Below are 112,542 nucleotides of genomic sequence, written 5' to 3'. Positions count from 1 at the left end.
TAAATCTGTGCAGAATGCACTAAGTTTCACTACAGAGATGGGCTATATTGCTGCGAAATTATGTTTTTAGCTTATCCTGGGGGCATTTATATGGCTGTTGTGCATACATTACTGTTGGATACATCAATATCAGAGAACATTTTTTTAGTGCATGCGTGGGTTGAAGTTCGATGGCAGAATGAATTTAGCAATGCCTATGTCCAAATAGAGGAGTACCTTTGGAGGACTTCCAAGGAATCTCTTGTCTATCTAGCCTCTCGAGTATTCTCGAATGAATAATTCTGAAGAAGACAGTGAAAATACCTTTGGCTCCACATTTTCTTTGACGTGACGCCATTTTATGTCAGTAAAGATTTATATATTCTCAACATATGTTATTATTATTCTTCAGTATGCTTACAAATATGCTTTTGAATAATAAATAGCATGTAAAATTGTCTTATTGACCTGTTGCTGGCAGGTCAATAAGGCAGGGGGAAGTTGCTTGAGGAGGAGTTGCAAAGTACTAACTGACAGGGTTCCAAAACTTGAGCACACAACCCAAATTGAATGTCAGCGTCACAATGACCTCACATATCATCCACACACCTGCCCTATAGCAAACTCAAGCCTGCTTCACTTCTTGTCAATGATTGAACATGACTTCAGATGCACTCTGGGATTTTCAGTGGCAGCTGGTGTTCACGCCCTTGTGTTCCAGCCCTATGTCATTAACACCATGTTGACAAAGCTTCAGGGCTGTACCTGAGGATTAAGCTGCAATGGAAAATTTGTCTTTCCCCACACAATGCAAACACTCATGGCTTATCTAGTTACCCGGCCCTCTGAAACGTGGCAAAGCTCACAACATTTTCAGTCTTGAGTGAGAAGAGACATGTTGCCTTCAAGATAATGTTCTTAGAAACCACGACCTAACATATTGTGTTTGCATTTTATTCTGATCAGGTTACAGTAACATTTCCAAAAGGGAAAATTTGGAAATATTTGCAGTAACAAGAGAAACCTGTAAGTCTTCATTATGAAGATGACTGATATATTATAACTGTGCAACTAAACCTTTAAAATCTGTTTAATGGCTGATTCTTGCTCTCGTCCTCCAATCATTGCAATACCGCAAACAAGAGAAAGTAGTATGCATCCACAAGCAGACTCATATAAAACGAAGTGACATATGTAACATATATAATGATAAAAAGATGCTTGTTGTATTAGGCTATACAACTGAACAAGAGATAAGGGATAATTATTCACAGTATATACTGTATAAAACAGTGATTATGTGGGACAACACTCTTTAATGGAACCATTAAATATGAATTACTGCATATGCTTCCACAAGGACTGTTCTCGCTTCTGATCTCAGACAGCCTTGATCAAGTTTTTATGTACAAAGTAGTAAATTGCTCACAGTAATATGTTACTTTTTTATATTAAATGTAAAAATGTCTCTGCAAAATTACATCTTTTTTGAAATGCATATTTGGAAATCTCAAATGTGCTCTTTTATACTAACACACACACCAAAAAAACATATATATCATAAAGTGTAGGGTGCCTAAGACTTCTCCACAGTACTGTACATTAGGGCTGCCCAAGTATATTCTTGGAGATCTACCATCCTGTTTACCTGATTCTCCCTAGCAACCTCTCTATCTGTTGAATGTGCTGTGCTTTGTTAGGGTTGGAGTGGACACCTACACGATAGTAGGGGAGACCGGAGATCACACTTTTGTCACACTTTTTATTCACTTGTGACTTGTTCAATTACAGCACGTTATATACAAGTCATTTCAACACTAATGCAATCCTTTAAGTCTTAGGTAATAGTATGTATACCTTGTATCCTTTTGCATTAATCAAAGAAAAATGTGTAAACTCACAAAGACAACCTGTCACTTTGTGACAACCAACCTCAAAACTCTAGATTTTGACACCAAAATCTTTGTACAGTACCTTCAGGGGAGTGGGATATAAGCAGTGTGACAACTAACCCGTGTGACAATCAAACTCCCCTAGATCTCTATGAACAGGTCTGGGAAGCCCTGGCCTAAATGTCATCCGTACTGTATCTGGCAAATAGTGCCTTTTTTGAAAAACATTATTGTATATTTTCAGGAAAATAAATGCAGATTTAGTGAGTACACAGTAGTGTCATTTCAAAATTCAAAATACATAATCTGTTAACATAATTTGCACAGTTTTATGGAAATTATTTCAAAATAGTACATTTAGTATGTGACATTTGTGTGCTGTGAGTTAATTAATTTAGAGATAAACAATTGCATCAATATGATTATTTCATATTTTCATATATTATGGAAATCTGCATTATGTATTGCAGTAATCTGTTTTTGTTGAGGAAATTAAAGCAATAACATCAACAACAATAATCACATCCAGAAAACATTCTGGTATCCTTTAAATATTTGTAGGCTACAACCTTTATGTCAGTCAAAGGGGGTGTTACTGCAACAAATTCTGAGTCAGAGACGATTTAACAAATGCTGTTTACACAATCCTGGTGATTATTTCGAGATGGCTATCAGCGCCGGTCAGCCCGAAACAGCACTGTTATATTGGAGAAGGAAGCAGGCGAAAACCCAGCACCGCTTAACTGACATTCACGTAGTAGAACTAAAATCGAAAGAAACTTGGTAAGATAGAAAAAAGGAAAGCGTAAAACGCGGAAGATACCTCGTGCGCAGTAAAACCGCCACTATGCAGCAGTCATTTGAATCTACTAAGGGAGTTCCCAGGGCGCAGCTAGAAGGCAAGTCTGTCCTAGGGGCTACCGCAGGCGCTTTCCACGGCAGCAAGGAGCATGAACGTAGAGGGAGGATTCCCAGGGATACGGCAATTCAAATTGGATCGGAAACTGGAAGGGAAGCAGAATTTGATGGCTATAAAGTTCGCGGAGTAAGTGTAGTAGAGCTCAAGTCGTTTTTTGAACCCAACAAAAGTGAGAGCTGCAATAGACGTTCCCATCAAATCTCACACTGTAAGCAGATGCCTAAAGAAAGACGCAGGTCAAAGGAGGTCGGGCAGTTAGGTCCTGCAAAAGACAGGAGAGCGAACCGAAAACCAACCGAAGTTTTAAATGGGATCGCACTGATGACAGATCAAGTAATCTCCGCTGGGTCTGAATCTAAACCGAAGGAGGAACTGGGTGACACGAGATTGCGCTGTGTCCCGCAGGTAACAATAACCCCCGAAGTAGGTGGGTGTCCCAGGGAGATGCAAGAGGAGGACTGGAACGACGTGACTGGTCGTCGTCGCCGAAAGTTGTCAAACTCTTCGCTTTCTTCAACAGGTTCCTCCACAGTGTTGGAGGAATCCGAAGATGACATTCTTAGTGACAACGAGAACAAGAGTAAAGGGATCATTACTTTAGAACACGCGGAGGACACAAACACAGTAAGTTCTGTATGTTACAACTGTCAGAACTGTCATTATTCTGTAAGCCACCTGATGTGTTACTAGAATATGTGACGTCTCCCAGAGTTTATTGAATGGGTGGTCGGAATTTAGGGTTTCATGCTATATCCAGTTCAAATAGAGCGGTCGCTAAATAAAAATAAGGCCACGTTGACATGCTTAAATAATTAAACAGCAGGCTGCATATTCCCCGCAAGAAGAACCACTATCTAGGCGCTATTGTCTTCCACTTTTATTGGTTTTATTTGAAAGTCTGATGGTTTAATAACAAGTCAAGTGGAATTGCTCTTATTTCTTTTTTCTTTTTTTGTCTTTTTGAATTAGCCTATGTATACAGTACAGAAGCTTATATTAAAGATTAACATTAATAGATACAATATTTGATTAACTTAACTCAAACACATACACACAAGCAAAAATGGGATTCCTAAACTATTTACTGTACACACATGGTTGAACACTTAAAGGCACACTAGGTAAGATTTTTGTGTTAAAACATTGTTACAGGACCATTGAAAATCCCTTCCTATCGTTGAAAAAGGCTCACTGACATGTTGACTCACCCTCTGCCTGTGTTTATAGTCCTTAAATTCAGGTTTCAAAATATACAGTTGACAGGCTGTCACTCTGTATGAACACATTGTACAGCTGTAAATAATTAAAGCTCATTGGTTGAAAATTGGTTCTAATTGCCACAGCCAATGGCGTGGGGGCTTATTGTCATTGTTTACTTGTAGCTGCCCAAATTGCACTCCAGACAAGCAATCACTGAAACTCTGTATGCTATTACTTATTATCCAAGTGAAGACTACATATGTAGTTATAAAACAATACCAGTTTGCTATCAGTAGCCGAATTGCTATTGTAAATTCAGTAAGCTAACTAATAGCTAATTTGCTTGTTGCTACTGATAACGAACTGGTATCGTTTTATAACTAGATATGTATTTTTTACTTGGATAATAAGCACCAGTGTACAGTTTCAGTGATTGCTTTCGTAAACTGTTCATCAGCTGAATATGACACATTATAACTTGTTGGGAATGGTAGGAAACCTCGTACAAGAAGCTTACCATGTTTTACATTAGTTTGGTTCTGAAATTACCTAGCAATGCATTTACACATTATAAGAAGTAGTTCAAGACGCGTAGGTATTGTCCCGGCAAATATAGTTCTCTCAAAAATGGCTGAATGGATTACAAATCAAACTTCAAAGTTAGTCAGAAAACAGTCGTAGCTTCATAACCAGGTGGGATATTTGGTTCCATAAATATGAGGTAGTGTAGAGACATAGATGGAGCTCGGAGGAGGAGAAGGGCGAAACAGGATCAGGGCGAAGGACCGTGGAGTGGGCAGGGAAACAGGCAGGTAACAGGAACAGGAGCGGGCAGGTAACAGGAACGGGAACTGGGGAACAGACGCGAGAAAGCTGGACATGAGCAGGAGGGCAAGGCACAAGATAATCTGGCCAAGACCAAAGAAAACAGACAGGCTTAAATACAAGACTAACGAGGAAAGGTGGGTGCAATGAAACATGAGGAAACACATATCAGATGTGTTGGGCGTGGTAAGGAATAGGGTAAACTCAAACATGGAACAGAACTCTGAAAACACATAGAAACAAACAACAAGACATGGGACACGGGACGTGACGGGAAAATATGAAACAAAACGTGGAATATTACATAAAACCTGGAATACCTGTAAATCAGTTCTGTGACTTAGCGTAGGCATAAATTTGACTTACTTACTCAGTGATGTGTCACTTTAGATCTTGCGCAGCCAAAGAATGTTGGGTCATTTAAGGAGATTGGACAGTCTGCAGTATCGAAGATGCAATGGTGGGGAAATCGAATCCCCAGCTGCACAGGGGAATTCATATATGGGCTGAGAGTTTGGCTCCCCCACGAACTGCTCTACACTGTCATGATCAGCTTGATTATCAGGCTCCAGACTGTTTTTGAAAGATTCAATGACCCTTAATGTTTTTCTGGCAGATTCTGAAGTGCCTGTGGTTTCATAGAAGAAAAGACAACAGGCACAGGCTTACTAAACAGTAACCTTCTGGTGTTTTGTATATGTTTTGGGATGCTTTCAATTAGCATTAAAGGCCTATGGCTGGAATAATGGTTATGAATAATATGACAGAGCTGCCACTCATCTGTCCTCTTCAGCAAAAGCACCCACTGTACTGATTTAATGCATCAGGCTGATCATGCTGCGATAGGAGTTGTCACATGCAGATGTTATCTGCTACTGAGAGCTGTCAACAAATCAATGTGCGCTATACTGTAAGTCACACACCCCTCCTTTCTAACCATGTATTTTATTTTACCAATGTTTACCCTGCAATGGACTGGCGACCTGTCCAGGGTGTATTATATAACTATTTTACGACTCTATGTCCCATTTTGCTGGTTCCAGTATTTCCAAAATACAAAGATTCTGTCTTTTTCTGTCCATCAGACTAGTGAGTTCGCCTCATATCCTTTGACATTAGTCACATGTGGCTTCCAGATCCCTGATACCTCCATGGTGAATGTAGGGGTCAAGGAGTCAGCAGCAGCATATGTCCAAAATTTCACCAACATAACATCAACAATGTTGAATGGCTTTGGCTCTTCTTTGTGGCTGATGGACCCTTGTGATTGTGAAAAGAAAAATATGTCTGTAACACTGTTTTGTAGTAACAGATTATGTGTAATCTGGATTACAAAAACAATTTTAAAAAATGAAGTAATAATCCCCGGATACTACATAAAATATGCACACACACATACTTACACACACCACATGAACACAGACACACAAGCAAACCAAATGTACACACACTAAGACCAAACGTGCCATCACGCAGATAGGCGCACGCACATTGTGCATGCACACACACACACGCAGACACATGCACACACACACACACACACATACACACACACACACAAACACATCAGGAAGTGAGTGTATGTATTGTTGCTACACAAGAAAAAAGAAACCACAGACTTGTTAGAAACATAACATAATATCACGAGAAACCAACACATTTATTTTAGAACAGTGTTTCTCAACTCCAGTCCTTTTTGTTGTAACTAGGACCTCACACCTGATTTAACTAATCAAGGGCATTTTTGGTGGTATGAATGGTTCAGTCATTAAATCACGTGTGTGAGTACCTGGTTACAACAAAAACCTTCTGGCAAGTGGGTCCTGAGGACTGGAGTTGAGAAACACTGTTTTAGAATATACTTAGCCATCAAAATATCAAAAAAGAATCTGATTTTATTACAATTTTGAGTAATCCAACAGATTATGTTACTAATCACATTTTAGTCAGTAAATTATAATTCCTAGTAATCCACCCAATGCTGGTCTGGAATATGGCATGAAAATGATGCAGGGCTTACAGATATCATACTATCATAGTATAATACAAAGCTTTTGAGAAGAGTGAATGCAGTTTACACTGTGATTAATGAAAAGCCTGATTTGCATGGGCTTTATCTGTGATGGTGCGCTGTTCAGTGGCCACAGTGTTTTCATTATGCCTGGAAGGATTGGCATAAAAGTCTTTCTGACCTTGTTTTGTGATGTTGGCTGGTAGTATCTCAAGAGAGATAGAGAGGGAATGGTAAAAATGTGAGTGGATATAACAAACCAAGGCTTGGTAACTTGTGCTATCATAGAGAAGAAGGAAATTTATATCATGTACATTGGCCTGGATTTTCAATAAATTAGCAATGAAGCATAACCTGTCATGCTAGACACCATAAAATATACAGGCTAGAAGGTTACTCAGGAATTTAAGGACAAACGACTTTGTGTTACGATTCCCTGCTGGAAAAATACAGCTTTTGAAACAGCTGTTAGCTGGATGACCAGTTCAGACCAGCTGTGCAAAAATGTGGGCACTCCTGGTCAAAAAGCCTTATACAATTAAAATCTAAGTGAGCAGTAGCGAACCTGACGTCTAAATGGTATAATGTTAAACATGATACATTTCTTCAAAGGCCTTGTGCAAAAGTTTGAGAACCCTGTTAGCTAGTGCTTTGGAACTCCTCCTCAGGCAATTATAACAGCTTGTAAACACTTTTCAATAATATTCAAGTCTGGGGACTGTGGTGGGCATTCCAAAACCTTCATCCATCTTTCCTGGAGGTACGTCATGGTTGATTTTGAGGTATGCATTGGATCATTGTCTTGCTGCAATACCCAACCTCTCTTCAACTTCAATATCTGGACTGACCTTTGAGCATTAGCCTCTAGAATTTCTTGATATTTGATGGAATCCATTTTTCCTTCTACTTGCACAATATTTCCTGTGCCCCCAGCTGCCACACAACCCCAAAGCATAATGGATCCACCTCCATACTTCACAGTTGGCAAAGTGTTCAAAAGGCTTCAGGCTTCTCAATGTTTTCTTTTGCATACTTCAGGCTTAATTTTGTGTTAAGATCGTTCTTTTTGGCAACACCGCCATGTAGGTCTTTGTTGTGCTGTTGTCCTGTGAACAGCTAGACCTGCGTTTGCTACTCTTTTTTGCTGCTCTTCTGCAGTGATATGTTGGTTCTTCTGGGAATTTCTCACCAGGTCTCGGGCCATTCTATCTGAAATCTTTCTTGGTCTTCCAGACATTGACTTCAACCATTTATGTTCCATTTATGTTCCATTTTCTAATAATGTTTCTGACAGTGGAAATGGGTAGTTTGAAATACTGAGAGATTTTTTGTAGCGTTCTCCTTCTTGGTGGAAATGAACCATCTTCATTCTGAAATCCTTGGTCAACTGTTTAAAGGAAACCATGGTTGTTAACACCAGACAGAACAGCCACTATAGTTGGATAGAAGGCATGGAGTTACTTCAGTTACTTCAGAAGGGTTCCCAAACTTTTCCGCAGGGCCCTTTTCCTTTTTTACAATTTATAAACAGTAAACAATGAAAATAAAAAGTAATCTTGCTTTAAAATTTGCAGAAATTTTACTTTTAACTGAGGCAGGCTTGCTTTTGATCACATACAGATTCATTGTAACACATTTGCACCCCACTGTACGCATGTAACATGGTTTGACCCGCTCAAGCTATGTTATGAAACAATTGGTCATTTCCATATGGTTATAGCTGGATTTTGTTAGAAAGTGTGAGATTTTTTTTTTAACCTTGATGTAGTTTTTATCTTCTTTATTTAGAGTATGTGTTATGCAATGAGACATTTTAAACCACTGTTCGTGGCAATACGTATTTGCCTTGATATGCAAAGACAACTGTTCTCAATTTGAATTTGTGAACACCAGAGGCAGAGGGTGTGCATGCATAATGAAAGAGAAGGAGAGAAAGAGGAAAGGGAAGTGAAACCATGTCCACACTTGCAGCATGACAGTGCTGTGTTAAATCAGCATAGCTGGAGAGGAGAAGTGGAACATCAGAGGATTTCCATGATGGTACTGCTGACATTCTGGCCTTATTTAAACAACTTCCTCTTTGTCAGCTGAGATGGAATCCCTGCTCTGATTATGAGTTTTTTAGTTCTTTACATACTCAACAAGCAAAACACCTCTGATGTAGATACTGTCATCACTGGCACATGGGCTCCCAGAGACTAAAGATTGAATAGGGTAGTTCACTTCCTGTTTTTTATATACTGTATACAGTATATAAATAAATACATTTTACAGCAGTTACATATGACTGTTTCTTTGTCAGAGCTGTATGTGCTATAAGTTAGAGGTGGGAAAATATTGGAGGTTATGAGTATGTGTCTGATTGATGTACTGTAATGCTTCATTGCTCTCAGAATTATGAATGAGGCTTTACTGATGGCAATATACGTACTGTAGTGTACCACTGTAACCAGGATTAAGAACTAACTTGACTGATGCATTACATTATAATACATTACATTACAATCACTTAGCATGTGTTCTTTTTGCATCAATCTGTATACTTATACATCAATCTGGAAATTAAGAGTCTAAATTTGTGAAAAATGTTGCACTTTTCTAAACAATCCAATGCAGGCTTGTATCAGCTTTTAAGATCAGCCATCAAAGCAATTAAATAAAAGTTGTGACATGTCCTGGTTTCTTTAACCCCTTTGCGCAAGCCCACTATTGGCCATGGTTTCAGCATCCTTTTGACTGCTCAACTCAGACATCTGCAACCAAACTCTGAGAGGAAGCAACAAGCTGTGTATTCTGTCGTAATTAGTACACGATACAAGTAAATTCAATAAAGAGTTTCTAATTGGCACCATTGTTGTGTAGTTCACCCAGTTAACAAGCATCCTCTGCCCAGTCCAACTTTAGCTAATTCTGCCAACTCAATTGCATGACTAAAGCAAATTTTAGCCATGCTGACGTCGATTTGGCGAGTGAGCATTAACTCTAGGATACATACAAACATGGCAAATGACTGCTTGTAACATTTGAATTATTTACATATTTTTTATATTTGCATTGGCTGTAATGCACAACTGTTAGCCTTTGCTAATAATGCTAAGCATGTTTGTAGCATACCCTGACAGTAATAGTGAGAATACTTGCTCATACTGGCATGCTTTGTTAGAATTTATACCACTCACGATGAAATTGAGTGTTGAAATGCCCTTGCAACAAAAGATTACATATTTCTGAGTACAGAAATCCTACCCATGTGAATGACAAGATGTATTTAGGTATGTGTACCATGGTTTGACATATTCATTTAAGTGCTTTTTTAAAATGTGTTATCAATGTTTCAACATAGGGGGCACATTTAGGTGTTTTATTAAAAGGCATTTTGTTCATGCCACAAATATTAAATCTAAGGTCTGTATTATAATTTTCCACCACTTATGCAAACACAATCTCACAAACGCAAAACTCCTCTCTATTCGGGTGCCTGTTTCCTAAGTTTTCCATGAATGCCAATTTATGTGCTAATATTGAGACGGGTGCGTGGGGGTTGGACCCAAAATGCACGACTCAGAAACAATGGGTAGATAAAGTCCCGTCAGGGCTTTATTCGGGCCGAATCCCAGGAGAGTGGTCAAAACAAGCAAAGTCCATACACGTATATCCAGCCAAACAAACAGTAAACAAACAAAAAGCACGGTGCCGAGGGAAGAGACAAACTCATAGTCGGTAGACGTGCAGGGAGGTCCGGTAGCAGGAGAGCTATCAGCGGGGCAGAAGTACAGGCGGACGGCAGGCAGGGTCGTAGTCGAAGGCGAAGCAGAAGTCGAAACCATAAAACAAACAGCGAGGCAAAGGTACAAAATCGGTAGGCGAGGACGTGGTCAAAAACAAACGATGGTCTACAAAACAGAAATCAATAATCGGTGGTCGGTAAACAGGCTTGGATCGTAACGTGTAATCAATGACAGTAAATGCTCAAGAGTTGCTTTGACGTACAAGAGGCAGACAATTTCGCGAAGAACAGTAGTGCGACTAGGCTATAAATGCAGGTGTAGACAGGTGTAGACAATTAGTTAGAGAGCAGCAAGGAAATGAAAAACAGGTGCGATGGATGACAAGTTTAACAAGGTAATTAGTAATCGTTAGTAATAAACCTATCCTGCCCTAGCATTAGTAAATGAGTAAATGACATGCACGAGAAACGTAAGGTAACATGAACACATGATTAGTTTGTTAGTTCTACCCAATCCTGATCTAGCGTTAGTAATTTTAGTAAATAGACAAATAGAAACAATTAGGGTGTGAATGACAGAAAGAGAGAGAGAGAAAGGCGGAACGCAAGGTTTGCGGAAAGACATGTAAAAGTGTATGTTTAAACAACGACCAGTCAGCGTAACAATAAACATAAATCAAAACATCACACTAAACGAACTAAGACAATAACCACTCAACATAACAAGGTAAAATAACCGTAACGAAACATAACTAGACATGACGAAAAAATAAATCGTAACGAGAAACAAACTAAACAACATGACGAACATAATACATGATAAGACAATACGTGACTAAGACAAAATGAATAAACATAAAACATGGCAAGACAGACCTGAAACGTGACAAATATAGGATACGGCTCATTAGATAATTAGCTCTTCTTCAAAGGCCCGGCTACAAGCTGCTTTTCTTTCCACTCCACAATCCATCAGTGCAGTTGGCGCAGGCAGAGAAGTGCTGCTTATAGTCAACCTGGAAGATCCTTTCCCATTGGCCTGGTAGTACCATGAATCATGTACACATGTGGCTATCCAGTGTCTGAGCTGGATTAGCCACTTTGCAGGCACTGTGAACAGACTCTGCTATATCAGAACACTGTCCATTAGCTAAATTTGTCTGTTCTGCACTGTGAATGAATTCGTAGGAGGAGGCATAGGAGGAGGAGGGGGTTGCACTGATAACTACACTTGTTTGAATGCAGAACACCTGCTGCTGACATGGCTTGTGTTTTCTGTGCCCCGCTGACCCCTCCCCCCACTTCCTTACACCCACAGACTCCCACTCACCTAGTTCTCTTTCATGGGTCTCTGTGGAAAACCTCAGGCCTGAAAAGCAAAAACAACTTCCAAACAGTGAGACAAAAATCTCTAAAATGATAAAGTGATGTAAAAATGATGTAGATAAAGGAAACTGCAGTGCTTCACTTCTTTTTCAGATCTCCTTTAACTCCCTCTGACATTGTTGACATAATTAGGGATGTGAATTGTGAAATGCATCCGCAGTGTTTGTTTGCCGTATTGGGTTGTGTATTTACTGTTAAAGAAATATCTCTTACTGCGATGGACTGGCGACCTGTCCAGGGTGTATTCCTGCCTTTCACCCAATGTATGCTGGAATAGGCTCCAGCCCCCCAACCCTGTTCAGGATAAACAGGTTAGGATAATGAATGAATTAAATATCTCTTAGTTGTATATTAAAGTGTAGCTAAGAGTGTGAGAATTACTTCTGCTATTGCACATGAGCATTTCCTTGTGAAAAATATATTCAAAATTAAATAAAAATTAAATCAGTAGTATTAATTCAGGTAACAAGCTTACAATCTCATTAGTTTTATGTTTTATTTGCAGGCCATCATCGGCTACATCAAAGGTGTCGAAGAGTACTTTACATATAGGGCAAGACATTCACTTCATCATTCATTAATGCTCCATTGAATTACACATCTGTATCCAAATGGACCAATGGCGTTATTCATCAGCATATGAAACAAATCAAAATTTTGTTGAAGCATTATTTTAAAAAGTTTTTATGTGGCTACAAAAAATATCTTAACATATTAAATACAAATCCATTAGATTATATTATGATTTGCACTTTATTGTACATTGCTCTGGATGAGAGTGTCTACTTAATGACTATCATTTAAAGTATTAAATGTATTAAAATATTAAGGTGACACTTTTATCCAGAAGCGGAAAACGGTGTACAATATCACCAAGAATGCACAGAAGGCCCATTTATAAATAAGAGTAATGCTAAACTAACAAACAGCAATTTGTATTTTAACAAAAGAAGGTACTCCTAGATGCATAATCCCAAAAGGAAATCAAAGGAAATAAAGAAACCAGATCTATAAGAGGTCAAGGGAGCTGTGGTACAATCTCAGGAGGTATTTTCAGTCTGCATTGAAAGATGGGCAGGGTTTCTTCTGTCCAGACTGTAGTGGGAAACTCGTTCCAACACTGGGGGTCCAGAACAGAAAAGATGTGATTTGGAAATGCTGGGTGAGGGGGTGTGGTTGATGTGTAGGATCTCATGATGTTTTGAAGATATATCGGAATTGAATTTGATGCAAACTGATATAGCCAGGTGCGGGAGATGAGAAGAGGGTAACATGGCTCAACCCGGGGAGGTTGGAGATCAGATGAACAGAAGAATTGTCATAAATGCTACTGCTGGTAAACTGCAGAGGTCTGCACTATCTGGTTTGATAAAGTGTATTTTTTAACAGAAATACAAAAGCAATTTTGTGACAAAACACAGGCAAACACCTTCAGTGCCATTTCTACTGGTGCAAAAACTCTTAAGAAATGTTAGTGTAGTTCACATTTAATGCGTAGAGCGGCCCCATCAAGTTCACAAAGGATTTGTTAATCCCCAATTATTAGGAAGGAGAACTTGTATGTTGGTCACCAGAGCCACATCATTGTATGTCCTCCATGACTGCAAGGATCCCAGTCTTCATTCCCTTGATGACATCGTCATCAGGATCAATGGGCTTTGTGCTTTAGAAAGTGCTTGAAGCTACATATACTCTCCCCAAGATCACACATGCAGAAATGAATTGCATTTGGATTGTCTTGCAGATTATTGTTCAGTATACCTTGCATACCTTAATACATTTAGAGGGTGCCACATGTACCATGCAGTGGCGGTGATATAGGCGATTCAGCAGGTGCAGCTGCACCGGGGGCCGTGGTTAAGGAGGGCCCATGCCTCTCCGTGTCTTATATCAGTACGTACGTTTTCTTTTACAGGTCTTTATATTTTAACCATGAGACGCAGACTACGTTTGCTTCAACAGTGGTGTGTATTTATATATCCTTAAATAAGCAAATTGATCTACAGCATTATATCCAGGTAAATCCTGACCTTTTGGTTAACCTAGTTCGTCAAAACATCTCATTCGGTTGTTGCAGCAATGTTTATGTTAGTTAAGTAACTTAATTCTTACATTGCTCAATCTTGCAATGATTAACATTAGTCAAGTCTCTCACATTTCACATTTAAGGCTATTTTTTGGAGAATCCTATTTTGTGATTGACCCTCTTTGGAAGAGGTTAATCTTGGCCTCATTAGTCCATAAAACTTTATCCAAGAACTTTTGTGGCACATCTCTGAGCTTCTTTACAAATTGTAATCTCGCCTTCTGATTCTTACGACTGATGAATGGTTTGCATCTTGCGGTATAGCCTCTATATTGCTGCTCTCTAAGTCTTTTTGAGACTTTTTTCTTCACAGCTCTCACAATGCTTCTATCATGAATTGCTGTTGTTTTCCTTGGTCGACCTTTTCGATGTCTGTTTCTCAATACGCCAACTGTTTATTTTTTTTCAGGACATTCCAAACTGTTGTACAAGCTATCCCCAATGCTTGTGCAATGGCTCTGATCGATTTCTCCTCTTTTCTACGCTTCAAAATGGCTTGCTTGCTTAACCAATCAATCTAACAGGACACATCTGGGCAATAAAAAACACCTGTCAGTCATGTTCCAATACTTTTGCTGACTGAAAAAGTGGGTGGTCTGATACAAAAGGTGTTATGTTATAAGTTGCTTCCTATTAAAAATAATAGGAAACAAAAGCTGAAATTCGGATCTGTCATCTCTGTATATCTTTTTGACCTCAAACTCAATTGTCTTCAGTATATAGCAAAAACAAAGGAATTGACCTTGCTGTTCCAACTTTTGGAGGTGACTGCAAGCAAATAAAGCACATGTGAATGTTCATTTTCTTTACATCTTGTATCAACAAATCTGTTTTAATAGAAACATTTGCGTTTCTGATCATTCCTGTGTCTGGACAAAAATATATGCAGATCAAGTTGAGATCAAGTTTGTGCAAAAATATAAAGTAGTTCTGGGTTGGTCCTTGACTTAGAAATTGAGATATACAGTGCTCAACTAGAAAAACATGAGGTGTTGTAATTCTTTTGTATTTTAGTTTAACTTTAGTGTACACTCTATGTACATGCTCTGACAATTTGTTCTGTCTGAAATTTGCGACATGCCTCTTCTTTAACCCACTGGGGTCAGCGATGTTGACACTGACAAGATCAGATCAACTTTCCTTTGGATTTGGATGATTCACTTTGTGAGATTTTGCCATACAGATGCAACAAACATATTGACAGAAGCCTTAGAATCTTGACTTCGCAGTGCACCTATTGACACATAATATCCATCCATCCATCCATCCATCCATTATCTTAACCCGCTTATCCTATACAGGGTTGCAGGGGGGCGATGCCATGTGCGAGAACGCCAACTGTAAAGCACGATACAATGACATACTGAAACATAGGCTATTTACTTCTTTTGAGGTAAACATTTTTCATCACGGAACATGTTTCATTACGGAAATGGCACGGATGACTGGACTAGCCAGGATTCTAAAACTGGGTGTCCTCGCACAATTGATATTAGCATGCTGTATCTACGTAAGCAGAAATAACTTAGCTAAACGGTCCAACTCCAAGAGCAAGTGTATTTCTTACGATCATATTGGTAAATATGTGTGCTGTATTGCAACTTCTCTCTGTGTTCGTCTGAATATCCAGTAATGCGCCTTTGTGAGTTACCACTCTGTTCTGAATTTTTGAACGATTATAACCATTACATCTCAAAATAATACAACTGCATTTTTGCAAGACGTGCATGATCTGCTTGATGGACATTAAGAAAATAACTTCTGTGGAAGTGAAAAGAGTGTGATACCCCCTTGTGCTTGCAGCTAAACAAAACAGGAACTGTTTTGAAAAATGGCAGGCAAAAGTGTCTCTGAATGGCATCTTCATTGTATGTAGTTTGTGTGGTGATTTCAATAAATTACTGAATAAAAAAATAATAATTTGTATTTGTATCTGTCTTCTAAATGGCTCACTGAGTATTGCTTTGTGAAAAGGCTTTGTCTTAGAGGTAGGGAGGGGTCAGGCCAGGTGTGAAAAGCCTACTTACCTGGCAGGACCGCATATCACATAAATATTCATTGAAGAAAGGCCATTAGCCCTCCCATTATCAACTTGTGCTGAAAAATAGTAGTGACAACACTAGGTACAAAGTGTAAAGGGTTAAATCAGCTTGGGTTCCTACATTGAATTCAATGGGCAGGAAGCTCTTTTGCACTCAGCATTCATAATTCTGAATGCTTCACTGCTCAGGTTGGCCAAGGGCGTTCTTTTCTGTCTAGTTATATGTTTATGCTTCAAAGGGCTAGCTCAGAGTAGGAACTGGGGGGAGGGGGTTGTTTTAGGTGTGAATGTGTGTATGCCTGTGTGTATGTGTGCATGTGTCAACAGGGGTGGCCTGGGAAACTCCATGCTGCCATTTGACATGCTCATAGGATTGTGTACCTTAAAAACTTGTTTATGCACCTACAGGCACGATTTTGGATTTTCAGTGTGTTACTGCTGGGTTTATAACTTGACTCAATTATTGCCTGATCTAGTCTCTTTACATAGTGGCTCACAAACCTTTCCATAATATCCAGCGATGTCCCTCTTGAAAAGATCTCAAAATACTTACTTTTTATTTCTTCTTAATAAAAGATGTGTTGTATTGTAGAAAAGATTGCCAGCACACGCTCATTGACAACTTGACAGCTCACTTGCATACAGTAGTCAAGTTAATATTTTTACTGTAGCTACAATCTGAACTGTTGATTTGTTTCTAAGAGACGGAAATTTATTAACGTTAACTTAGTCTTCCTAGCCTACATCACTGTCAGTCAGTTATAATGATCAGATTCTTCATGATTTTTTTATGTGATTAATTTATTATTTCCATCAAAGCGACGCCAACATCCATGGCTAGCTCCACTCCTGACGACGATTTAACATTACCTCAGAACACGGTCGTGTCCATTAAACACACCCCGTTTGAGAGGAGGACATTGGCTGAAAAATTATGTGTGAAAGAACTAGGACCTGATCGACCTGACATCAAAATACAGCAGCAAGTGATCGAAAAAAGCAAGCAGTACACTACAACATTTTCAAGAAAATGGTACACCAAGAAAGCGTGGCTACCAAAGTAAGGCCCTGTTTTGTTTTCCGTGCTTAGCAGTGAAATTCCTCACTTCAACACAAGAGTGATTGAAAAGTTTGCATCTCAGAAGGAGAGACGTGCAAAGGTTATGTACAAATAGCCTACTCAGTCAACATTGCAATCAAGATTGCGGACTCTTCAAGGGGCAATATGTTGTTATTTTTGTTTTAGTTGAAGCACATCTGATATGTAGCCTATGGTTTTTAATTTTATGGGTTCAACAAACAAACAAGTTGTAGTAGGTCTGAGTTTGATGTGTATTTCTATTGCTATTTTGATAAGTATGCCTGTGTTATGTTTTAAACCATCAATAGGCCCTTTTCCCATGGCAGGGTCTATAATGTATATGACAATGAAAAAAGTATCTTGAGCCTCAGGCAATAAATAAATATGTACAATAGCCTTTATAATGGCAATGACAATGAACAAAAGAAACTTGAGCCTGAGGTAATAAATAAATATATATAATTTATTATAGTGCTCTGCATTCAAATATGTCAACAGCACACATATGGTAGTAGGTAGGGTAGTAGTAATTGTTTTTGGTGTAGAAGTGTAGGGGGGGGGGGGGGGGGGGGGGCAGTAGGTTGAGATAGACCCACCTAGGAGAAATAGCTCCTAGGAGAAATAGCATCGGCCGCCACTGGAAGCCCACACACTGGTATACTCCATGCACATCTTTATTACAGACCTTTTCCATCCCAGTTGATCTTCATTAGGTCAAAACAGATCATGTGCTACCACACCCATACATATCCAAGGTGGAGAGATGAATGTTCAACACTGGTATACAGGAAAAACTGGAAAATGTGTACATATTTGAAACATATGGATATATGCATATATGCATACATACACATGATATATAGTATACATGGTTAACATCATGTGCATCATGTGCAATTCCTTTGTGGGAGAAGGCATTAGTCCATACAATAAATAAATGGATACATCAGGATTTCAGCAATGTTGTTGCTGAACCAAGTTGGTCATTCTTTATAGAATAGGTTTTATATCTCAATCAATATTAAGACCGAAAGCAATAAACTATAAATAGTGTAAATCCAACACAGTCTTGAACATATGCTTCCGACAAAGAGGGTACCCTGAAAAGTGGATTGCGCATGCCTCTGAAAAATGTATACATATCACTCAAGAGGAAAGCTTGCAGCCCAGGCACAAAATCCCCTTAGATAATAGGGTACATTACTCCTCCAATACTCTCCCCTTGGAAAAGATTTTTAGAATATTATTAAGCATCATTGGCACATTCTTAACACGGATCGTTTTTATGGTTTTGACGTAGTAAGTTTTGATGTTGGCATCTGAGTCTTGCGGCTTGGCCTCCTACATTTTATCCCTGTTCTTTTTTTAAACGTTCTGCTGTCTTGGACATTAGACGAGGGTGTTGACTGTTAAAACTGCTGCATTCTGAAATTCAACATATTTTATTTAATCCTCACTTCGCCGACACAGGCCTAAGCAACAGAGAAAGATATCTATCTCTGCATTGACTTGTGCAATTTAATAGGCTGTTCTCAGCATTTCCTCTTGATGTTTTTTATATCTCTTGGTGTTGTTGTTTTTATCAGTGTGCTTGTGGGACTGTTAAAGGTCAATGTGCTCAGCGTGAATATCTTACTTCCTCTTGTGTTGTCTGTTGCGCTGATCTTGCTATTGTGTATTTCTTCCTAGACAATACATATATGCATATATACATATACATGAAATACACAACTAATTGCAACATTAGTATTTGTGTTTTCAAATACATGGGAAGGGATTTTTGTGTTCTGATGTTTGTCTCATTAAAACAGAAGGTGTCCATACGTAGCTAATAACTTGTTGACATTTTCAGAAGGGATGCACGCGATTCATCATCTTGATCAGAAAAAACTCAACCTTGTGTGTCAGTAGTCAGTAGTTTATGACCCCCCCCCCCCCCCCCCCCCCTTATACCTCCCTTCCCCCACCCCTCCTCTACGCTGCCCCAGCCACATCCGTAACAGCCGGAGAGCTACCAGTTTTCTTTCAACATTTTGAAACCCTGAATGAAGCACTTGATTTCCTTGGCACTTTGCCGGTCTCTGAATGAAGCTCTGAATGTCAACCCAGAATGCTTAAACTTCTAGTACTGAGTAGACCCTCTTGTATCTTGTAATTCAGTGAAACACTGCTACAGACTGTGTTAAAAAAACATATAGTCATGCTGTGGAGTGATCCCGGCCATTAACTATTAATACATTAATATATTTAGTAAAAGTGGGCTACATGTGAAAGCCTCAAAAACTATTTTTTATGACTCAGACCTACATATCTATTTCTGTATATTTTTTCAAATGTAGCACTTTTATTTGATGTATTTAAAATAATATTTATTCATTTCTGTATTTATTTCTCTAACAACATATTCATTCATAGTGGGAGGGTGAAGTACAGCTGTTTGGACCACTCACAGCTAATACATCTGAATGTTACGATGTAAAAATAGAAACAACAACCTCTGCTGCATAAAGTGGACTAGGGCTGGGTAATGTTGCCTAAAAATGATATAGTTTTGTAAATGTGGTTTTTAATACTGTTCTTTCTGTGTAGTATAAAGAATTGAGTTGAAGTTTGTAACACTTGGAGTTTCAATGATAAATACAGAAGGGATTCAGTGTTGTTTTCTTTAGTTTGCGGTCTCATTTGCTTTGTTTTTGGTGTCATTTGAACAAAAATGCAATGTTTACAAAACACATCTGTGTACCATTCCCACCAAATCTATTTATAATTGCACCATGACATTACACGCAGATAAGGAAAACTGACATCAGCAACAAATCACTGGAAAACAGTTTGCTATTATCATCAGCAATAACTCCTTTCATCCTGTCTAGACTGTAAATAGATTTTCTGTCTCAACAATATTAGAGAGAAGATAGGGTAATGGTTTGCTGTACTTATAAAACAGTAGTTAGCTTGCTAGCTAGCTAAGCTATTCAAGGAACAGTGCAAAATACAAAGATGATAAACTAAATAATGTTAAATACACTTACCGAGCACTTTATTATTTTTTTTTTACATTACTTTTTATATTTTTACTTTACTTTATTACACCTACTTATTCATGTGATTATCTAATCAGCCAATTGTGTGGCAGCAGTGCAATGCATACAATCATGTAGATAAGGGTCATACACCTTAATGAGAGAAGTCAGCAGAGAATGACCAGACTGATCAAAGCAGGATAAAAGCATTACTGTCACAGGAAGGTGACAGTAATGCAAATAACCACACATTACAACAGTGGTATGCAGAAGAGCATCTCTGAACACCTAATGCATTATAACTGGTTAGACTACAGCAGTAGTCATGTTTAAAGGGGGGTAGTTGGTAAATTGTTGCCATATGGCAACAATGCGCATTCGTGGAAAGTACCATAAAATCTCAATTTTCTCTAAAACATCCTTTTATTGAAAACAAGACTAAACAAATCCAACTTATACTTTGTGAAATGTATAATGCAATATGTAAACAGTTAAATTAATATAATTTCAATTGTTATTTTGAATGTATGGTAATAATAACATCGTAGACACCTGTACTAAGACTCGGGGACATCATTTTCTTGATCAAAAACAAATTTATTTCCCATTTAATTTCATGTAATCATTCTTATTCAGTATTATTCATTTCATTTAGTTATTGTTTTCATTCATTAATTTTATTTCATATAGTTATTATTTTCATTCATTTCATGTATGCATTTCAATTAATTTCACTTAGTTATTCTTTTCATTCCATTTCATGTACTCATTTCAATTAATTTCATTTCATTTAGTTATTCTTTACATTTATTCATTTTATTTCATTTAGTTATTATTTTCATTCATTTCATGTATGCATTTCAATTCATTTCACTTTGTTATTATTTTCATTCCATTTCATGTACTCATTTCAATTAATTTCATTTCATTTATTTATTATTTTCTTTCATTTCATTGGGTCATTCTTCATTTCACCCCTTGTGAAAGGCCAAGAAGCAGTTCCTCTCTCCGGTGAAGCAGAGGAAAACTGCACACTTCGAGCACCTACTTCTTACAATGCCCTTGCATCCTGGCATTTTACATCTGCCCTTCTCGGAGGCATGCAAGGGCCAGTGGTCAGTGTTGTCCCTGCGGACAGGATCTGGTGGGACAAAGCTGAGGGGCCCTCTTTTATTTTTCCCCACCACAACAGCTTGGGAAGGTCTCCCCTTTCTCTTGTTGGTCACCTTGTTCTCCATGCACAAGCAGGAGGCCACTTGGATCTTGAAGTCCAACAGTGGGAGGTGGCCGTTCTCTGGCATCTGGGACTGGCAGTCTCTTCGGTAGAGAAGCCATGCCTCTACCAGGGTCAGGTCCAGCATATGGAAGACGATGCGATGGTACCATTTCTTGGACCTGATCTTGGTGCGGTAGAGGGCTATCAAAGAATCAAGAAGATCCACTCCCCCCATGCTCTTGTTGTACACCTCCCTGTCCACTAGCTCATCCTCACTCTCCTCTGGTGGAAGAGCTAACTCTGCCCTGTTCTCTTTCCCTCTCCCATAGAAGTAGCTGGCTTCCATGTTCTATGGATGAAATCCAGATAATATGTTAGAGTTATAAAATGTCTGAAATTACAAAATATAAATAAAAATAATGTTTTTCCATTTAAAATATAAGCAAAAGTTGTAAACATAGTCTCAGCATAGCCTAGAGCTATGTAAGTCAATTGCAGTCCAATAGGTTGAATGCACACATATCACTTCCATATTCGCATATAGTTGCCATATGGCAACAAATTCATTTTTAGCATTTTACAAAAAACTTATAACATCTAAATTTGTTTTAATGATGAAAATTGAAAGTTAACTTACCTCAGATAGTATTTAGATTTTTTTCTTGGTGGAATTTTGCTAAAATATTTAAGAATTTGTCAATTTTGAGAGCCCTCAGACCATGTACGTCACAGCATCATGAGTCATGGAAAAGAGGGCTGGCAAACAGGATTTCCTGGTTCCTGATGTCATCAATTATCTGTCATTCAAAATAAAAGCCCCCCATTTCACAACTAAACAGAAACACATGGATTTTATATTACAGCCTTTTAGTAAAATTGAGATAAAGTAAATGTTGCCATATGGCAACATTATTATACATATAGCATGAAACTGAAAATAAGTTAAACATAAATAATGAGCATGGCAAATGTTGCAGGTTGAGTACACTAATTCCAGATACCTGGCTAAGTGGCCAATAAAAAATATATAATTGATCCCCTGTGTACTCCACCTGTATGGTAGGCTGTAAAAGGCTACGTATTCCTAGATAGACCCATATGTTTTTTTTTCTACATATGCCCAGATAGGCCCTGCATTATCCTAATACCATCTGCATGGGCTAAGACTAACTAATCAGCAGTTTATCCTACTGGCACCAGCTAAAACTAGCTAATCACTAGTTAATACATGTAACACTGGTTAAGGACAGCTAAATGCATCTGTACTTACTAAAACAAGCTAATCACCAGTGAATCCCATCTGTATTGGCTAAGACCATCTATACTGGTTAAGACCAGCATGCATCACCAGCTAATTCCATTCATGCCTGCTAAGGCCAGTCAATCACAAGCTAATACAACTAGCACCGGCTAAGACCAGCTAATCATCAGGTAACATCTACTGCACTTGATTGATTGATTGATTCATTCATTATCCTAACCCGCTTATCCTGAACATGGTCGCAGGGGGGCTGGAGCCTATCCCAGCATACATTGGGCGAAAGGCAGGAATACACCCTGGACAGGTCGCCAGTCCATCGCAGGGCACACACAGCATTCACTCACACACTCATACCTACGGGCAATTTAGACTCTCCAATCAGCCTAACCTGCATGTCTTTGGACTGTGGGAGGAAACCGGAGTACCCGGAGGAAAACCACGCAGACACGGGGAGAACATGCAAACTCCACACAGAGAGGCCCCAGCCGACAGGGATTCGAACCCAGGACCTCCTTGCTGTGAGGTGGCAGTGCTACCCACTGCACCATCCATGCTGCATCACTGCACTTGATATTAAATATATAAGTCAAGTGAAGAGTTAACTAGGACAAGCACAGAATTTGGACAAACTGTGTGTGGGAAAGTGTGATAATGCACTTATGTGGGTGGATGAAACTTGGCTTTTTATCTCTCTCTCTCTCTTTTCACAATACTGAGAAAAGTTAAGCAAGTGATATTTGACTAATAGCAAATCATTATAAGCCAGCCTATTTAAAATATTTCAAATCTATTCATATTAAATATAAATATTAGTTTATTTGTCAAGGTCAATCTAAAGATTTATGTAAATGCACCAGAGTTTTCACCTGTGGACCTTGGGCTACATGTCTGAATATAAAGCAATTTTGGCCACACCATTAAAATACATCATATTTTCTATGTAGTATATGTATCAACTACTGTATTCGTATAACATACACTCAGTGTGCAATTTATTAGGTAGACCTGTACACCAGCATGTTACTGCAAACATTTTCTGACCAGACTGGTCAAAGCTGACAGAAAGATGACAGTAACACATGTGGTATGCAGAAGAGCATCTGTAAACACACAGCACATCAAACCTTTAAGTGGAGAGGCTACAGCAGCAGAAGACCAATAAGTAATAAGTACTTAATAAAGTGCTCACTGAGTATATACTTTCATCTCCAAAACATCCCACCGCCATATTTCACAGTAGGATTATATACGTATGTATGTTACACAAAATAGTTCTCACACAAAGAACACTGACCGCATGCTTCACGCAGGGTGTTTCAGAACTGCTGTCTCTGCATGGGAGAAGCTAGTTAATAGGGTCACTCCATTGATGAAAACACATTTCCACAAAACTCAGACATTAAGAGCTGTTGCAATTCTGGATTGTCCTGGATTTCATATTTACATACGCATTTCTGGTGAAATTACTATTTTTGGGGGAGGATCATTGTAATGACCTAATTCAGGCTGCAGAGGAATTAAGAGCTAATTACACTCGAGTACTCAGCACCTGTAATGATTTATTCTGCTTAGTTTCTCTCCCATCTCCACCCCCTACACCTGCTATTTAATTAGTTCAGCGATCATTATGGTTGTGGTACATTATGACTACATCACATGTTATTGTATGTACTGCATTTACCATAGTGTGCCATAGTTATGGTTTTGGATCATTAGCTTCCATTAGAGATTTAACAATGCTACAAGCACTCTGTCTCTGGCCTATGAGTGTTGTCTGGCATGCTGCTTATATAACTAATGTGGAAAGACTTCTTTAGTCAATGACTCTGTGTAACAGTGTCTCCTTAATGAATGTAACATAATGTAATGATGACAACTATCTCTCTTTTTTTAGCTTGGAGTAGAAATGTCTTATTTTGTCACTTGAGAGCAAACAGTCCATTATAGACATAATGATGAAGATTAAGCTGAGAGTTTCCAGACATTTTGATTCAGCTGAGAGGCAGGGAATGAGTCACTAAAAAGCATGTCACTGTGGATGAGTAAGCAATACTGCTCTTGTCCAAACAGTTAAAAGGCTCCCTGGGTTGCCTTTAAAACACTTATTGGAGATTGCAGCAGAACTATCTACAAGGCCATTTACTCACCGCTAAGTACTCGTCGTTATGCACACATACTAATATGTATACAAGAAGAAAATCTCTTGTGCTGTAACAGATATTGTGAACATCATGCCAAATATTGGAAACATTAAAAAGAAGAACAGTTTGGCAGTTGTGAAATGATAATCACTCCATTATGCAGGTTTAGAAATGCAATGCAGTGAGAGGCTGGGATGTCTCACTCAACCAATGGGTAACATGAAAAATAAATAAAGAAATTAGTGTTAGCGTCTCCCACAATTTACTCAGCAGTGTATGCCCTTTCTTAGTGCACAATAGTGCCTTCTCTGTTCAGTCTGTGACCTCTTGAATTGGCCAAGGACACTTCTGTCTTCTCAGCTACACAATGTTAATTTCCGTATTGTTATCCATGAGACCTTTATTTCGATCAGTCAGCCGTTGTGGTTTTGTGGGTGCGTGGGGTGCCAGTGCTATTACAAAGTTTAAACGTAGGTTTAAATAGTGTTTTCTGTAGTGAGCACCCATTTCTCCTTCCACAGTGCTGAAGGATTATAGTTTTATTCTCTACTTCCCTGTTTTGCTTGCGCACGCACTGCACAGAACGTGCATTCATGCGCGGTAAGCGTTAAACAGAATTTGGCTTCGCCCGAGCAGGTGCCACTGGCCACGCCTCCACGGGACCACAGCGCAGGGGAGCCACCCGAATGCAAAGTGCTGAGAGCAGCTAATAACATGCTCATGCGTGACTGCACTCTGTGCGACAAGCAGTTTTTCCGCCCTCAAAGGAAACAGACACGGGGCGTGTGCGATATGCTCAAGAACACACATCTGCTCAGACCCCACGGCGAGGTCCACATGACAGCTGCGTTTTTGCTTTTCCGTGCAGACGCGGCCCTGGTGGAAGCTCAAGACCATCGTCCACTGGCCCTTTGTCACCTCGCAGCGCAGGCGCCTCTCCTGGGTCCAGCTCGCCGGACATAAAGGTAAGGCCTTGAAGAGGCCTGAACCCCCAAACCAAAGTGCCATGGAGTCTGACCTGAGGAAACTGCCATAAAGAAACTAGGCCCTCAATCTCGGCCTGTGCAGTTTTTATGTGGTTCATAAGCCAGTTACACACCCACACCTCTTCCCTCTCACCAATACAAATGTTTTGATGCTATTGTAGCACTGGAGCAGATTGCTTCTGTCTTACATTGCAAAACCACAACATCTACTGTATGTAAATCAACCTTTCCCCAATAGGTGTAAACCCACGTGTTACTGTAGGGTTTCCCAGTAGTACTGGAGCCTCACTGTCTGCTTGCTCACAGGTTTATACAGGTACAGTGCAGATTGTCTGTGTGTAATCTGAACTGGCTGATAGTGAACACTAAAGATCAGGTTGAATTCCCATGAAATGCTTTGTGTTGAACTACCATGTGAATGTCTTTAATGCCTTTTGAAAAGTTTGCAGTTTAAACTGAGCTTGCAGGTTTTGTCATGTTGTTCATTGAATGTTGACTTGATTTTGCATTTAGGTTTTTTTCTGAATGTACATTTTTAAATGCTTGGTTGAATTGTGACTGTACCTATTGACACTGGTTTCTGTATGAATTCCGTTGCACCTAGAACAATTATTTCATTATTGTTGAACAATTTAACAATTTTCTTTGACTTTCATTTGCACATACAGAACTCCAACAGCACAGTTTCATTCACTGGAGAAACATTGCACACCACACACAGTCAAACTCTTTTTCCCTTCATGTATGCAGGAGCTTGTTGGTTAGCCTTGGTTGCTGCTGTGCCTGAATGTGCAGGTTTGTGCTGTCCTGTTTGAAGGGAGCTTCAAAGCTGGTGAGGAAGGCACCATCCTGAAGAAGCTGTCAGAGAATGAAAAGCTCTGCTTTGAGCAGTTTAGGGGCGATGCACTGCAGGCCTTTGTTCCGGGGTACCATGGGGTGGTGGAGAGGGATGGAGAGAGCTTCCTGCAACTGACAGATCTGCTGGGGAACTTTGACGGGCCAAGTGTGATGGACTGCAAAATGGGTGTGAGGTAAGCAACAGGGTGGAGAGCATACTGGGAAATGGGTCTGAACTGTATTCCAATTACCCCCCACCATCTCAACCCCAATAGGTTAGTGGGGAAAAAAACTCTAGTCATCACTAGGAGTGTGGCTATTTAGTTTATTATTTAGAAGCAGAAGCATGATTTTGGGAGAGTGTTTTAATGTATTTTGTTTTTAGTGAGCATGTCATACCATAATGAAAGGGGAAAATCTGTGCAACCTGACAGCTTCTCATTCACAGTCCTTGATCTATGCGATACAGTATGACAGCCGTAGAGGAAATGAGATCAAGAGATAAGAGTGTAGAAAAGGCTGTGAGAGAATCTGCTGCCTGTGTGATTATCCACAGGATCTCCTGTAACTCTTTTCAATCACTTCTTTTTACCTACTTGCTTCCTTTCCTTGCATCCTTTCCTTGCTCCACCCATTGGAAGACGCAAGAAAAGGAAGGGTGGAAAGGCTGTGAGGACAGAGGAATCAAGGAAACATGTCTTAGGCAAATGTCCTTGTGCTTTCAAGCTTCAGTTTGAAGCCATGTCATTTGCAGACATGGCAGATGGAGAGAGATACACAGGTCAATCTTTTATCCAACACCCATTCCAAAAAATTGAATGTGCTCATGTTTCCTTGCTCATAGATACTTGCTCCTTCAAGGAGTATTTAATAGGTTGGATTTCCAGGTCAGACAAGGACAGATAAAACTGTTTGTTATCCGAGACCTGCTCTGTCACTAGCTTCATGATTACTTCCTGCCTCAGTGGACAGAGTTGACGCACCACCAGAGGAAGGAAGGAAGCTTTATTTTACAGACAGCTTGTGCACATTCAGACACACACACTCCTACACACACATCTAAACTTAAATACAGACAAAAGCACACAAATTTACACACAGGCATAGGCACAGACATACACATACTCACAGTCTCAAAAACAGACAAATACGCACACACATACACAGATGCACACACACACACACACACACACATTGGTCCAAATGTATCAAACATGAGCCAAACAAAATCCCCCCTAAATTCTTCGGAAATGCATTTGTACAAATAATGTGGGATTTATCTAAATTTTCGGATGTCAGTTCTTTCGTAGGAGCTGAACAAACTTCAGGAGTGGTCTCAGCTGTTCGTATTGTGCGCAGAAATGAAAGCGCATGGTTGTAAAGTGTGCTTTTTGTGTTTATTATTCCATTCATTGATATTGTATTTAGATTTTAAGTGGCAAAATAATTTTGGGTGATGTTTCATTCCGGAAATCCTGATTAATGCTTAAGTGGAGTGTAATATAAATTCCATGAAACATGTAAAATGTTTGCTATAAATACCCTGCTTAGACCTTCGTTTTTATGTCTGGCCTGTCTGTCTTTACATTACATTTAAATGTATGTCTTTACCCTATTAGAAGATTTGGAGCGTGGCGTAGCCTACTTCGGAAAGAGCGCATATTCAAAGACCGAGCCGATTTCTTTGGTGACGCTCACTGAAGAAACAACGAACAATAATGGCGAGTTCAAGTTCAAACATCATGGTATAGAAGTGTCATGGTATTTGGCTGATCCACTTCATTTGTTAATGAGTTTTGTTTTTTGCCTCGCATTTAATTTCAGAGGTTCAAACCTTGAAACGTTTCTACAGCTTAATTGGAGTCCACCTGTGGTAAATTCACTTGATTGGACATGATTTGGAAAGGCACACACCTGCCTATATAAGGTCCCACAGTTGACAGTGCATGTCGGAGCACAAACCAAGCATGAAGTCAAAAGAATTGTCTGTAGACCTCCGAGACAGGATTGTCTCAAGGCACAAATCTGGGGAAGGGTACAGAAAAATTTCTGCTGCTTTGAAGGTCGCAATGAGCACAGTGGCCTCCAATATCCGTAAATGGAAGAAGTTTGAAACCACCAGGACTCTTCCTAGAGCTGGCCGCCCGTCTAAACTGAGCAATCGGGGGAGAAGGGCCTTAGTCAGGGAGGTGACCAAGAACCCGATGGTCACTCTGTGAGAGCTCCAGCGTTCCTCTGTGGAGAGAGGAGAACCTTCCAGAAGGACATCCATCTCTGCAGCAATCCACCAATCAGGCCTGTATGGTAGAGTGGCCAGACGGAAGCCACTCCTTAGTAAAAGGCACATGGCAGCCCGCTTGGAGTTTGCCAAAAGGCACCTGAAGGACTCTCAGACCATGAGAAACAAAATTCTCTGGTCTGATGAGACAAAGATTGAACTCTTTGGCGTGAATGCCAGGCGTCATGTTTGGAGGAAACCAGGCACCACTCATCACCTGGCCAATACCATCCCTACAGTGAAGCATGGTGGTGGCAGCATCATGCTGTGGGGATGTTTTTCAGCGGCAGGAACTGGGAGACTAGTCAGGATTGAGGGAAAAATGAATGCACATGTACAGAGACATCCTGGATGAAAACCTGCTCCAGAGCGCTCTTGACCTCAGACTGGGGCGACGGTTCATCTTTCAGCAGGACAACGACCCTAAGCACACAGCCAAGATAGGAGTGGCTTCAGGACAACTCTGTGAATGTCCTTGAGTGGCCCAGCCAGAGCCCGGACTTGAATCCGATTGCACATCTCTGGAGAGATCTGAAAATGGCTGTGCACCGACGCTCCCCATCCAACCTGATTGAGCTTGAGAGGTGCTGCAAAGAGGAATGGGCGAAACTGCCCAAAGATGGGTGTGCCAAGCTTGTGACATCATATTCAAAAAGACTTGAGGCTGTAATTGCTGCCAAAAGTGCATCAACAATGTATTGAGCAAAGGCAGTGAATACTTAAGTACATGTGATTTCTTAGTTTTTTATTTTTAATAAATGTGCAAAAATTTCAAAAAAACTTCTTTCATGTTGTCATTATGGGGTGTTGTGTGTAGAATTTTGAGGGAAAAAATGAATTTATTCCATTTTGGAATAAGGCTGTAACATAACAAAATGTGGGAAAAGTGAAGCGCTGTGAATACTTTCCGGATGCACTGTACGTACTTCTGTAGCCTATATAAACATGGGCTAATTGCCAATGTTTAGATGTGAGTTTGTATGCAAAGAAGGAAGCCTGCACACTGATATGCTCCTTACACACCTCCATTGTAGACAACGCTTCGATCCCAATGGATATTCTTCAGGTTTAGCACATCGCTTTATGTTTATCTACAAGGATAATCATCTTAATTTCCTTGTCCGTTTTCGAACAGAATAAACAATGAACAATAACGAGTTCAAGTTCAAGTTTATTAGAAAAAAACATGGCATAGAAGAGAAGTCCTAAGTAAGTTTTATATATATTTTTATGTTCGCAAAGAGAAGTTTCAAAGTAGCTGTAGCACATACATTCATATAATGACATAAAAATCAGATCATTTGTAGGCTACACAGTATTTTTTTCTCTGCCATGTCTTTAAATTGCCTGAAATTGATTTCCGTGGTACTTATAAGGTATTTTATGGGCGTCAATTTATGCTAATATGCTAATACATTTTGTCCTGTTTCATAAATCGGGCGCAAATATTTAGTTTGTTTCCGATAACAAATACATTTTCAAAAATATTGATAAATGAGGCCCATTATGTGAAGACTTGATACAATGGAACTATATTTTCAGATTCTTATCATAAATATCTCTTACCTTCAAATTTTCTTCATAGATTAACTGACAGATCAAGCTAGGCTAGATCAAGAAATGCCGAAATTTCAAGATATCTAAATATCAGTGAAACGCATCCAAATCAAGTAGTACTTAAGCTCTTGTGATGTAAACACACAGCAGCCACTGTTCAAAGACTGCAGAGTGAATCTGGCCTTTTTGCCCATATAATATCCTCATGATCTACTTTCATTGCTCTGGCCCTCATCCTCAGTTTTCTCCCACACTGCCCCCTGCAGGACATACCTGGAGGAGGAGCTGGTCCGTGCCCGGGAGAAGCCAAAGATGCGGAAGGACCTGTACGACAAGATGCTGGAGGTGGACAGCCAGGCTCCCACCCCAGAGGAGCACCGGCTGCACGGTGTCACGAAACCCCGCTATATGCAGTGGCGGGAGACCGTGAGCTCCACCCACACTCTGGGCTTCCGCATTGAGGGCGTTAAGGTGAGATCTGGGTAGCTGAATCCGTGGATAAATCAGTGGAAGGCAGGGTTAACAAGGTTAGGAACAGGATACATATGACAATACCTTCAGACAAACAAGGTACTCCATAATCTTTCTTTTAACAGGAGGGACCTTATTTATCTTTCAGGTTAATAAAACTGGGGGGAAGCAGAGATGGTTAGAGATGGGAACTACGGTACAGAAAGTGCCATGGTGGAGAATCAAATTGCTGACCACGTGAAAGGATTTGTATGAATGTTAGGCAGGCCTGGGTTAAATCCATTATTATTTTGGATTCAAATAATTTTCGATGCTTTACCAAGCTTGTCTGGTGCGTTGGAACCTATGAAATACTCAAATGTGCAAACCCTGCCTTCTGATCCTCTTCTGGCACAACTGCACCTGGCAAGATCAATGGACTACAGAAAAGCATTTGAATCCAAAACAATTATGTATTTCACCCAGGTCTAATTATCTGGTGGATCTGTAGAATCAGTGGTTATACCTTTCCTGACAGCTGTTCCTCACAGAGCTCAATGGTACTGTGAAAGCAGGAGGACATGACTGATTCATATTATTTATAGCCCACAAACCCAGGCTGTGGAGTTTACATGTAGACTGTTACATGTAGACTGACAATGGATGGTGCTGTAGTTGACTAAATTGTCCAAAATGTGGTCCTTTTCCTAGAGACCAGACGGGACATGTAACACAGACTTCAAGAAAACACGCTTGAATGAGGAGGTCATCCAGGTTTTCACAGACTTTGTGGCAGGGGACCGAAACATCATCGTAAGTGACTGTGACTGAGTGAGTGTATTCTAAATGAGTGTAATACCGCCTTCTCATAGAAAACCAAGGATATACAGTACACTGGATATTGAACCCAGGATCGACCCGTGTTTGACTCATTCACACCACATGACGGCCCCGGGTTGGTCTCCTTGCTATTCACACAAGACCCTGGACAGTCCCTAGTCACTGCTGAACAGGGTTGTCTGGTCCCAAAATCATTAAAAGTGGACGTTCCCGTGAATTTATCTGTAGGCTATATATTTTTTTGCTATGAAAATAAATACATAAAATAAAGAGCATCTTTACCGACAAACTAGCGTGTTTCTGGTCATAACCAATCCAGGGTCGAGTAACCCGAGATTCCCCGTCATACCAAAGCCAAGCCGTTTCCATCAGTGTCGCAGGTCATGAGCGGGGTCACAGTACTGGGACGGATATCCCACGTTGACCCAGAGTTCTTATCAGTTTGCCAGTCCAAAATGAACAGGGGCCTATGTCTAGTCTCTAGTTCCTAGTCTCTATGTGTCTGTATGGCTTCAAGGGAGATGTTTTTTCACAGACCAGGGCCTCATTTCACTAAAGTTGCATCGTGCGAGCTGAGATCTGCGAGATGCGACAGATTTCTCCTGCACTTTTTGGAGCATTTCATGTAGAAATCGCAATTGCAAGCCTCAAATGCATGTCGCAAGCGCATCCATGAAGGGAATCAGTAAATTGCCTATCGTTCTCATCCACCTGCTTCCTTTTCTATCGCAGTTTTTCATTTGTGCACTGCATTAGCGCTCCTCAGCAAAGTGGGCTGGCCCTGGGTGTTAGACGCTGATAAAGGGTATCCAAAGGGTGGAAAATTAATCTCGCAATATTTACCTATGTTGTAAAATAAGAAAAATATTTTAATTGTTTTATTTGAACTATTACGTCTACCTGGTACACCTAATATAATAGCCTACACTTTATAGTAAAGTTATATGTTTCGTTATTTGTAATATCCAAATTAAAGTAACACTGTCACCTAGATACCATCCATTAGTAATGAAACGGTGACCCAAATCACAGTAGCTTCAAATGTATCTGTTGTGTGTGCTCCCAGTTTATTTAACAGTAGCATCTAATAGCATACTCCTATGACTTTTGTGATTTTCATGAAACGCGTTTTGTTAAGATATTGATTTATTTATCAATTTATATGATTTATTCAGATGGTGAGAAAATGGAGGGTAACAGATAAGGATCACAGCTCAGAAGATGCTATGGCAGGAGATTGAACTCCCACTCATATGGAGGACTCACATACTGTATGACTCCTGAGTCAGCCACACTCATATGGAGGACTCACATACTGTATGACTCCTGAGTCAGCCACACTCATATGGAGGACTCACATACTGTTTGACTCCTGAGTCAGCCACACTCATATGGAGGACTCACATACTGTTTGACTCCTGAGTCAGCCACACTCATATGGAGGACTCACATACTGTATGACTCCTGAGTCAGCCACACTCATATGGAGGACTCACATACTGTTTGACTCCTGAGTCAGCCACACTCATATGGAGGACTCACATACTGTATGACTCCTGAGTCAGCCACACTCATATGGAGGACTCACATGCAGTATGACTCCTGAGTCAGCCACACTGCAGATTGCATTTCATGTCTGGCCCATTTGAATGCATCCCTTTTTGACTCTCGTTAGAGTTTATCACTGAACATGTTATTGTGTGTTAAAGCTGTTCTCTCTGCTTCATGCAGAAAACCTACTGTAGGAAGCTGGAGGAGATACGCAAGGCACTGGAGGCTTCAGATTTCTTCAAGAAACATGAGGTAAGGTGGAAGACCCTGGTTAAAGCCTTGGTCAAAGTGACTGTATGTACAATTACATACATGCTGATATTCCTTTATTCAAGTTTGGATGTTTTCCAAAGAACAAATGGATCATCAAATAGTATTCAGTAAGTATTATGGTCTCTGTCAGGAGAGATGAGGAAGATGGAGGAGGATGAATGCTTTACTTTCATTATATTTCAAATAATTGAAAGCACTTTATTGATGGGGCTAGTTCATTTGAACCATAAGGCTTTTTAAATGATCGTGTTCAGTGTGTTGTTGGGGGATTAGTGTCTTGTAGCTAATCCAAAAACTGAAATATAAGTATGCTACTGTAATGGACAATGGTCTTGTAGGTCATTGGGAGTTCACTCCTCTTCATCCATGACCACACTGAGAGGGCTGAGATATGGCTCATTGACTTTGGCAAGACCACTGCCCTTCCTGAGGGAAAAACCCTGAACCACCTGGTAGCCTGGCAGGAGGGAAATCGTGAGGATGGCTACCTCTGGGGGCTGGACAACCTTCTTCAGCTGCTGAGTTCTTTGGCTAAGGCGTGAACTTTCACTCTGACCTTTTCACCTGGGGGACTCCTCATGGACAGTCCTTATGCCTATCTTCTTTAGCTGACTGCGTTAGCAGGATTCAAGGACAAACAAAGCCTTCACCTGAATGAAAAACCATACAGGCAAGCTTTACAGTTGGCAATGTTCAAACTGCTTCATAAAAAACACGGCTGTCAATATTCCCCCCCAATATAGGTCTGCAGAATGTTATACATATGTTATGATACAATGTTATGACAGTGTCACCATTCACCCTGGGGTTCTGCTACTGGAATTCAAGGACTCAAACCAAAAGGCTAAGGGCTGGATTTGTACATCATAGGTTTGTAGATTGTGTGAAAATTCACTGTTCTCTGATTAATTTACAGGATAAACGCATAAAATGATACTTAACAGTTTCCAATTTCACACTAAATGCTGTCATAAACAGCACCATCCATGTGAATATTGCCAGTGGCTCCTGTCTTGTGCACATGTCCTTCCACATGCCCACCAGCACTTACATAACCATGACATAATGTATAAAGGACTGCCAGTTAAATTTGCCCAGCAATTGAGAGGGAAGAAAAGCAAAATGCACAATTGTTCTACCAACTGTGACCTTCAGAACATTTGCAGAATGTGCATCTTTTAATGGTTCGTTCCAGTTAAGCTACTGCATGTGAAAGTGCTCCAAGCCACCTAAACTAACCCACCCCCACATATATAATTGGAGAAATGGGGTGGGGGGATGGGGGTGGGGGTGAGGGGGGATAGGACAGAATAGGACAGACCAGAGCTGTCCACATCCCTTCAAGGACCTATTTGAGAGGTTGGAGGTGCCAGTATTCCCTTTCTGAGGATAGTGTTTGTTCTTTGCCTTGAAGCCAAGATAGAATATCTACCATAGTTTTTGCCAGTAAACCTTATTCATAACACCTGCTGTGAGATTCACGAATGTGAGAATGTCATGACACAAACCACAGATGATCAGCAACCACTTTTCAGTAAAATACAAATGCATTTCTTTGCTTTTCCCTATAGGCCAGTTAAATAGCACACATTATCTTTAAAGACATTTTGTAATGTTTACAATGTTTAACACTAAAGGCTCACTTCAGGACCAAGAAAACTGCATCTTGACTTGATTTGGATTTTCCTATCTATTCATATACTATAGAGATGTAAGTCTCTGCTTAAAGCTTTTAACAGATGCAGGTTATATATATTGCAAATGAAAGACTACCTATATTCTGTACAATATCCAAGGGCAAGGATAAGGTGAGCCAGCCAGGCATCTTGTAATGGCATGATGCACACAATCTCAGTCAGGGAGAGATACGTTGTTCAGTACAAACTCTGATTGGCTGGCAGGGGGCTGGTTCCTTGTGTGGGTATAGCTGGCACAGCAGTTGGCTGAGATACATTTTCTGCTTTCATATTAGGAAGCAGAATAAGGCAAAGGAATGCATCTATTGACTTGCAAATAAACAAAATACCAGCCTGAAGCGTAGACACAAGGCAAGATGGATTCATGGATTCATGTTGTTTACGTCAAATTCTGACTCCACCAATTGCATATCGCAGCATAAATCAAGATTCGTCAGACCAGGCAATGTTTTTCCAGTCATCAGTTGTCCAGTTTTGGTGAGCCTGTGGGCTCTTTAACTTCGGTTTCCTGTTCTTAGCTGACAGGAGTGGAACCCAGTGTGGTCTTCAGAGCCCATCTTCTTCAAGGTGTGATGTGTCATGTGTTCAGAGATACTCTTCTGTATACATTACATTACATTATTGGCATTTGGCAGACGCTCTTATCCAGAGCGACGTACAACAAAGTGCGTACCCATAACCAGGGATAAGTTCGCTGAAAGACCCTAGAGGGAAGTACAATTTCAACTGCTACCTGTACAACAAAGATAGGGACGAGGGCTTTTTTTAAAAAAAATTTTTTGAGAACAAAGAAACAAACAGAGCAAAAGTGACCAAAGTTAACTATCCAAACACTGCTTACCTAGCCAACTAAAAATACCGATACACAAAGCAAGTCACAGAGACAACAATTAAGGTTCACAGGGAGGTAGGGAGGGATGGGGAGAGGTGCTGCTTGAAGAGGTGCGTCTTCAGCTTGCGCTTGAAGGTGGGGAGAGATTCTACAGTTCTGACCTCAACGGGGAGTTCGTTCCACCACCGTGGAGCCAGAACAGACAGTAGTCGTGAGCGTCAGGTGGAGGTTCGGAGAGGGGGAGGTGCCAAGCGGCCTGTGGAGGCTGAACGAAGAGGTCTGGCAGGGGTGTAGGGTCTGATGATTTTTTGTAGATAAGCTGGGGAAGACCCTTTAACTGCTTGGAAGGCTAGCACCAATGTTTTGAATTTGATGCGAGCCATGACAGGCAGCCAGTGGAGGGAAGTAAGCAGGGGGGTGATGTGTGAGTATTTGGGAAGGTTGAAGACCAGACGAGCTGCTGCATTCTGGATGAGTTGGAGGGGTCTGATGGCGGACGCTGGGAGGCCAGCCAAGAGGGAATTGCAGTAGTCCAGGCGGGACAGAACCATCGCTTGGACCAGGAGCTGGGTCAAGTAGGGGGTGAGAAAGGGGCAGATTCTCCGTATGTTGTATAGGAAGAACCTGCAAGACCGGGTCACCGCCGCAATGTTCTCGGAGAGGGACAGTCTGCTTTCCATCACCACGCCGAGGTTCCTTGCACTGGGTGACGGCGTGAGTGTGGTATCCCCGAGGGAAATGGAGAGATCCAGATGGGGAGAGGTTTTAGCAGGGATGAATATCATTTCAGTCTTGCCTGGGTTGAGCTTTAGATGGTGGTTGTCCATCCAGCTCTGGATGTCCCTCAGGCAAGCAGAGATATGGGCTGAAACCTGCGTATCAGACGGCGGGAACGAGACGAAGAGTTGGGTATCGTCCGCGTAGCAGTGGTAGGATAGCCCACCACTGCTACGCGGACGATACCCAACTCTTCGTATACCAGTATACTACTGTTGTAACACATGGTTATTTGAGTCACTGTCGCCTTCCTGTCAGCTTGAACCAGTCAGGACATTCTCCTCTGACCTCTCTCATTAAACAAGGTGTTTTAACCCACAGAACTGCCACTCACTGGATTTCCTGTTTTTCACACCATTCTCTATAAATTCTAGCGCCTCCTGAGCATGAAAATCCCAGGATATCAGCCGTTTCTGAGATACTCAAACCACACCGTTTGGCACCAACAATCATTCCAGTCAAAGTCACTTCTTTCACATTCTGATGTTTGCTCTTAACGACTCAACCTCTTCACCATGCATGCATGCTTTTATGTATTGTGTTGCTGCCACATAAACGGCTGATTAAATATTTGCTTTCACAAGCTGGTGTACATAATAAAGTGGACACAGTGTACATTTGAGACTGTGGAACAGGTTATAATTGTACCCATGTAAGCACATACTGTACAATGTATCTCATTGCCTATATAATTATGTACTTGATTAATGCCTTCATTTTTGCTAAATCATTTTAAGATGTATACTTCAAAAAAGTAACTCAATATTTTGAGCTCCAGGATTCTTTTTAACCTTCTGGCAGTGTGGGGTTTGTTATACACGGGATGACTGCATGTAGGCAAAAACTCAAGAAACTAAAAAACAATGACAATCATTTTAATAAAATACAGGAAGAGATTTTGTCTCTACCTATCCTTTTTTCATTTTAAGATTGCATTTACTTGTACTGTGAAATATATGGAATGAGAGATGTCATGAATATTAGCGTGACTCACACATTAAAATGTGCTGGACACATTAAAATAATGAACTATCCTCATGTGCAAAGAAAATGTGGAAAGCCTTCACAAAAAAGAGAAAAACATTTTATTTTTGGTGCAAATATAAGTACAGTTGTATTTAAAATTGCATGGAGCATTTCTCTTTTGCACTGTTACAAAAATGTATTGATTGAGTTTTTTAAGAATTGTTAAGAATATAAAAATAGTTACAGAAAAGGAATAAAATTGGAATTTTACTTTTAAAACACAACCCTACAGCTTCTGGCTATGTTTCCCATAATTTACATGTTGTTTACATGCTTTTGGTGTTAATATTTGTTAATATGTGCCATCACACTAACTGCCAGAAACATTATCAAATCAAAACTACATTAGTCAACTACTGTAGGGGCTCCAAACGACAGTCTGGGGAAACCTGGAGACTAAGTTCCAAAAAAAAAAAAGCTAAATACTAAGTTACTAAATAGATACATGTGTTATATAAGTCCATCATACACATTGACTATTTTCCAATGTGTTAAACAGCTGGGGTCTAGTGGATTACAATTTATTGAGATTTGAAATAAAAAATTTGTGAACACCTGGTGGTATATGGTAGACACCCAATAATGGAATCTAAAAATACATTCAAATAAAAATTAAAAACTAAAAAATTGTTATCATCATACTGTTAAGAAACATCAAAACATAAAGCATAATAGGGGACACCTATCTAACTTAGATAGATCTTTATTTATAAAGCACTTTTCCAAACAGAAGTGTTTTACAGAAACAAGCATTAAATCAAGATAATATAAAAGACACAAAATATACCATTTGAAGATCAATGTAAAAATACAAATAAAATGCTAAAAATAAAGTAGCAGAAGTGGTAAAAATAGTAATAAAATAATAATAATAATAATAATAATAATAATACCACCAACAAACATAATAATGAAAACAGAAATAAAACCTAATAAAAATGTGTAAGGGGAGGTTATTCCAGAGGGTGCATGCACGGACAACAAAAACACGATCACCCTTGGTAACGAATCTGGTGAGGGACACAACTATGTGTTTTTTTTCAGTGGATCGAAGTGCCCTATTTGGGAAGTATGGTGTAATTAATTCCGTAATATAACCCAGGGCCCAACTGTGCAGTGCTTTAGAAGTTATCAGCAGAATTTTTAAATCAATTCTAAAAGGCACTGGCAGTCCAAGTCCAAGGATGCTAAAACTGGTGTAATGTGGGACCTACGGCTAGAATTAGACAAAAGCCTAGCCATGGCATTTTAGACTAATTGAGACACAGCAGAAGCACGAATTACAATAATCAAGTTGTGAAGAAATGAAAGCATGGATAATTTGCTCAGTGTCTTTCCAAGAGAGAAAGGATTTCATTTTTACAATATTCCTGAGTTGGAAAAAAACAAGCCTTGACTGTGTTTTTGACATGTTGATAAAACTTGATTGGGATCAAATATCACACACAGGTTTTTCATAGGAGGTTTTATATTGGCTGCCAGTGGATTTATATGAAGTTCACTGGTGAGGATGCCAGGGCCGATAACCAAAATCTCAGTTTTATCAGCGTTAAGCTGGAGGAAGTTACTATGCCATTTTTAACAGCCGCCAAACAGTCATGGAAATGACTCAGATTATTTTTACAGTTTGGCTTAACTGAAAAATATAGCTGTGTGTCATCTGCCTAGCAGTAATACTAGATTGAGCTAAATAGCCTAATTATATGACCAAGAGGAAGCATATACAATGAAAAATATGAATCACCTTTTCCAACACATCCCAAAACATATATAGGGTGGCCTGTAGCATAGTGGTTAAGGTACATGACTGGGACCCGCAAGGTCGGTGGTTTTTAGAAATTATCCTTGAGGGACCCCACAAGACAAAGAAGCAGCAGAAGAAACAAGGTCACCTATGGCCACAGTAAAACATCTATTAGATAAATAAGATGTGAACTAGTCAAGGGCAGAACCAGTGATACCCACCCATTGCCTCAATACCTCAACCTTATCCAAAATCTTAGATGCAAATAGAAATTGGAGATTGGGCGGTAATTTGACAGATCAGCAGGATCGAGGCCTGGTTTCTTTGAGAGAGGCTGGAGAAAAGCCTGCTAAAAAAAAGTCAGGAACAAAACCAGAAGTGATGTAATCATTAATAAAGCCAAGTCAGGTGGGGGCTAAGAGGACCTCTTTCAGGAACCTGGACAGAAGGATATCAAGTGGATGAGAAGAAATCCACAAGAAGGTGGGTTAATTGAAAAACACTTTCTTTCAAAAAAATATTTTTAGCACTATGCTAAAGCACTATGGCAGATTTGTTAATACGTGTTGGTGAAGTTTTCAAATCGTCCTGCCACTGAAACGAGAAGCACGTTGCTATAATACAGTGCATCCGGAAAGTATTCACAGCGCTTCACTTTTTCCACATTTTCTTATGTTACAGCCTTTTTCCTCCAAATTCTACACCCAATACCCCATAATGACAATGTGAAAAAGGTTTTTGGGAGATGTATTAAATGTATAATGTATTAAAAATAAAAAGAAATCACATGTACATAAGTATTCACAGCCTTTGCCATGAAGCTCAAAATTGAGCTCAGGTGCATCCTGTTTCCACTGATCAACCTTGAGATGTTTCTACAGCTTAATTGGAGTCCACCTGTGGTAAATTCAGTTGATTGGACTTTGGAAAGGCACACACCTGTCTATATAAGGGCCCACAGTTGACAGTGCATGTCGGAGCACAAACCAAGCATGAGGTCAAAGGAATTGTCTGTAGACCTCCGAGACAGGATTGTCTCAAGGCACAAATCTGGGGAAGGGTACAGAAAAATTTCTGCTGCTTTGAAGGTCCCAATGAGCACAGTGGCCTCCATCATCCGTAAATGGAAGAAGTTCGGAACCACCAGGACTCTTCCTAGAGCTTCCTAGAGCAATCGGGGGAGAAGGGCCTTAGTCAGGGAGGTGACCAAGAACCCGATGGTCACTCTGTCAGAGCTCCAGCGTTCCTCTGTGGAGAGAGGAGAACCTTCCAGAAGGACAACCATCTCTGCAGCAATCCACCAATCAGGCCTGTATGGTAGAGTGGCCAGACGGAAGCCACTCCTTAGTAAAAGGCACATGGCAGCCCGCCTGGAGTTTGCCAAAAGGCACATGAAGGACTCTCAGACCATGAGAAACAAAATTCTCTGGTCTGATGAGACAAAGATTGAACTCTTTGGCGTGAATGCCAGGCGTCATGTTTGGAGGAAACCAGGCACCGCTCATCACCTGGCCAATACCATCCCTACAGTGAAGCATGGTGGTGGCAGCATCATGCTGTGGGGATGTCTGTGGGGAGACTAGTCAGGATTGGGGGAAAGATGAATGCAGCAATGTACAGAGACATCCTGGATGAAAACCTGCTCCAGAGCGCTCTTGACCTCAGACTGGAGCAACGGTTCATCTTTCAGCAGGATAACGACCCTAAGCACACAGCCAAGATATCAAAGGAGTGGCTTCAGGACAACTCTGTGAATGTCCTTGAGTGGCCCAGCCAGAGCCCAGACTTGAATCCAATTGAACATCTATGGAGAGATCTGAAAATGGCTGTGCACCGATGCTCCCCATTCAACCTGATGGAGCTTGAGAGGTGCTGCAAAGAGGAATGGGCGAAACTGCCCAAAGATAGGTGTGCCAAGCTTGTGGCATCATATTCAAAAAGACTTGAGGCTGTAATTGCTGCCAAAGGTGCATCAACAAAGTATTGAGCAAAGGCTGTGAATACTTATGTACATGTGATTTCTTAGTTTTTTATTTTTAATAAATTTGCAAAAATTTCAAAAAAACTTCTTTTATGTTGTCATTATGGGGTGTTGTGTGTAGAATTTTGAGGAAAAAAATGAATTTATTCCATTTTGGTATAAGGCTGTAACATAACAAAATGTGGGAAAAGTGAAGCGCTGTGACTACTTTCCGGATGCACTGTACATATGTAAGTGAAAACAAACACATCTTTCTTGCTGAAATACAAGACACAAAATGTTTAAACATGCCCCGTGTTAGGTTGTGCTGGTCTCCCCTACATGACAAGTGTTCTTTAAAAAATAAAATACAAAGAGTAAGAAAGCAAAGAAACTTGTCAGGTAATCAACAGTGCATTACTACAGTGTATTCCAAATATGCATGCTGCCCTCTCCTGAATTCTTATAGGTACTGGAGAACCACACTCTTCATTCCTGTTGTAGTGGTACCACAGAACCAATGGCAGTGATCGTCTACATAAATTCTATCCACAAAACACAAATATCAAATATAAATATTATCACAGAAACGCTACATAAAATGACAGTCCCATTTGAATGATTCTAGAAAACAAGATCCAGTTACAGGTTCATGTATCTTGTTAAATTAACTTTAAGAAGTCATCTGTCTTTTATTCTGAAAAAGAGTGAAAAACTATTTTCTCACAAAACAAAATTAATATTCCCTAGTTATATATGATCAAAGTTTGGAAATACAAGGGACCATATCTTGCATAAGTGTAATGCAACACATACTAGAATAGATTCACAGGTCTGTAAAGTATTGGGGTGAACATGAATCATGACAAACAATATCTTCTCAGTATATGCATAGACATATTATTTCAGAGTATTGAATCTGAGGTTTAATTAGGTCTAATAGGGCAGAAAACTAGTAGTGGTTGGATCTTATTTTATTTAATTGACAAAATGGAGGAAGAAACATGACTATTTACCATTGTAACTGCTACATTATATGGATAAATTTAATTATAATTAGTTTTGTCTAATAAAAGTGAATGGCTTTAATGGCTTTTTAAATGTATCCATCAAAATATACCACTTAACTCAGCTGCACTAGGGAATGCTTGTTAATGGGGCTAAGAAGGCATCATCTGGCTATATCATCATTCACATATTGAGGGCTTATACAGCAGGATGAAAAAAATGTAAATGAAATGAAAATTAATATTGTTTCCACATCTATTTACTATTTAAGCAGAATATGACATGTTTTATAAAAAACTTCCTTCAATGAACATGTGCTCTCATTCACTTACAGCTCAGTGTCTACTTTTGCATAAGCAAATATTACGAACTGCTGATGGCCTTTGTGAGTGTGGAAGAATGCTTGCTTATGGAGGTGTCTAATTCAAATAACACTGTTTGCCATACAGTAAAATCATCATATGGATAGGATAGGGTGGATAGCCATGCCCATTCCCAGGTCACTTCGCGTTCCCAAACTGGGAGAACTATTGATAATGTCAGGACATTCCTAATCTTCAACAGTTATGTAATCAGTTCAGTGTATGCACAAGGAAAGTAACACATTCCAGACATTATTATTTCTGCTACCACCGACCTTCTGACTGTTGAATAGGCAAAAAGAACTGTGGTAACACCTGTTCAAATATAAAATATCAGCATATTTAATGACCAATTTGATAATTCAATGTTTCATGGTGTTAAAATTACTACTAGAATATATGAAAATATATTGTCTGGCAGATCCATCCATCCATTATCTTTACCCGCTTATCCTGAACAGGGTCGCAGGGGGGCTGGAGCCTGTCCCAGCATACATTGGGCGAAAGGCAGGAATACACCCTGGACAGGTCGCCAGTCCATCGCAGGGCACACACATCATTCACTCACACACTCATACCTATGGGCAATTTAGACTCTCCAATCAGCCTAACCTGCATGTCTTTGGACTGTGGGAGGTCTGGCAGACCTGGCAGATGTAAATACAATATATGTACAGACAAATTATGTTATTTCAACAAAATAAATAGCAACTGTTTCACAAGAGAAGTGTTATCAGGGTAAGGTGGTGGATATTTCTTCCCATGTTTGGGTTCCAGTGGTAAACCCAACCTCACTAGACAGACTCTAGAATGCCTCTGGGCAGCCACAGATCTGTAATCCTCAAAGTAATTTCTCCTCACTATTTCCAGTGTTAGCATGGTCATCTTTACTGAAATGTAATTCAAACAAAACAAAACAAAGTAAAGAACCAAAATTAAACAAAGCCAAATAAAGAGCCCCACTTTGATGGCTCCCCTCTCAGACAGTACCAGCAGAAAGAGCCTGGCAACTACAGTGAACTGAAGTATGTCGCGACTGGACTCAGTGTGCGGGAAGGAAGCAGGGCAATCCGAGGACCACGCCTACTGGTGATACTACTAGTAGGCACACTCACCTGGATGGCATTATGAATCAGTCCACGAGTTAAAAGTGTCTTTCTTTCCACAGTAAGTCGCTGAGACCGGGAAACTGCAGGAGAAGAGAAAGACGAAACTGAAAAGCTGTTTAGTATATTATTTTCAGTCCGAATCCCATGAGGGTGACGGCTAAGTCCTGCTTATTTTTCCAGTTTGTTGGGAGTGCTCTCTCCGTAACCTTTGCTTATTGAGAAAAAAAAATTGAGAATTTTCGTGCCTCCCTGTGTCCAGCTCTTCTATCCTCCAAAGGGTAGGAGGATGACAAAGTTCTTCATTTTTCTTAGTGTTTCTCACAGCAAAAAGAATGAATGTGCTGACGGGATGGAGCTCTCCAATAGCTAATACAAGAGTTTCCATCAAAGGCAGACTGCATTGATAGATCTGAGCTGATGAAAGCATTTCTGTGTGCAGGATCAAGTGCATCAAGTGGGTCGCAGCTCACTGTTGGTAGAAGGGCTATGTAAATGTAACTTGGCAGCATTCTGACCACTCTCCTGGCATAGAGAGAAATAGGGAAGATTGCATAGCCTATATAAGTATGGATTACACTTGCTGACAGAACTCACTCTAAGTCTCTTGTAGTCGAGCACTCTTCTGATGCTGAAGTGCCTGGGGATCAAGGTCCAGTCTCGGCTTTCCATAAAAAAGTACCATAAAAGTAAACAAGTAAGTGTTGTGCTATGAAAAAAACAAGAATAAAACAAAACCCAATAAATTAAAAGTCCAAAAGATTTGGTTCTGCTTCCCCTGTTGAGGTGTTTCTGAGGTGTGGAGTGTGTTCTAGTTTGGTGCTATCCCAGCATTCTTCTGTGCGTTTTCACTGTGCTAGATGGGTGTGACGCTCAGGTCCTCAGAAAGAGAGAAGCCTGAATCCCGGTCACGGCACTGTTTCTCCAGCCTGCAATGCCGCTTGACGTCCTCATGGCCATAGCTGGCATGCCGTTTCACCAGCGGTTTGGAGAAGCCGGTGGCCCTGTTGCCCAGACCAGCCCCTGAGGTGGACGGGACAGAACTTGCACTAGTGCTAGACTTGGGGGCTTTGGCCACCAGGGGAAGGCTCTCGGCCTCATAGCTGTGCTCATCATAGGCGTAGTTGACGTTGCCGCAGGGGAAGCTGTGAAGCTTAGCCAGGTCTGCCCCGGCATTGGACCCCCCCGAAACCTCTGGGGGTGCCTTGGGAGACAACAGGCTGGCGGGACCCTGAGGACCGCAGGGGAGCAGGGAGGACGGAACACCTGGGCAGGCCAGGGAGTTCAGGGGCGGGGAGCTGCTGTTGCCATCTGATCCGAAGCCTTCGTGCTCTGGGACGGTGGAAGCTGACGAGGCGGTGGAGAGGGGCATGGACTGCGTCTGGGACAGCGGTTTCTTGGCCCGCCCCAAACTCTCCAGCATCCATGATCCGTAGGTGGGGTTCCACAGATTCTTGGTCTTGTTCTTCAGCTTCTGGCTGCAGGAGGCGGGTGGGGCCGCAGGGCAGGCCGGGGGATCTTGGCTGAGCCACGGCCCAGGACAAAGCCCTTGGGGCGGAGCTGCTTCTGCCCAGGCAGTCTCTGGACCCTCCCTATGAACAGCGGGGTCCTGGGGAGGCTGCAGGTGGGGCCTGTGTACTTTAGGGACAGCAGCAGGGCTGGCAGGCTGAGGGGGTGTCTCCGGAGACAGTGACAGCAGGTTGTCCGACCCCTCAGGCCGGGTCACTGTGAACCCCTCCTCCTCCAGCACTGGGCCACATTCCACAGGCAGGGGTGTGGTGATGACATCAGGGTCCTGGAACAGAGAGACAGACAGAGGTAGCAGTAACATATACACTTCAGACTGGCTATATGGTCAAGGGGCAAGTAATGATTTAGAGTAAATCACTTAAAAGAAGAATAGGAGGAAAACAAACAAAAACAAGCTTTTGCAAGCCTATTTTGTTATGTTGTGTTTAATACTGTTAATGCATTTTTATTTTTTAATAGTAATTGTAATTGTAAAATGATCATCCAATACGGATGTACATACAAATCAGAGCTAACAGAATGCACTGTAACCTCATATTGGTTCAATTCAAACCCAATGTGCTGGAGTACAGTGGGCCCTGAATAGAAAGACAATCTGTGAGTGCAGCAGGGCCGATCCTACAGTAAGTGAAACACAGAGAGGCACGTTCCTCCAAACAGTACCTGAGTGCAGTAGTTGATTCTTTCTAGAATGGTAGAGAAGTTGGGTCGATGCTCTGGACAGTGCTGCCAGCACTGGGTCATGATGCGATACCTATGAAACAGAAAAGCAAACATATTGGTGTGGACTAGGAAGAGCGGGAAAGAGCAATGATATGAGGGCCGTTGGGCCCTTGAGCAAGGCCCTTAATCCTGCATTGCTTCAGTGGAGGATTGTCTCCTCCTGACCCTGGACAGTTCCTAGTCACTGCTGAACAGGGTTGTCTGGTCCCAAAATCATTCAAAGTGGACGTTCCTGTGAATTGATCTGTAGGCTATATATTTTTTGCTATGAAAATAAATACAGAAAATTCCTTTGCCGACAAACTAGCGTGTTTCCCGTCATAACCAATGAGGTTCCTCGATTGAACCCTGGGTCGAGTTACCTGAGATTCCAAAGCCAAGCCGCAAGTTCGGCGGTTTGATTCGGGGGGTAGCAACAGTGAGATCTGCACAGCCGTTGGGCCCTTGAGCAAGGCCCTTAACCCTGCATTGCTTCAGGGGAGGATTGTCTCATGCTTAGTCTAATCAACTGCCAAGTGCCATTAATGTAATGTAATGTAATGTAATTTTGGCGCCTGAAAATGGCAGCAGTATTCTATAATTTGGGGTGGTAATAAATATCAATGTCAATGTAGTAGCCTAGTCTGTGTGTATCTTGGGTAACAGAGTTGTTGCTATAGTAGCAGTGTCCCAGTCAGAGTAACTCACACAGGCCCTGGGCAGCTCTTTGGGGGGTCCATTCTTCCTCCACTCGTCACAAACTCCAGCACTTCCTGGTTGGTCTTGCAGGGGTAGGGCATGTAGCCTAATGAAAATATCTCCCACAGTAGTACTCCGAATGACCTACAGAGGGAAGCAAAGTATAATCAAGAGGCTAGGCAGTGATGCAAGCAACAACTACAGACCTCTCGCAGAACCAATTTTTTCCTCACAAATACAGCAATTCTTCTGATAGTGCTGAAACAGAGGCAGGTCCCAGAAAGAATCTTCCATGATCATGCCCACCTTTTAGATACTTATGGAGTTCATGAAATAATTGAATGATATATATTTCCACGGCATGATATATTATGTTTATACAAACTTCTTGACAGAAATTTTAGGTCAGTCACTAACAGGAGCATTATCTCGTTTCAAGTGTCCCCTTACAAAAAGTAGGGTACATGGGCGTTTCTTTAAGTATATGCAGTTTGTCTCTACGTCCAGTTTATTTTTAAAGTAGGGCTATACATTTTCACATGTTTAATAGGCTAATTCAGTGTCACATTTTAAGTATTGGCTAAGTATTTCATGTTCAGAAAAAGCACTGACAGTTCTGCTTCACCATCAGCTTTGTTGGGCTTCTCAGACATCAATTCAATTGCAATTCAATTACTTTTCCATTTAATGTCCAGTAAAAGTATAACAGAAGCACCCTACTGTTGCGAGTAAGTTCTGAATACAGGTGCGAATATGCTCTGACTACAGGTGTGAGTATTTTCTGAATTTGCACAGTGAAAAGTTAAAAGTGAAGTGGACATTACCAGGTGTCAGTCTTGCAGGTGAAAATGCCCTCCAGGAAGGCCTCTGGTGGCATCCACTTGACTGGGAGCATGGCACGCCCTCCCTTCCGGTAATAACTTGCCCTGCGGAGATAGGGGGCCAGGCAAAAGCGACACAAAACTGAGAGTGGGGGAACACAGTTTGAAAGAAATAAAATTAGGACAGATTACCAAACTACATATACTATTGGCTTGCTCACTTTTACTTGCAGCAACAGTAGTAGGGCATATGATATGGCCAAGAACATTAGTGTTGCCACAACAACAAACTTTTTTGTATGCAAATAAATAGCATTCTGAATATGCAGTTCTCTCAGGTCTCTGGCATTTTAAAGCATACGGTTCATGTGTGTGACCCGGCCTATCATAATCGTAAGTTGCAACGACCAATTTAACATAAATCGATATTTATGTAAAAAAATATTTCTTGGCTGTTTTAGGCTTTCATCTTCATTTTGTAAAACAATATCCTGGCTTTCATAATCTGCATGTCTTAATGCCAAATTCAGAGTGAAAATATAGTTTTAAAGCTTTTAAATGCAAGATTTAAATGCAACGTGAAAGAAACACTGGAGTTGTTTGGAGGCTAGCCACCATTTACCAGTCCCGAACCCACATCAGCTGCTTTCATGGCTGCATGTCAATGTATTTGCTTTCATGGTCTGTTGGTCTTAATGTCAAATGTTCAGCGTAAAAATATAGTTTTAAAGGGTTTTCTTTTTGACACGTTATAGACGACACAGAGTTTCAATAACCCAGTGTTGGTAGTCTCCAGCCTCAACCTGTTTTTCTCAAAATTAAATGGGACACAACTCCCTTGATATCTGGAGTAGCGAGAACTTTGGTATTGTTAGAATGCAATATAGATTTTGGGGTCAATACAACTGATTTTGATAGAGCAGGAAACATATTTGTATGTGTCTCTGGAATACACAGAAATCCTTATTCAGACTTTCAGGCTGGTTAAAATTGCCCATTATTCTAGCGAAGTTAAAATACCTTTGTATAGCAGACACGTATTTGTATTTTTTGTTTATAGTTTGTGACCAAAATGTTCATGATATCATAACTAAATAACTGCAAGAAATAAAAACAGTTCTACATCCATCCAAAAAAACTGAAGCAAATTCACAAAAAAATGAAAGACAAGTAAATAGTTTGACGCAGTACCTTGACCACAGCCCCATTTTGCATCATTTAAGGTACGGTGGGAAAGCAAACACGAATGCGTTCAAGGAACTGTTTTGGCTTGTATGGTCGATAGTCCCACTTTTAGTTCCTGCAACCTGGTGGAAAATAGCTTTTTTTCCAGACATAAGACAATAATTGTCAAGGCCTGCTAGGCCAAGAAACCAATGTCCCGGACAGAGGGGGATGAGTGAACTCTAACCGGCTGACCTCAGAAGGCAATGTGGTCATTGGAAACAGGCTTGTTATACTGGTACAAACAAGCACAGTGCAGTAGAGTACCCTACAGTGAGGCATAATGTACCTGTATATATCACGAGCCATCCCAAAGTCTCCAATCTTTGCCACTCTTCCAGGCCCAGGGCAGGTGAGGAGGCAGTTGCGAGCAGCAATGTCCCTACAGAAGACAAACTGTTGCCGTTATTGTCTGCCTCCTGATTGGCTCCCTCTCCTTCCTCTAGCCTTGTTGTATAACTTCCTGTGCCCTCCACACAAACATGTGAAATGGAAGGGGATCATAACACCCTTCCAGAATTAGGGACACAAAACTAAATAATTGCATGCCATTGAGAATGAGAGACCAGTGCCGGGGCCCTGCCAGGATTTCCCTTTTCCCCACTTTAAGTTTGAATGCAACCTATAACATTCAATTGAATTCATTGATTGATTGTCAGTAGTAAGTTACTACCTACTTACTAGAGGTAGTAAGTAATCTTGAGACAACTAGCCCCTGAAACAAGCAGGATCTTAAGACGTACAGCCCTGGCAGAGCATCATTAGAGAAGATACTGTACTCAGCACCTGGTGATGTCTATTGGTCAGACTTCAAGCAGTCATTGTATGCCAAGGATATGCAGTAATTTATTAAACATGACTATTTTCTACATGGTGAAACCAACATACATAAAAATACCCTTAAATAAAAGCTGAGGAGAATGCGCTCTTTAATCACATCCCTGTTGTAAAATCCAGCTATGCCAGCTTGACCAGCTTGAAAATGGAGTCTACCTGGGTATGTGCAGGTCAACCAGCTGGTCAATCAGCTAATGCTGGCAGCTAGTCTGAGCTGGTAGCTGGTAGATGGCCAAGCCATGTCAAGCTGGGAGCTGGTCTGAATTGGTCAACCAGCTACCAGCTGTATCAAAACTTAGCTTGAGCTGTTTATTATCTGTTATCCTGTCAGGGAACATATTATGACCTGTGGATGAAGTGGTTTTCCTCCAGGTAACGGCAGCCAAGGGCGATATTCTGAGCCATCTGCAGAAGGTCCAGCATGGAGAGGGAGGAGGCTTGGCCCTGGAACAGCACATAATGGAGCATGCGCTGGGCAGTGATGTCTCTGACACCCACACACCAGCGTGTACACACATATACACATTAGAGCAGAACAATATAATGTATAATGACAGGAACAGGCCATTCAGCGCATCTAGGCTTGTAATTAACCTACGGTCTGTAGAGTATAAAACACTGCATCAAGCACAGGCTACACCACAAGGATAGCTGCCTCATAATCTGCAAACTGTGCTATGCAGGAACAGTTCTCTGTGCAAAAGAAATACCAATGCACCAGAACTCAACCTGAAAAATGTTTTGGTGTTCACTGTGTTAATCCATTTATGAATTTAACCCTTCAATAAACTCTCTCCCTTAGTATGGCATGCACATAAGTAAACAGAAACACACAGAAACACACACACACTTACGACTCTAGGCCGGTTCTGTCTGAGGAAGCTCTTCAGGTCACCTCCAGTCATGAGCTCCAGCAGGATAAATCGGGGGAGGATCTGCAGGCTCACCCCAATGCACCGCACTATATTCTGGTGGCTGAACTTACTGTGGAGCAGCCGTATGTTACTGAATGCCGGTCTGGCTGACACTGCACAAAAGCCGCACCTCAAGAGCATACCTATCATGACCACACTCTGCTTGGCTTCACCTGGGCTTGCACTATCTTGGTAGCTCACTTTCCAGAGGGTCAGTAAAGTAGAGGTTCAGAAAGTAGAAGTCTTCCCCAGTATTTTGTTTCTAATCACCTGGATTTCCTAATTAACACAATTCTTCAGCAAGGAAGTAATGAAATCGGCTGGTTGAATTAATGGGGGGAAGAAACACATGGCAGCACTTTTACTTTCTGACCCCTGACCTATCTCAACGGTTGCCTATAGCCTGTTGGCTACCACCACCACCTATTCTAGCTGGTTACTCATTATGGGCTTTTAGTGGATGTATTTGGACTGCCTTAGCAGTGTTTTTTCTTTGATATGTATTGCAAATAACTTGGAATGAAATTCAGAGAAAAAAAACTCAGAGTAATTCAGAGAAAAGGTTGGTTATTTTCTTTATCTCGCTCACTGAGAACGAAAGCATGAGTGTACATCAATTTCATACAAATTAAAGGGGTCACCTATCGCAGCCAATGCGCTGCTAGCTTATACTGCGCTGAATTTCATCTCCAACAAGTTTCTAATTCTTTCAAATCTATGAGCAATCTCGACGGCTGTTTTAGCTGCCTATGTTTGAGCTTATGTTATACTGCTGCAACAGGCTGCTGAACTTTCCATCTCTGATCATGTTCTGCCAGGAAATGACATTCTTTACACATAATACATTATTGTACTGGTTCATGATCACATCACTGTAGAAATCAGTTCCATAAAGCATAATGCATAAAGTTAAAGGACAAGAGACAACAAGAAACAAGCTAATAACTAGAAAACCTCTGTCTCAGATGTTGCATGGCACCATTGTGTCTTTTAAAATGGTGCTTTGTGAAGTTTATGTTGCACCTTGTGTGCTCTAGAAAAATGTACCTCATAATTAAAGCCTCCATCAGGAAGTCCATCTCATCCTGTTCTGAGCAGATTTCAGGGAGAGTCTGTCAAACAGAAAATAGTTTTAAATCAAGATCTCTCAAAACAAGACACATAGATAAATCTGAGAACAGACAAATAGGTCAGAAAATATTATCCAGGGAAAAACATCTGATGCAGTAATATCCAATTAAGGAAAATATGTCATGAAAGTCCACGTGAATGTCTGTGCTTTCCTGCTTAGATAATTTTTGTGTCCAAGTTTTGACAAAAACAGGAAAAATCTAACCTTATTGTTTCTAAGTAGACCTACATTATATTGTAGGCCTTGCAATACAAACTTTAAAAGAAAAAAGAAAAATGTATCAATATTTATTTTTATAATATTAGCCTAATACACATTGTTGGGAGAATGACGTTGTGTAATTGTTTGCTGATAAGATGGTACGAGTTGGGGAATTGATAGGAATAAAGTGCTACAGTTTTTAGACTATGCCAGTGGAACTTGGATATTGGTTTGTTTGTATGCAATGTGGATGAATAAACTTTTTTTTTTTCTCTAACTTAGAATAATTCAGGGTATGTTTTTTCTTGAAGGGACACAAAATAAATAGATAAAATAAAATGAATGAGAAACAAGTTTCCAATTTCCATTAATTTTTTTACGGTTTGCAATTACAGCATTTTAAACAAGCTCTTCAAGGGACCCCACCATCTGGACAATAGTAAATAGGTGTTGATAGTGAGCCGTGGTGCCGTGGTGGCGCAACAGGCTAAGACGCAGCAGACTTGCGGTTGCAGTTGCACACTGGGGACCTGGGTTTGATTCTCGGTCCTGCCAAAAGCCAAGTTTGGCTGGCTCACATGGAGCAGCAATAATTGGCATAATTGGCTCGCTGCTCCAGAGGGAGGGACTAGGCAGAGTTAGTAGATCGCCGAATCAGACGGGGTCCAATTGGCTACCAAATTGGGAGAAAAAGGGAAAAAATTGGATAAAAATATTAATAAAAAAAATAAATAGGGGTTGATAGCGGAGATAAGTGGGAATGTGTCTGACCCGCTATTCAGTAGCAATCTTCACTTCAGAGAAGGGGAAATCAAAGAGATAACTGCATGATCTAGGGCTACAAACTTAGCACTCTATTCTGATAGAGGAAACTTCAGAATCTTGTATCTTCTTCTCCAAACAATGGGCCTCATTTATCAATATTTTTGGAAATCCGTGTGCAAATATATGTGTGAGCAGAAACAAACTAACAACTTTTGCCAGATTCATGAAACACACGTAGACACAGCTTTTTTTCGTGTACACATGTGTATATTGATAAATACCAAGTAATCATAAATCAAAGGCACTTGCACAAAATTAGTGATTAGTTTCAGCTCCACCAACCATATAATTATGTGTACATTTTATTACTTCGCTAGCAGCTTTTCATTAATGTATTTTTTTTAATGTGCTATTAAATGTATCTGTATTTATGTTAATAAGCTAGCTAATTTGCTAAACCCATCACGATTAGTTTACTAATTTGACAAGCTGCTGCCTTCCAGGCCTCACTGAGGGAGTATAAATGTGAGGCAAAAAACAGAACTTGTAAACAAATGTCGTGCCACTTCAATAGCCTACCATGATGTTTGCACGTGTAACTTGAACCGTTCTTAAAATTCACCGTTATAGTTTGTTGTTTCGTAGGTGTAGTAGGCTACGGCATGCCCCATACGTGTTTTATGGAATTTATATTCAACTCCGATTAAACATTCATTAATCAGGATTACCAGAATTAAACATCACCCATTTTAATATATATATATTATCATATATTATTATATATATTGTAAGCCGGAAATCATTAACATTTGGCGTCATGCGCTGGTCAGCTTGCTGATTCCCCACCCCCGGAGCATACATCGTTAGCCCCCACCTTTTGGCACCCATGCCTGTGGGAGTGTGGTTCCTGGAGGAGTCTTCCTGGGCCCCCTGGGGAGCCCCCCTTCTCTCACATTCCTTACAGGTTTTGAGCACAGGAATACTGGAGATGGCATAAAGATGTTTCATGATAATCCCAGGTCAGAATATAGTAATGTTTGGTGTTATTCTGATTGGTTCAGTGCGACTGGTGTAATGGTCTAGTTTTTGTAACAGGCTACCTTTGATATCATAACCGTCCAGGAGCCGAGGGGAATCTGGGCAAAAGTTGTCTCTGTAGAAGCCATTTGTTTTAGCCCCCTGACCAAGGTCTCACTGCCTGGTGGGGGTTTGGCTCTAAATTCAAGATGGTTGACCCATTTTTAGGGTCAAGACGAAAGGCCTGGATTTTGGAGATAAGGAGAAGAAACCAAGCAATCTGGGGTTTTGTCTCCTTTCCGTTAATTCACCCAAATCAGGTTAATCCAAAAGGTATATTACCATGAGAGGCACAACACATATTTATTACATAATACGGTTGTCACAAAAACTCTCAAATACATCTCTCTCCAGGTATCTCCAGTAAACTCTATGATTCAGACTTCCTTTGGGGGATTCAGACCATTGGCTCCCAAGAATGTCAGCATCTAGAAAGACTGAGATAAAGGGAAGATGGATTGTGGTTGGGTGTGTTCTGGGGGCTTTTAGGTCGTAGGAGGACATTCAGCCCTCGGCAAAAACCATGGGAAAAGAATGTCTCCGTGACCCACCACCTGGTCACTTCCTATGGGAAAGACTCCCACAGTGCCCACATTTGGATGTTTCTGTCATTGAACCCTAAACTTCTCCCCTGGGTTAATGGTGGACTTTTCGTGACAACTACATCATAATAAAACATAAGGATAATCTGTTTGGTATGGATGTGATCCGGTAAAATCAAGGAATCGGATGAGATACATTTCATACCAAATGGAGTTTAATAAACCATAGTTTCAGTAACTCAAGGAAAAACCTGCATGTCCTCTCTGGTAATCATCTCATTTTCCCTACTTAACAACCCCCAAAGGTGGGGGTCTAAATTCCAGATTTGACCACCCCTCCAGGTTGATTTATGGCACTGCCGCCTGGTTCAAACATATGATTTGGCATAAAAGCAAGGGAGACAGACCAATCTGGGAAGATCGCATTCGACTTCCCACATGGCATATTCTATGTATGTGTAGCAGCGGAAGATCGCATTCGACTTCCCACATGGCATATTGTTAGCATATGTATGTTCTGTGTTTGTGTGTAGCCAAAGCAGGCTAGGTATGATTATTCACTCTATCTCTATTCTTAATTTGTGTATTTTGTAATTGACTGTTGGTATTCTAAAGCTAATAACCTACCTGTCTGCGAATAAATTATTTTGTTTGTAACTTGCGTGATCTCCATGACTCTAATTCATCTTGTACCTTTTCAGCCTCAATTACAACTGAATACTCAGGGGGAAATATTGACCAAAGACCGACTGATTAGCGGCTTGGTACTTTCGTGGTGTTTCCAAGCTGGGAAAGACAGTCAAGTTCGGCCCATACAAAGGGTTGGTGGAGCATGGCTCTTGTAATTTGATGTGAAGGGAACCCATGGGCATTTCTACGCCGGTTCCTGTAAAGTTAACTCTAAGGAGCCCTGTAAATGCACGCCGACCTGGGCTCGCAACTATCATGGCAGTATTTTGCATGTAAGGCAGAGTGGTACTACTGTCTTTGTAACGTGGTTTATTCATTAGCTGATCTAGACTCTCCACATAGCGGTCATTATTATTTAACCCTACTAATATTCTTCCAGCAACACCAGAAGGACAAGCATGCAAACCCCTTCGGCCCTCGCTAAATTCTGTCATTGGGTTAGCGTGGGGTTTTACAAAAGTATTTCCATTCTTTTCACTCTTTTACTTTCACATTACTTTTTCAATTACTACATTTCAAAGTCAAATATGCTACTTTTCACTCCACTACTTTCTCCACTTAACAAGTGCAAATAATGCATTGTATAAAATATTTCAAAGAAATCCCAAAGAATAATGATGCAATTTTAAAGTTTAAAAGACAAACAAAATCTCTGAGGTAGAATAGCTATCCATTTACTTAGACTGTATTTCAGTGAATAAGAACCATAACACTAAACTTGCAAGCTTATGTACAGTATTTTCACATTTTTAAGGTTCACCGAAATGCATTCACAATTCCTTTCTACCACCAAAATCTACCCAGCGCTTGCTGCAATATGCCGATAAGCTTGAGTATAATTCAAATACAGAAAAAGCATAGGCCATTCGCTTCTTTTGAGGTAAACATTTTTCATCACGAAACACATTTCAGTACAGAAAATGGCATGGATGACTGGACGTCATGAGTAAGTGCATTTCTTCCATGTGTAGTGCAACTTCGTTTAAATATTCAGCAATATGCGCGTTTGTAAATTCCCACACTCTAACCATTGCATCTCAAAAAAATACATAGGTGATGTGTAGTGGCATAGCCAGGATTCTAAAAATGGGTGTCCTCGCACAATCAATATTAGCATACTGTATCTACGTTCAAGAAAAAAAGCATAAATAACTTAGCTAAACAAACTCCAAGAGCAAGTGTATTTCTTATGATCATATTGGTAAATACATGTGCTGTATTGCAAATTCTCTCTGTGTTTGTCTGAATATTCAGTAAGTTACCACTAAAATAATACCTCTGCGTTTTTAAATTCCTGAATCAAATTTTTTTATTTGTTTCTGTCTTCTAAATGGTCCACTGAGTATTGCTTTGTCTTCAAGGTAGGGAGAGATCAGGCCAGGTGTGAAAAGTCTACTGACCTGGCAGGACCATATACCACATAAATATTCATTGAAGAAAGGCCATTAGCCCTCCCATTGTCAACTGGTGCTTTTTTGTAATTTATTGTATATTTCTAATTGGATTTGCTACAATATTTTGTCATCTTTTGATACCCAAGACCTAGATGAACAAATTTCAGTGATTTTGTTACATGACTGCTGTCTGTCCTGGCCCCACGGTGGTGGAATGACTCTGACCTCTTTCAAACGCAGACTGAAGACTCATCACTTCATGCTGCACCTTTCCCTCACCACTATGATTAGCCTTGTATATGCCATAGACCATAATGGCACTTATATAGTTATATATAGATATTGTTGGGTTTTGTATTAGCAATTTTTTTGTGGTACTCATGGTATTCTAGCTGCCAACCATGGTATGCTAATTTGTAAGTTGATGTATTCTTCAAGGGTTCCGATTGTATCTGTATGGTCACGCCAGGACTCGGAACCATACTATCCTCTCGGGTCCTCTTCACACTTGTTCCTGTGTTCAATCTGCACTTCATTGTACGTCGCTCTGGATAAGAGCGTCTGCTAAAAGCCTTGTACATGTAATGTTACAATTGATTAGTATGTGTTTTTACAGCACTCATGTACATTTTCAAAGCTACTATTTACAATTTGTGTGATACTAGAGTAATTTACATGAAATACTTTAGAATCACTGTATATAAAGTTGATTAAAATGTCACAAATATCACAGCATGGCACAGTCATCAGTTTTCCTCATTTTTCCCTCAGACCCAGAAGGTTAACTGTCCACATTCTGCACTGACCCAACGGCAGACATATACCACTCATTTACTGTCTAGCTACATTGGTAGATGTTCTGCAAAAGTCAGTATGGTATATTTGCGAATGGTTTAATTATTTTGGTATTTTTTACATTTTCCCAATTATCTGTCTATGTCTCGCTTGCGCCTCTGTTTATGCCTGGTCTTTAGAGGCAGAGAAATTTCAGTGCAATATACAGTAGTTCAGTCAGAAGCAATACTTCTTGCGGTTTAATGTAGATGTAAACTATGGCATCTCTGCTTCTCTCACTCCCTGGCAAAAGCAAAGTGTGAGTATGGAGGAACTGCCCAAGAATCAAAGTGCACCCCCCCTGTGAAACTTAGTTCGCCACATAGGGATCAAGCAATGATCACAAACATACACCAGTGCTCTCTTTCTTCTTAATGATGTTCCAAACAATTTGTTGTGGTATGCCAATTGTTTGGCCTACTGCACAATCTGACAGTATTTCCCTGCCTCACAATTCCTTGACTATCATTGGCACAAGTCTGGCCCACATATTGACAAACACGAGAATACTGAAGCCTTTAATGAGAATGAGAAGGAGAAACAGCTGATAGGCCACCTTTCTAATTACTTTTGGTTCCCTAAAATGGGAGGACGATGTATAATAGGGGATGCAATTCCTACACGGATAAATATGGATGTAAATACCATCAAATTAAAGGTGAGTCAGCAATTTGACCTCCTATTTAATTTCAAATCCAATGTGCTTGAGTACCGAGCCAAAAGAACAGAAACTGTTCCATTGTCCAAATACTTACGGACTGCATTGAATATAGTGGTCCCTGCCATGCTTCTGACCCTTCATGCCATGCACGTCATGTATTGACCTTCACCCCAGTGAATGCAGTATGAACATGCTGACCTTTACCTGTGCGGATGCAATGTGAATGTACCTTGACGGCAACCTGCAGAGCTGAATTTTCTTCAGTAATGCCAAGGACTTGGCCTTCATACACCTCCCCAAATGCACCATGACCAAGGGCCCTGAAATCATTGCCAGAGTAGAAAACACTACTATGAACATACAATTATTAGACCATTACCATGCATTTATTGGTATTGCACATTAGTGTGAGGTACCTGAGTATTGTGACATTACTGTGAGGTACCTGAGTATTGTGACATTACTGTGAGGTACCTGAGTATTGTGACATTACTGTGAGGTATCTGAGTAGAGTGACATTACTGTGAGGTACCTGAGTAGAGTAATGTTCCTGCGGGGAATATCCTTCAACTCGCTCATTGAGGCCACCTTGCCAGCAAAGCAGTAGTTGGGGTTGTAATCAGTCATGATAGTGGAGGTCCGAATCTTGCTCAGCTTGTACTCTGGACTCTGCAGACGTACTCTTGCTGCATGCAGCTGGTTCTTCTTCCGGTAGTAGACTGTAGGGAGGCAGGGAGTGGGCAGAGAATACCCATTAGGTCTACTATCACCTAGATCACCAGCATAACATTGCAAAATAGGTTATACTCAACCCCGAAAGGAATGAAAAACATGATTAGCAGTCTCAAAGTGCAACATAAACCATGCAACCCTTGCATATAGTCTCCTCAGAAATGATCTAACCAAACAGCCTTTCCACCACCCTTTAACATTGTCCTAGATATAATTCAGATGAAACAGACAAAATGACATGCTGCTGTGAAAGAAATGCTGTCCGACCCAGTTAAAACACCCACCTCTGATGGACAGTGGGATTGCAAGGAAAGATGAGGTTACACCAAACTTTCAGTGGGGAGCAAAAATTTGGGCACCCCTGTAATGTCTGTTACAATGAATCTGTGAGGGAAAAGCAAGCCTGAACTGCAAATGTTAAACATGAGACCTCTCTGCAAATTTTACAGCAAGATTAAAAATAGTATTTCCATTTCTTACTGTTTATAAATTATAAAAAGGAAAATGGAAAAGTGGAAAAGTTGGGGAACCCTTTTGGATTATTCTTTTTCTTTGTTACTTTTTAAAAAGATGATTACTAAGGCCCAGATCCAGGTGATTTACTTGTTAGAGCTTCAGTGAGACAGGTGAGCATAATTCTAGGGCTGAACCTTTTATTCTGAGGTAACTCCATGACTTCCAAAGTATCCAACTGCAGTGGCTGTTCTGTCTGCTGTTAACAACCATGGGGTCCTCTAAACAGTTGTCCAAGGATGTCAGAATGAAGACGATTCATTTCCATCAAGAAGGAGAAGGCTACAGAAAACTCTCAATGTTTCAAACTACCTATTTCCACTGTCAGAAACATTATTAGAAAATGGAAGAAAAGTAGAACAGTTGAAGTCAAGACAAGGTCTGGAAGACCAATAAAATGTTCAGATAGAATGGCCAAACATCACTGCAAAAGAGCTGCAAGAAAAAGTAGCAGACACAGGTCTAGCTGTTCACAGGACAACAATACAACATACTTTAAACAACAAAGACCTACATGGCAGAGTTGCCAAAAAGAAGCCTAGTTTCCTACAACCTCTACACAAAATTAATGGTCTGAAGTATGCAAAAGAAAACATTGAGAGCCTTTTGGACCGATATGCTACGGACTGACAAAACCAAAATTGAGCTTTTTTGCCACCACCAAAGAAGTTATCTTTTGGAGAAAAAATGGTGACGCCTTTGTAGAGAAGAACACCTTGCCAACTATTAAGCATGGGGATGGATCCATTATGCTTTGGGGTTGTGTGGCAGCTGGGGGCCCAGGAAATATTGTGCGAGTGGAAGGCAGAATGGATTCCACAAAATATCAAGAAATTCTAGGGACTAATTTTCGAAGGTCAGTCCAGACATTGAAGTTGATGAGAGGTTGGGTATACCAGCAAGACAGTGATCTAAAGCATACCTCAAAAGCAACCATGAGGTACCTCCAGGAAATGGATGAAAGTTTTGGAATGGCCACCACAGTCCCCAGACTTGAATATTATTAAAAATCTGTGGAGAGATCTCAAATGTGCCGTACATGCAAGGAGGCTGAAGAATATATCTGAGCTGGAGATGTTCTGCCAGGAAGAATGGGGAAAAATTGAAAGACTCTTAGCTGGCTACAGGAAGTGTTTGCAAGCTGTTATAGTTACCTGAGGAGGAGTCATAAAGTACTAACGGACAAGGTTCTCAAACTTTTGTGCAGGGCCTTTTTTTTCCTTTTTTTAAACTGCAAAAGAATGTAATAAAAAGTACTCTTGCTTGAAGAATGTGTCATGTTTAACTTTATACCATTCAGAGGTCAAGTTCACTTCTGTTCACCAAGATAGAAATTGTAAAAGGCTTTTTGACATGGGGTTCCCACATTTTTGCATACAACTGAACACCATTTTAAGTGTAGTATGAAACACACTGTCAACATCTTAAACAGGCACTTCCTGAATATGTACAAGCACACACTCCACAAGCTCTGCTCTATGGGGACTCACCCTCTTTGGAGGCCGTCCCATCACTGATGCAGGTTGGTAGTCTGCTTTGGGAGGGCGCTGCATGAAGGTGAAAGGTCCCCTTTGTCGCGGGCCTCGTGCACAGGCTGGGGGGTGTGGGGGTTAACTGCCCCTGGCACAGACTACCAACCTGCATGGGGGAGAGCTCAGGTGAAGAGACACTGTTAACTGCCTGAGTACTCCTCCTCCTGCCTGACCTGTAAAATTCTGCCCTTGTAGACCCTCCTGAAGACAAAGCAGTTTTCTTATCCAGAGCTAACAGTGGGCTGACACAGTGGCCAATTTCACTGTTACGGCAACTCTCTCAACAGGAGCACCCTAACAGGCCTTCAGCTATGCATCCAACTGCAGGACCAGGGACTGGTGGTATGGTATGGTGGGTCCCAAGGCCTCTCATTTGAGGAGAGCCCAAGATACAGTTAAGGCAGGGGTCTACAATTCAGGTCCTGCTAACCAGGTGAGTTAACTGTGTAATCAACTGGTGTAATTGCTTAATGAAGTGTAGAAGAACAACGAAAACCAACAGAGCCTGTGGCTGTCCAGGACCATCCCTGAGTCAAGGAATTCAGCCTATGGGGCATTGGATTTACAGTCTGTGCTGTGAGACTTATCAAGAACTTCCAACTACTGTAGATACAGTGCATCCGGAAAGTATTCACAGCGCTTCACTTTCCCCACATTTTGTTATGTTACAGCCTTATTCCAAAATGGAATAAATTCATTTTTTCCCTCAAAATTCTACACACAACACCCCATAATGACAACATAAAATAAGTTTTTTTGAAATTTTAGCAAATTTATTAAAAATAAAAAACTAAGAAATCACATGTACATAAGTATTCACAGCCTTTGCTCAATACTTTGTTGATGCACCTTTGGCAGCAATTACAGCCTCAAGTCTTTTTGAATATGATGCCACAAGCTTGGCACACCTATCTTTGGGCAGTTTCGCCCATTCCTCTTTGCAGCACCTCTCAAGCTCCATCAGGTTGGATGGGGAGCATCGGTGCAAGTCTGGGCTCTGGCTGGGCCACTCAAGGACATTCACAGAGTTGTCCTGAAGCCACTCCTTTGATATCTTGGCTGTGTGCTTAGGGTCGTTATCCTGCTGAAAGATGAACCGTTGCTCCAGTCTGAGGTCAAGAGCGCTCTGGAGCAGGTTTTCATCCAGGATGTCTCTGTACATTGCTGCATTCATCTTTCCCTCAATCCTGACTAGTCTCCCCACAGACATCCCCACAGCATGATGCTGCCACCACCATGCTTCACTGTAGGGATGGTATTGGCCAGGTGATGAGCGGTGCCTGGTTTCCTCCAAACATGACGCCTGGCATTCACGCCAAAGAGTTCAATCTTTGTCTCATCAGACCAGAGAATTTTGTTTCTCATGGTCTGAGAGTCCTTCATGTGCCTTTTGGCAAACTCCAGGCGGGCTGCCATGTGCCTTTTACTAAGGAGTGGCTTCCGTCTGGCCACTCTACCATACAGGCCTGATTGGTGGATTGCTGCAGAGATGGTTGTCCTTCTGGAAGGTTCTCCTCTCTCCACAGAGGAACGCTGGAGCTCTGACAGAGTGACCATCGGGTTCTTGGTCACCTCCCTGACTAAGGCCCTTCTCCCCCGATTGCTCTAGGAAGCTCTAGGAAGAGTCCTGGTGGTTCCGAACTTCTTCCATTTACGGATGATGGAGGCCACTGTGCTCATTGGGACCTTCAAAGCAGCAGAAATTTTTCTGTACCCTTCCTCAGATTTGTGCCTTGAGACAATCCTGTCTCGGAGGTCTACAGACAATTCCTTTGACTGCATGCTTGGTTTGTGCTCCGACATGCACTGTCAACTGTGGGAACTTATATAGACAGGTGTGTGCCTTTCCAAATCATGTCCAATCAACTGAATTTACCACAGGTGCACTTTAATACAAAGTGTATTAAAATGCCCCAAACATAAAGCTGTAGAAACATCTCAAGGTCGATCAGTGGAAACAGGATGCACCTGAGCTCAATTTTGAGCTTCATGGAAAAAGCTGTGAATACTTATGTACATGTGATTTCTTAGTTTTTTATTTTTAATACATTTGCAAAAATCTCCCAAAAAACTTTTTCACATTGTCATTATTGGGTATTGTGTGTAGAATTTGGAGGAAAAAAATGAATTTAATCAATTTTGGAATAAGGCTGTAACATAACAAAATGTGGAAAAGGTGAAGCACAGTGAATACTTTCCGGATGCACTGTACCTAGGCCCTAGATCTTGCCAGAAGCAGACAAAGGGACAGACCTGAAATGGTATGGACTAAGCTGAATGGGTATAGACACGATTGCCAATTTTCTGCCAACTCCTCAAACTAAAGATATGAAGGAGGGTACTACTCTGGACCTAGTCTGGAATTTGTATTGGTAGATTTTCATGGTCACACTGATGTGATGCCGGTTGCAGGTGTCTGGTAGAACCTTTAGAACTCAGAGGGCCTAATTTATTGGAACCAACATAAGATCGATACCAAACTAAGAAATTCTGCCAGATTTATCTAACTCAGCTCAGCTTTTTTTTGTATCCACGTGTGCATGTCGATAAATACCAATCAATGGAAAACAAAAGCATGTCCACGGATCTTATGATTAAATTGATGCCACTAAGATAACTTATAAGGACCACAGAATTTAATTTCAGCCAATTTAAAAAGATTGCCAAGAAAAGATGAAAAAACTTTGCTTTAAAATGCTAAAACCCGGTGTTTTGATGTCACATGAACACAGGAGACGAGTAAAATCAGTCTTTGAAAGAACCTCCTGTCTTCAGGTTATCTGAATATATTTGACCAGTAATATTGGTAACTTTAATTAAATTTCCACATTTTTGGTTAGATAGTTCTGATAATAAAATCACAGCTTAAAAATGGTGAGGTGGAGAGATAAAACACCTCTTAACTCTCACATAATAAGTTTAGCTAGCTATGTTACTGCACAAAGAGAACTATCAGGCACTAACTTCAACAATAACTAATATCAACAATATAATCAGCTAACTTAGCATTGGTGTTTAACAAAGGCTAACTAACTCGAATAAAAGAAACCTTTGGGAACCCCTGGTCAAAGAGCCTTTTACAATTAATATCTTGGGGAACAGAAGCAAACCTAACCTTTGAATGGTACAATGTTAAACATGACACATTTCTTTTTAAAGCAAGATTACTTTTTATGTTTATGTTTTGCAGTTTCAAAATAATAAAAAAGGAAAAGGAAAGAGGCCCTGTACAAAAGTTTGAGAACCCTGTCAGTTAGTACTTTGAAACTCCTCCTCGGGCAACTATAACAACTTGTAAACGTTTCCTGTAGCCAGTTAAGAGTCTTTCAATTCTTGCTTTTGTATTTTTTTTAAATTTACTTCATGGTTGATTTTGAGGTATGCTATGCATTGTCTTGCTGGAATACCCAACCTCTGATTAACCTCAATGTCTAGACTGACCTTTGAATATTAGCCTCTAAAATTTCTTAATATTTGGAGGAATCCATTCTTCCTTCCACTTGCACAATATCTGCACAAAGGCATGGAGTAACTTCAGAATAAAAAGTTCAGCCCTGGAATGATATTCACCTGACTCATTGAAGCCCTAACAAGTAAATCACCTGGGTTTGGGTCTTAGTAATCATCTTTTTAAAAAGTAACAAAGAATAATCCAAAAGGGTTCCCAAACAGGAACAGGGCCCTTTTCCTTTTTTATAATTTATAAACAGTAAAACATGAAAATAAAGAAAGAAAGCAACGCTGCCAAATTTGTAGAAAGGTCTCATGATTAACATTTAAAGCAGGGTTGGCCAAATTGTTGCACTCCACTGTACGAGCTAAGTAGCTAATATTTTATCCAGAATCCTTTTAATATATACTACAGCAAATGTTAATGTTACCTAACCTAGAACTTAACAATGGAGGCAACCTATCCAGAACAGCTAATTAAGACCAGACAAGAAAAAAGCCTCTTAACATTTAACGTCACATAAATGCTTAGTTTAGTTTAGAAGGATGACCAAATAAATATGGTTATAGTCCGCTAACTTTGCTAAATGGCAGTATGACTATGTCTGAAGTCACACTGGAGGAGACATTATCTTCATTACTTTGAGCCCCGATCAAATTACAGCACGGTGAGTTCATATTTCACAAGATATATGATGGGTATTTTCACCAGTTAATCATTAAAATGATTTTGAAACCATGCATTTAGATAAAGAGTACTAAGACCAAATGAATGCACAGGATTTGCCAGCAAAAACAAAACATATCCCCTAAAACTAAATCCTAATCAACCAAATCTTAAACTTGGCAAGTGGCGATATGTGAAGCAAGCTCTATGCTTGTACTTTTAGAAAAATTTTCATGGAATGTAATGGAGATTTCTTTGTGAAAAACTCCAAAAAGAGATATACAATAATATCTACCAATATTAGCTTACACATCACATTTGTCATGAGACAAGCCCCCATCTAGCTCTGTAAATATGAACTTTTTGGCAAGAAAAGTACACATTTGAAATTTGTTTTCAGTAACTGTAACTCAAATGTAATTTATGTACCATGTGCCTCATTTACTGTACTAGTGGGTGACAAATGCAATTGTCTATCAGTGAAGTTCAGATATTATAAGAACACTAACTTTTCCATTTCTTAGGGCTTGAATAGACCATCACACACACACCCCACCTCACTTCCCCAAAAGACTGTTGGAATAATGACTGACAGGACTGCTTCCTGTCAAGAGGATGTGGTTGTGTTACAGAAAGGCTTTATTCAGTACAGAATACAGCAATACAATATATGGTTGTAACATTACTTACATTTAGTGTCATTTGTTTCCTATTACACAGGTCAACCTCAACAGCTGTTTACCAATTAATGCCACCATGGACCTTTTTACCACTATTAAATCACCAGACAAGTTATATGTTTAGTGTAATTGCTTCCAGCCAGAAATGTGTTTGGTTCAATTAGAACACAGTATCATGGAGCAACACAATATCCGGGAGTAATACAAATACACATTATTTGACATCAATAGAAAAGCAGAGACCACACTTCAGCCTTAGAGTGGATAGCCTGATTTTCCAAATTCAGAGATCCATAATGTTTGGAAAAAGACATATTATTTTCTTGATTTGGCTTTGTACTTCACACTTTTAGATTTGTAATCAAACAATTCACATGTAGTTAATGTGCAGATTCTTAGCTTTTATTAAGGGTATTTTTATACATATTTCAGGGCACCTTAAAGTTTGGGACAAATGGCTTCACAGGTGTTCCTGATTAGTCAGATGTGCTTAATCACATGAAGTGTCAATGATATCACGTTTTCGCACCTTAAATTGGTTTGCTTAAATAGAGCGGCATCATTAGGTTACATTTTGTAATGTGATCAGAAGTGCTACAAAGGGAGATAGAATTCAGAAAGCTTTGGGATTTTTGCTCTGAGTTTATTGCAATTATTCTCATTACAGCCTTTTTTGTTCAACAATCTCACATTGTAGTTATCTCTTTGTCATAGATTATACCTGTATATTAAATGTTACACAAGTAGGCTACACACTAGGGGTGAGCGAGTATGGCATTATCTGTATCTGTTCAACCAACTATATATATACTCGTATGGAAACCAGAAATGGGGGGAGCATATCTGGTAGTTTTTCGAAAAGTCCCAAAGTTTTGTATGCTTCTAAACCGTTTTACAAATCATGCAGCATGCCTTACAAGTGCATTCTTAAGCCAAGACTTTCACTTTTGGAAAGAGTTGTTTCCCATTCCTATAGGCCAGGGGTCCACAACTCCGGTCCTGGAGGTTTTTGTTCCAACCAATTACCTAAATTTATTTTTCTGTCAGCTCCATACATTTTGTTGGTTCACTCCTGTACTTCAGCAAAGTAAAATCTTTTGGATGCACTAGCAGCTGGATATGCATCTACAAATGTCCGTTCAAGATATTATTTAGTTATTTAAATAATTAAGAGCAGAAGCTGGCACAAAATACTGAAGCGGATCGGCCCTTGGTGTGCACCTCTGCTATAGGCCCTTCGGGGTTTTGCCATTCGACAAAATCAGGTGAATTTTGGAAAGTTGGATGTTTTTCCTACATGGATCACCCAACATAAATACTCTCAAATTAAAGGTGACAGTCTGCACTTAAACCTCATATTCATGGTTTCATTTCAAATCCTATGTACTGGAGAACCTATGTACACATGGTGAATCCAAAGTGTATTAAAATGCCCCAAACATTATGGTATAGAAGGTAGACACATATTTCTATATTGTCATGGAGATTATTTCTGAAGGGGCAGTTTGTAACTTGTTACACAAAACTTGCCACAACAATTACATTACCACAAATAAACAGCAAGAATGCCTTCCAGCTTGTAGGCTATACCTGGCTAGCAGAAAAGTTGGTGGCGATTAGAGGCGACAGAATAACACCAAGGCAGATTTTTATAATACTATCTGCACTAGACTCATAGTTGGAAGCTTTGTACATTCCCTCTCTCTCCGACTTTTACGTGACAAAAACTTCAGAAACAATATAGCAGCAGTCATTCAAATATTGGCCAGTCGAGATAGGTTGCACAATTGCAAGAATAAAATAAACATTATTATACTTATTCCTTTATTGGCAAAGCTTTACCATCAAATTATTATAATTATTACACAAAGTTCATCGGAATACTTCTCTCAATTCCCTAGCAACTCCTATAAGCAGTTCTGTGCAGAGTAACTAGCACTAGGGGTGAGCGAGTAAGGCATTATCTGTATCTGTATCTGTTCAACCAACTAAATTATCTGTATCCATATCCATACCCGGAAATGGGCATGGCGTAACTCGGTAGTGGGCGGAACTTCGCCAGGTGTTGTTTAAACAGTCCCAACATTGTAAAGCCAAGCCACCTTTATATAGACTCATCTGTCACTTCTGTCGTCCATTTGGGGATGCCCGAATTGGCAGCAACGCTAAGCCTGGAGTAGTGCACAGCTCAAAATAAAGCCAAGTTGAGCATCATCAGGGTAACTTTGACTTTGTTGGAAGCTGACCTTTCCTAGCGTGTCCAGTCACATCACAGCTTTGTATGAAGCAGGCATACACTACGTAGCAACACAGAACTGTTACACATAGGCTACATGACTAACTCAGAGAGCCAGGTTAGTTTCTTGATGTTTTGGGATAAACTTATTATTATTATCATTACTTAATATTATTGTTTTCACAAAGCGAGTACCAAATTTAGCCTTTTACAACCTACTACTATCACGTATTGTTGCGGCTTGTTACAGTTTAACAAACTAATGGCTTCCTGGATGGATGACGACTAGTTTCAGCGCTGAACATAAGAGTTTGACACTGATCATGTGAAAGCAGCTTAACACCCTATCCAGACTGGCGTCAGCCCACATCACGTCAAAAAAAAACCTTTATTACAATCGATCTTGAAACCAGCACCAGCCATGTGCAATGCATCCCTCGACCTTCTATTTGAGATACGACACCCCAGACATCCTTGCACAAGTCAGATCCCTTGCCAGCTCTCCATTGGTTTCAGAAAGTACATGTCTTGCCAAACCACCATTAGTAGTAGGCCTAGATGAGCAGCTCACAATCAATGCTGGTAACCAACTAGTTAATAAGCTAGCCTTCCTTGTTTGTAAAGTCCCCGTGTGGCCACCTCTGCTCTACCATACTGCGCTATGGTTCTGTGCTGCCAGACCGCCCCCTATCCAGTGAGGGAGGTATCTATTGTCACCACTTCCTGTCTTGAGGGGATTAGGCCCAGGGGAACTCCTGAGGTCAGAAATGATTCCCCTCGCCATGGATATAAGGTGAAGAGACAGTGCTGAGTAACCGAGACCTGTGTGTGCCTGTGCTGCTTGGGGTCCAGGTTGAGGCTGTTGACCCAAACTTGGAAGGGGTGCAACACCACTCTAGGGGTCTGGGATGAGGCTGAATCATGGGGCTAGCATGCCCATTAGTCTTAGGTATGTGTTGAATGTCAACTCCTTGTCTCCTCGGAAACAGGAGAGACATTGTAGGATGCTTTTTACCAACTGAGAAGAAGGAGTAGCCTCCATTTTGCAGGAATATAGGTGTATGCCAATAAATGTTTCTTCCTGACTAGGCAGGAGTGAGCTCTTGTAGTTGAGTGTGAGGCCCAGTTTTGTCACATGGGACAGTAAGTGTCATCTATTACGTGGTCCCACGTGAGGGCACATACTAGCCAATTGTCCCCCTTCCTCACTCTGTACCCATGTAGTCCTGTAAACTGTGTAGTTTAACACCAGTTTAATGCCCTACCCTGTGATTGAAGACTCATTTTACCCATATTCCTTTTTGTAGTATGTAGTTCTTTGTCTTTATTGTAGAAAGAATAGGATAGTCAAGACATTATTCTCAAAAACCTTAGTTTACTGTTATTTCAACCACTCACATGTGGTTAATAATTTACATTTACATTTTTGTCATTTGGCAGACGCTTTTAATCCAAAGCGACTTACAAGTGCATAGGTTCTTCCATAAGTTAAAGCATCATATCCATAACTAGTAAAATACACATGAAGTGTTGTTCTAAACATATAGTCATCCATCCATCCATTATCTTAACCCGCTTATCCTGAACAGGGTCGCAGGGGGGCTGGAGCCTATCCCAGCATACATTGGGCGAAAGGCAGGAATAAACCCTGGGCAGGTCACCAGTCCATCGCAGGGCACACACACCATTCACTCACACACTCATACCCACAAGCAATTTAGACTCTCCAATCAGCCTAACCTGCATGTCTTTGGACTGTGGGAGGAAACTGGAGTACCCGGAGGAAACCCACGCAGACACGGGGAGAACATACAAACTCCACACAGAGAGGCCCCGGCCGACGGGGATTCGAACCCAGGACCTCCTTGCTGTGAGGCGACAGTGCTACCCACTGCACCATCCATGCCGCCCCCCATATAGTCATCATAAGTGCAATTATTATTATTATTATTATTATTATTATTATTATTATTATTATTATTATTATTAAATTTTATTTTTATTTATTTTTATTTTTTTGGGGGGGGTTAGACAAGAGGGATAGGGATATCAGAAAGGGGGGCAGGGGAAATCAGGAGGGAGGACTAAGGTACAGTCATTTCTTTCTCTTGTGTCAACAGAAATGTGATATCACATTTCTCCTTTAAAACCATAGTTCATAAAAAATATAATTTCAGATTGTATGCATTTGATTGTCCCTGACAGTATGCACACTGAAGATTATTTTAGATAGAGGTTCCCAAAACCTTCTGGATTTACAATTTCTGGCATAGGGGCATCAATGGTTTTGTGGTTATTTGCATTACTGTCACCTTCCTGCCAGCTTTGACCAGTCTGGCCATTCTCCTCTGACCTCTCTCATTAACAAGGCATTTCTGTCTGCAGAACTGCTGCTCACTGGATTTTCTTTCGTTTTTGCAAACTCTAGAGACTAGTGTGTGAGAAAATCCCAGGAGGTCAGGAGGACACCCAACTCTTAATTTCCTTGCCTCCCAATACGCAAGTCACCACACAGATCTCTGCCTGCCTGGCTGATATCTCTGTGTGGATGACTTCCCAACACCTGAAGGCTTAACCTTGGCAATCCCTGCCAAGTCCACTCCGACAAGTGACCTCTCACTGATCGTTGAGGACTTTGTAGTATCCTCCGCTCATCCTCCGCCCATACGGTTCACGCCTGCTTTCCGTTCTGGTTCCTCAGTGGTGGAATGACTTGCCTACCACTGTCAGGACAGCAGAATCCCTCCCCATATTTCTACGTAGACTAAAAACACACCTTTTCAGACTATACCTTAGTTCTCGCTCCTGATTTCCTCCCCCCCTAACCCTTAATAAAAAATAAAAAATTCCACTTATGATGACTATTGTCTTTTTGTTTAGAACTCTTCATGCATGTCTTTATTTATAGATTTGATGCTTTTAACTTGGAAGAACCTATGCACTTGTAAGTCGTTTGGATTAAAAGCATCTGCCAAATGACAGAAGTGTAAATGTAAATGTAGCAGCAGTTTCAGAGATACTCAAACCACCCTGTCTGCCACCAACAATCATTCCACGGTCAAAGTCATTTAGATCACAATTTTCCGCATTCTCATGGTTGATGTGAATATTAACTGAAGCTCCTGACCTGTATCTACATGATTCGATGCATTGCATTGCTGCCACACAATTGGCTGATTAGATAAGTGGGTGTGATAAAGTAAAAATGTTCCTAATAATGGGCTCTGTGTGTGTATATTGGCTGCAAAAAAACCCCAAATTGCCTCTCTATCTAAAAAAAGAAAGAAAACAGGCAAGGAGGGCAGCCTTTTAAAGGGGGGGGGGGGGTGAACTCAATAATGCACAGAATGATCGCAGCACCACGTTTGTTGTGGAAATCAGCAGAAGAAAACGGTTGTCGATGGCCCTTGTTCATTTATGTATTTCATCTTAGTACATGCAACACTCTGAATGTACCTTTAGGTGAAACTGATAAAGTGGCAGTGCCAGATGTCGTTATGAGAAAGTCATTACCAAATCAATTTATTTGTGGTAATGTAAATTCGGTAATTGTAAAAGAATGCATTTATAATCTATTTCTACATCTACATCTCTATTTCATAGTTAAATGATAAATGGTTAAATTATATGTTGCAACATTTCAAAAAGCAGTTGAACTTCCTTGATATTCTTTTTTGTTTTAGCACACTGTTCACTTTATCTGTTTATTTGTACACAAATATACATACACACACACACACACACACGCACACACACACACACACACACACACATACATACATCAACTTAAAGGATTAAACTTGAGATCATAAAAAAATATTGAGAATGCCTTCTTTTCCATTTAAGCTCAATGGATAGTAACCTTTTACTGACCTTTTCAACGGGGATCAATATAAATTGTGTCACAAAAAGTAGCACAAAATGCACATTTTGCTGTCTGACAGAAAAACAAATTATTCTGTGTTAGTGAGTAGCTAATGGATGACTTAATCCTTGAGCCACACTAACTTTAAAAATTTTTTTTAAAACAATTCATGCCAACTCTCATTCTAAACACCCCAAAATAAAAAATCTCTGTAAATTCACTTTCTCAGTTACATTGCATCAGTGGTCAAGGCAAACTTGAAATTAAACAATTCTTCTTTACAGTATGGGAAAGTGAGATGTATGCCTTCAACTGAAAATGTCAGGGACTCCAAGTTAAATGGACTATAGAGTTTGAAGTGAATTGGTAGAGTAGTGATTGGAACAAGAAATCGCGCTTACTGAATTCTCATGGCCGCTAAAATGACCCTGATCTGTACAGGCCTGCAAGCCCCACAGCCTGTCTGTGGGATACTTCAGATCTCAGAGCTGATCTATGCAAGCCATGAAATTAGCCCATTTCCTTCCCACTGCATGTGTGCTTAGATACTGGCTGTTCCCTGGAAGGTGATATCACATTACATTCGTCATGCATTGTGTGACCTGCAGCCTCTGTGTCAGGTGCCAAAGACAGGGTTGAAATGAGTAGATGCAGCCGGTGCTCAGAGAGATGGAGCAGGGTGGGGCGGAGGACTTCAGAGCCGGTGGAAGGTGGAGGGGACACAGTTCACACAGAACTGGAAGAATCTCTTACTGAGCATGAGGCTGACGCAGGTCAGGACCACGCCCATCACCAATGTCGTCGCCACCACAGCCAGGATGAGTGGCAGGGAGAGCTGGCCATCAGGGGCGGGGCCTCTGGGATCTGGGGGAGATGATGCAGGTAAGTGTTTATACTTGACTTAAACTTACAGGTAAGATGATGTCAAGGGAAAACTGCTCAAACAGTTTGCTTGGGCTGGGATATACATTTATATTCAGTAAAAAATATCATGATAGCTGCTTTCATTGTGAAATGATTTTAAAAGTAAATATTGTAAAACAAAATGAAATGCAACAATACGAGAACAAGTTACAATAAACATTCCAGCCAGTTTTTAGGGTGGCACTGGCATTTGGTACAGTATTCAAAATGTACAGTATGAAATGCTCTGAATCAAGATCACAACAAGCTAAATGTGAGAATACAACCTTGAGCTATTGTGATCATGCAATATATTATACAATAAACAATATATTTTACATTTTCATGAATGAAACACAGGTGTGTGTGACCGTTTCATTCACCTGTGCAGGTGACATTGTCCCCTGCTAGCTCCTTTCCATCGTGGCAGAGGCAGAGGATCAGCTTGGTGTCCTCATCTCGTTTGCAGCTCTGAGACTGACAGTGAGTACAGTTTAGCTGGACCTTGATCTCAGCCTCTCCATGACTCTCCATGGCTGGAAAAGGAGAGAAAGATATTTTATTTTAGGATTTGCATTTGCCTCCCGCAATTCAAAGCATATCTAATGTAAGCCAGTCATAAGTAACATTTGGTGTCATGCGCTGGTCAGCTTGCTGACTTCCCCCTCCCGGAGCATACAGTGTTAGCCCCCACCTTTTGGCACACATGCCTGTGGGGGAGAGCTAGAGAAGGATTCTTAGATGCGCCTTCTTGGGCCCTGGGGGCCCCCCTTTTCTCACATTCCTTACAGGTTAGAGCACAGGAATACTGGAGATGGCATAAAGATGTTTCATGATAATCCCAGGTCAGAATATAGTAATGTTTGGTGTTATTCTGATTGGTTCAGTGCAACTGGTGTAATGGTCTAGTTTTTGTAACAGTCTACCTTTGATATCATAACCATTCAGGAGCCAAGGGGAAACTGGGCAAAAGCTGTCTCTGTAGAAGCCATTTGTTTTAGCTCCCTGACCAGTTTGGGAGTTCGGCTGTAAATTACAGATGGGTGACTCACTTTTAGGGTCAAGAACTAAGGCCTGGATTTCGGAGATAAGGAGAAGAAACCAAGCAATCTGGGGTTGTGTCTCCTTTGCTTTCATTCACCCAAATCAGGTTTATCCAAAAGGTATATTACCATGAGAGGCACAAATACATATTTACAACATAATGCAGTTATCATGAAAACTCCCAACTACAGCATTCATAGATTCATAGAGGGCTGCCATTTCTGAGGGGCCTCAGTAGACTACCTTTTGAAGGGAAAGATGTATGAGTGGTCCAAGGGCAGTTTGGTCATGGGAAAAAGAATCCTCCAGAACATTGGTGACCTCCCTGTGACCCCATACCTGGTCACTTCCAAGGGGGAAGACTCCGGGCAATGCCACGGTGCCCTCATTTGGGCACTGCTGCCATTACACCGGTGACTGTTCTCCTAGATTAAATATTCAAAACTGCTATTAAGATAATAAATAGACCTGGTAAAACCTTGAAAACATTGCCCATGTGATCCTTGTATTATTGCATTAAGTCTTATGTAATGGTATATGTAATGGTAACAGGAATTGCATGTAAAATGGATAATCAGGAGGGAATTTTCATGATAACTGCAACATAATAAAACATAAGGGTAATCTGTTTGGTATGGATGTGATCTGGTAAAATCAAGGAATCGGATGAGATACATTTCATACCAAATGAAGTTTGATAAACCATAGTTTCAGTAACTCAAGGGAAAACCTACACGTCCTCTCTTGGTAATCATCTCATTTTCCCTACTTAACAACCCCCAAGGGTGGGGGTCTAAATTCCAGATTTGACCACCCCTCCAGGTTGATTTATGGCACTGCTGCCTGGTTCCAAATGTTTGGCATAAAAGCAAGGGAGACATCAATCTGGGAAGATCGTATTCGACTTCCCACACAGCATATTGTACGTGTATGTAAGTATCAGGAAGATCGTATTCGACTTCCCACACAACATGTCTTATGTATGTATGTATGTATGTATGTGTAGCAGCGGAAGATCGTATTCGACTTTCCACACGGCATATTCTTTTTTTTTTTTTTTTTATCCGATTTTTTCCCCTTTTGGTAGCCAATTGGACCCCGTCTGATTCAATTAGAGCTAGTATTAGATACACCGCCCACACCCCGTCCCTCGGCGGCCAACGGGAGAGCGACACGCCTTCTTCAAGCCGTCTCGCCTCCCAAGCTGTAGCCGCTTTGTGCGGCGATCTACTAACCCTGCCAAGTCCCTCCCTCTGGAGCAGCGAGCCAATTATTGCTGCTCCACGTGAGCCGGCCAAACTTGGCTTTTGGCAGGACCGAGAATCGAACCCCGGTCCCCGGTGTGCAGCAAACTGCAACCGCAAGTCTGCTGCGTCTTAGCCTGTTGCGCCACAGCGGCTCTTCCACACGGCATATTCTATACTCTGTGTTTGTGTGTAGTCCAAGCAGGCTAGGTATGATTATTTACTCTATCTCTATTCTTAATTTGTGTATTTTGTAATTGATTGTGATATTCTAAAGCTAATAACCTACCTGTCTGCGAATAAACTATTTTGTTTGTAACTTGCGTGAGCTCTATGACTCTAATTCATCTTGTACCTTTTTCAGCCTAATATAACTGAATACTCAGGGGGAAATTGTGGCTAGAGACCGACCGATCGGCGGCTTGGTACACCTGTGGTAGTACTAAGCTGTGAGGCCAGCAATTTCTGTCCATTAAAGGATCGGTGACGCACGGCTCTTGTGATTTGGTGCGAAGGGAACCCATGGGCTTTACGGCGCTGGTTCCTGCCAAATTAACTCTAAGGAGCCCAGATAATGCTACACCGACCTGGGCTCGCAACTATCATGGCAGGTTTGCCATGTATGTATTGTGTTGACTGGACCCTCAGCCTCTGAGTTCTCCACCGAACTGAGATTTCAGCAGTAATGCTAATCCCGGGAGCATCTATTGAGTAATGGTGGCGCAGGTACAAGTCGAATGTAATCACTCCCGAGGTCCGCGTAAGTTGCAAACCCAAATTTTTTAATTATATTTTAAATGGAGTCAGATAAACGAGGAAAACTATAGTAACCACTAAGCGTACAATACGGCCCCGTTTGAGAACGGAGAATATTAAGAATTGTACTGATCCGTTTCTGGCCAGCTGTAAGCGGGATATGGGGCAGGTCAATCCATATCCGACCCATGGCAACGGACCCAGTATATTCTTAAACATAATTGTGCTCTGTTCTTGTACAGAGGATAATAATTAACCCTACTAATGTTCTCCCAGCAACGCCAGAAGGACAAGCACGCAAAACCCCCTTCGGCCCCCGCTAAATTCCGTCATTAGGTTAGCGTGGGGTTTTACACTAATCATGTTGTTTTTATACTGCCAATAAAAACACAAACTTGTAAAATTGTCTCTAGGCTTATAATTGCACTGTAGGTTATCAAAGGCTGTTGTGTACTACTCCTTTTAACTGTTTGGCTTCTCATTAAATGCAATAAAGGACTGAATTGACTCCTGGTATTTCCATTTAAGTGACCTATAAGGATGCATAAATGTGTTAGAAGACATAAAATGCAATGGTTTTGTTGGGTATGAGCATTAATCAACCTAGCGATAATTAGCTCCTGCTGTCTTGTTGATAAAGGGCACACCAGCCACCTTGTCCTTATTGTTATAACCATGTTCTCTGTGTACATGTGCTCAGCAAGCAACCCCCTTATTGGGCTGCAATAGTTGTAGTGTCAGTAGTTGTTCCCCTACTGTTCTGCAAATGAGAACTACAGTCGTCTGTTAGGTGTAGAACCATTTCCCACCAACTTTGCATTCTTTCAAAAGCTGACACTCCACTGGACTGTGCTGTTACTAGTCTGCAATTTGCAACTACTGGGAGCTACTGTAGCTTTGCTACTGAGAGTTGTACTTTTCAAATGACCATTCTAAATTCAAATGACCGTGATATTCATTGCTTTGAATATGCAAGGGTTATAGTGACAGGTGCATTACCACTGTTCAGCACTTCTGTATTTCTTCCAGAAGTCACCTTTGACTTGGGAATTAAGGGAGCAAAACAATACTGATTTGATTTGTAACACAATGTATGCATCTTATCTTCTTAATTGCTCAGTACATTTCCTTTCATATGGATGGAGAAGGAGTTCAATTTGATGCTAGTGCTTTCATTTCTCTCTCTCATACATTGTGGGTAGAGAACAACAAAGGGGTGTCAAATGTTTTCAATACAATGGACCTCATATCCAAAAAATATTCTGTTGACATACGTATACCTTCATTATACCTGTATCTATGCTTAGATTGTTGTTTGCAGGGGCCTGGAGACTCACCAGCCAATGGCTGCAGGAATATTTCTCCCATGGGGTGCACAAAGGAAATCCCAGCCTGTCCATCTGCTGTGAGGTCATCTGTGTCAGCAGTGTCACCACCTGAGTCCAGAGAATGTGTGAAAGAGATTATAATCTACTCACCTCTCAGAAATGACCTGAAATCACATAATTTCACACATTTACATCATTGACACTCAAATCATCTTGACCAAGCATTATTTGTTATGTACCCTATCCTGACTATATATAGGATGTGGTTCCCCTTTCTGATATCTGCTACACAGTGCTTCATGCTTATCAAGCAGTGTATGAATGCATTTATGGCCTATAATGTTTATATTACTAAATAGCCTAATTGCCTAAATACTAAGTCTCTGATCTGCTCTCAGTACAGCAAAAGTAATCAACAGACATTATACATTACACACCAAAAGGCCACTGCTCTCTGAGGCTAAATCTAAAGGTACGAATCCTGTTAACCACTCTTTCTTTAACACATTCCCTTCCCTAGTGGTCTTCACTTGAGGGAGGTATTTCCTGACTAAATTTGTGACATGCAACAAGCAAACTTAACAGTTGCTCTGCAAAGGAGGATAGACAAACAAACCAAAAGGAACTGAACCGCCCTGGCAAACTATATAGGAAATAATCTCAGCTCTGTGTGCAAGTATTTTCTTTTTTCGTCGGATTACTTTTGAATGTTTATGAATAATGAATAAAGTAACAACTACCCTAACTTATTTTTAGTGATAATAAAAACAGAGCAGCCACTAGTGAGGATTTCTTAAACCTCACTCATGGACACAAACAAAAAAAACATGTATCTGATCTATCTGACAATGTTAAATTCTACGTTCTTAACCCCCCCATTTCTCAATTATTCTCAAAACTCCTCCAAAAAATATTGCCTCTTCCATTTGAAAGTGTTCTGATTCGCTCCTCTCTTCCTCACGCATGGAACATTGCATTATTTGATTTCCCTTCTTGGTGGTAGTTTGCATTTTATACCCTTGGCAGGACATTCCCTTCTCTTGCTTCAAGGGGGATTCCACCCAGCCAAGCTGAAATATGCAGGCCATGCCAAGTGAGGTTCAGCTCTGAACTATGAACGGGGAGGGAGCCATTATATTCCCCTGCTCCCTCGTCTTTCCTCCCTACTGCCAAGGGTATAGAATACAATCTACCACCAAGAAGGAATGCCAATACAAATTACCCATGTTATCTAGGATACACTGCATACAAAGGACCACATCCCCCGGCAGCATGAATGGATCTAATGATCTGGAGAGCAACATGCCTTCTCCAAGCCGCATCTTCTCCAACCGCGATTTTGATTGTTGTATGCGGCGAGCCTCCCTCTGCTGAGTCCTCCCCCCTCCCTCAGAGCAGCGAGCCAATTATGCTGCTCCACATTAGCAGGCCAAACTCAGCCTTTGGCAAGACCAGGAATCGAAGCCTGGTCCTCGGTGTGCAAGTGCAACAAAGTGAATCTTTGATTTGAAAATAATAAAAACCTCAATCAATGGACCTAATCAATATATTATTATACTAGATGTTTTTATTGGAAGTAGTGGATTAGTGGATGTAGTATTTTTGAGTTACATTGCTGACTGTCACGTATAGTTTGAGCTGTATTTACATCCATATCGGGTGATCTGTGTAGGAATTACAGAACATCCCTGTTTATACATTTTAGTCCCTCTTTTTTCTTAATAATGTTCCAAACCATTTGTTTCAGTATTGTTTGGCTTATGTCTCTGATTGTTTCTTTTCTTATCTCTCTACCTCATAATGGCTTCCTTGACTTTAATTTGCACAAATTTGCCCTCAAATTGACAAACAATAACAACCTATATACACTCAGATTGGGGAAAAAATGTGATTGAAGATTGACTGTGGAATGACTGTTGGTGGCAGAAGGGTGGTTTGAGTATTTCAGAAACCGCTGATCTCCTGGGGTTTTCACAGACACTAGTCTGTAGAGCTTGCAAAGAATGATGCAAAAAACAAAAAAAAAATCCAGTGAGCAGCAGCTCTGCAGACAGAAACACCTTCTTAATGAGAGACATCAGAGGAGAATGGCCTGACTGGTCAAAGCTGACAGGAAGGTGACAGTTACGCAAATAACCACACATAACAACAGTGGTATGCAGAAGAGCATCTCTGAACACACATCGCATTATAACTCTAAGTGGATAGGCTACAGCATTAGAAGTCTAATAAATACCTAATAAAGTGCTCTGTGAGTATATGTGCATCATTCTCTCCATGTGTATATCCATGTTAAGGTCCTTGTATTTTCTCGTATGGGAACTGCGTGTTTATTATTGTGCATACCTCTGTATCCACCACCACCTCCTCCAGCAGTGCAGGCTCCACCACCCCCTCCGAACCCGCCGTAGGTGGACCAGCCCAGTCGGGACTGTGCCTGGGGGCAGGAGGACCCCCCATCTGCCCCCTCCAGAAGAGACTTCCCAGCCCAAGGAGTACTGGACCTATCACTCCACCCACCACCCCCACCTGAAGAAGACACACACACATCCCACATACTGTATTTAAAAGATGAATGTGCACACATCAGCCCAAAATGAAATGTTCTGATAGTTTTCTCCTTTGCTGAGGCACAAATATCTGCGTTATAACATCTGCCCCAATATTTAATTCATTTATTTGGCAGGCTCATCTGTGCTGCCTTTTGCCACCACTATCCTTGCAGATTCAAACATTGAACTCAATTCAAATGACTGCCAGATTCAGATGTGGAGAAAAACAAAGTACCGCATGTCTCAGAAATCTCCTTAAAATTGCAGTGCAGAGCTGTTATTGCACGTGCAATGCCTCATGCATTTTCTCGTTAGGAGTTCAAAAGGTTAAGAGGGAGTTTGACATTGCAAGCCAGTAATGTTTCTATGCATATCAGTTTAGTTTGTTTCAACCAACACGACAGACTTCAGGGGCCAGTTGCATAAACTTAGCATTTCATCCTCTCCAGACGATCATACAAACACCTTTTATGATATGTGTAATGCCTTGATTTATAGGAGAGCACAGAAACATTTACGGAAATGACTCCCAGTGAACTAGTAATGAAAAACTCTGTTCCTGTTATGAGGAAAAGTGGATGTACATTGGCGAACATGTACATACGTTTGCAAGTCGACTTATGTCAATACAGTGTTCTGGTCTTTTTAAATTTATCTTGAAATCATATACACAACCACTAGTTAAGTTAAGATATAGTTCATTGCATAGTCTCTATATTTGTTGTCTAAGGAATGTTGATATCACACCTGAAGCCAAATTTACCTTTGCTGAACATTTCAGAAGTGTGAGAATGTTTCATTTAAAGATTTAGAAACTGATTCAAGTTATATTTCGTATATATTGCTACCAAAATAACCACAATCAAGTTTTTTCAAGTATTTGCAACTCATTTTATAACATTAGCCTTCACAAATTGGTTACTGGTAGCAAACATGCGTGACCAGTTCTAAATCAGTCCAAGAAACATTAGGATAAACAGAGTGAAAGAAGCTTTCACAGTGAAGATGAAAATGAGAAAAATAAAATTGTATAACATTTCATAGGGAAGGGGAACCTACTGGCCTTGGTGGTTAATGCTACCCTGCTGCCTTATTAACACAGAATTTAATATCACATGATCAATGTTAGCCGAGGGGCAAGAATTTACATGAGCCATTAGCGCTGGGGGAATATCTGAGGGAAACAATTGAGGAGAAGAGGCATTTGGACAGGAAGTGGGCCAAACCTGCCATAACGGTCTTGCCGTTGGTGCCTGCGGCATCTGTGTCATTCTCATACAGCTCCAGGGGAATGTGGTCCTGACTGCTCTCCGGGTCTTCTAAATATGCTTTTCCCCCTCCACCTGCGGCGATCAGGAGGGGTACCATGACCCCGTCCTCCAGCTGTGAAAAGCCGACTGTTGTGAACACTGCTTGGGTTTCATCATTTGCAGTGGTTAAATGCTTAAAACTCAAGAATAAACAGGATATGAATTATTTATCATGGGGCAAACAACAAAGTCATATGTTATGCAGAAGATACATTTTTGTAGTGGGAGAAAATTGGCCAGGAACTATTTTATTTAAAAAATATTTGCTAGCTGATGAGCTATCACAGTTGGACGTCTTGCATCAAACAAATTCCACCAATGTAATGAACAGAATTAATCATGTAATATGGAACATTTGGAGCAAAAATATGTTTGTTTCCATTGGAAATATATATTTTCTCTCCATTTGTGACATAGACATGGGCGTGTGATAGAAGCTCTTACCCGATAGATATAAGTGGCTCCACCCCCACCTCCTCCCCCCCCAGCCCACTCCGCTGTCCGAAGTCCATCCTCGATCACTGAAGACTCCCCCAAGCAAATCTGCTGAGTCACGGCATTCCTCTGGGTTGGAGTGGAGGGAGAGAGGGAACAGCAATAAAGAACAAGAAAAATAATCAATTTGCCAAGAAATGTTACGGACCCCCTAGTTGCCATTCTGGAAAAGTAATTTTCCAGCTCAAATGTTTTGCTAGAGAACAAAACCATGTTAATAAAGCAAGCTCATAAATATATAATGATAGTTTGCACACAGGCTAACTGACTAACACTGACAATCTTGGTTATGCTCTTGAGCCATTTCCATCCCATCATTAGGGGCCCTGTTTTTGGGGAATCACCCATGCATGGCACAGTTAATAGTACGGGCGGGGGCGCACTGGGTGTGGCTACTGAATGTTGGTATTTTCCAAACGAGGGGCAAGAAGTGCAAATCTCAAAGAGAGCAAGCTCCTAAAAAAAGATTCTGCATTTTGGAAAGAACCACAGGCCGGCTGGAATCAGACCCGCCCGGGGCGTGTCATATTCACCCCTGGACAGGCATCTTCACCCTGGTGCCCAACCAAAATGTAGAGGATATCCCCCTTCTCCAGGGGAAAGATGGCTGAGATGAAGACCCCGTGGGACCGTTTGTTGTGGTTCTTGGCTCCTTTTCCCCCCGCAGCCCCATAGGCAGAGATCCTGAGTGAGGTGCACAAGCGAAAAGCTCAAGGTGGACAGAGCAAGTATGTACTACATCAATAGTAATAACTATGCTGGCGCCCATGAGTAAGGGTTGGCTCTGACTGGCTCTATTACCCACATGTAATGGTTGGTTGCGGGCACCCTCCACAACTGTACGCCCTTGAATGGCCCATCTTTGCCCACAGTGACGCTGACATTGGTGTTGCGGTAGGCATTGTCACACTGGGCCTGTGTGGGCCCCCGAGGACCACTGGCACCACATGAGGTGAACCACCAGGTCAAGAGGGACACCTCTGATAGAGAAATGAAAGCAGAACAGAAAGTGCGGGATTAGTGCACATACCAGATTATAAAGCGTAACACAAATGCAGGATGTGCGCAGAAGGTTCCAACTGAAATTACAGTGACTCATTGGACAGTTGAACAGAATTATGTCAAGGCTACATTTCAAGAAGATAACTTCTCAAATGTCTCAGACAGGGGCAAGTGTGCAAAGTTTGGGATACAGCCTAGGATAGCTTGGAAGGTCAGCATAAGTAGTGTTTAAGAACAAAGTGTTTATTAAACAAATCTGTGCACTTGAGGCCAGAGTAGATCTAAATATATCTAAGTACATTTACTTACATTCAAGTTTAGGCTCAAGTATCTTACATGTTGATGCCACGGCATGGTGTTTATGATTGGATTGTTTACAGAAGTACTAAATTATTCAGGGATCAAGCCTGTTAAAATGCACTAAATTGTGTCCTGGGGGGCATGTTCCCTAACTCCCCTAGAGGATTTGGGGTCCACCCACCAGTTTCCCAAAATCCTGTGCGAAACATTGATTTATATTATTATTGTTGCTGTCATTCATTTTCATTCATTCTTTTTGGTGAATATACACTCACTGACCACTTTATTAGGTAGACCTGTACACCAGCTTGTTAATACAAATATTGAATGTGGCAGCAACTAAATGCATAAAAGCATGCAGATGTGGTGAAGATGTTCTTCAGACCAAATGTTAGTATGGGGAAGGGCTTTTTCTAGGTTGGTCGGCCCTTTTCTCACTCCTACTAAAGGTCTCTGCATAGCCCTGCTCACATGTATCATGTATTAGCATGAGACTATTCCAGTTACATCTGTGTACATTCTCCAGTATGTCCATTCTAAAAGAGTGGCCTGGTACCTGATACAGAGGGGTCTTGGAGAGGGCTGAAGAAGTCCAAGTCATCACTGTCATCCATGTCATGGAAGAATCTGTGTCTCAGGAACACTGGGTCTTGATCTTGAATAGGGAAGGGGGCAGCCAAGAAGAGAAGAAATTGTAGCAAAAGAAGTAAACAAATTAACCAAAAGCAGATAAAAAAATATGTGACTAGACAGATTAGGAAAGACTTCAGAGAAAAAATGATCAAGACAGAGAGGCCTACAAACCTTGTAGTTATTAAAAAGCCCTGCACAGCACAAATGAGAGCAATGATAAATCAGGCCTTTGATCACAATCAACAGGTGCCTAATGTCTGTTGCTCTCAGACTTCCCTCTTTAATGTCTAGGCAGCTGAAAGGGCTGCACACATACTGACTTTGTACTATTGAGACACAAGAACTGGAGCACATGAAGCAAGTTCATTAAGGCTGTAATGACTACAGGATTGACTATGAGGCTTTTTTGGCCACTGGGTGCCTAAATGTGAAGGGATGAATACAATTTGGTCCTAGAAGAGACAAGAGTTCAGTACAAAGACATTTTAGAATTTAAAAGTACTGTCCAAAATGGTTTTGAATGGAATGGAAAATTAGGTAACACCCCCTTTAATGTTCAGGACTGAACACAAGTACATCAACGTTAATCCAACATATAAAATACATTTATTTGATTGAATTAGTTCATTATTATCAAAGATATCTATTATTAATTAAATTGCTGAATTTGTTGATAGGTAGACAGATTACAGTACAACCAGATTAAAATTAAGAGACAAATTAAGATACAACACATATTCAACATAGCCCGAGTTCTAGACTGCTCTGACTGGAGGGGCAGTCACAGATTTTAGACTTGCGTTATGGATGTGACACAAAAAGTCTATGCACTTTGGGGAGACTATAAACTTTCTAAAACCTCTGTGAATGCCTAAGTCCAATGCAGGTATTTATGATATTTATGCAGATAAGTTTGATATCCATGTATAATGTAGGAGGCCTGGCTGAACATAAAAATAGCATTTTTTTAAATATTTATATTTTTTATGTGGAGATACCAGTGTTATGGATGTGACGCCATTGCATTATGGAGGTGACAGGTCTGAAATGCACAGTTTGACAATCTACTTCCCAATCAAATTTTATCATAACATTTGTTGTCGTCTGAAATGGTTCTGAATGTCAGTTTTGACATTGAGAAAACCATCTGAAATGGTTCAGTCTACATTGTTCAGCCTATATTTTATTTGATTTCGACTGTTTCGGACATTTTTAAGAAGTAATCACAAAAGGAACTGGTAGGTGAAGGAAGACCTCTACAGAACCACTAGTTAGCCACAAAAACAGGATGGCCAGGTTACAGTTCTTTTATGTACAGTAAAGTACATAAAAGAGCTTGCAGGGTTCTAGAAAAAGGTCTTGAGTGATGGCAAGAGCAAACTGTGGAGACTAAAATGAACTGCCTAAGAATAATTTATTTGTGCTATACACTGAACGCATTTGGTCAAAAGATGTACATGAGATGATAGATCCGAATTTCAGCTTTTATTCCCACCCAATTTTTAGGTGAGCAAAAGTATTTAGTTAGTTTGCCCAGATGTGTCCTTTTAAGATTGATTCATTAAACAATACATAGTCTACTCTTGGTTTTAGTCTTGGGTTTTGCCCGTGAAGACTGACTTTGTGCTAGAAAAGATAAACCAACATGAAGAGAGCTGTCTTTCCAATACTTGGAGTTCCTGCTCTCTAGGTATCAAGGCCATGGTGGCCTAGCCCTTTGATGTGCCAATGGTGAATTTGAGGTAAGATGCTTACCTGTGTCATAGCAGGATGTTGAGAGGGCAATCTGATCCACAGCGATGTCTGCATTTGAATTGCTCCCCCACAGGGCACTCAGGGTCAAGTGAAAGCTGTAGGAGACGAGACCATTTAAACATCACCTGTAATGTTTCTGTATCTGTCCTGTTCTGTATTTGTGTTTATTATTTTTTTATTCTTGTTATTTATTCATTATCATGCATCCCTGATTATTGTTTCCCATTACAGTTTCGCATTCGTGATCCCCTGCGTGCTTCACTATTCGGGTGGTTTCGGAAGTTTCCGGGATTTCAACATTTCTTCCAGTCTCAAATTTCTTACTTCCTGCTTCTCTCGATAGTTAAATGTTGTAAAGCACTATTTTTACTAGCTACTACTAATCTAGATATTAGTAGTACTAATCCGATTAATACACATACTGTCCCTCTAACTAACTAACAGTCACTTTAATTGGGTAGTTTAGATTTCACGTAACTAACGCTAACGCAATCTCTTAGTTTTCCGCACTGTTCTATAACTCTGCCTCCCTATGCTATCCCTGATCACTTGCTTAGTTTCAACAAAGTATTCGCACCTGTCTCTGCCTATCACTACGCCTTCAATCTATGCAAATGTCTACTCCCTAATCCGGTGCCGTTTGTTTTACATGTTTGTTTACGTGCATCCAGTCCGCGTTTTATGTTTCCCCATCTGTTGTCTATTTGTTTAGCCCACCTTCACCCCAGCCCCGCCTAGATTGTCATCTTCCCTCATGTATTTAAACCTCAGTCTCCTCTTCATCCCTTGTCAGAACAATGATCATTTATACTGCCGAGTTCCCAGTATGCCTATTCTTGAGATTCCTGAAGACACCCCTTTGCTTTCTTGGTTTTGATTATTTGCTTTGTTTTCTGACTTAGATTTTTTTTTTTTTGCTCTTTTGTACTTTTGCCGTTTGATTACTTGGATTTTTGACCTTTTGCTTGTTTTCTCAACTATTCTTTTGCTTTCTGTTTTTGGCATTGTCTTGGATCTCTTGGCTTTTGAACTTGGAATCAATAACAATGTTTTTGGATTATCCCGTGGTCTGCTTTTGGGTCCTCAGTGCCGTACATAACACCACCTCTGTGTGCCAATGGGCTTTGAACCAGGGCCAAATAGAAGTAACTGTTTATAGGAATGGTTAGGGAGAGAAGAGCAGAGCAACACAAACAACTATATACAGTCGAATGCAAAGATTTGGGCACCCCAGGTCAAAAATTATTTTACAATTTATATCTTGGTGAACAGAAGCGAACCTCATCTTTAAATGGTTAAACAAGAAAGTTAAACATGACATTTATACAAATTGTAAAGCAAGATTACAAAGCAAGATTATTAAAAATTGTCAGTTTCAGAATAATAAAAAAGGAGAAAGTCCCTGTGCAAACGTTTGATAAACAGTTTCCATAGATAGTGCAGACAGTGTACCTGTTCAGAAAGTCTGGTAGAAGGGTAACATCCAGCCAGCTGTCCTTCAAGCTTCCCGACCTTTCCCACACTAAAGGGGCTGCAGTTGTCCCATTCTCCTCTATTGACAGTGACACTGTGCCGTTAAACTCACCAAACATGTAAAGGAAGAACTGCACCTGCACCAGTAACAGCACACAGACACGGGAGAAAGAATGATGACAGGTGAGACCCAGACAGGACAAAATACAGGTGACAGACGAACAACCCAGAAACACACAGGTGGAAAAAACTATGCCCCTGGGTGCAGAGGCACAGTACATGGATAGTACTAATTCAATGTGGGGTATTCAGGATGTAATGTGAATTATATCCTTATACTTATTTGCCTTATTTGTTTGCAAATAAAATACATAAGAAAAGTAGTAAACAATGAAGTGGAGATGATGTGGCTTGAGGCCAGCCTGGGGCAGCCTGTAGCATTGTGGCTAAAGTTCATGACTGGGACCCAGAAGGTTGGTTGGTTCCAAGCCCCGGTGTAGCATTGATAAGATCTGCACAGCTGTTTAGCACTTGTGCCCTTGAGCAAGGGTCTTAACTGGGCACATTGCTCCCTGGGTGCTGCACCGTGACTGCCAACTGCTCCTAGGTAACTAGGATGGGTCAAATGAAGAGGACAAATTCCCCCACGAGGTTCAATAAAGTAAAGCAGACACTCACTGAGCACTTTATTAGGAACTAATACTGGGTAGGCCCTCCCTTTGTTCTTAAAACAGTGGCATAGATTCCATGAGATTCTGCTCCATGTTAACATGATTGAATCACGCAATTTCTGCAGATTGGTCAGCTGCACATACATGCTGCAAATTCATGGTAATGCCCATGAAATGTGGCCTGTAGTGTAGTGGTTAAGGTGCATGACTGGGACCCGCAAAGTCGGTGGTACGATCCCGGTATAGCCACAGTAAGATCCGCCCAGCTGTTGGGCCCTTGAGCAAGGCCCTTAACCCTGCATTGCTCCAGGGGAGGATTGTCTCCTACTTAGTCTAATCAACTGTACGTCACTCAGGATAAGAACGTCTTCCAAATGTAATTAATGTAATGTAATGACCTAAGTTATTTATACTTTATTACTTTATTCAGAACTCCACTTCTAATCCCCAGAAACTGTTCTCCATTTTCTCCTCTCTCCTCAGCACACCGCCTCCTCCACCTGAGTCCTCCTTCGCTGCTGATGACTTTGCTGATTTTTTCAATGAGAAGGTCACAGAGATCCACACATCCTTTACAACCACCGCCCCCCTCTCTGTGCCCTTCCCCCCATCTAGGCCCATCCCTTCCTTTTCTACTTTCTCCCCCCTTACAGACTCTGATGTTTCTCAACTCCTGCTCTCCCACCGCCCTACAACCTGTGCCCTTGACCCTATCCCATCTTCTCTTCTCCAGACTATCACACCTGACATTCTCCCATTTGTCACCTCCCTTGTTAACTCCTCCCTGTCTTCTGGCTGTTTGCCAGCATCCTCCAAGAGGGCCCACATCACCCCGCTGCTAAAAACGCCTATTCTGGATCCCTCCATCATCCAGAACTACCACCAGATCTGCAGATCTCTTCTTCCTTTTCTATCTAAAACCATAGAACGAGCCGCTTCTAGTCACCAGTCTGGCTTCAGATCTGGCCCCTCGACAGAGACCGCGCTCCTCTCCATCAGTGAATCACTCCATGCCACACGAGCATCCTTCCTCTCCTCTGTCCTCATTCTTCTAGATCTCTCTGCTGCCTTTGGCACTGTGGATCACTCCATCCTCCTGTCCGCCCTGTCAGGAATGGGCATCTGTGGCACAGCCCTGGACTGGATTGAGTCCTACCTCTCTGGTCGCTCCTTCCAGGTTGCCTGGGCTGGTACGGTATCGACACCTCGGCTCCTTGCCGCTTCTTTTTTCTGTTTACACTCGTTCCCTTGGCCCTGTTATCACTGCACATGGTCTATCCTACCACTGCTATGCGGATGATACCCAACTCTTCATCTCATTCCCACCATCTGATACACAGGTTTCAGCCTGTATCTCTGCTTGCCTGAGTGACATCCAGAGCTGGATGGACAACCACCATCTAAAGCTCAACCCAGGTAAGACTGAAATGCCATTACCTCTCCCCATCTGGATCTCTCCATTTCCCTAGGGGATGCCACACTGCTAGCCTTCCAAGCAGTTAAGGGGTCTTCCCCAGCTTACCTCCAAAACATCATCAGACCCTACACCCCTGCCAGACCTTTTCGTTCAGCCTCCACAGGCCGCTTGGCACCTCCCCCTCTCCAAACTTCCACCTCATGCTCACGGCTACTGTCTGTTCTGGCTCCACGGTCGTGGAACAAACTCCCCATTGAGGTCAGAACTGTAGAATCTCTTCCCACCTTCAAGCGCAAACTGAAGATGCACCTCTTCAAGCAGTACCTCTCCCCGTCCCTCCCCACCTCCATGTGAACTTGTCTTTCTGTCTTTTACTTTTTGTGTATCAGTATCTTTAGTTTGGCTAGGTAAGCAGTGTTTGGCTAGTTAAGGGGTTTGGTCATACTTTTGCATTGTTTGTTAGTTTTGTTGTTTAAAAAAATAAATAAATAAATAAAATAATAATAATAATAATAATAATAATAATAGGCCCTGGTCCTTATCTTTGTTGTGCAGGTAGCAGTTGAAATTGTACTTCCCTCTAGGGCCTTTCAGCGCACTTATCCCTGGTTATGGGTATGCACTTTGTTGTACGTCACTCTGGATAAGAGCATCTGCCAAATGCCATTAATGTAATGTAATGTAAAATATTATATATATATTATAATAAGATATTTGTAGAGTATCCAATACATTATTTTTGCTGATTATACAAACTTATTTTGTTCAGAAGAAAGGATTATTCAAAACAGTAGAAAGGGAATAGATCATGTTAAAAAAATAGTTTGATGCTAATAAATTATCACTAAATGAAAATTTAAAAAATGTATTTAAATGGTGTTGAGTATATGAAACAAAATTCTTAGGAGTGATAATAGATCATGGACTCTCTGATTTTTAGACATTGTGTATTTAAAAATCATCATAACATGTCACTGGTGCCCCGATTCTGAGATTTTCTGGACAGCTGTACAGACAAACCAAATCTATTAATGTCATGGATGTTTCTTGACATTAAATCCTCCAATCTATCAAATAGAGTTGAGAAATGGCTTTATCCCTTTAAGCTTCAAACTGATGCACCACTATGACTTCTATATCAATGCACTATGCCTCTTATAATGAATAGATGGACCTTTCTCATGCCTCAGATTGAGAGTCACTTATCACTCTTTCTGTTTACAAATGCATCTTACCTGACAGTCCCCACTACCGACTGTTGCTGGGAGAGGGGGGCTCTGAGCCAGAGCCACTCCTCCTGTTTCAGTGGACCTCACCCTCAGGAGCAGGAAGTGACCTAAGTGTGACAAGGTAAAAATCATCTTTACCCCATTAAGTATCACCCCTTTTCTTAACACAAGCTTGAAAATGACCTACCCGAAATATAATTGAACCGTTTTCACTACAGGCATAATCCTGATCTTTTCTGAACAGATTACATATATAAATACATACTCTAAGTATTACTAAAACAAAGTTACAAAAGTTCAAACACGGAGGAAGTGTACAATTGTTTTCTCAATGAAAAGATTTCGATACAGATTATAGTGGCTGTGCCTGGTGCGCTTCGAAACACAACACTGGACAAATCCCCTTTCAAATGTAATGACAATATCACCAAAATTCTGCATTCTGCCTTCTTTTTTTCTAAGATACAGTCAGATCCATAAATATTTGATATTGGAGTTAAATAAGTAAATAATGAATATGAGCTTAAAGTGCAGACCATGGTTGTTGTTTTTACTTAACCATTTGTGTGTGTGGATTTTCATGTATGTTTGGAATCATTGTCCTTGTCCATATTTGACAGTAGGTGTGAGGTATTTCTCCTTGAATACATTCCATTTTGCCACCGAACATGTTGATGGTGTGTATGGCCAAAACTTTCAATTTTGGTCTCATCTGACCAAATCATTCTCTTCCAGTCATAACTCCAACCAAAGATGTTTGGTTTTGATTATTGTGCTCAGTAAGGTCTATCTTTGTGCCACCCTTCCAAAGAGTTTGTTGGTATGGAGGTGCCATTTTATGTGTTAGACACAACCAATCTCTGCAATTATTGAACTGTCATCCTTGGGTTACTAATAGCCTCCTAGCCCTCACCATCTTCCTTACTGTATGTGGGGATATGCATTTGTGTCCTCTTCCTGGCAAGTTTTCAACCATTCCATATGTTTTATGCCTTTTTATTGTTGGCCTTACTGTGTTAAGCGTTATGTTTAACCATTTATGTACTTTTCTGTCGTCCGAATGACAATTATTTGTTTTTTCAATGCTGATAGTTCACAAAGAGATTTTGCATGGTTGTTACTTCAATTTTATACTCTAAGGGGACAGGAAGTAATGGAATGGCACAATATATACACACCAAACACTTTATAAGGAACATTTTTACTTTATTACAACTACTTACTCATATGAATATCTAATCAGCCAATTGTGTGGCAGCAGTGCAATGCATACAATCATGAATCAGGAGCTTCAGTTATTGTTCACATCAACTATCAAAGCTGACAGGAAGGTGACAGTAACGCAAATAACCACACATTAAAACAGTGGTATGCAGAAGAGTATCTCTGAACATCTCTGAACAAACTTTATTTTGGGCCTTCTTAATAGGCAAATTTCAACATTGTAAGTCAGATAATAGCCTAATTGCCAAATTAAAGATTTACATTGACATTGTGCAGTGTAACCTCGCATTTACAGCAATATGTAGGCTAGTTAAATCCCTGTAGTTTACGTCCAGACAAGCTGGTCAATTGCGTGTCATTTAAAAAAATGCATCGGTTAAAATAAGAATTCTTCATGTTTTCATCCCCCTTCCCTATGGCTTCTGCCTCCAGACTAGATTACCATGAAATCTGTAAATATGCTGCTGTTAAGAATTTACAAACGCAGTTGTGCACTCCGTTGGGAGTGCAATATTTGCCTGATATAATATGATATAATCTGAGTCTATTTTACCATAGGTGACTGGTCTAATCATTTTACATTTATGCCAATACATGTCCCACTGGAGCACTGTCCAAACGACAGATTTTCCTAAAATCTGAATAATGCAGAAAATAATTTGTCTCTGGATCCACTAGCATACTCAAATATTCCCTACCCTGCTTATCCAAGCAAACAAAGAAACTGTAGCTTTTCAAAATGTTAACTTACAGGGAGAAAGCTTTCACTGTGTCCCTGTTGCCATTCAATAATTATTATTCAATAAGTAAATTATTATCACAGCAGCATTGAGCACTCCCATTTAAATAACTCAGTTATACACTCAGCGAGGACTTTATTTGGTATTTATTATTTAGACTTATTAAGTCCTCTGCTGCTATAGCCTATCTACTTAGAGGTTTGACATGTTGTGTGTTTAGAGATGGCCTTCTGCATATCATTGTTGTCATGCGTAGTTATTTGTGTTACTATCACCTTCCTGTCAGCTTTGACCAGACTGACCCTTCCCCTCTGACCTCTCATTAACAACGCATTTCTGCCAGCAGAACTGCTGCTCACTAGATTTATTTCGTTTTTTGCACCGTTCTCTGCAAAATCCCATTAGATCAGCTATTTCTGAGATACTCAAACCACCCTGTATCATTCCACAGTCAAAGTCACTAAGATCACATTTTTCCCCATTTTGATGGCTGATGTCATCATTAACTGAAGCTCCTGACCTGTATCTGCATGATGTTATGCATTGCACTGCTGCCACCCAATTGGTTGATGAGATAATTGCATGAACAAGTAGGTGTACAGGTTCCTGATAAAGTGCTCAGTGAGTGTATATGGGTCAATGGAGATGACAAACCTTCAATATGGACACAGTGACAAATGACATGCTTTGATTTTTATACAGTGGTTTCAGAAAGTAATCACACCCCTTTACTTCTTGCACACTTTATTATGTTGCAGATAACCTATAATTAAGTAAAAGCATGTTTTCATAAATGCTAATTTATTAAAAATCAAAAATGGAAACTCTCATTTACATGAGTATTCAGACCCTTTGCTCTGGCCAAATTGTGGTCAGGTGCATCGTGTTTGTTTTAATTATCCTTCAGATGTGTCTAGAACTTGACTGGAGTCCACTTCTGGCAAACTGAATTGAGTGGACATAGTTTAGGCACACACCTGTCTATATGGTCCCAGAATTCACACTGCTCATCAGGACAAAAACCAAGCCATGAACTCCAAGGAACTCTTTGTGGACCTCTAGATAGATCAGGGCAGGGGTATATAACCATTTCTAAACCTTTGACATGGTGGTCTCAATGATTGTGAAATGGAAGAGGTTTGAAACCACCAGGACTCCTAGGGTTGGCTGTCCAGCCAAATTGAATAACCGGGCAAGAAGGGCCTTGGTCAGGGAGGTGACCAAGAACGGTTGCTCTAACAGAGCTTTGAAAGTCCTCTGCTGAGAACCTGCTAGAAGGCAGCACTCCATCAATCAGGCCTATATGGTAGAGTGGTTAGACGAAACCCACTCTTGAAAAGGCATATGACAACCCGCTTGGAGTTTGCCTGAGAGCATGACAAAATAGATTCAAGGGTCTGATGAAACAAGCAACCTCAAACTGGGGCGATGGTTCACCGTTCAGCACAAAAATGACCCGAAGCTTAGTCAAGACAATGCTGGAGTGGCTTTGGGACAAATGACTGTTCCTTGAGTGGCCCAGCCAAGGCCCAGACATAAACCCCATAGAACATCTGTGGAGAGCCCTGAAGATGGCAGTTCACAGAAGTGTCTCATCCAATCTGTTTGAGTTTGGGACGATTTGCCAGGAAGAATAGTATAAACTTCCCAAATTCAGGTGACTTACCCAATAAGACTCAAAGCTGTAATTGCTGCCAAAGGGGCTTCTGCAAAGTACTGAATTAAGGGTCTGAATACTTATATAAATGAGAGATTTCAGTTTTCGATTTTTAATACATTTGCAAAAACTTCTAAAAACCTGTTTTCACTTTGTCATTATGGGTTATTGAGTATAGATTGATGGTCAATTTTATTCATATATAACACAATAAAGTGAGCAAAACGTGAGTCTGCGTTTCTGAAGCCACTGTATGTTCAGGAGGTAGTGATTATTAGTGTGTAACCAGAAGCTAAAACAGCATCTAATTTCAAATTTGAACTGGTGACCTGCCTGGTTGCCTCTTGAGTATTACCTTCAGTTTTCTGCAGAGTTGAGCCCAGTATCTCCTCAGTGGAGGCCAAATCCTTGCCACTGACCAGTGTCCAAGGGGAGGGGTGACCAGACACTGACCATCCACACAGGCCATACTCAAACGAGCAGTGGGACCCCAGAGGCATCGAATCTGGAACAAAGTCATGACAAAAAAGGTTTATGCAGTGGACACCTTTGTCATGCAATGTGGGGGCGGGGGTGCAATTAATTAAATGGTTGGCTTCATCCAGTATTTCACGCAACTACTTTACTTCCACCTGTATAGTTTATTATAGTATAGTATATTCTACCTGTTTTTGCATTCTCTGGGAATACATTTGCTTGGAAACAAACTAATACTCATTAACATCATGAACAGAGATAACAAATAATGACAGCATCTCTTTGTTACATGGGGGAGAGGGGAAGGCTGGGGAATTCAGAGCTTTTCACACCTCCTTTCATTCGGTCAGCAGGACACTTATGTATAACAAACAGACAATTTATTGTTTTCTAACATCTGTTTCAGGAGTGCCGTACCTTGAACTCAATAGTGCCCCTTAAATTAATGAAATTACGTTTCTGCAGCACTATGAAGGTATAACAAATATGTTATTCGGTGCCATCACAGAATATCCTACAACAAAGTCGACAACAAATATCAGTAACAATCGCTACAATTAGGAATACACTTACCTGTACATGCCAAAAACACCTGAACTAGGTACATAAACTTAAAAGCAACCACACATTGCATACACTATTAAAGTGCATCTATAATGTTTTCTTTGTTTAACAATATGAATATTTAAGTGACAATCACAAACATTTCATGAGAAAACGTACTAGAGTCTAACACCTACAGTACATTACAAAGTAAACAATTGTGTTCTTGTGCTCTTATGTTCCTAACAATTTTCCTGTTGCACAGTGTCAAAGTACACTCACATGAAAAAAAACTATAATAACGTTGACCTTTATTGTGATATGCTTCAACAACAAAGCTATTGTAGCATGCCTATACCTAAAACATGGCTACAATCATTCCAGGGAATGTTACTATACGCTTTCTTTCTGGTTTTGTGCCCTGAAAACAGACTGTTCACTCCTCCCCCAGGGCAGTTCCTGTGTACATTGTATTTCCTTAAGTCAGTGGAATCATACACACACTCCACCCTCAGCTGAAGGTCACCTGTATCAAGGCAGCCACTGAGAGTTTGTCAAGAATGATTGGCAATAAGAATGGCAACCAATGACAGCACTGGAAAGCTATCTGGACATACAGTACAGCTTGGTAGGGGAATGGGGGCGACATGGCTCAGGCAGTAAGAGCAGTCGTCTGGCAGTTGGAGGGTTGCCGGTTCGATCCCCCGCCCGGGCTGTGTCGAAGTGTCCCTGAGCAAGACACCTAACCCCTAAATGCTCCTGACGAGCAGATTGGTGCCTTGCATGGCAGCCAATCGCCGTTGGTGTGTGAGTGTGTGTATGAATGGGTGAATGAGAAGCATCAATTGTACAGCGCTTTGGATAAAGGCGCTATATAAATGCCAACCATTTACCAAAATGTTGATGCTATTAGCACCATTTGTTCCCAGGACTGATGCTTACCCATGTTGCAGTTGTTCAGCTCTAGAGAATCAATTGCCAATGTGACCCTACCATCCTCCCCACAGAAGGAGTAGAGCAGTGACACCTGAAAGGGCTCCTCAAACTGCCCAATCTGTGCTTCAAGCACCTCCCATTGTTCCCTGTATCCCTCAGAGAGAAATACAGTCAGGAAGACGCACCCAAATAAACACATCACAATCCTTTCACCATGGAACCTACATATTCGTTTTATATTATTTTTCAGTGGATTTAGAGAAATCCTAGTCCTAGCCAATGTTTTCAGAAATAGGGAATTTAGCCCTGAAAATAAGCTGTGACATTCTTCAAATAATCTTTGCAGACTATGAGCGTATGTGCATGTGTGCACTAACAGTGCCAGTGCCACATTTTTCCACTTTTGAACTGAGAAGCAACAGCAGAAAATGAACAGACATTTGTATGTTTATAATTGCAAATAAAAGCTAGAAAATGAAAATGTTCATATGCACACCCACTGGAAAAACACAGGAAAACTGAAATAATTTCAAAAGCCTTTCACAGTCCAATGTCACAGCCACATTCCACAGAGCAGATTCACAATATGAATTGTCTCCATAGCAGACATGACACAGTCCATACAATTGTACAATACATTATACCATACATTATCACTATTAAAGATATGTTCGATGTTATTTGAAAAACGTTTGAATTACATTAAGTAAGCAATTAGTGCCAAAGACTTCCATCTAGGTAAGTACAGTAATGCAAAAATGTGTGCATCCCTGGTCGAAAAGCCTTTTACAATTAATATCAGAGTAAACAGAAGCGAACCTGACCTCTAACTGGTACAACGTTAAATTTGACACATTTCTTCAAATCTTAAAGCCAATTTTCATCAGTCCAAATCACATTGTTCCAAAAGGCTTCAGGCTTCACATGTTTTCTCATGTTTTCTTTTGCATGCTTCAGATGCTCTATTTTGTGTTCAGGTCATTCTGGCAACTCTTGCCATGAAGGTTTTTGTTGTTTGAAGTATGTTGTATTGTTGTTCTGTGAACAGCCTGACCTGTGTTTGCTACTCTTTTTTTCAGCTCTTTTGCAGTGATGTGTGGGTTATTCAGAACATTTCTCACCAGGTCTTCTAGACCTTGACTTGAATTTAATTGTTCCATTTATCTTCAATTTTCAAATAACATTTCTGACAATAGGTAGTTTGAAACATATTTGTATAGCCTTCACCTTCATGGTGGAAATGAACCTGTTTAGAGAAACCCCTGGTTGTTAACACCAGACAGAACAGCAACTACAGTTAGATATTTTAGAAGGCATGGAGTTACTTCAGAATAAAAGGTTCTGCCCTGGAATTATACTCACCTGACTCATTGAAGCCCTAATGAGTAAATCACCTGGGTCTGGGCCCTAGTAATCATCTTTTTCAAAAGTAAGAAGATCAAAAGAACATTTTGAGTACAGGTTTCCTTTTGATCACATACAGATTCATTGTAGCAGACATTTAAACCAGGGCTGCCAAAATTCTTGCACCCCACTGTATATGGAATTACTGAGGCCTATGAAATACCTAAGTAAAAAAACGTGAATATGATGCAATACAACTAATTGTTATTGTTGTTAGAATAGTAGTTAGTTGTGGTTGCTAAAAACTAGCCGACCTGGCAACATCCTGGTCCAGATGGCTGAGCACTGGTGAACTGATGACTGAGGCAGATTCGAGCAGTCTGATGTGGACAGACAGGTTCCCTTGGCCATACTCTGGCTGAAACCGAGCCAGCTGCAGGTGGCACAGTGGCCCGCTGTTGGAGAGTACCGGACTGGAGAGGGAGACCTCACAGCTCCCTGAATCCTTGCCTGCTGTGGCCATTAAGCTCAAGAAGTGGCCTAATATGGGGGAGAAGATAGGACCAAGCACACAGCTAGGGGTTAACAACTACAAAAGCTTAATTCATTTAGAGTAATTTAACACAGGTGGAGTTCTGAGTCATGGTATTTAATTTAACTCAGGCAGTGTTCTCAGTGGTTGGCACTTGACGCGTAACCTAGACTTTAGAGGGTTCGGTGGTCAGGCCTTTTATTGTCTTCACATTTCATTGTCAGTAGAACTGCAGTTGTTTGTAAAGTCATTTTGAGTGATTTTTTTTCTTTTCTTTATTTTTATTATTTTATTTCTGTATTCTTTTTATCTACAATGTTATGTCTTTATAATTCTTTGTAATAGTTTTGATCTTGCTGAATGTAAAGCACTTTGAGCTACATTTTATGTATGAAGGTGCTACATAAATAAAGTGTATCATTATTATGATTATAAGTTCTGTAAAGGGAAAATAGTTAAACATTACTTCATAAAGGTATATTCCATATATTTTTTACACATTTTTCAAAACATATGTCTTGCCAGGGGCTGGTTTCACCAGCTGGGCGCACATTTTGTTTTGTTTTTACTGTTAAGTAGTCATAGCTACGTACAATGTTGTGCTCAATATTTACGCTTGTTGCCATCTAAAATTACTAGTAGGTGCAGTGTAGAAAATGCTTGTTCATAGCGATACATTCTATCACACAAATGTTCTAAGGCAGTGCATGTTGCTTGGCATGATTTGTTGATATGAATCAAATCCCTGCCTAAAGTATTCAGAAAAGCACCATTATCATAAAATGTAAGTGTTGCTACTGGCAATTGCAATGAGATAGTGCCCCATTCGGGTCAGTGATTTGCTCTAACTGAGGTGAGAGTTTGTTGACTAAACAGCTCAACCCTGCTACAACAACTAATTTACTTTCCCCATAGCCTATATTTCAAATGAATTTGTCTTGTCTCTTGTCTGGTATGAAAACATGCTGGTTGTACAATCTAAATCAAAATGAGATGCGGCATATTCTGAGGTTGTTATTGTCCATCAGCTCCTTACTTTTTGTGTTTGTTCATTCATTTGTCATAATACTACAGTGTATAGCATTAATCTCCCTAACAACATGTGAAGAATCTACTGTACATGTCACTTGATTAGAAAGATTGTTGGCATGATTGTAAGGAAAGTGGAAAATGAATGAAAATAGGCTGAGATCAATGGTCAGTTTAAAGGAAAGGTTTGTGCTCCACCAATTTTCAGCTCTCCGATCACTGCTGATTCATACCCAGATGTAGCATTATGCCCAGTTGGTGCAATCAATGGTTATTTTTACGTCTGACCTTGTGCACATTCTATGTTGGAGCTAACGATAAGGTCAGGCCTGCCTCCAGCCGGTGCAATGGCTCCAGGTAATAGAGCTGAATGAAGTTCAAGTGCGGGTAAGACACAGTGCTGCATATTCTCAAAACTTTTGCTCAATAAAAATTCAAGGAGGTTGAATGGTTTACTTTATCATTATGTATTCTTATGCGCTTATAGTCATTACTGTCAATGTGTCTGTTGTGCACACCAGAAAAATGGTTCCTCTACATTAAAAAAGTCAGTGTGTCACCTACGTTCATGCAGTATGTCTGCTGCTTCAATAAGAATGGATTTTTTGTCAGAAGACGTTCTTCTGAGCATCATTTTTCATGGTCGATGTGTTTTGCATGTTTGTTATGACTTTCAAGATAATGGACAGAAAATGACATCCAAGAGAGTACGAACACAAAGTTTTATGGCCTGCGTAAAGTTTGCCTCTTACCATCAGTGCCTCCAATAGAGTGATCAGTGGCCGGCCACACAGTCTCCATGCTCGCCCTCAGTTGCTCCGGCGATGTGACATGCCAGTCCCCTCCAGCACTGTGATTGGACAGGGTCCAGGAACATGGTGATTCAAAATCACAGGCTGCAGCTGCAGAAGTATGAATCAGGGAGTGCAATCAGGCTCAAAAGAAACAGAATCCTCATTTCTCTCAGTGACCTTCTGTTTATGCCTCCACAAAGAAGGTTCTGTAGTTAAGTTTGTCCATCTTTCAGTCCATGTGTCCGTCAGTCTGTGAAAAACATATCTGGAAATGTTTTGGCAATCTGGACATGCTTAAAAAAAAAGCATTATTATAATGAAAACATGCGATTCTACTGCAATGGAAATGTCACTTTAGTATTCCAGCAAATATCCCAAACCCTATAACATTTAGTAGCAATGAGCATGTCTAGTCCCTCTCAATTAGGTTTCAAAGCAAGCTTGCTTCATGCAAGGTTTGTCATCACGTCGGAATAGCTAACTCTACAGTCCCGGCCAAAAGTTTTGTCGCATGAGTGGACAAAAGTGACAATTGCTAATTACCCAACTCTTAATTAGCTAATAAAGTTAGGAAACAACACAAATTAATCATAAGTGTCTAAAGTTTATTAGAAGCTAGCAAAATGACATTTCAAAATTGTTACTAAATGTTACAGCTTGATAATGATCAACAGGCCAGTTTTGGCCGGACAAAAGTCTTGTCGCTACGGTGAATAAGGAAGAAACAAACAAGGGGCTTGATTAGTCAGCTGTAGGTAACTTTGAGCTAAAAAAGCAGAAATTTGACACTTTAAGCCATCAAGTTCATGCTCAACATTGCTTCTGTCAACATGCCCAAGATCAAACCAGAAACCAAAGTGCTGATCATCAAGAATCTCAAGTCCAAGTCTCCTGCTGAAGTTGCAGACATCTTCAATGTGTCTAAACGGCAGGTGGAGAGGATTCGCAAGCGCTACCAAGAGACTGGCGACGTCCATGAAAGACCCAGGTTGGGCAGACCGCGCAAGACAACTGCTCGAGACGACAGCTTGCTGGTCCGACTGTCAAAAGCCAGCCCCATGTCAACCGCCTCACAGCTCCAGGAGGAGTGGACGCCAGCAACACCTGTTTCATCAAGGACTATAGGTCGGATTCCTGCTCACAATGGTCTCCACGGTCATATTGCTGCCTAGAAACCAGCGCTAAACAAGAGACAGCTAAGAAACCGTGTTGCGTACACCAAGGTCCACAGCCTGACGGAAGGTTGGACAGCAGAAAAGTGGCGAAAAATTCATTTTTCAGATGAATCGTCAGTTGAGCTCCATCCCGAGTGCCGTCAATATTGTCGATGACCCTCTGGGGCCCAGAAGACAGTCAAATTTGGAGGTGGAAAGATTATGGTTTGGGGTTACATCCAATACAGAGGTGCCAGGGAGATCTGTAAGGTAACATTGACAGTGCCAAATATCAACAGATTCTTGCCTCCCAGTACATTCCCAACTACAAGAGGGGTCAGATTTTTCAACAGGATAGAGCTCCTTGCCATACCTCAGGTTCCACTATGAAGTTTCTCAGGGGAAAGAAGATCAAGGTCCTTCAGGGATGGCCAGCACAGTCTCCAGATATGAATATTATTGAGCATATCTGGGGAAGAATGAAGGAGGAAGCTTGGAGGACCAAGCCGAAGAACTTGAAGGAGCTTTGGGATGCCTGCAAGGTGGCCTTCCATGCCATCCCCAACGACTTCATCAACAAGCTCTACGACTCTCTGCCAAACCGGATGGCAATTGTTCTGCAGGCCAAAGGAACCCATACAAGACATTCATTTCTTAACTTGTAGTCCATGATGAAATACGAGACTGATTTTTCATTTGGTATTTTATTTACTTTTTGGTTGTTTGCTATTGCTGAGCTCATCAGGGCATTCTTGCTTCCCAACAATGTATAAAGCAGTTAATTTTGACACACCCAATGTCTCTGATTGGTTTATTCTGATTGGCCTGCCGCATGGTGGCTTGCTTTACTGGTATTGACATTTTACTGGCCTTGACTTCAAATGCTAATTCACACTAAGAATCAGCGCTTGACCTTTAGTTAGTTTTCTTGTGCATGAACTGCATGAATGATGCAAAGACACACAGCTGGCCAAAAATGGTTTAAAAAATGGTTGTTCCTACACAGTTCACCCAATATAGATGTAAATACCATCAAATTAAGGCTGTACTGTCTGCACTTCGAACTCATATTCAATGTTTCATTTCCAATCCAATGTGCAGGAGTGCAGAGCCAAAACAACAAAACTGTGTCACTGTCCCAATGGCAAATGCAACCTGAGACCACTGTACTAAAGGAAAGAAGTACCTGCATTATATGAAACTCCAAAACATAAATACAATGTTACACATTTAGAATGTCTTTTGGAGTGGATTAGCCAGATAATAATGAATATGATGAAAAACAACCAAGCAATCAAAATTGTTACATTACATGTCATTTGGCTGATGCTTTTATCCAAAGCGACTTACATTTGATTAGACTAAGCAGGAGACAATCCTCCCCTGGAGCAATGCAGGGTTAAGGGCTTTGCTGAAGGGGGCAATGGATCTTATTGTGGCTACACCGGGGCTCGAACCACCGACCTTGCGGGTCTCTGTCATGTACCTTAACCACTACACTACCGGCCACCCTTAATCTTATCCAAAAGCAGAAGGTGAATCAATCATGACATGACAGAATGTCATGGAAAACTCTTCAAAAACTGACAAAACGCTTGATGGTCATTTGTTAAAAACAGTTTACAATTTCCCCTTTGGTATGGAAATATTTCTGCACAAACTCAAGACTGCAATAAACATCACACCTCCTCTCCAGAAGTTACCCAAGAACATAAACGGATAATACAGAGAAGTTAGACAGTTGGAACTATTACTGCTGAGCACACACCTCTTTTGTCTTCGGCTGCTTGAGCACAGTGATCCGTGCACCTTCTGAATGTAGTTTTAAAAAGGAGAACCCCTCTAAAAACGTCTCTCGTTTAAAAAAATTGGCACTAAAGGCTTTTTTTACGCCATTCAGTGAGGTGTACATAATGTGATTGGTTGAGTATGAGTACACATGGTTGCTGAGGCTGACCAATGGTTGGCTGCTGCAGCAAGAGTTTTCCTACCAACTTCTTGCTTAAGACTTTGAGCACTGATTCAGGAAATTTAGGCCACTAAGACACAACAAGTATTGGTTGGTCAGTTAGCCATGCTGTGTAGAGTAACCTAAGTCCTATGTCCCCCATTTCATACAGAAGCCTAGCCATGTCAAATACAGGTCAATCCCAGGTCGACTCATGAGCAGGGTCGCAGACCCAGTTTGAATAACACCGGTTGACCCTTTCACACAAACGGTAATTACTTTGGTGTGAAAAGGGTATTACTGTTCTTGTTATTTATTTTCATGTGTGAAAATGTGTTATATAAAGTTATATTAATATTGTTTTTACATTCAAAAAAATATAAAATGAGTATCACAATATAGAATCTTCAACAAATTATTAACTGAAACACAAACCTACACTGAGATGTAGATGGATATTTGGACTTGAAAAAATACGAAATGCAGGCATGAGGGAACGGTGTGGGAGGGGGCCCATCCAGCTCCATTGGGCCCAGCAACCCACACCCACTCTGTCTCTGAAGCAATAAAGACTAAAATGTTAATGTTCAAATGTTCAACAGGGGATGAATGCCATTTTGTAAGGGAAAGAAAGGAAGCCTTATAAGCTAATGAGAACCAACTGGTGAGAAGCCATGTGAGGCCACTAATGTTGTGGAATAGAAAACAAGAGGACCGCCTCCAGGGGACCCAGCTGGGAAATGAAAAGACAATTCTGTTCTGAGAATAAATTCAATACATTTGATTTCTATATGGTTTGATGGAGTCATTTGTATGATTTGTCTCTACTGAAAATAAACAAGGCCAATCTGTGAGCAATTACCATATTTGTGTCAATTTTTACACTATGCCTTAGAAAAGTTTGTAAGAGAGCTGAAGAAAGCAAGATGACACATAATTTTTGGCAAGTCTTTAGTTTACCATGAGATTCATTTGCTCAATAAAAGAGGTCAGTTACAATATTTTATTATTTTCCCAACCCCCAAAGTCAGCCACAATTGCTGATCTCCTGCCAGCAACTGTTCCTCCCGTGATGATGGCAGACATATGACTCCTGCGATTCATGTGATACCTATTCTCGCTAGTTTTCAGACTGTAGATGCACCACCAATCACACACTGCCTATGTCAGCAGACAATAATGAGGTCAGCATTTTCTTCATTTGTACATCCACAGACACCTGGTCTGACCAGGAGTGGCCACCATAGAGCCAATTCTTGCCTCACCAATGTGGACCTCCAGCCATAACGGCAATGACCCAACCAAGACACAATTTAAAAAATATATTCTGGGGTGAGAAGAGTCGGTGGGTCAATCTCATTTGCATAAAGTATTGTCTGACCAATTAGGTGCCGTGTTCTGTGTAATATAGATCCGTAACCACTACCACTTTTTATGCCAAAATGATATTATTTAATTAATGTTGAAATAATTGCATAGATTAAAATGTTTCATATGCATACAAACATGTTTATCAACACTCAAAAACATGTTTTTAGAAAGTTTCATTTTTAAAATTCACATTCTGCGTAAGGGATATGCTGTGCTGATAAATAAAGGGAGAATACTTTTGGCATTTCACAATCTCATGTGGGCAGGAGTCCAATTGGAGGCAGTGATTCAAAGCTGGAAAATGCTCTGATGTTGCTGCCATAAATGTCATAAATATCAGACTGTAGTATTTGCCTATATAATAATGTACAAATAGAAGGCCTAGTCTTTACTTGCTGTTTACAGCTCCTGACAGGTTGAAAAGGCCACGCCACTACTTTATGTGACCAAAAGTCATTATAAAATGATTCTAGACAACATTCATTCCTACAGTAGCTAAATATAACTGCTTCAGGGGATTTTATTAAGCAAACAGAGAGAAAGAACAGCTGTTTTCAAGTTGTTACACAGAACTGTAGATGGTCTCTATTTTTCTTTCCATAAGACAGTTAAATAGGCTTTCGTTTCAATTATTCTGATATGATTCAATCCATTTCATTACAAAATTATTTTAAAAATACACAGAATACACAAATGTGACTGGGGAATTCATCTACTCAGTATTAAAACATACAAAACCTAAAAGTTCTCAGTGGCATAGTTTGCCAGATTTTGTTTCTTATTAGGGGTCCCAGCACAGAGTGGCTAGGACAAATGTTTGACTAGTTAGCATAGCACTTCTTCTTCTATGAATTTCACTTAATCTTCACCAAATTCACCAAAGGGTATGCTCAGAGGAACCCCGATAAAAGTTAGCACCTTTGTCCATGAAATATCTTTTTTGGGTGAGGCCATTTTCTTTGAAACAGCTGAAACTCATGAATACTATGACTGATCCTCACCAAACATGGACAAGTATGTAGTCTATGGTCCTGTGGACACATGCCAATTTTCAATTTTGGCACCTTTTGGCCATTAGGTGGCACTATAAGAAGCAAATAGTTAAGTAGTTAAATGCCTACAGTATAATTCTTAAACCATTTGACCAATAAGGTTGGTATTTGGTATCTTCCTTCTCTGTGCAAGTCTCCAACAGGATGCTCAAAGATGACAAGATACATGATGCCTCTGGAGAGTGTTTCCCGATCCCATCCAAGCCCATCCACAATGCATATTTTTCCTTTTATTATTGTTCTTTTTTGTCTGTATTTAGAAATGTATTATTATTACTTTCATAATATATACAGTACTGTGCAAAGGTTTTAGGCAGGTGTGAAAAAATGCTGTAAAGTAAGAATGCTTTCAGTTTATTTTTTATCAATTAACAAAATGCAAAGTGAGTGAACAGAACAAAAGTCTAAATCAAATCAATATTTGGTGTGACCACCCTTTGCCTTCAAACCAGCATCAATTCTTCTAGGTACACTTGCACAAAGTCAGGGATTTTGTAGGCATATAGTCAGGTGTGTGATTAACCAATTATACCAAACAGGAGCTAATGATCATCAATTTAATATGTAGGTTGATATACAATCATTAACTGAAACAGAAACAGCTGTGAGGTTAAAACTGGGTGAGGAACAGTCAAAGGTGAGGTTGCTGAAGACAGTTTAATGTCAGAAGTCATACACCATGGCAAGACTGAGCACAGCAACAAGACACAAGGTAGTTATACTGCATCAGCAAGGTCTCTCCCAGGCAGAAAACCAGATGTGCCGTCCAAGCTTTGTTGAAGAAGCACAAAGAAACAGGCAACGTTGAGGACTGTAGACACAGTGGTCGGCCAAGGAAACTTAGTGCAGCAGATGAAAGACACATTATGCTTACTTTCCATCGCAATCGGAAGATGTCCAGCAGTGCCATCAGCTTAGAATGGGCAGAAAACAGTGGGACCCAGGTACACCCATCTACTGTGCGGAGAAGTCTGGCCGGAAGTGGCCTTCATGGAAGAATTGCACCCAAAAAGCCATACCTCCGATGTGGAAATAAGGCCAAGCGACTCAACTATGCACGAAAACACAGGAACTGGGGTGCAGAAAAATGGCAGCAGGTTATCTGGACTGATGAGTCAAAATTTTAAACATTGTGCTGTAGCAAAAGGCAGTTTGTTCGCCAATAGGGCTGGAGAGCGGTACAAGAATGAGTGTCTGCAGGCAACAGTGAAGCATGGTGGAGGTTCCTTGCAAGTTTGGGGCTGCATTTCTGCAAATGGAGTTGGGGATTTGGTCAGAATTAATGGTCTCCTCAATGCTGAGTACAGGTAGATACTTATCCATCAAGCAATACCATCAGGGAGGCATCTGATTCACCCCAAATTCATTCTGCAGCAGGACAACGACCCCAAACATACAGCCAATGTCATTAAAAACTATCTTCAGTGTAAAGAAGAACAAGGAGTCCTGGAAGTGATGGTATGGCCCCCACAGAGCCCTGATCTCAACATCATCGAGTCTGTCTGGGATTACATGAAGAGACAGAAGCATTCGAGGCAGCTTAAATCAACAGAAGAACTGTGGCTAGTTCTCCAAGGTGTTTGGAACAACCTACCTACCGAGTTCCTTCAAAAACAAGTAAGTATACAAGTGTGCAAGTATACCCAGAAGAATTGATGCTGTTTTGAAGGAAAAGGGTAGTCACACCAAATATTGATTTGATTTTGATTTTTCTTCTTTTCATTCACGTTTTCTGTTCATGCATTTTGTTGATAAAAATAAATTATTAACATTTCTATTTTTTAAAGCATTCTTATTTTACAGTATGTTTTCACACCTGCCTAAAACTTTTGCACAGTACTGTATGTGAAAGTACGTGTATATTCAAGCAAAATTTCATTTTCAAGTCATTTCTGTAACTACAGAATCCGGAGTTACTCATCCCACCCTCAGTTCTTCATCACACGAATTCTATGTGATTATATGTGCAAAATAAATTTTGATTGCAATTGATTTGAAGAATTGAAGAAATTTGCATCAACATGTCTGTTGATGAATAGCCCTCGGTGACCAACCATCACAAGTAAGTATAATTTCAGTCAGGACAACTCACATATTTAGATTACATATTTTAATGAATATGTAACTAGGCATTTTTTAGGTTTGGCACTGCATGGATCTGCTTCAGGTACTCTATCGACCAGGGAGCACAATACATCTCCCCAACCACACCCCGACTAGCTCTGCACACTTTGTGCTCCTTCTTTTGGCAGTTTTCAGGGACTCTATGACTTGCTCTTTAACTCCTTTGTACAGTTTTGGCACAGCTACGTCTGAGAAGAAGGAATGGAGTAATGTGGTTCCATTGTTTTAACCATGTGACAGAATCCCTCATTCTCAACCATGTTAAAAGGACTTTGGTCCTTGCAGATTAGGCTAGTGATGGATTCATAATCTTTTTGGCTCTTTCCAAATTTGGCATGTTATCTGATAAATATTCTCTAATGTGAGTTGATTTAAAGGAGTAGCTGCCTGGATAATGACGCGTGAGATGCGTATGCAAATTTATCGTATTTCATGTTTATTAAACAAATCTTGCATACAATATAGTTCATGCCTAGCGTTTTTCCCGACAAGTGTGACTTTGCAAGAAACCTCATCTATTGTATACAGACTTTCCCCTGCTGACCAACCTCTTGCTGGGTTTAAGATGCAAGAACCAAAATACCAATCCGGAACATGTACAAATACAGCAATGACACGCCCCTAGAAGCAACCTAAAATAATAGAAACACCATAACTAATACAAAAGGTACAGACGTTTTTTCTAACATTGGAGGAGCCAAGGACTGTCTGGAGGGAGGGATAGGCGGTTTCTGTGAAGTTGCAGAGTGGAGAGATCTGGTCAGGGTTTAGGGTTTGAAGATTTTTTGGAGGTAATAGTGGGCATATTTTATCAACTGCCCTGTATTCTAGAATCACTATATATTTCTTGAGTCACTATAGTATTCAATAAAGCCATCCTATGGCACTGATTTATAGTCAGTCTGCATTTAAAGGAAAAAGCTTGGGTAAGAGGGGTAATGGCTCAGTATTGGAATGTTCATTTGGCTGAGTTTCTTGTAAATCTGCCTGCCTCCATTGCTTCAAGAAATTGGCCATTTCACTCTCTCAGGAATTATGAACCATAAATCAGTGATCATCACATGTCTGCCTGTAGTCAAGGATAAGAGAATGTGGCACTCACACACACACAGCTTTTATACAGTGAATAAGCACTGCTCTTGCTGACTTCTGTCGAGGACCCGGCCCTAGGCCCGCCTGATGAGAGATTGACAGAAGATGGGTTAGGCAGGAATGCATTGTTAACCCCTCGCACACGCCATTGAGGTGGTAGTAAGAACGCCTGTAAGAGGAAAAATATAGCTAATGTGCAGCCATACTTGTCAGCAGAAGAGTCTGAAGTCGGAGGACTTAGATTTAGGGTACTAAGGAGCAAAGGTCTGACTGAGGCCATGCGTAACATGAATGTATAATAACATTCTTGGTTGAGAAGTGTGGGTTTGCTCCTACAGGGGAGGAGCATAAGGCCTGGTTAAAGCAAAGAGATGAGGAAAACAATGTGGACAATTGGGAAATAAAAGAGTATGAGGAGTTGGGTGATGAATTACACTCGCCTATTAATTGGATGTCCTTTGTAGATTCCTTAAGGCGCCACAAGAAAGAGCACCTGAACAATGTGTTGAGCTGGTGGAAGGCACTTACTGCTGGCTTGTATGAAGTCAAAGTGTGGAGAGAGTCTAAGAGAGACTATGACAGTGAGGCAGATAACAGTGATGAATAGGCTCATTAAATAAGTTGCATAAGAGCTAGTGTTTTCCCACTCGGTATAATGGGGATATTTCTGGATGAATGTCTTACCAAAATAAGTACACTTCTATACAAGTTTCAGGATATATAAGGAGTGAGCTTTTAGATGTTAAAAAAGCCTCTTAGGATTTCGCTTAACAAGATATCTATGGGCTGTTGAGGAGAGAGCAACGCAGGACAACTATAATCAAGCTGGAGTGGCGTGCTCCCTCTGCCTAGTGATGTGTATCTGCAATTCCCCAACGACTTCTGTGTGAACTTGACCTGGAGTCCCGCATTGGAGGAATCTACGCATTACCAGGAATGTCTGGATATGGAGAACGGAGTGACGTAGGCGGTGCGGACTCAGCCCAAGAGTTGTGGCAACAGGACTGATAGCGAAGAGGTGTTCATGCGCATCCCTCATCGTACAGAAAAGCTGGTGAAAGAGTTTAAGTGCTTTTACGACATGCTTGGAGCCATGAACTGCACCTGGCAGCCAAGAGACGGGACGCGGGGTCCCTCTACGTTACAGAACACTTTCCTGCTGGACCCACGCAAAAACCTGAAGCCTCCCCCCCCTAACCTCAGTGTCAGTGAGGAGAGGCACATGCTGCGGCTGCACTGCACCCCCCCCGACGTGTTCGAAGACTGCTGGAAGTACACGTACCGCTATAGAAGCGGCGGGTCCTCTGACTGGCAGGAGAAGTACAGTTTACCGGACACACCAGTGCACATCCCATACAACAGGCACTCGCGGTACGAAGTGCAGGTGAAGACTGTCTCCAAGGACATCAGCAGCATTGGAGCCAGTGACTGGAGCAAAGTCACGTCTTTCGAAAGTCCGGGTCCTGATCCTGCCCCAGATTCCCAAACCAATGCAGCTGTTCAAAGAGCTCATCAACAGCAAGGAGGATGGATCAAATCCCGCGGAAAACGAGACGGCTATATTTAGGGCATGGGTGGTAATTATATGTTATATTACTTAGAAGGTAGAAGGTAGCATTGTTAGGTGATTTAAAGTTATACGTTTCCTTTCATTTTTATGTCTTTTATTTTTCAGTAAGATACTATATAAGGTAGGAATAAAGTAGAAAAGTTGAGGGGTGCCCACAATATACTATATACTAACACATTATAGTAGCTTTTATCTCCCTGAAGGGGGAGTTATAGGATAAGGTAAAGGCCAAATAGGATGGATATTTGAAGGGTGTATCTTGACATTAACATCTGGTGGAAAGGTGAATTAGAAAAACAAAGGGGTTATATGAACCTTATGTGAATCACGTAAAGGCACCGGTATACAGTTGAAAGAATATAAAGCAATGTATGTGATTAGTAAACTGAAAGATGATATTTAACCTGTGAACTGTATAATTCTATTTACTTGACTACAATAAAATATGCTTAATCATAATTATAATTGAGTGGAATTGAGTCAACTAGAAAAACTACAGTGAATACAGGAGATCATATAACAGCGTTGCGTCACACCACTTCACTTCGAGACTGGGCTGGAAGTTCAGTAGAAGAGTAGGAGAGTTTGTCTCCGAGACACCTCCTCGTGGGGTATTGCTGGTGAGAACGTGAGGTCTGAGCTCGGCACGGGGTCCCGCGCTCACGACACTTCAGTTAAATTAAAGTATGTTGCCACCTACCCAGATACTATCCATCCAGAGTTTCACAGAGACACATTTTGTATATTTAGATGCAGCTGACCTTGATAATGGACATACATTTTTTGCCAATGAATGTGCCTAAAATGTACATTTAAAAAACATAATAGCAATGTCTCTTTCCAAATAAAAGGCCACAGTTATTCGCGAACATCATTTGAGTTAAGAAATTTTAATTGAGAACTATTTCTTCTTCCACCAAAGCCCACAAGTACTCTGGGGCAAAGTGTCCAAGTGTCTTTTTCTGACATTGCGAGCTAAAGGAGTTCCTATATTGTCTAGGCACAATTTAGCTCAGTGAAGTTCACAACTTTATAGCACGTTTTGAAATTCAAGCCAAGTGCAGCAAACAGCTGGCTAAAGCACTGATCAAAACAATATATATTTCATATGTTTTACAATATAGAGTACTGTGCAAAAGTTTTCGGCAGGTGTGAAAAAATGCTGTAAAATCCTTCCAAAAATAGAAAGGTTAATAGTTTTTTATCAATTTCTATCAATTAACAAAATGCATGAACAGAAGAAGTGAATGAACAGACCACCCTTTGCCTTCAAAAAAGCATCAATTATTCTGGTATACTTGCACACAGTTTTTGAAGGAACTCGGCAGGTAGGTTGTTCCAAACATTTTGGAGAACCAGCCACAGTTCTTTTGTGGATTTAGGCAGCCTCAAATGCTTCTGTCCCTTCATGTAATCCCCGACTAACTTGATGATGTTGAGATCAGGGCTTGTGGGGGCCATACCATCACTTCCAGGACTCCTTGATCTCCTTCACACTGAAGATAGTTCCTAATGACATTTTTACAATACCAAGAATAATTGATGCTGGTTTGAAGGCAAAGGGTGGTCACACCAAATATAGATTTGATTTAGATTTTTCTTCTGTTCACTCACTTTGCATTTTGTTAATTGATAAAAATAAACTATTATCATTTCTATTTTTGAAAGCATTCTTACTTTACAGCATTTTTTCACACCTACCTAAAACCTTTGCACAGTACTGTATATACCACTGCTACGCGGACGATACCCAACTCTTCATCTCGTTCCCACCATCTGATACACAGGTTTCTGCCCGTATCTCTGCTTGCCTGAGTGACATCCAGAGCTGGATGGACAACCACCAAAAAGCTCAACCCAGGTAAGACTGAAATGATATTAATCCCTGCTACTACCTCTCCCCATCTGGATCTTTCCATTTCCCTCGGGGATACCACACTCACGCCATCACCCAGTGCAAGGAACCTTGGCGTGGTGATGGACAGCAGACTGTCCCTTTCCGAGAACATTGCGGCGGTGACCCGGTCATGCAGGTTCTTCCTATACAACATACGGAGAATCCGCCCCTTTCTCAACCCCTACTCGACCCAGCTCCTGGTCCAAGCGATGGTTCTGTCCCGCCTGGACTACTGCAATTCCCTCTTGGCTGGCCTCCCAGCGTCCGCCATCAGACCCCTCCAACTTATCCAGAATGCAGCAGCTCGTCTGGTCTTCAACCTTCCCAAATACTCACACGTCACCCTCCTGCTTACTTCCCTCCACTGGCTGCCTGTCATGGCTCGCATCAAATTCAAAACATTGGTGCTAGCCTTCCAAGCAGTTAAGGGGTCTTCCCCAGCTTACCTACAAAAAATCATCAGACCCTACACCCCTGCCAGACCTCTTCGTTCAGCCCCCACAGGCCGCTTGGCACCTCCCCCTCTCCGAAACTCTACCTCACGCTCACGACTACTGTCTGTTCTGGCTCCACGGTGGTGGAACAAACTCCCCGTTGAGGTCAGAACTGTAGAATCTCTCCCCACCTTCAAGTGCAAACTGAAGACGCACCTCTTCAAGCAGCACCTCTCCCCATCCCTCCCTACCTCCCTGTGAACCTTAATTGTTGTCTTTGTGATTTACGTTGTGTTTCGGTATTTTTAGTTGGCTAGGCAAGCAGTATTTGGATAGTTAAGTTTGGTCACTTTTGCTTTGTTGTTTGTTTGTTTATTTGTTGTTAAAAAAAATTTTTTCATAAAAAAAAAAAAATAGGCCCTGGTCCTTATCTTTGTTGTACGGGTAGCAATTGAAATTGTACTTCCCTCTAGGGTCTTTCAGCACACTTATCCCTGGTTATGGGTATGCACTTTGTTGTACATCGCTCTGGATAAGAGCGTCTGCCAAATGCCAATAATGTAATGTAATGTAATATACAGTGCATCCGGAAAGTATTCACAGCGCTTCACTTTTCCCACATTTTGTTATGTTACAGCCTTATTCCAAAATGGAATAAATTCATTTTTTCCCTCAAAATTCTACACACAACACCCCATAATGACAACATGAAAGAAGTTTTTTTTTACATTTTTGCAAATTT

At 40.8% G+C, this 112,542-nt stretch overlaps 2 protein-coding genes across 2 annotated transcripts; one reads left to right on the top strand and one right to left on the bottom strand.

Moving 5' to 3' along the window:
• The first annotated feature begins 2,571 nt into the window (after positions 1-2,571).
• itpka (inositol-trisphosphate 3-kinase A) lies at positions 2,572-34,553 on the top strand. Its single transcript, XM_061230020.1, has 7 exons — positions 2,572-3,414; positions 25,657-25,753; positions 26,592-26,805; positions 30,713-30,917; positions 31,608-31,709; positions 33,468-33,539; positions 33,899-34,553. Exons 1-7 carry the CDS (start codon positions 2,719-2,721, stop codon positions 34,100-34,102), a joined length of 1,590 nt encoding a protein of 529 aa, XP_061086004.1. The 5' UTR covers positions 2,572-2,718; the 3' UTR covers positions 34,103-34,553.
• Positions 34,554-44,928: 10,375 nt separating this feature from the next.
• On the bottom strand, positions 44,929-100,218 carry ltk (leukocyte receptor tyrosine kinase). Its single transcript, XM_061238965.1, has 27 exons — positions 100,143-100,218; positions 99,117-99,266; positions 97,118-97,343; positions 95,466-95,605; positions 93,859-94,008; positions 89,889-89,989; positions 86,545-86,702; positions 85,093-85,187; positions 83,261-83,359; positions 82,208-82,382; positions 81,936-82,086; positions 81,352-81,471; positions 80,824-80,980; positions 79,392-79,574; positions 77,055-77,153; positions 73,057-73,209; positions 72,524-72,634; positions 58,628-58,814; positions 58,325-58,415; positions 51,847-51,911; positions 50,740-50,869; positions 50,232-50,329; positions 49,338-49,430; positions 47,828-47,929; positions 47,013-47,147; positions 46,266-46,356; positions 44,929-45,867 (listed from the first exon to the last, which is right to left on the bottom strand). The coding sequence occupies exons 1-27, from the start codon at positions 100,216-100,218 to the stop codon at positions 44,929-44,931; spliced, it is 4,275 nt and encodes a 1,424-aa protein (XP_061094949.1).
• Positions 100,219-112,542: the final 12,324 nt, after the last annotated feature.

The sequence above is a fragment of the Conger conger genome, chromosome 1 (assembly GCF_963514075.1).
Source record: "Conger conger chromosome 1, fConCon1.1, whole genome shotgun sequence".
In the NCBI taxonomy this organism is placed as follows: domain Eukaryota; kingdom Metazoa; phylum Chordata; class Actinopteri; order Anguilliformes; family Congridae; genus Conger; species Conger conger.
Note: the sequence above shows the minus strand (reverse complement) of the source record. Positions and strands in the feature narration are given on the sequence as shown.

What these genes read in the sequence shown, in the direction of transcription:
- itpka (XM_061230020.1), top strand. Translation starts at nt 2,719, where the DNA reads ATGCAGCAGTCATTTGAATCTACTAAGGGAGTTCCCAGGGCGCAGCTA. An exon ending in ACGCGGAGGACACAAACACA is followed by an intron (nt 3,415 to 25,656) that starts GTAAGTTCTGTA and finishes TTTTCCGTGCAG; the next exon opens with ACGCGGCCCTGGTGGAAGCT. An exon ending in GACTGCAAAATGGGTGTGAG is followed by an intron (nt 26,806 to 30,712) that starts GTAAGCAACAGG and finishes TGCCCCCTGCAG; the next exon opens with GACATACCTGGAGGAGGAGC.
- ltk (XM_061238965.1), bottom strand. Translation starts at nt 100,218, where the DNA reads ATGGGGCTGGCTTTTGACAGTCGGACCAGCAAGCTGTCGTCTCGAGCA. An exon ending in GAGCCACTTATATCTATCGG is followed by an intron (nt 80,981 to 81,351) that starts GTAAGAGCTTCT and finishes GGCTTTTCACAG; the next exon opens with CTGGAGGACGGGGTCATGGT. An exon ending in ATTCCTGCAGCCATTGGCTG is followed by an intron (nt 73,210 to 77,054) that starts GTGAGTCTCCAG and finishes CTCCTTTTCCAG; the next exon opens with CCATGGAGAGTCATGGAGAG.